At 43.3% G+C, this 143268-nt stretch overlaps 8 protein-coding genes across 13 annotated transcripts; 5 read left to right on the top strand and 3 right to left on the bottom strand.

Annotated features, from left to right (window-relative positions):
• The first annotated feature begins 18879 nt into the window (after window positions 1–18879).
• LOC108010438 (uncharacterized) lies at window positions 18880–19531 on the top strand. Its single transcript, XM_017075298.4, has 2 exons — window positions 18880–19269; window positions 19330–19531. Exons 1-2 carry the CDS (start codon window positions 18985–18987, stop codon window positions 19519–19521), a joined length of 477 nt encoding a protein of 158 aa, XP_016930787.2. The 5' UTR covers window positions 18880–18984; the 3' UTR covers window positions 19522–19531.
• Window positions 19532–35372: 15841 nt separating this feature from the next.
• Window positions 35373–39981, top strand: upd2 (unpaired 2). 2 transcript variants are annotated; one of them, XM_036820056.3, is made up of 4 exons: window positions 35373–35611; window positions 37734–38266; window positions 38425–38562; window positions 38774–39981. In XM_036820056.3, the coding sequence occupies exons 1-4, from the start codon at window positions 35560–35562 to the stop codon at window positions 39326–39328; spliced, it is 1278 nt and encodes a 425-aa protein (XP_036675951.2). In that variant the 5' UTR covers window positions 35373–35559; the 3' UTR covers window positions 39329–39981. The 2 variants fall into 2 exon arrangements, with proteins under 2 accessions (XP_036675951.2, XP_036675952.2); XM_036820057.3 differs by lacking the exon at window positions 35373–35611 and adding an exon at window positions 37441–37649.
• Window positions 39982–60551: 20570 nt separating this feature from the next.
• LOC108010408 (probable G-protein coupled receptor B0563.6) lies at window positions 60552–75960 on the top strand. Of its 2 annotated transcripts, XM_036820144.3 has the most exons (9): window positions 60552–60994; window positions 61107–61398; window positions 67006–67172; window positions 67671–67836; window positions 69030–69183; window positions 73146–73295; window positions 73596–73689; window positions 73755–74364; window positions 74513–75960. In XM_036820144.3, the coding sequence occupies exons 4-9, from the start codon at window positions 67693–67695 to the stop codon at window positions 74624–74626; spliced, it is 1266 nt and encodes a 421-aa protein (XP_036676039.1). In that variant the 5' UTR covers window positions 60552–60994; window positions 61107–61398; window positions 67006–67172; window positions 67671–67692; the 3' UTR covers window positions 74627–75960. The 2 variants fall into 2 exon arrangements, with proteins under 2 accessions (XP_036676039.1, XP_036676037.1); XM_036820142.3 differs by having other exon boundaries at window positions 73755–75960.
• A 2103-nt stretch (window positions 75961–78063) lies between these two features.
• On the bottom strand, window positions 78064–80421 carry Him (Holes in muscle). Its single transcript, XM_065867431.2, has 2 exons — window positions 79277–80421; window positions 78064–78935 (listed from the first exon to the last, which is right to left on the bottom strand). The coding sequence occupies exons 1-2, from the start codon at window positions 79529–79531 to the stop codon at window positions 78639–78641; spliced, it is 552 nt and encodes a 183-aa protein (XP_065723503.2). The 5' UTR covers window positions 79532–80421; the 3' UTR covers window positions 78064–78638.
• Window positions 80422–84506: 4085 nt separating this feature from the next.
• On the top strand, window positions 84507–85339 carry Hesr (HES-related). Its single transcript, XM_017075290.4, has 2 exons — window positions 84507–84684; window positions 84892–85339. Exons 1-2 carry the CDS (start codon window positions 84517–84519, stop codon window positions 85180–85182), a joined length of 459 nt encoding a protein of 152 aa, XP_016930779.2. The 5' UTR covers window positions 84507–84516; the 3' UTR covers window positions 85183–85339.
• Window positions 85340–85355: 16 nt separating this feature from the next.
• Frq2 (Frequenin 2) lies at window positions 85356–115145 on the bottom strand. Of its 3 annotated transcripts, XM_017075329.4 has the most exons (9): window positions 115111–115145; window positions 114701–114935; window positions 97265–97477; window positions 90497–90521; window positions 89883–89931; window positions 89074–89163; window positions 88932–89010; window positions 88524–88612; window positions 85356–88464 (listed from the first exon to the last, which is right to left on the bottom strand). In XM_017075329.4, exons 3-9 carry the CDS (start codon window positions 97326–97328, stop codon window positions 88297–88299), a joined length of 564 nt encoding a protein of 187 aa, XP_016930818.1. In that variant the 5' UTR covers window positions 97329–97477; window positions 114701–114935; window positions 115111–115145; the 3' UTR covers window positions 85356–88296. The 3 variants fall into 3 exon arrangements, with proteins under 3 accessions (XP_016930818.1, XP_070853920.1, XP_016930820.1); XM_070997819.1 differs by having other exon boundaries at window positions 114701–115142; XM_017075331.4 differs by lacking the exons at window positions 114701–114935; window positions 115111–115145 and adding an exon at window positions 103992–104270.
• Andorra (andorra) lies at window positions 112480–113364 on the top strand. The gene has a single exon (XM_017075328.4). It carries the CDS (start codon window positions 112563–112565, stop codon window positions 113307–113309), a length of 747 nt encoding a protein of 248 aa, XP_016930817.1. The 5' UTR covers window positions 112480–112562; the 3' UTR covers window positions 113310–113364.
• A 2877-nt stretch (window positions 115146–118022) lies between the features above and the next one.
• Window positions 118023–142370, bottom strand: Frq1 (Frequenin 1). Of its 2 annotated transcripts, none has more exons than XM_017075322.4 (8): window positions 142018–142370; window positions 133796–134057; window positions 124863–124887; window positions 124723–124771; window positions 124137–124226; window positions 122758–122836; window positions 122554–122642; window positions 118023–122445 (listed from the first exon to the last, which is right to left on the bottom strand). In XM_017075322.4, exons 2-8 carry the CDS (start codon window positions 133857–133859, stop codon window positions 122278–122280), a joined length of 564 nt encoding a protein of 187 aa, XP_016930811.1. In that variant the 5' UTR covers window positions 133860–134057; window positions 142018–142370; the 3' UTR covers window positions 118023–122277. The 2 variants fall into 2 exon arrangements, with proteins under 2 accessions (XP_016930811.1, XP_065723720.1); XM_065867648.2 differs by having other exon boundaries at window positions 142141–142370.
• Between the last annotated feature and the right edge of the window lie 898 nt (window positions 142371–143268).

Here is a 143268-nt window from a genome sequence, read left to right as displayed (position 1 = left end):
CCCCGTGCCCAAAATACCAAAAAAATACCACACATTTTTCTAAAGTAATCTAATCGGAATTATTGGGTCTTTTAAAATAGTAGTAATAACTATCCTAGAAATAATAAAAACGCTTTCCATCAGGATATTTATTTGGATTAAGATCAGAGTGCTTGGGTATGGTCCAGCGGTTTCTCTATAGTCAGGGGTTACCCTGTAGCCAAAATACCGAAAAAATACCACATATTTTACTAAGGTTATTTCAGGCGTGTTTTTGGGAGTTTTTATGTAGTAATGGTAGTTAATCTATAAATTAATAAAAAACTTTTTCCATGAGTATCTTTATCTTAAATGGAGCTTAAGAAATCTTCCAATATACAAAGACAACAACAAATATTAAAATTTGTTTCATTAGAAATAAGTCATAGGCATTTTTGGATAAACAAATATCTAAAAAGCCCATTCGCATTGAAATATAATATTTTTTTGGGAAATGATGAATAAGTAATTAGGTATTTTATATAATTAAAAATAATATTTTCTTGGAAATTATATATAAATAAAATTTTTGACGCAATTCAAATAGTTAAGTGATGAAGTAATCGTTCTAAAATCAAAATATTCTATATAAACGTATTATGACGTTTAATTTAGCAGGAGTACTTTTGAATGGCGTATTTTTGATAGAAGCCTGGTAAGTTATATTCGTTTAGTCAACCAGTATACTTTTACTGTTGCTGCTCAGCTCGAACATAATAGATTTATGGCCCATATTACCCAGTCGTAATGGGCGTGAAGCAAACCGCTTAGTTATTGATTAGGCCAGCCAGATTTCAGCGTGCGGAGAAGTACTCAAAACCCATGCCAAATTAGCGCTCCCAGCGCTCTCCAGCGCTCCCCTTCGGATGACACATAATCGGCCCGAGTGGAGTGATTGATCGATCGTTAGGTGGGCCGATCTCGGCCAGATAGGGCCCAGCTGAGCTCTGCTAGTACACGAACCGTATGGCCGAGTGGCTTTCTAGGCGGCCGACTCTCCCGCTCGCAGATAAACAAAACATTTGCCGGTCTCTGGATGGCCGAGAGAGCGGCAACTTGGCTCTTATTGAATGACTTTCACTCGCCTCACTTCCGATTCCGATGCCAATTCCGATTCCGATTCGGTTGTAACCCCCGCAAATACTCGGCACTGTGGGGTGGGCATGAATTTCAGTTATTTCCGTTCAATTTCGCAAGAATATTACTCATACGCTCCGTCTGCCGCCGACGGCCGCCAATGACGACACGGTTTTTCAGCCGCGAGCCGAGCTCTCACGCTCGCAAACACAGCGATTCATTCATGGTTACCGCCGCCGCTTGTCCGCTGCTCTGCCTCTCCGCTCGCAGAATGCGGATGCCCGACTGAAGGAGGAGGGGCGGTGCGGGCGGAGGGGGGCGTGGCAGGCTGAAAAGCGGTCTAAATTTCACCGCGCGCCAAAAACATGATCAATCGCAAAGTAATTGAGCACTCATCGTTACTCATGGACGGTGGCGGCGACGTCGCCGTTTACCGCTTACCGCTTACCGCTCGACGCCACTCCCACTCCGCCGCCCACCGCCGACGGTCGGCGGTCAATCAGACGTATTGTAGCCATTGTCATGATTGGGCCGAGCTATTTTTAAACTATTGTGTCGAACACTGGTACGAATCGGGTATCTTTGGTTTTGGCTGTGACTTTGGCTTATCGTGTTGATCTGTCCAATTGGCGGATGCCGAATTCGATTCCAAAATTGACCAAAATTGGCTGTCTGCGTTGTCTGTGCTATCGCAACCGTTCGGTGGCGTTAGTGCAAAACCCTAATGGCTAATGCATGACAGCCGATGATGACTGGGGTGGCGGTGGCGTATGAGTAATATTTGACGTCTTCACAGCGATCATGTGGGGGGGAAACGAGACACGCGTTCGGCACATGGGAAAACTCTCGGCGAGATTAAATGAATGGAATTGGATATGGAAATGGAATTGCATGCCATGTGGATGTGGTGGAAACGATTTTGCATCGGTGGAAAACTAGAATGAACCCCGGCTTGAATGGCATAGTACATGACACGTAATCGAAACCACTACTTTCGAGGGTCCAATGGAATCGTTGCACGGGGAAGAACTTTCTCGGGGCTCATCTGTAGCTAAGTACTTAATTACAAATGTGAGACTTTAAGTGGCTTATCGGGGGCACTTCGAGATCGATTTCAACGTATGCTAATATGCTTCGAGAAGGATCTAAATTGGAATCTAAAATTAATAAAATTAAATATACTTCCTGTACTACTAAAGTTTATGCTACTGATTTTATTGAACTGAATTTTCATATATTTCTACAGAGCTAACTACATTTTATTTGAGCATGCATTTAAAGACATAATTAAGTCTGCGGCTTATCTTAAAACCATAAGAACACTTTAAAAAGGCGGAACTTGCATAAGGTTCTTAAACTGATGCAAATGCCCCTGAATTATCTCTAAACTATCTAAATTATAATCAAACAAATGATCTATAAGCAAGGTAAAAACTAGTAACGATTGCACCTTCAAGATACAAAAGTTCTGATATCCACTTTTATACAATCCACTAAATAAACACACTTTCCTAATTATAATACAATATGCCTAGGCATGAAGCTAACCGATTTTGATGATTAATGGGCTGTTGTTCGACGCGTATTTTTAGTAAGAATACAACTTGGCTAATAACCTGGGGCATTTCTTATCACCGACAGCTCCCACTTCTTAGTAAAGCGCTACAACTTCCGGAGAGTTCCGAATTTGGGTTTCCAAACAAGCCCCGCGTCAAGTGATCGCTATTTTATCAAATCGTACGTGAATGAGTGGGCATAAAAATCATTCAGCTAGCCCCGAAATTCCCAAAAAATGATATAATGTCTTGCGATTGCAACCTTAGGAAATTGCGGGTCTAGCCGCTGATAAGGCGACGTGCTTCGCCCCCGCAGAGAACTTTGAACCCGCCGCAGTCGACGAGATGCTGCCAGCTCATCGCGAGGAATTTGACTGGCTGTAACCGCATAATGCTAATTTATTGTCCAATCGATTTGAAACAGCAACTAAAAGCTGCAGAGCCAGCAGGAGGATGAAGCAGCGGTGAAAGTGAGTCATAAAAGCAGCGAAATCGCGGGGCGAGAAAACAATGCCAAATATTTTACGGCTAATGAAATTGGCCGTGCAGTGTCAGTGGCGTTTTTATTTTATTTTTTTGTTTTACTCATCGTTCTACACCCATTTACTCACTAGTTCATTCATAGACGCACCCGCACCACGTGGCGTATGAGCAATTTGCAATTGCAGATTAATAGCTGGCCATATTGATACTTCCTGCGGAGCAGATCGTCGTGGACCCGGGGGACGGCGGGGCCTTTAATGCCCGCCAATTTGAGGGGATGCCACGGCGGTTTTCATCTTTGCCGACCCAACGAAATTTAAAAGTTTCACACATAACAAAGTGCGAAGGATGCAGTCAAAAGAGCCCAAAAAGAGCCAAACTTAATTAGCGCCCATTGCAGAAATATTTACGGCAAAACAAAATAACACCCATTAAGGCAGCCCCGGCGGGGGCAGCGGCTGCGAAGGGGGTGCCGCGGGGCAGGGGGGTTGGCGCAAATGCGTGATGATCACCGGGTAACGCCCCTCGACAAAGCCCCGAAAACGGAGCCACAGCAGCAGCACCAGGAGCGGCGACGGAGGGGGGCGGAAGATGGATGCATATGGAGCGACCATCAAAGGCACAGCGCACTGCGAGAATTGGTCCAGAAGTTATGATCGAGTCTTTCAACGTCTTTCGAATATAAGCATATTTTTGGAGAATTATTTGATTATTTTCCAAAACAAGCACAAGCCTTATAAAGAACATAATACGATAGGTTTTGATGATTAAGCCATGTCGCTAAGCTGAATCGCTAATACAATTTAATTTTAGAAATGTATTTAATGAAAAGTTTCTAGCAAATGTAAGCTAGAAGATTAATTACAAATTGGGTATAAACTATGAGAGTTATAAAGACCATAATAAGATAAGTAAAGATGACTAACCCATGTCGCTTACCTTTAACGCTAAAACAATTTAATTTTGGAGATGTATTTAATGTGATCTTTAAAACTGACACAGCTTAACAGTGTCTAGCATATGTAAACTAGTGATTGGACTATAAGTTTTAATAAGGTATGGTAGGTAATCAAGATATGAACTTATAAGTATAGTTGAACTGGTATTTTTAAAGTTGTTTGAACCTTGGCCTTATTTGCAATTTCTTATAAAGGAGACTCCATACACATTTTTAGTTTTACTTAAATAAATATTATAGGGTTGTATAAGGTATGGTAGTTTATAAAAATTTAGAAGTATAGTATTCTTATATTTTAGTTTTTGGAACCTTGGCCTTACTTACGGTTTCTTTTAAATGAGTCTTCGAAAACTAGTCAAGAAATTATGATCATGTCTTTCAGTATCTTTCAAATTGCTTATATTCTTTGGGTATTCAAATAAGCATTAGCCTTATAAAGAACATAATACATCAAGTATTGATGATTCAGCTCTTATACACTTTATGTATTTAATGTGTTCTGTAAAACTAGCATAGCTCAAAAGTTTACAGGAAATGTAAACTAGTGAGTGGAATATACTAAGGCAATTAATTACTTAATATTCTAGGCGTTTATAAAGTATGGTAGTTCATAACAATATTAACTTATAAATGTAGAACCGGTATTATTGTAGTTTTTTGGAACCTTGGCCATATTACCAATTTCCCATAAGGGAATTGACTTGCGGATTCGTTTGCAAAATTATTTGATTCACTTAGCCACCTTTTCTCGCCGTGCTGCGGCCAAGGGAGCGGGACCCGGCGACTCATCCATGGGAGGTGCAAACGCCTCAACGCAGCGCGATTTGATCCCAGCCGATCCATGGCAGCCCGGCCCATCCGTGCTCACGTTCTTGGCCATGGCCCGTCATTATGAGCCGTCACCTTGTTGTGTAGACATTGGCCATGGCCACCGCACAGACGCAGACAAAGATGGAGCCGGTCGGCGGTTGGGGGATGGTGGACGGGGGATGTGGATGGTGGATGTGGATACTGGATGGTAGATGGTGGTCGATGATCGGCGCTCGGTGGTCAGAGGGGATGCAACTGCTAATCCGGTTCGACTGCGGCGGCGGCAATCGCTGGAGTGAAATCAACTCGTTAACTCGTTACCAAAACTGATCCCATTTAGCGGCGGCGCATCGCGAACCGGCGCCAGTCGCACAGCCCCTCGGAATGCCCTACACCGACGGGCATTGGAATCGGGATCTGTGGCGAATGGAGCTCACCTAAGCCGGGATTAGGTGGCTTTGCGGATGACCCACTTGGGTGTTCACTTCGAGTGGCTAGCTCTGGTTCTAGAAATTCCAAAAAAACGTTTAGAAAGGGAGATTACAAAAAGTAGGAATACATCATAATCATAGATCATAAAAATATAGCTTGTCTTTTATTTAACCACTTATTAAAAATAGGTACCATGTCATATTTATTATATTTTTTAATAAAACATACCTCTATAAAATTCAAATTAACTAAAAATAAAGAAAAATCACTCAAGGCTTTGATTCTCTTATAGGTTAACTCATCAAACCGAAAAGATATTGTACATACTGACATGGCTCATAGGTACAGGTAATTCTATTAGTTTAATATTGATTATAATGTGTACATATTGTCAAAAGGCAGATTGAGGTTTCGATTTACGTATTGATATTTTCCTAAATATAAGTCCTTATAACTGGCGACAGTAGCGTATTCGCTGGACGCTTCAGCCGGGCCAAAAGTAGAGAACAAAGCGGTCCAAGGGGCGTGGTGAGCGAGGGGGGCTCGGTGGCCCGGGGGCTCGGGGTGGAGCCTTAACTTTGACTTTGGCTGTGGCGCATTCGCGTCATCAGCATCATCATCGCCAACACCTTCATCATTATCGGCGGTGTCGGCGTCTAACCCATATGCCCATGCTTAACCCATGCTTAACCCATGCCCATCGCCCAAGGCGGTGGCTGCTGCGGTGGCGGCGTTGCTCTCAAAGCCCCTTTGTGCCAGAAGGATCCCAGTCGCAGCTTCAGTCGCAGTTCCAGTCCCTCCAGATCCCATCCGTAGGTGGCTGTGATGATATACTTTGGCTCTTTGGCTTAGCTGTTGAAAAGGGGCTAAAGGAATAGCAGGGCAGAGCAGATCAGAGCAGGAGCTGCTCCTCCAGCAGCTTCCGCTGCAAACTGGCAAACTGGCAATATTGTTGCATTGTTATTCTTATTGTTATTCCTCGGCCGGAGGAGAGGGGGGCTGAAAGGATATTGGAGCCTCTTCGACGACTGCGGCGGCGGCGGCGTCGGCATCCATGTTATTAACTTATTTTCAACCAATAAAACGGCAATGAAGCGAGGGGGATGGGGGTGTGCGGGGTAAAGGGATGGCGGGGCAGCGACACCGGCACCGCAAATCAGTTCCCACAGTTATTACTTTTCATAGGCTCTGGGGCAGCTAGCTGGCGTGGAAGTAATGCGACGTCGGAGTCGGTTTCGCAGGGGCTCAGGGGCAGGGGGATCCGTTCGATGGCGCCTCCGTTTGGGATTGCTCGTTGATTGGGCTTGACCGCAGAAAGTGTCAAATGACAGCGGAGGAGCAGTGCAACTGGGACAGGATGAGGTCCGAGTTCGAGTTCGAGTCCAAGGAAGCACTGCAAGTGTTGATGGCGCCCGCTCGCCGACGGCTGATTAATGCGCAGCCATTAATCTCGGCCAGCAATGGAGTTGCGCCGGCGAGTGGACCACACAATGTGAGAGCTGGCTGTAATTGCAGCAACAACAGCAACAGCAACAGATCACAAAACAGATCACAGCAGATCGGATCTGAGTATCTGAGTATCTGGGCGATCGGGGATGGAACACACGAAAAACAAAACCCCGCACCAGATGATAATTATGTAGAATGATAGTTCCTTTCTTTACCGATCTGAAACGATCCGATCTGGAACGATCCAATACCCCTGCCCGCCCCCTTGTTTTCGTTTTGAAGTGTACAATTTCACAACATTTAATTCAGGATTTGACGGGTGGCCAAGGGGCAGTGGATTGGAGTGGAGTGGAGTGGAGTGGCGGTGTCAGGTCGAGCGAACAGGTTCCAAGGCTCCGGGGATTGAGCGACAGGTACGCACACCGGCGAACGCGGAGGCATTGTGTCCGTGTGTGTCTTACAAGACCTCCCGCACATGTAAAACATGCCGATTCATAATTCCGCATTTTGCTGCTTAAAGAGGAGCGAACTGAGTGGACAGCCCAGGAGCAGGGGATCGGGAATCGGGAATCGGGATGGGAGATGGGGAGATGACTGACAGGTCACACGGAGGCGGCGGGACAGGAGGACCCGGACCGGGGACAAAAAGTGCTCGAGTGGGGAGCCTCGAGCCTCGATAAACGGGGACCACCCGAAAGCTTCTGGCTGGTGACCCTGTTTTCTGTTTCCTCTGATCCTGTCTGCCATTCAGTGGAAAACTTCCACGAGTCCTTTCCTTTTGCCTGACTTACCCGGCCTGATTCACCCCCAATTCAAGCGAAATCAACCTTGAAGGATATTCTAACTTTAGATACTTGGGTATCCATTCCTAGTCCTGGACAGCACACAGATACTCCCGCACACACACACACCCAGCCCGTCCACAAGAAATCACACACGCACGCACAGATACTCAGATGCGAAGACAAATGAAGCAGCGGCCAAAGCAGAAATACGATAATTGAGTGCTCATTTGTCTTACACGCAGCCAACAGACAACTCGAGCAGGGGTTTCGGGGGGCTTAGAGGGCTTAGGGTATTGTATCTGAAGCTCCCTGTATCTGTATCTCGGCTGCTGCACGCGTTTTAATGCCCACATTGAAGTGCCGCAGCCGCTGCAAGTGCGGCCGTATCGGGTATCACTGGCGGCTCATTCGATGGCAAATTAATATAATTATCGTTGCACGAACCGGAATTACACGGCCGGCAGCGCAATTGTCAGAGCCAGGTCCTCTCCCTTCCACTCCACTCCACTCCACTTCACTCCACCTTACTCCCAGTTCGATCCAAGTCCGAGCCAAGAGCCAAGCAAATAAACAATCAGAGAAACGGCTCGGCTCTGTTCGGCCCGGGCTATAATTAACGCCACAAACGCAAATATTAAGCCAGCATCGATAGCAGCAATCTGCCAGTCACTCAGATTTGTATCTGCTCCCCTTGCATCGTGATCTGCATCTGCATTTGTATCTTATTGCATAAATAGACGCATTGCCATCGCATGGGAAATGGGGAGTGCAGGGGGCGTGGCAGGGAACAGATTCGGATTTGGTTTCGGGTTTCGGGCTTGGAATCGGGATCCGTTGATTTTCATATCTGAAGGTTAGCCCCCGGCGGCCAGTGCCATGTCACTCTCAATTTCAATTTCGATTTCAATTCAAATTTTGTGTTTCAGTGGCTTTTTCAGCTGCCATCTGCATCTCAGCCGCTTTTTGATGTCTTGATTGAGTTGCCAAATTGTGGCCGGGCTGCGACTTGTTAGCAAAGCCAATTAAATGTAATTAGCCGGCGCAAGAACAGTTCAATTAGAGTCCAAACTCGGCCATAGACCAGAACAGCGAACGCCTGATACCCTTACCGGGAAAACTAACCAACGGAATGCGATGTACACCGAGGAAAATTAAGTAGATCACCTAGATTATATAACTTACAAATATCTTCTAATTTTCTGTTATATACCATTTTTATATTAATTAAAGTTCTACTTTAAGTACATCCAGTTCAGTTTGATTGCGCGGTTTTATTCAACACTAGATTCAGAATTTTCAAACACACTTTTCATCAATTGGGGTTACTTGGGGTTAAATCAGTTCGCAGCATAAACTAACCCTAAGGTAAAAATATGTGTTAAAAAGTTGAATGCCCTAGCTGTACTACTCTGGGATCTGCATTCGTTTTTTAAATTGAAGCAAGGGCTTTATTTATATTGATAATTAATAATATCTATTGTTAATATTAGAATTAGTTCTAAAATCATAGTATCAGGTATAACTTTAATTATACATTTTTAAAGTCAACGGCAGTATCTCAGAGTTTAATGTAAGATGATTTCTGTATTTGATTTACTAGCCATAACGTAGAGTATAAAGTGGCGACGAATCCAACAGATGTCGAGAAGTTAAGACCACTAGGTGTTGGAACCACTTTGTCCACGGCTCTTAATGATAATAAAATTACAGCCATTTGAGAGAGCCAAAGACAGGAACTGTCGAAAGTGGCAAAGGCAAATAATAATTCGGCTGACATATCGGGCCAGGCAATACCCAATCTACCACTTCTTTCGGTGTAGATGATCCCGAACTCTGGCGGCAGGCGGGGGTGAGATGGGCTCGCAGGAGGTTCGCGTATGTGGGTACAAATGCCAAATTGCAACTGCAACTGTCGAGCGGATGGGGAGTGGGTGATGGTGATGGCGATGGCCAGTGGGTCTGCCGATTGCGAACTGCGAACTTGGGACTGCGAGTGCAACTTCTTGGCGGCAAAGTCGTGACTTACCCTCGCCGCGATCCGATAACCGCAGCTGGGAAAAGGAGAAGAGAAAAATTTACCCACCAGCAGGATATATTTAAGACCACAAAAGACCACAAATGTGTTGGCCAGCAGCAGACGAAGGCAGCGATGATGATGAGGCACAAAAACCAAACCTCTGGGCCACGCGGAATCTGAATCTGAGCAATGGAGCTGAAGCCGAAGCTGAAGCTGAAGCTGAGTTTCTGAGTTCCTGAGTTTCTGAGGCCTTGCAGTTGATTAAGCGGCGGCAACAAATTTGCATATTTCATTGAGCAGTTCAATCAAATGGAGGACAGCCTGAAACAAAACGTGGCCGGGTATCTGAGTTGGGGACACTGGCAGTGTATCTTTTTGTCTTGTTTTTTCTTTTTTTTTTGGGAAGGCGAAGATGTAGCTGGACTTGGAGCCGTAGGTTTGGTAGGTTGGTTGGGAAGTTGGCTGGTTGGTTGGGGAGTCACCACAGTCACAGTCGGCGGCGACAGATTCAGATTCGCAGACGAGGCGAAGGCATTTTTGTCGTTGGTCGAGATGCAAACGGAGCGATTAGGTCCGAAATAACTCATTCATACGCAGCGACAGAAACAGAAACAGACACAGAAACGGGGGACTAGGGCCCAGGATGTGGCATGTGGCATGTGGCTCTGGTCGCTGGTCTCTCTCTTTTCGCTCTCGCTCCCTCTAATCTGCGGAATGCCATCGCAGGAGCCACAGAACAATGGCTCAGTGGATCAGGATCGGGATCGGTGGGAGCTGGAGGTGGTGCAGTGGTGCAGTGGTGGTGCAGCCAAGATGGCGAGAGATCAGCCATCGGCCTGCCAAGATGGCGATGTCTCCGTCTCCGTCTCCGTCTCCTGCCGGCGGGCACATTTGCATAACAGCCCGCCGCACTATCTGCATCTCCTTCCCACCGCACTTGGCCCTGCCTATCCCCGTCTCGCTCTCGTTCCTCGCTCCTGCCATCTCTTTCCCGCTCTGTCTGCGGCTCGTCGAAGCGTGCTTAATGCGGGCGGACACTAAGCCACGTGTGAAATTCAATCACCAGCTCTCGGGCAGGATCAGCTTGTCTCACTCTCACTCGCCACCACCGAGCCATTGAACCACCGAGCCAAGGCACCACCGAACCACCGAACCACCGAACCACCGTACCTCAGAGGAGGAGTGGAGGAGCAGTGGCTCGAATATCGCCATCGTCATCGTCATTGTCGTCGTCATCGCCTGGACACCTCGTTAGGGGCTCAGCAGAAGGAGCAAGAGGAGGAGGAGGAGGAGAGGTCCGCACAGCGGCGTGGGGTCCACGATTCCAGAGCCCATAGCCCATAGCCCAGAGTCCAGAACCAGAACCTGAACCTAAACCTGAACCCAGAACCCAAGACGGGGCTCGCTTCAGTGCGGTTTCGGTTTCGGCAGCGGTGTCGGTTTCGGTTTTCATATTTTGAGGTTCACCGATGTGTTAACAGGCGGCGGCTGTCGCATATTAGGCGGCCTGGCCCCCGATCTTGCTCTTCCCACTGACCACTTACTGGCCAGTACCACCACCACTAACCAGTACCTCTAACCAGTACCAATACCATCACCATCACCAATCCCTATCCCAAGCCCAATGCCAATGCCAATGCCAGGGGCCCCTGGCAAGTGTCACGTCAAGCACATAAATTAAATACACAGAAAGTAGGAGCGCTTTTTCGACTAGGAGATACCTTGATGCCGGGTAGAACTTATATTAAACTGTTGGCAAATGATATTTGATGGTTAGCGGTTCGAATATGTGGGTCTATGCCACAAAGAAACTCCCTAAGATTTCGATTTAAGAATCTATGGGAAACTAGTGACTCGTTGTCTAAAGTAAGTGCATACTGTAAGTCCATTAAAATACACAAGCAAAATTAAATATAGATAAGGTTAGGTACCTAAATTCAAAAAATCAAAACAAAAATCATATGCATGTTAAATTTAAAAAATCATTTAATAAATATAATAATAAATAAAGCAGAAATTAAAAATGATAAACTTAATATATAAATATTTGTAAGGTACCTACAAGGTAATAAAACAAAACTAGGGTCGCTTTCTCATCATCTACAAGTTAAGCTAAGGGTTACTTATGCAGACCGAAGTGTCATTTAGATCACATGGTAATGAAATAGCAGTCATACTTCTATGGAAACATTCAAGATGCAGTTCAGTACAGACCAGTATCGAAATTTTGCTTAAATATTTTCCAGCTGAACTATGAAGTCCAGCACTTGACAGACTTATCCCCTTCCTTCTCCCCGACCTCAAACCTCATCCTGCCCCACCAAACCTACCCGAGACATGCCCCATGCCCCGCCAGATATGCCCGACGGTTGGGAAAGGGTACGGACACCAGGTCCGGACACGAGAACATGAATAAGCAGCCGATCGAAACGAGCACAAGACAAGATAAGCAGATAATTTTCTAGCTCCAGCTCCGGACTGCGACTCTTGGCCGCCGGCAGAGCCAACAACAATGGGAGCGAAGACGAGCGGCGGCGGCGACTCCAAATTGGACCACAGAGGCGGCTCTGCCCCCCGACTCCTTGTCCTTGTCCTTGCCGCTCCTCCTTTTCTGACCCAGTGCCTGGTACCCTTAACAGCGACATGATGTTTTACTAACCAGCGAACGGCAACCGGCAACTGGCAACTGGCAACTGGCAACCGGCGACTGGCAAAAGACGGGCTGCTAATAATTTGTGTACGCGACGCCGGCGAACAGGAAAGCCGGGTCCCCGGGTCCCCGGTCCCCGTTCTCGAGGACCGCTCACAATGGATCCGAAAACCGAAACCGAAGCCAAAACCAAAACCAAAACCCAACCAAAACCAAAAGCAAAGCCGTGATCAGGGGGCTGCGGCTCCCCTGCATTGCTTTTGGGCCATTGTCGTCCTTCGTTTCGTGCTAAACGTGTTGTTGCCAAATTGTGAACAAGATTCATTCATGTTTCAACACATTGAGCAACACGGAGTCTGGGTCTCTCGGTCTGAGTCTGGGTTGCCAGCTCAGATCGGCCCGACTTCGGATGGGAATGGGAATGGAAATGCGAATGGGAATGGGAATGGGCTGTGCTCCGTTGCCAGGGCCATCAACCGTCGTCAGCCAGCTCGTGTGAACAGACGCCGCCTCATCTCGAGGGACCTCTGCTACCCAATAGCCCCCCTATTCAGATCTGCAAGGGTTCAGGGGAAATATTTAGACAAGTTCGATCTATGGGGCCCGCGATGAATGAAATGAATCTGGGGTAGACAGTAATTAGGAAGGGCTTCGGCATCGGCTTCGGCAAAAGCGAATCCCCAGACACCATTGACTCATCCATAGAACTTTGACCCTCCTTCTAACCCTAACCCTAGCCCTACCCTCACTCTAAACCTAACCCCAGTGCGTTCTGTGTTCTGGGCCAACCGGAAACGTCCGACATTCCAGCGGCATTCCACCGCCGCAGTTGGCCATAAAAATAAATAAAGAAAGAAATACACACGAAGTGCGCGCTCGTTTATTGTGTGCCTGAAGATGTTTCTTATTATGAAATTAGACTGAACCGTCGGCGACACTTGGCCAGCGCTCAATGAATGAAACCGAAATGAGAAATGAATGATATCATGGGCATTGTTAGCTGAGTCGCTGTCGCTGTGGCTGTCGCTGTCGCTGTCTTTGCCCCCCATCCAATCCCGATCCCTATCCCTATCCCTATCTTTGTCCCTAACCCAAAACCAGAGCCTGCGGGTCGCTGTCGATCCCAGGGACCGGCAAACGAGAGATCAAATGCGATAGCGCCACGAAAACGAGCCACCAGCAGCAGCAGCAGCAGCGGCAGCAACGGCAGCAACGTGTTGCTCATTTAGCTGGCAGCCCAAACGCGGCCATAATTCAACGCTTTTGATAACTGCGTTAGGTTTAGGCACCATCCCATCGGCCGGCCGAGCTCCTTTCGACCGGAGCGGCCCAGGATCGGCGCGCGTCGGCACTTGGAGGGACCTGAGACCCAAAACAGGGACTGGGACCGGGACCCGAGACAGTGGTTGGAAAGAAGTTGCCTTCATCTCATTGGCGGGGAACCTTCATTTAAGTAGATGCATCCGAAATATCGAAATATTTACTAGAACAACAGGAAATGCCTCTTGGAAAAAGAGTTTACTTTTCTTTGTTGATTAATAAATGTAAAGTAATTATCATTTGCATGCGCACACAAGCAAACTGATAAGATATGATTATCATTTTGATGTAATTCAGTATCAATTCTATCGATACACAAAAGTATCTCTATCTCTATCTATCCGGAGCTTTGAATATTGCTGTCTCGCTCTCACCCAGAGTAATTTTAAGCGCACTCTGCCTGAAAAAAGAAATATTATACCTTATAATTTTACTAGGTTGCGTCTTGTGCAATCTCGGAAACAGCCGATTTGCTGCATGCCTATATCCATCTCTCTCTCTCGAACTCTCTTTAGCTGAGTATAGGGTATCTGATAGTCGAGGTTTCTCTTGTTTTTTCAATAAAATTGTAAAAGGTACCATGTACGACCTGAAAAAATTACGCATGAAACCGGTTATACGGTTTCTAAATTGTTATAAATCGAAAATTTGATTGCATCTACGCTTGGAATAATCCGTTGTCTATTAATATAAAACCATTTTGTTTAAATTTACCTCTCTTAAAATGTACCTATTTTATAAGAACACGATCTATAAATACATAACTATGTAGTATACTTACCAAAGGGAAATAGCTTGCTTCTGTATCATATCTTGAAAGAGTTACCACCTAAAATATATATGTTAGAAAAATGAAATACAAATACTATAAGATACTTACCCACTTTTATTTCTGATGCTACCTTTTTTCTATAAATTGAATTTTAATCTTAAAAGTGTCTGGGATATCACCCATAACATAACTCCCTATAGATGGGACATTATACCCTCTGGTTATTTCCGTACCTTGCACCACTGTGCTTCGGAGCTTGGCCTGCCTGGCTGTACAATTTGATTTCGGTGTTTGCCTGGCGATTTGTTGTGTTTGATTTGCTGCCTCGCCGTCTTGCTCCATCCTGGTTAGTCGTCCCGCCACTCCACCCTCGCACCACTGAGCCACTGGGCCATCGCACCACTGAGCCAGCACCACCGAACCACCGCCGCACCGCTCTCAGTCGCATTCCAGCGGTGCCGCAGCGCTTACATTGTTCGCTTTTTCGGTTCATTCAAATCCTTTCGGTAAAATTCTTTTGTTTGGTGTCAAGTTTAACAAATATTTGCGGCCTCTTGTCTTGTTTGTCCCATGTTCCTCGCGTGTTGCTGCCGCCCGTCATTGTTCCGTCGCGCTCCATCCAAGTGGCTGCGGTACATGTTGTATGCGGCACACGGCATGGCGGCATGGCGGCATGGGGGCGTATGAGTAATCAGTGCCGCCCGCAATTAGTTGGCCTTAGACAAGGAGCAGAACTGCGGATCCCGATGAGTGAGAGTGAGTTGGAGTTGGAGTTGGAGTCGGAGTCAGAATCCCGGCCTAGGCAAGACCGATTTGCTTCCCATGATTGGCCAGAGTTATTGCCGTGGCAGTTGTTGTTGCCGTTGCTGTTGCTGTTGCAGTTGCAGTTGCCATCCATTGTTGCAACTCTCTTATCAGTGGCTTTTTCGAGCCTTTGTGCGAAATGTTTGACTCCCCGCTGCGTGAGTCGCACAAAATGCCACAAGAATTGCTGCTGCCGCTGCTGCAACAATCTCCGGAGCAGTGCCCCCCGGTGGGCGGGGCAGGGGCGGGGGCAGGGAACTGGCACTGCCAGCCAAGATGGAGACTTGCGACCGGCAACCAGCGACAAAAGTGCCACTGCAGCAACAGCAACAGCAGCAACAGCAGCAACACCCTGGCCAAGCTGCAACTGCAACAAAATGAAACCGTAATTGTTTGTTTATTATGGCTCTGAGCAGTTGTTGTTGTTATCGCATGTTATTGTTGCTGCTGCCGTTGTATTGTTAAATGTTAAAGTGCTACACAATATTTATATTGGCATTGTCTGCAAGAGCTGGTCAGCAACGATCGAACAGCTAAGATCGCACAGCAAATGCCCTGAGTTTTTAACTTTTAGCCAATACTTGGCTTGGTTACAATATAAGTGAGAGATCTGGGCCATCAATCCCTATCTGTAGCTCATCACAACTTGAGTTAAGATGGTCGAATCATGAAATGTTATACTGTTTGTGATTGAGTAGTGTTTTTGATCATTAAAAATGTTTGAGCTCAATCAGTTTTCCGATATTTGTTTGAAATATCAATATTAGGCCGGCTATTTAAGCCAATTTAAAAGCAATTAACGAAAATTGAAGGGCTTTCCTTTGGCACTTTTGGCATAGGACTTTTTCTATGAGTTTTTTTTATCATAGCTGTTAACTAACTGATTTAAACAGAAGACAACCTAAGACGCGACATTTACCGGCTGATATTTTCAGGCTTAAATGCTACTCCATTTGTTTTGGTTTGGCAAGCTCTAGGTTAGTGTTTTGAACAATATAACACTACGAATAATATACACAGAAGAAAGACAAATTGGGTAAATATTTCAATTAAAATAATGTACAAGAAATGAAAGAAAATTAAAGGCCAAATTTGAAGTGCTGATAGGACCTTGAAATTCGCTTGCAATTTTCCCAAGCTTGACTATATACTTACCCGACAACGCCAGTTGGTCCAGGTGGCCTAGTGGACCCTGCCGAGCTGCAGAGTAGCGTGGAGTAGAGCAGGCCGAGATTAGCATCGGAGACACCCTCGCCGACGCACAGAGGGGGACCCAGCAATGTGTGGCACTGCTGACACTTCAATGGAGCTGGGCTGGAGCTGGAGCCCCAGCCAGCCAGAGGGGCCGCCGAGGGGCACTCGGAGGTTGCATCATGCTGTGGCGCTATGCTGCGATTATGGCCACGGATTAACTTCCTCTTTTGGCCATCATCATTGTGGTTATTGTGGCGTGGCTGCTGATTTCCGATTGCCGCGACTGCCTGCACTCGCTCTTAATTATATCTAATTCGAGCGGACCCAGGCCCAAACCCGCACCCGAACCCGAACCCCAAACCGAACCCGAACCCTTGCCGCCTCTTAGGCGCTGATTGCGCTTATCAACCGATTACGGCGACGTGACTTGGTGGCGATAAGAAAGCCCGTGGCTGGGATTCGCTCCCTTGAAAATTAGCCCCGGCAAGCCTAGAACTATGCAATGCCAGGGGATCCGCTGGGGCACACATTTCATACCGAAACCCCCGCCAAGAGCAATGGTCAGCAAAACGTAAGAGTTCAGAGAACCTTGGCTGCTCACTCGATCTGTCTTTGGTTGATATACAGATTCTGCAACAGTTCCTAAAACTTGGAAAGAAGAAACACAGATGAATATTATTAATGGGTAGGCATCATAAAAAGTATACCCCTGCTATAGCTCATGCCAACTGTTAACTACTTTGTAATTCGTGGTTAGCATGATACAAAAAAATATCATACTCTAAAATACCGAAATGTGACATCCCTTTGAATAGCTCATCTTTCAGATTTTTAGTATTATCCTTATGCTCTGCCCTGTCCTAACATACATACCATTCCGGCGGTCTTTTTAACGCCCTGTGCTTGGCATTTGATGGGGCAGCAGCCGCCTCTTTCGTACCTGGGCAGGTCTAACACCTTATAACACCCCATAAATCAAGTGCTTAACCGTTTTTTACGATCCCCGTGTTTCGCAAGGCCCCGAAACCTTTTGGCTTTTTGGCTAAGCTCCCCTTTGGCGGCTGCTGAGCCGTCGGCAAGGTCAGCTCAGCTCTGCGCTTGTGCAACCCCTGACATTGAGCAATGTGGGGGAAACGTGAGACTCAGGAGGAGGAGGAGGAGGAGGAGGAGGAGGTCGACTGGTGACTGGACAGGAAATGCTGGCCAATATGACGTCTCACTCTCTTTCTCGGTGGACATTTTTTCACTTGGCGTCGGCGTTGACAGTTTCAGTTTCAATTTCAGTCCCAGTCCCAGTTCGAGACGAGTTTTCCCAGCGGCGGCAAAGTAGAAACGGATCCCGAAAGCCGTCCAACAAACCAACAATGCCCCGGGGCCGTGTTAATAGAAACGTTTCGAGATTCGACAGAACGGAGCGACGAGGAGTCCAAGACGGAGTCGGAGTCGGAGACGGAGCCAGCGACAATTCCAGGGAACTCCATAAAAATAGCTAAACGTGCAGGGGCCGCCCAGAACTCTTCTCCATCCTACTCGGCACCGCTCATTTCATTTCACTTCATTTCATTTCACTGCATTTCAATTGACCGACTGCTGGCATTCTTTGCTGCCCGAGGGAAATTCACTTTCATCTTTTCAATAGGCAGCCGAACGGGCGGAGGAACAAGGACGATCAGCTGTGTGGGTCCTTTAATGTCTAAATTCCTGAGGCTGATTCCTGATGTGTCATACCGCCCAAGACTTGACCTGCTGCTGAGTTGCGAGTCCTGCGTTCTGCGTCCTGAGTACAGAGATCTACGATCTGTGATCCCTTTGGGCCCTTTGTTCCCTGCTAACTGTTTCGGGCCAGTCCCTTCCACCTTCCACCTTCAACCTTTCCACTTCCCTCTCTCTCGCCCGCTCTTTGTGTGCCGTGTAAATATTTTCCCAGCATCCTGCAAACGTTTTGACAGTTTTTATTAGATCAAAAACCGGCTACAAGTGGCGTGTGATAAATTGCGGCCAAAACGCAGCTAAGCAGAGATGGGCCAGCCCAGATATATATCTGTATACCTAGATAGGGAACTGGGAATACGAATAGTAATAGGAATAGAGGCATAGGAATAGGGGCAGGGGTCTAGGGATAGAGGAAAGATCAAGTGTCGCTCGCTTGGCTTCCCTTTTATTGTCTGATAAGTCGTGACTTTAACGCACACACACGGGGTCTCTGGAGTGCCGGCAATTAGGCCACGCCATCCAGAGTCCTGTTCTACCGAGCGTCTCGAATCCGTTTACCGGTATTGTTCGGGACTTAAGCACTTCAATTATTAAGACAATGCGATTTTATTATACTTGCCAATCACTCTGATTCCCTGCTAATACCCCGTTGAACCCTTTTCCCACAGATCAATCCTTGGGGCGCTCTTTCTGCGCGCACCATAACTCATCATCGACAGTCGCTGCCTGGGCGACGAGTGATTGATGAACTGCCCGAGTGCCCGGCACACTCACAGCCCAAATATGCAGGATCCCCTATCCATCCCCCATTGATCCCCCATCAGGGAGGCCGTGCTGCGAACGTCCGAGTCCGAATGATCTTGGCATCCCCAGAACTATACAACTGGAAATTTCGAGTCAACATATTGCCCAGGCCGTTCAGAAGGAGACACTACACAGGATTAGGATGCAAAATTCGACAGTGATCGGCAGGGTGAACGCGGGACTGAGTCGCTGCTTGAGCCACCACCGGAGGCTGTGTCGCGGCATTGCGGAGCTGGACCGCCTCATCTACAACGACGAGTTTCTCAAGGATCCGCGGACGCAGTGGCTGCTCCACCAGAGGCGGCAAAAGGAGGAGGAGAAGCAGGAGCAGCAGGAGGCCCAGGGGGGCTCCTTGGGGCGGATGCGAAGTGAGATGGGTCGTCTGCTGGGCCAGTCAAGGACAACACTTTCTCCGCCCTCCGGAAAGGTGGGTTCCTCTAAACTTGGATCGTATACCTTGTACCATCCTTAATCTCAATTTCTGCAGGTTAATCTTACCGTGACCCGGAACTTTTGCCAATTGCTTCAGCCGGACAAACCCAAGCCCAGAAGCCCCTCAGGACCGCTCCCCGCTCCCACCCCACTGCCCTCGCCCGAAAGACGTTCCAGCTTAAGGTTCAGTGCCAGTCTGCCTCCTCCCGAGAGAAAGGCATCCTCCAAGAGCTGCCGGAGCAACTAGACAGGACATTGGGCAAATACACTCCCAGGTCTGACAGAGATCTACGATTTGGATAGATCTGTGGCAGATTTGCAAGTGTTCTTTGTGGAATGTCTTTGGAAGTCTGGAAGCTGCATTCGTATCCCACACATTATGGGAGCAGGAAGATGAGGTGGAGGTGGACCACAAGGAGGAGCACAAGGAGGAGGAGAAGCTGCGTTCAGTATCCGTGCTGCTCTCGTTATTGTTATGAATAAGTTAATAACATGGCGGAAGGCTTCTTTTGTCGTGGCCCAAACAAGCAACAACCTGGCAGGCAGCGCTTATTAAATGATTGAAGCCTTTGGTGGGGCGAGGTGGTGGCAGCCGGGGGCCTGCGACTCGGAGATGCTGGACTCAAGCTGGGGGCCCCCATAAAAAAGGTGGAGACCTGGTTCTCGTTTTTGTTGCCTGCTCTTTTGTGGTTTTTTCCCTTTGCGGCCAGCGTCCACCGACCAGCGTCCAGCGACCAGCGACCAGCGACCACCATCAATAACAGAGCCCGGCGACGGGCCCGGGCCATATTTATGATTTGTTAAGCAACGCCGAACGTGCGAAAGGATAATCACAAGCGCCTGCTGGCACGCCCCCCTGCCTCCTGCCCCTTTTTGTGCTGTTTTGGCTTTCAAGGGGTCTTCGTTTTCGTTTGCGTCGTGTGTGAGGCATTTCCAAAATTGAGTCAATGACTTTTATTTTTACGACTGCGCCCTGCGCAGAGAAGTGTCCAAGATGGATGGACCTGCGGATCTATAGCCAAAAGCTGGTCCCGGCTTTTATGGCACTGCGAATTGAGCTATTAGACGGGGTCGATTGGGAGATCGCTGATCGCAGATCGCAGATCGCAGTCCTAGCCACGGCACCTGTTCCAGATCCACTCGAACTTTGACCACCGGCGTTGGTAGTTGGTAACCGCCCTCGGTTCCGAGTTGATTCCAATCTCGTCCACTCACCGACATCAATTATGTACTACAAAATTGTACAAATCATTTTCGATCGACCTCCGAAGTGTTTCAGCTGCCAGGGGATGGTGATGGTGATGTTGATGGTGATGGGTAGGGAAAGGTAAGAAGGACAGCTGTAAGGAGGGCTCCTTGACACGCTCGCAGGATTAGCAAGGAGGTGGGGAGGATGTTGTGTTGGCTGCTGCCGCAGAGCTGTGAAAATTCTTTGCATCTTTAATGAGCGCCGGCTTATCAATGGCCTCCGCCGTCATCCGCTCCACATCCCCAACCCACTTCCCATAACCATACCCATTCCCATACCCAATCCCGAACCCATTCCCATTCCCATTCCCAGTCTGATTGTTAACCTTTGAATCGGGGCATTAAAAAACGTTAACAAGCTGCGTAGCGCCGTCGGCGGCGTTAATGTCGAAATTGGCGCTGGCCCAGGAATGGCCAAGATCGGCAAAGGATGTGGTGATTGCGGGCGGGGGGCAGGAGATCGGGGCAACTGCCAACTGCCAACTGGGAACTGCGAACTGGGAACTGAGAACTGGGGCCTGCGTTTGCGACTGCGACTTGGACTGTTGGACTGGGACGGGGACGAACGTGTTTCTTAATGAAACAAAGCTTGAATTTTAAATGAGCATCATAAAGAACAATGAAAATGCAAGGAACAGCAACAACAAAGCGAGACCGGCGATCCGTTGGATGGACAAATGGAGCGGGGACCAGAGGGGGCTGAATGGGTGGAGAGGGGGAGCGCGGACAGCGCGAAATAAAAGCGCAGAAATGTTAAATAAACAATAAAAAACAATCCGCAGCCACTCTGCCCCGTCGCGGAGTCTGTCAAACTCGGCCAGCGGATTAAGCGCGGCCGCGCACAAGACGCACCAGAGATGGATATGGCAGCGATCCCAGGCGATCCCCGAATCCCCGATCCCCGAATCCCCGATCCCCGATCCCTGAATCCCCGTTCCAACCCACAACAATGCCAAAATCGAAGAGGGATGGGGAGAAGTCAGGAGGAAGTGCGGCGCAGTTCACGCGCCGACTGGTGAATGCAATACCCCAAAGTATACAAATTGTAATCGAATTATCAAACATTTTTGAGCACTAAAAATTCCATAAAGCTCAGATATATTATATACTTTAATATATATTTTAAAACTCTGGCTTGTTTTTGAGGTACTAACATTAATAAAACACTTTAAATAAAAATACTAATTTTTTATTGAACTAGCTAATTTAATATTATCACAATGATCGCTTAATATTTTCAAAACCAATTGAAATTTATAGTGATTTCAAAAACAGTACCATAAATTCTCAGCTAATCGGTTGTACTAATAATAATACTAAATTGTTTTATAATTTTTTAAGATATATAGCATATTCTATATTGACACAGTAATCTCTTCCAACCGGATTCGGTTGGAATTGTACATAAAAGAGATCTAGGAAGACCTTTTTGTATCACTCCGGGATCTTATTTTGTAAATATTTTACAATCGGTTGAATATAGTTTTTAGAAACCTTTTTGAACTTTTTAAAATATGTAAATGTGATTATTAAGATGAATATGGGGATGTAAATATTTAAATATATAAATAAAGTTATGATCAAAAAATTATAGTTAGGTTAATATAAAAATTGAACCGAAATATAAAACCCATTAAAAAACATTTTTAGTACTATATACCTGAAACTACATTCATTTTTAAGATTCCCACAAGTGTGAGATGATTGTCACTAAATTCATATTAAAGTCCGTAATTGAAGTGCAACACTATTGTTTGCCAAATGGGTCTCCTTAGAGGCTTGACCCATCCAGATGATAGGGTATCGACCGATAATCATGTGGGTTGGGATGTAAAACTTTTGCCGTCGCTGCTTAAAGGATTCGCAAATGATTCTGCGGTCAAAGATGAAATGAAACGAGCCCACAGGATCGCGGGTGGGAAGGGGGTGCGGGGTATACGGGGTATACGGGGTATACGGGGGGCTGGCCATAGTTGATTCTCTGGTGCTGGCCATAATTGGTGCTCATCTTAATGGCATTAAAATTGCATTATCGCTGTATTTATTGAAACGGTTTGTTTTAACAAGATTAACTCGGAGATACCGCCAGCAACAACAGCAATAACGACGGAGACCACAAAATGATTAACAGCAAAAGCCGCCAAAAACGGAATACCAAAATAATAAAAAAAGAATGGAAAGAATGAGAAAACGACGATTCGGTGTCGATCCGAAAACAGCGTTAAAATACGTGATATTTATGTGGTTGCTGCTGTTGTTGTCCCTTGATTGGCCCCATCCATTCCGTTGTTGTTGTTGTTGCCCAGTTGCTGCTGCGGGGGCCATAAAATATTTATAACATAATTTCATATCATTTTTAGATGATTAGATTCAATAAGGCGGCTTCCAGTTCGGCAGCTGGACTTCATTTGCGATACATTTGTATCTTTTCGAAGGGGGGTCGTTTGGATCCGTCGTTTGGATCGTTTTCCGGGGACCTACTCCTGCCCAGGAGCAGAAGAACCCAGCTGAGTCAGCGCGATGACGCCCACATGCATTCCCAGAACGCTAGAGCAGCCAATGGATCGATCGATCGATCGGTCCATGATGATGATCCAATACTGCAACCCTTCCGAAGGCTTCCGAGAAACTCTCATAATTATTATTTATGCATACAAATTAAAAGCAGAGCGCAGTATTTGCCAAAATCCGATCAAAGCGTTTATTTATGGCCGCTTTGTTTTTTTTTTATGGTATTCTGTTTCCAACGCGCTTATTTCATCAGGCCCCGAAATGCCAAAGAGTTTGGAATGCGTTGCTCGGGGGCAAACTAATGCCCTAGTCGAGATACAGATACTGCGATTGCTGCCCATTTCGAAATTACCGTTAGGTGCCGCCGGTTAGAGGCCTGTTTTTAGGGGTACATAAGCAATGGTAGCAGGCTAATCTATCAGATACCAGAGTATTCGTTGTTGACCCGAAGGATCGCGTTGCCAAGGGCTGGGTTGGCTGCTCCCCATCCGCTCCAGATTCCTTTGACGCATCTACTTATCATCAACTAACCTGCGATCGTGCGTCAGCGGCGACAATTAAATAGATTGAATGCGGATTGCGACGATTTATGACCTGGCAGCGGCACTTGGCACTTGGCATTTGCAATTGATTGTCGTGTTGCCCAATTAAACTTATTGCGGGCCGAGTAAATGAAATGTCAAATAAGTTAATTAAGCAACACGGCCGGTCAGTGGATGGAAATGGAAGTGGAAATTGGGAATGGGAATGGGAATGGGACGAGCCTCCGTTACGGGGGCGTGTTTCCCCGATAAGGAAGGCGATGATAACACCCGACGACCTTGTTGCATCAGCAACTATCTCTGCCGGTGGCGCATTTGCTGCACAGCGAGAAAAGTCCTGATAAGATAGTACCCAGCCGTGTGCCTGCTGTCCCCAAAGGTGCAAGCTTCAGGGTCAGAATATTACAAACGATAAGAATTCGACTTCCATTGAGCAGCCTTTGGGTGCTTCTCAACCGGGACTTTAAGTTATCAATGATATGATATGTTGACAATAAGTAGGAACTAAACGGTTAACAAATTAAGCCCTAATTGCCCATTATAAAAATTCCGCCGGCTGTTAAACGATTATTTTAAGTCAGGTATGTAAGTCATTATATGATAAGATTGCAGTGCTTTTTGCTGCATTTTTTGTAAGTTAGAACATAAATGGTATTTGTGCTTAGAATCAAACGTTTTATAATTATTGTTGTAAATTTAACAAAGGCTTTGGTTTAGTGAGGAAGAAATAGTATAGACCTTAAAAAACTTAGGAGTATCGGAAATTTATATTAAGTACTTTGAATGAAGGATGTATATTAATGTGGGATACTTCTAAACCGTTTTAAAAACGGAGTAAAAATTGATATCTAAGAAGAACTTAAGAAAACGGTTCAATCAAGTGAGTAATGCCATACGACATCCAAACTTGATTGTGTTTTACTAATATTGTTAATAATTTCTTAAACATGCTTAACGCTTTGTAGAATTAAACAAAAAAAGCTTAAAAGTTGAGACCCACAGAAATTTAAAGTAGTAAGTAGTATAAGTACTTAGGTAGTATAATAGAACTTAAGCCCTTTATCGCAAGAAATTGAAAACCATCAAGATTTTAATGAAATCGTTCAATAAAATATCTTAATTTAATTGTATTTTAAAGAGCTAATAATATCTTCAAGATAAGTTATACAGAGTTGGGTTTAAAATGAGCAATCCAAAAACCAAGATTTTAATGAAATCGTTCAATAAAATATCTTAATTTAATTGTATTTTAAAGAGCTAATAATATCTTCAAGATAAGTTATACAGAGTTGGGTTTAAAATGAGCAATCCAAAAACCATTGCAGATTACCTCCCTTGGACTCATGATCATTCGTGCTTTAACATTTCAAGTGTGTTTCGATTAGATTGCGATTATTGCAGTCGCCTGGCCCCTTTTCTCGCCGTGTAGCCCTGTGTCTGCGGCTGCAGTGATAGCCAGTATACCCCATATATACCCAATATACCGAGGAACCACCGAGGTGGTGCTGCTGACTCATCGGGTGGTTGCCCCGCATAGCGACACACTCTGATTTGCAGGCCGATTCCGTTTGGCTTTTGCGGGGGCTTGAACGCGCTCCGAGCTGAGTTGGCTTCTCACCTGGCGACGGGTTTCCAATCAGCGAATGCGAGTCGCGTGCCTTGACGTCATTGGGGCTCCCACCGGTGCCCCGCCCTGTGGCGCCCCCCCTCCCTTCCCGCCCACAAGGGCCGCGTTATAGATATACAAAGGTCGCCGATCGATGTTTACCCCACAATTCCGCGAGACACTTGGGACAGCTCATGTTTTCAGCCGGCTACGTCAGCGCGGCTCGATTTCAAGAAACATACAAATGTGTATGGGGGATCTTGGGGGTTTTCAAAGATAATGATCGCGCATTGTGAAATTCAGTTGCGGCGGAGCGATCGGAAGTGGGAAAAGTGGGTATGGTTACGAGCTATATTAAATTGCCGGCGGTTTTGTGTGTCAAGTGTCTTGGTACTTTTTTCTAACTTGAGTTAGGTTAGGATTTTCCAGCCATTCCGACAGGTGAGATTGTGAAATTATGCCCCATCGATCAGACGACTGAGGTTGCCCGCTAAAAATAGTCGCCCAATGGAAGGGATTAACCGACACGTTCCGGTGATCTTTGCGATCTTTGGTTTTCCATCTTAATTAGTGGTTAGCCTAAGCGCTCGCCTGATTACCTGATTACTTTCCCAGCGGAGACGGGTTTGGTATTTTTAGTCCGCAAACCTTCGAAGCTCTTTTGCGCACTTTGTGGGTCAAGACGGTCCGCTTCTGACGTCATGGAAGAAGCGGCGCGTGTTTGAAAGCCCAGCTCTTTGCCATGACTGCCAAATTTTGCACCTATGTATGTGTGCGTATCCAAGAGTTTGTGGCGTCATCTACGTCATCTACGCATGACGCATGAGCTCACCTGGTGGGGCCCAAGTTCATTGCGTAGGTCGTTCGCACAGTCTTTAATTGGGTTATTAGGAAACGATGAGTGCGCCGAGTTTATTTTTGGCACCTCGTCCGCTTTGCCATGGTTATAATTGGCCATGGTCTGCTACCCCAGTCCCGCTTGGTCCGGAAGCAGCTCCAGATACAGATACAGATACATTTACAGATACAGCTAGAGATACAGATACGGGTCCCCCATCTCCGTCTGGCTGCAGTTTGCCGGACGGACTCGGGGATTCGTTTTAATTAGCCGTTTATTGATTGACGCCAATGGAAACATCTGAATCTGCCCCGGGGCTGAATCATCCTCATCGCACAGCGATAAGGTGGCCAGGCAGCCGGTTGACTAATTGATTGATTGCTAAATGACCAGGTCTAGGGCAGGTGACCCTTTTCCCCACCCACTCTCCCCGTCTCCAGTTCTGCCTCCCACAAACCCATTCTTGGCCTGCCGGCAAACAAACAAAAATAAAGGTGGAAACCCCTGGACAATTATGCGCGGACACTCGACTCGTTTTCAGCTTTGCAACATCGGCGGCAGCAGTTCAAAAACCTCGAAATAAAATGCAACTAATACCCCGAACCAAACTTCTGGAACCCCTGGAGCCCTGGAACCCTGAAACGCTGAGAAGCCTCCTGCCTTCCCCGCATTGGCTGTATCAAATTTTGTTTAATTGTCGGCTGGGCTCAGTGTTCGGTGTTCGGTGTTCGGTGTTCGGTGTTCGGTGTTCGGTGTTCGGTACTCAGTATGCAGTCGTCTTCCCAGACATGGATTCTTCAACATTGTAAGCGCTTTTGCTGCATTGGCATCTTGTCAACCGCCTGGGCCCCCGTCCTCGAGATACTTTTGTGCCAGCGGCAGATGCCTCTCCATTCCATCCACTTGGATGGATGGATGGATGGCTGGCTGTTCCCGTTCCCGTTTCTGATACTCACTCTGATTCCGATTCGGATTCTGATTCTGATTCTGATTCTTCAGCCGCTGCTCCATTTGCTGGGCGAGTTGTTTGCGCTGTAAATCGATACATTTGCACTTGGCTACTTACAAATGTCCGTCCTGTCCGCGGACAACAACGCAGGCAACAGGCAACACAGGCAACATGGACAACAAAACACAGCGACGACGTGATCTCAGTGCGGCTTTGATGGTGGTCATTGCATGCCACCAAAGCCACAACAAGTTGATCAGGCTGCCCCGGGAGTGGGGCAAAGTGGAGTGGCTGAGGATGGGGATGGGGATTGCGGATTGGGGACTGCAGTAGGAGGCATCCTCTATCTAGGGCTGGGTCGAAGACGAAGCTCCGCACTCGCAGCCCTGATCGAGTTGCAGTGCCCCACCTCATTAGCCTTATTACATGTGCCACATCAAATTAACAACAAGAATCTGCTGGGATGTTGCTGCTGTGCCAGTGGCAGTGTTGCAGTTGCAGTTGCAATTGCAGTTGTTGCGGCCGAGAAAAAAGGAAAAAACCAGTAGAAACGATGTGCTAGACACCCAGATACTTTCCGACTTGCAGATACTTGTTACTCGGCTCGAAGGTTTGGTAACCGTCAAATAACATAAGTTTATTTTTGTACATTTTGATAATTGGTATCACTAGTTATTTTAGTCATTTGTTTGGCGTAAGATCATACTTACTCACTTGTTATTTAGCCAACATAAGTTATTAAATTATAAAGATTAAACTGCTAGTGTACTATGCCCTCATTACAACAACTATGTCAGTGATAAGACTTATTTAGTCATATCATTTTATGTCATTTTAATCATCTAGCTTACTATTACATTTGATAAGCTTGTATTGACAGGCAAAGATTTTCGGCAAGTGGAAAAACCTGACTCATCTGCAACCTTTGTTTACCGCAACCATTTCAAAAGACTCAAATGATTAATGGGCCTGAATCAAAGATATAATTAGTGTGTTTATGGGCAGTAATTATGCGACCCGATAGTGTTTATGGGCCCCGCCATATACCCTTGATTCGAGGTCGATACAGGGTAGCTCGAAGAAATCGGTCGAGAACAACAACAGCAACGGTGGGAGCCTGGAAATGGCCAGCGATGCGGAAGGGGAAAACGGAAAACGGTTTCCCCCGGGGAAAAGGCTCTGCCCGCGCCGCCCACCAGTCTCAGCTCGACGACCCTGCCCCCGGTGGTCCCGCTCCGATTTCTGGGTCATATTTTGCCCAACTTCCAGTGACATTTGAAGCTGCCGCCGACGCCGTGCAAAAAATACAAATAATAATAAAAACAAATGAAAAAGAAACAGAAACAGCAACAGAAACTGCTCAAAAAAACAGCCAAACAAAAGCGGGCAAAAGGCAAAAAGTCCAAAAAGCAACCAAAAATAAATAAATAAGAAATGCAGGCAAGGCACGACATGGTCAGGTTGTTTTAAGACCCGACTCGCCGCGCTTTTTATGAGCCAAAGTTGCTGTTTCTGTTGCCGTTCGTATGTAAATCAAGTGGATGCGTTTGGAGCGGCTACGTGTACGTGTGGAATCTTGAATTGCAATTTCAATAACGAGACACGGAACACTTTCAAGAAGAGACCGCAAGCCGAGGCAGCCGTCGAGGCAACACCCGAAAGCCCCAATGGAACTTGGCACTGCGGCGAAGACTAGATACACTAGCTATAAGATACAGCTATCTTTGTGGCAACAAACGAAAGTGCAGTTACAGATAGGGGGAGACCCTTTCTTCTGCGATGCTAGACTTTAGGAATGAAAAGCCTGATAGATAGTTGGATATACTATCACTTTTATCTCACCAGCTGTCTTGGCAAACGAGGTTAACAGATACTTGTGGCAGTGTTAGACCATCTTAGGGTATCCCCTGCCGTGGCAGTAGAATGGCCAACCTTGGTACACCCGAAATGAGCCATCGAAACTGAGCCAAAGAATTCAAAAAAGGAAATCGCACTGGAAATGGTAGCCGGGACAGAAGCTGGGACAGATCTTCGGGCACAGCGCAGGCGATCGGAATGCCGTTCCGGTTGGCCCTCCGTCCGAGGAAAAGCAAAAAGACCAAAGACCGCAGAAAAAAGCAGGCCCAAAAAACCGGGCGAAAACAAAAACATTAATTGCTCATCAATTGCTGGGAAAGGCAATCCAAACGAGTCCAAACTGACCCACACAAACACTTGTTGTTTGCTCTGCTCCCCGGCTATTCTGATGACCAGTTCCTCGGATCTGTGGCTCTTCGGTGGAAATTGGCAGGGGATTCCAAAGGCGAAAGGGGGCTGCGGCAAGGCCGTTGCGCCTATGCAAATCGCCAATTTATTTTTGGCAGCCGCATCATCACAGACTTTTTTTTGTTTGGCGACCCAAAGTCGAAACGGAAGTGTTTTCGCGATGTGTAAGAGCGCCAAACTTGGAGCTTGGAGCTCGGAGATCGAAGACCGCGGCTCGAGTGAAGTTTGCCGGCTGCCAGGCCACTCATAAAGTGAGTGGAGTGGCTGAATTCACACGCGATGAGTTGGCCCCAGTCGAGGACGGGAAACATCTGAGTCTCGGGGAGAAAACGCTTGGGTTACCAAGAGGATCAGGCCTGCCAAGGCCTAACAACAGCTCATCATAACTTGGCTTAATGCAGATCATAGAATGCTCAGTTCTGCGCGTCTCAGACTTTAAGTGGTATTATTAAGCATCTCTAAAATTTTCATAACATTTTTAATAGAAAAGAAATGTGGAAGAAATTATACAAATTCAAAACCTTATTAAATAAACATTAATAGAAAATTAAGCTGTTATCTTTTAAGGGAAATGTCGCTTACAAATCGTTTCTGTCAATCAAGGTACACTTAATCTGCACACTGCCAAATCTAGCAATGAACATGACACCGACAATCAGTAACTTAAACGCTGAATATTAATTCATTATTCTCCAGTGCCTTACACTGGCTTTTGTAAAATATGTAGGCATTAGGAATGATGGATGACCCTTGGGCATCTTAATATGGCACTAAATAGTTAGCTTGCAGCATTTTACACTTGACATTTAACACTTTAAACGCTCCATTTGTTGTAAGCTGACTTCTGATAATTCATTTGTATTCCCAGCTGGTTTTCTTGCTATTTGTCATCTGGGCTGGCGGCATGTTCTAGTTGAGAAATATTTTTATTTATTATTATGATAATGGTTTCTGTCAGTTTTGAAGCGTTGGAATATAAAATAATTAACCCTAAAATAATTTAACAATAATTTACAAATAATTGAACAAGGGACTTAGCTCCAGCTCAACCACAGTTGTTATTATTATAATTTAACTCTGAGCCAGTCAAGACAATGTGTAGATAGACGTGACACACTTATTGTAAGTCTCCCTGAGAAAAATATCCGATAAATAAAGCACATACTGATAAAAAACGTGATAAGTCCAAAGATCTTATATTCAATTTTAATAATTTTCGCATTGTTTTTCGTCCATTGCTGTTTTTATTTGTATACCCTTGCAGTGGGTAAATTGATTTCAATCAGAAGTTTTCAACGCATTATCGACCACAATAACTAGACGAGTCGATTAGACATTTTTATACTACACTTATTTCTAAGTGTATTTTAAAAATATTATAGTTTTGGTGTCTTTGACATATTAACTTCTTCTCGTAGGAATAACATTCTTTAAATATTTTAGAACTTCGGATTTAGTTCTTAAAATCCGGACGACTATATAATAATTATAGCTTTTTATTTTTGATCATATACATACTATATCAAAGGCTGCGTTCAGCAGAACAACATGATAACTGATTACTGATCCATCAGTAATTACTGCGATCAAGTTTGTTCTGCTGAACGCTCATGAAACATAACGACGTCGAAAAGGTAAAACATTTTAACTGAATAACTCCATTATGCAATTCAAATGTTTTCTTAATTTGTCCTAGCATAAGTTTCTGACAATCATTTATAAACAAATGTTTTTTTTTACTGAAATTGCGTTTGTAAAAAGATATCGTTACCACAGCAAAGGCACCATTCACGGTTTTTTAATAATTATTTTGGTAAATTATTTTCGATATTTCACTTATCGATACACGACAGCAGAAATGTATAATGTATCACGAAATGGTAGCGTACTATTTTTACGATCCCTTTGGAATTCATATGATAGTTTTGCTGAAAGCATGATGCCAAAATTCTCCCAAAAATTCCTGCATCATGATTAGTAATCATGTGCGTTCAGCAGAACTATCGTATGAATTCCATCAGTGATCAGGTATCACGTTGTTCTGTTGAACGTGCATGATTACTAATCATGATGCAAGTACAAATAGTTGCCATTGGAAATATCGGAAAATTAATGTAAAAATAATACAAAAAACCGTTCAATTTCGTTTTCCGTAAATCATCGACGCTTGTAAATTAAAATGGAAAATTATCTTAATATTTATGTTATTATATTTTAGTTTTCTATAAGTCGGAAATTTCTGTATATATATTGCTAACATAGAAACGACCTGCAAAGGTAGATAAAATTCGGCTTGCCAAAGTTAGATTTTTTCTTATTCTCTTCTTAAATGGATAAAATAAATTCAACAATTATAGGTAATTCATTATTTGTTAGCCTGAATTTTAATTTAAAGTCCTTTTCATAATATCGTAAGATTGTTAAGATAAATATGACTTACATCGTTTTTAATATTTTCTGCATGGATAAATCATGCAATTTACAAGGTTTTTTAAATTAATTTTAATATTTAATGGGAAATATTAGATAAGATATTTACTTTTACTATTTCAATTATTAAACTGTGCTCGTATTAGAGGGAAAAACAAGTCAAGCCCTGCCACCGGACCAGGCCAACTGCATCATGAGTTAGGGCTAGTGATTCCTAATCTAGTTCGGAGCGCCGTTGAATCATCGTGTCTTGGATCTGATATTAATGGCTGGCTGCCCCAAACATCAATGACTAACCATATAGCCACCCATGCCACCCCACTCCAATCGTCCCAATCGGACGCTCAATCATTGAATCCCAGTCCCATCCCCATTCCCCTGCCCATGTAGCCGTTGTCGATTTGCCAAACGCGGGGGCGACGTGTGTCAATAGCCCGCTCAGCACTGGAATCCGAACGGAACGGAGCGCTCCAGCGGAGCAGCGCTGGAAGCAGCGTTCCCAGCGGCGCACGCGACACTTGTTGACACATTGGGTCCGCTGCCGCGTTGGCGTCGTTGGCACGCGATAAAGTTCGCGGCTCGCGCTCCATCAATTAGTCATAGAACGGGTCTACGGGTCTGGGAATGGGTCACATGGATGGGGCCTGCGATTGGCGGCGGGAGGGGGCTGCTAAATGCTAATTACAGATCGGCCGGCGACGGACGATAAGCGGGGCGATTTCAATTATATAGCCACCACGCATTAATATTAATAACGTCGATAATAATCCGGCGAAGGCGTAGCATTAGCCGTGCGATTTGTAGGCATCAAGGTATCTGAGTACCAGGGTACTAGGGTATTAGGGTATCAGTGTGTCGTTTGTGAATTATCGATTGTTTGCCCTGGAACCGAAACTGATAACTCACAGCAAATGGCAATTACAGCGAAATTCGCAATTGGCCGAGGGTCTTGTAGGGGGCTCGCCAACGTCACAGAACATGACACCTACGTCAGCGGGGTGCCAAATGCCAAGGGCTAAATTTAGCGCCAGGTGCTAAGCTGGACTGAGCCGATTGGGTTAATTGGATGCGTTGGAATAGGGATACATGGCGAAAATAATATGGGCATTAGTTGGGATGAGCCAAGGTAATTACGATTATCCTTGAGACTATGCAATGGGTCGGTAAAAATGCAAAAATGTCTTATCTTAAACATCTAAATCGAATTATTTTACATGTATTAAGTAAGTATTAAGCAATGCCTATTATTAGCCATGCTCTTTATATCACCGATATGAAAACCAAATAAGGATCCAAGTAACTGATATATAAGATGCTTGACTGATTAAATTCTTGGCCGCTATCTTTGTTCACACAACTACGAGATACAACTTCCCAGAGGGGCTAGGTTCACCAATTGTTCCCTGTGCAGCAACCTCCGGCTGAAGAGCTACCGGTGAGTCAGCCCATTCATGTGTCCGGCCAATGCAAAGTGCCCCAGTTGAGAGACGACCGACTGAATGGAGTGGTATGGTACTATATGATATATGGTATATGATATGTGGTATATGGTATATGGTATTTGGTATATGTGTATCGCAGTATCACAGCAGTATTTGGGGATCTGGGTTGGTGGGGGCGTCGCGACGACAGTCTTGATTATTCATTCATGGAACGGCATTAGTCAACACCCACCGAAGACAATTGGCTGGGAGGTGAACTCCCTGCCCGACGCTGCCTCAAAGTTCAGCCTGTGACGACGCATGGCGATAAGAGTTCAGTGGAAAAGTTGGCTCAATTACTGGTAACCGGCGTTGAATCAAAACCTTTGCCTGCCGCCCAATGTATCGTAATGAGGCCCAGTCCATTAAAATTAGACCACAGTGGGCCGCAGACGGCCCAAAAAGGCCCAGCCCATCGATCTATCCACTGGTCGGGCGACAGTCCAATGCCACCCCACTGTGGCTGTAAACTTTTCCACGGGACCATATCGCTATCGGGCCCTACAAAAACGCGTCATCGACGGTCTCAAGACCCCAGAAATTTGGCACAATTTCGAGGACGTCAGCATGTCATGTTTTGATTTGCAGGCGTGCAAACGATTTCGACACGAGGGATGATGTTTCGATTTGATCGCCGATGAGTTAGGGGGCAAAGATCACCCGTTTGGGGACCGCGATATCACGTATAACATATCTGACGGTTTATCAGGGGGCCCGGTTGGCAGATACCATCCATTGAAGGTTCGCAGATCGTAAATCATAGCGGCGATCTCGTCTAGATACTGGAGCGGGCCAAGAAACTGGACTACAAAAAGCTATCGCCGAGCCATGGGAGAGTCCATTCCCAGTTCGATGGCCAGCTAACAGCCAGCCAATGTGCGTCAGTTGGTTTTGCTTTGGGCAGATGATCTAATTACCGATCAGATTTGATCGTACTCTTCGCGGCCAGCGGAAAGTTCCGCAGTGAAATACGTGACAGAAAATGGGAACGTGATGGCCTTGTGAGTGTGAATGGGCTGCAATCCAAGTCAGAACTTAAGAATTTCGGGAACTAGTCCTAATGTCTTCTAATAAGTCTGAGTCGCTTGAGATTAATGTAAGAAAATGCAATGATATGTGTTAATATGGTTAAGAGTAGGAATATATAAGGAAATAGGATTATAATAAAGTCCTTTCAGTAAAAATAGTTTTCTTGGTTTTGTTTATATAACTCCCTAGGATTTCTCAACTTGTATGCTCCCATTGGATTCCTAAAGAGCGTTTCGAAACCAAGGCTCTAACTTTCGTTCAGAACTCCATTGGGGGTAAGTCAACCTGTTTGGGGCACATAGACCGTTGTCACCGGTTCCATCTCAAGAGTCTGTGAAAGGGGGCTTCAAATGGGGGGCCCGAGGAGGGGCCAAATGTGGCACACGTGGACCCAGAGATCTCTCCAAGATTTCCCATGGCCTCTCGGTCGCAGCCGAAAAAATCCCCCGTATTTGAAAAACATGAGTTTTGAACCCGGTCCGCAATCAATGCAATTAATTTCGCATTGAGGGCCCCCCCGAAAAAACTAGCCCCGCCACGCCCACCCCCCCAGAGACCCCCAGTGAGGGGGGCTTGTGACGCAAACAAAAACCTCAATGGCAGACAAACAAAGTGAAGGTGTACATAATGAGACACATGGACGCGGCACACGTACGCACACTGCCCCGGCCGAAAGAAAAATCCCCCTGGCAAAGAGTTGTGTGGGAGCCTCTGGCGGGGGGTGGCGAGGGTTCGGGGAGGGTTCGGGGAGGGTTCAGCGAGGGTTCAGTTCAGGTGGGGTGGCGCAGCGCCCAACTACATACGTAATTGATGAAAAGTAAATATAAAAATAAATATAAGTGTGAATGGGGGAGCACTGCCGCTGCCGCTGCCGCTGTCGCAGCCGCTGCCTCTGCCGCCGTCGCTGCCTCGGCAATCATCGAATCAAATCCAATAACAATTATAAGCGTGCCGCGCACTTCTGACTCCGATTTCGATTCCGATTCCGATTCTTTCGCACGACGGCACTTCGTCGACTCCATTGACGTCGACGGCGCTGCCGCCGCTCTGCCGGGCAGATAGCAATAGCAGGAGCACCAGCGGTATGTCGACTGCGGCAGCGGCAGCGGCAGCGACTGGGGCTGCCCCACAGGCGGCCGGCGATTTTCGTATAAATATAAAATTATGCGACGACCCGAGACCATGAATCAGTTTCGCTTAGACACACGCCAATGCTAATTGTCCCGGTTTGTGTTTGTGAACCACCCATCAATCCGCGAACAACAATCACTACAAACATTCCGAGCATAACCCAGCGGATCCGAGACAGTCCTGACCACTGATCTCCCCAACCATCATCCAGTACACACATCAGTATTATTTACACACACACAGTATTCCATTACCATGGATGGTGCCAAAATAGAACGTGATCCGGCCCCGAAAATGCGACATCACAGTAAGTAGGGGGGTCCAAAGTCCGGGGCATTCTAGTTCGGCAATTAGATCACCGCTTTCCCAAGATAACTTTCCCCGTCTTTCGCAATTGTTTATAAAAAGATGATAGGCTGGCTATGACTACGGCACGGCTACGGCTACGGCTACCCCATTACGGAATACCCTCGATCGGTTCCCATGATTAATGCTGTGTTTGACTAGTGTGCTAGTGTCTTCTGTCTCACGTGGTGAATCCCCTTTCCGGACGGCGAGTGATCGAACTGTTAATAATCGGCTTCGACGCTAATGCCAATGCTTTTAAATGGCAAGGTGGAGTGTGGATGGTGGAGGTGGATGGTGGAAGGTGCGTTGAGGCCACCTACTTACCTCCAAGAGCAGCTCCATTAAAGTTTGCCACAGAAACCCTCTATAGAAAATATTACAACCAAACTTTTGAATTCAAAGGGGATTTATCAGAAATGAACAGTATCCACGTTTTCCAATTAAATACATTCCATTGGTATCCCATCAAAGATCCTTAACATGGAGTATTACAAGGCAGTACTAATAGTTTACCTCAAATCAAGTATACTCCTTTGGTATCCCCTCAAAGTTAGTTAAGATAGAGTTTTACAAGGTATTACTTAACAGTTACCTCTTCAGTCAAATATATTTGATTGGTATCCCACATCAAAGTTTGTTATCATAGAATTCTACAGGACAGTACTTAAAGTGTTCCCCAGATCAAAGATATTCCAATTTATTATTTATTTATTTAAGCTAGTAAACATGGAGCTTTACAAGGTAGTACTTAACAATTTCCCCAGATAATTAGAATCAGTTTAATCAATGAACTCGTTGGGATTGTTCATTCAGAACACGCCTTTTATAACCCTGATAGCTCCCGATTGCTCTTGATTTACTCCGGTCCGGCAATCTCTCGAGATCCCTCACATGACCACCCCAATCGCTCGCGTGCAATCCTCTCCAGCTGCGATCTAGTTCCTGTGGGACTGCGGGATCGACTCAGGCTATAAGCAGCTATGAGATAAGGACACTATCCACTTTCGCTGGCCGAGATCGTAAAGCGGTCTTGGGGCATTAATCACCGGAATCGAAATCGGAATCGGGCCAACAACCAGAACTTTCCAATATCTCGATTACCGGCCAATTAGCGATTATGGCCTTGGCCAGCTGATCGCCGGGCCAGCAGCAACAACAACTAGCCGGGCAGCACGTGCCTTCGCAGTCGTCGTTGCCGTTGCCGTTGCCGTTGCAGTCGCAGTCGCAGTCGCAGTCGCCGGTCGGCAGCGCAGTCGACGTCGATTGGGCAGCGTTATCAAGTCGCTGACCTACGGCAATGCGCCGTCGAGTCGAGCGGAGCAGAGCGGCTGGCGACTATTGGTCGAGAGCGGCTCGAGCGGGAATCTGAATTATTCAAAAGTCGAGCGGTCGGGCTGGCTGGTGGGCGGCCAGGTGCCAGGTGCCAGCGGCCTGCTACGTCACCGTTGGCCGCAGACTCCGCCGACGACGTCTGGGAAGCGTCTGGTGGCGAAAAAAAACCCAAATACCTATGAGTAATCTTTCTGGTGAAATTCAGCCAAAAGCGGAGAGGCGGCCGGCGAGAGCGAGAGCCAAAGAGTCGCGGAGCCACGGAGCGTGACAAATGCTCAAAACAATTTCGAAAAATTGCTCAAGGCCCGATCGGCAGGCAGGCTGCTGTAATTGCACTCACTCGACTCTCTCGCCGCCGATCGATTTTGCCTGGGATTGGGCTGGTAGGTTGAGATACTGAGATACTGAGATACTGAGGCATTGAGTGCGTGAGCGGCTGGCAGCTGGCGGCGGCTGGCGGCTTACAAATCTTCCAGCGCCGCTGCAGCGGCAGTCACTTAGCCAGCAGCCGTCGAGCAGGAGAGACCGTGGAGTGAGCAGCTCGCAGTCAGCCAGCCAGCTAGCCAGTTAGTTAGCCAGTTAGCCAAGTTAGTTAGTGTTAGTGATAGTGATAGGCGCGAGAGTGCGTGCCACCGGACCACCAATGCCAGCCTTTACCTTAAACGGTACGCCCGGGATTTCCCCCAGCTGCAACGTGACCAGCCCCCCACTAACGCACACCCCTCTCCCCTTTCTCCATTTCCCCACAGTCAGCAGCCAGCAGAGCCAAAGCAGCAGCAGCAGCAGCAGCAGCAGCAGGAGCAGCACACACAGCAGCCAGTGGAGCTGCCACAGTCGCCAGTTGCTGCTGGTCATCATGATCCTGGCCGCCGTGATGCCACCAAACACCCAGGCCCGCCATCTGCGGGACAAGGTGGCACTGGACTACGCCTACGACGAGGACAACTCCGGACGTTCCTCATCCTCGTCGGCCGGCGACATCCTGCCCGCCTTCGATGTGAACCCTTACCGCGGCCTGGCCGAGAGCTTTGGCGAGGGCAGCTACGACAGCGACCTCAGCCTGAGCGAGAGCAGCTACGAGGAGATCGCCCAGGCGGCGATCCGGGCCGCCAGGCGGGAGATGCGCCGCCAGAGGACGCGGCACGCCCGCAGCCACAACCTGCGGCTGTTCGCCAGCAAGTCGGATGTGCCGGAGTGGGAGAATCCCTGCGGCGGCACCTACACGGCGGACGAGAGCCTGAGCGATAGCAGTGCCAGCCAAGGACGGGTGATCAAGCGCAAGGTGAGCAGGGAAGCTAGCTTTAAAGGGGGTTCCACTTGGGGGATACCCTCAGACATTAAAGAGTTCAGGGTTCAGCTACTTAACCAGAGCAGCCAGCATGTTTTGTCACTCCGCCAAGAAGCATTACTCATCGTTTCCCCTTCCTTCTCCCCTTGCAGCACCTCGAAAACCTGCGGAACATCACGATGAGCGAGTACCAAGACATTACCCACCGCGCCACGCTGGAGTACGGCAACCATCAGCACTGGCAGCGCGAGTACAAGTTCCTGCCGAACATGACGAAGCCCACGAGCGCGGTAAGTTGAGTGATGGCCAAAACAGAGACTGCCACTGAGATGGAGGCCGAGACAGAGCGAAGCGGACCTGCTCCGCCCTGGGCGGCGCAGACCAGTTTCCCCTGTCGGCCCGCCTCATTTGCATGCCCTTCCCAGTTCCCACTTCCCAGTTGCCAACTTCTTGGCTAACCAACTAAAGAACCAAATAACTAAAGAACCATCTCTTTTGCAGGTGAAGCTCAAGACCTGGTACCGCCACATGCAGACCTTCGTGGGCAGCTTCTCGTATCTGGGCCGGGCGCAGTACAAGTTCCGCAAGGACCAGCAGAAGAGCATCAACGAGGCGGTCACCAAGGAGCTGCACGACCTCCTGGTCAGCGCCCGCTACATGCTCTGCGAGATCGAGTCGACCATCAACTCCTCCTACCCGAACAGCAATGGGGCCAAACTGAGCCGGGTGAGTCGCCAGGCGATGGAGGACCGCCTCAATTTCCATACGCCCGCCAATGGGTCGGCGGAGGCGGACCAGCGTGACCTCAAGGTCAGCAAGGAGCTGTACTTCCAGTACCTGGACAATGTGTGGAAGACGCTGCACCGTGTGCTGCGGCGACCGCGACGCAACAGCGGTGAGCGGCGCCACCTGGCAGCGACGTCGGCGGCGGCGGGCCATGGAGCGGGAGCGGCAGCGAGCGGCCTGCGGGCGGGCAGCTCGGAAATGCTCGACCTGGGCTCCTCGAGCGGATCCGGAGGGAGTTCCGGCTCGGACGGCGGTTCCTCCGAGTCCTGAGCTGCGCCTGAGCCTGAGCCAGCCAACCGCGGCAACATCACGCCCTTCCAGTATTACAGCGAGTGCTGCACAGCTGCAACATTCCCAGCTTAGCAGCTTTTCCGCTCAGCAGCTTTCCAGCTTCCAAGCCAAATAGAGGACCACCACCCGACCACCCAACCGGGAGAGATCGAAGAATTTTTGTCGAATGCCATTTAGACACGTACTTTAGTATTTATTTATTTATTGAGAGCATCGAGTATTAGAGCGCCTTCCATTCCAGTTGCCAAACGGAACAACCCACTCCAATCCACAATCCACTCCATTTTCCCACTCCACCTCCATCTGGCCATGTGCCACCTCGACTATTTATTTCCCATTTAGAATATGCCTATTTTTTTCTCTATGTGTAGTAATTTATTTATTTATTTGTATATCAATATTGTATTTATACCAACTTATTTGTGAATGGCATGCTTGTCTTGCCAAGAAAAACCAACAAAAAACCAGCCACTTACAAAAAAATGCTTAAATCTACTGTGATTTATTTTAAGTACTTTTTTTGAATAGTTCTTAGTGAATGTGAAAATCAATTGTGAATGAAAACGAAGCGAAGTATTGTACAGACATTCTTGTGCTTAGTTGTAAGTTTGTGCGAAATAAACTTAGAAAAGACAAACGGAACTTGTAATTCATTTGCGGGGTTTCAGAGGGCTGCCTTTTACATATATCCCCAGCTAAATAGATGTTTATTATATAAGCTGAGTAAAAGGAACAGGTGTCTGCTTGTTCGGTATGCTGAGGTCTTCTGCTATTTCCGAGCAAAAGCTTATCGAGCTATTTTTACCATTATCAACTCATGAATGAGTAACTAAACCCTCCACTAAATGTGAAGGCAAATAAAGAAATCTAACTTGGGCATGATTGATTTACCAGATATTCTGAAAAAAGTATTAGCCATACACCAACTCAAAAAGTTAATGTTATTTATAGGATACCTATCATGCGTTTTCTTATAGATATCCTATATCTAATAGATTGAGTCTCGTTTGTGAGTCTTTGCCCCTCCTTAAAAAGTTTTCTTACATGGTCGGAGAAAAGAATATTGTTAATATCATAGAAGTAGTGTTGACAGAATATATTTGTTGTTCACGATTAAATTCTCCCTCGCGATTTACAAAATACAAAAAGTACAGTTACACCCAAAAAGCATTCGGCCTTGAATTACAGAAATTTTGAGTCAATGTCGATATTATTAAATTTGTGGAACAATTCATTTTAATTAGTGACTTTACTTTACTTAAACAAAATTTAATTTGTTGAAAAATCTCCGTTGAGTGTGGAGAAATGTTATGACTGCGTTTATGCTATTAATTTCACGACTTCTTGATGACTTGAAATTAAAAATTTCCCTACTTAATGCGACAGCCAAATCAATGCATTCAATTGTTTAAATATTCGCTCTCTCAGCTGAAATCAAACAGAAACACCTTTTAGCTAGCTAAAAAGTTTTAACGGACGCAATTTCAACATATATACACGAAAAGAGATATTAGGCTACACCAGCACAATTTAGCTTTTATAAAGGCATTTTATATTGCCAAGCTCCAATTAAAAATTCATTTTGTTTTTCAAAAAGTCGTAGAACAATGCGGCAATGGAAGGAGCTTCGGATTCTATCTAATAAGTCGTCATTCGACGCGTACATTCAGAAAGAATAGCTCCAGTTTCCTAAGTTCTTACAATTGCTGCTTTTCGTCTCAAAAGTATTGAATTTATCAACATATTACGGGGGTGCTAAACAAATTATTAGGGTTTCACTTTAAAATGTAATTTTAGGGGTTTAAAAGGGATTGCCAAAGTTGCAAATTACTTTTCACCCACTAAATCTGAATTAAAATGAATCCTTCTTGTGTAAGCGAATACATAAAATGCTTTTAATGCACACACGTTTTTCCTCACATCATAAAATGATTGCTAAACTTTATTTATACCGTTGCAACGCTTTGTACAAAATATAACCAACTTTTTGCGTTACTAGCTTAAGACTGAAATTTAAAAATCCTCTGCAAGAATATATGTATAATGAAATTATCAGCCAGAAAGCTTATGTAAAAATGTCTAGGTATTCAGCGAGAAAATCGATGGCTAGCCAATGGCATACTCTTACCACTTTTCGATTAGTATCCGTTAAAACTTAGTGTTCTTTGTTATAGCGAGGCAATTTCAGCCATAGGCGATATGAATTGATAGCCAGTCGATCGGTTCCCATTGGGCTTCATGAGGGCTCTCGACACTTCCGATCGGAAGCTGCCTATCGGGCAATTATTGGCCGTATCTCCTTTATGGCCCAATAAGTTGGCCACTCGACAGTCGTCCGCTTGCCCGATAGAGCCCCTTAACCCAAATACTCCACAAATGGTTTTGGAGTGGCGCCCCTCAAGCAGCCAAGAGGCACAGAGGATCGCTCGGTTTCCGTTTGCACTCCACGGAGGAATCAGCACGTCCGCTGCCCGCATTCCTTATCGAGGGCGGTCATCTTATCGCGTTAATCATGCCCGCGGCATTTGATGAATGCAGTCCGCGGCCGTTTAATTAACTTATTGAACGTATTGGCTTTGGCCAATCGGCCAGTGGGCATAGTCATAGTCACACTGTCTAGGCGGCCAACAGCCGTTGCCTTAGGTCCCACCGGAGGTGCATGCCAGTGGGTTTTCCGCCGCCCCCGCTTGCTGTGTATATAGGCGCATTACTCATACGACGCGTGGCCTCTGTCACGAACAATGGAGCGCCCCCTGCCGGCCACTTTGGAGCTGTCCTCGACCGTTTGGTACTTGTCGGCTGTTTGCCAGCGGCGAGCTTTTGCCAGCCCACACTGGGTGCCCAAGAGTATGCAACATTCCTTCGGCCACCGTAAAAGTATGCTACAATAAGGTACTCTCATAATAAAACTGATTAAAATATGGAGAAATTAAAATAAATTCAATGTTTCAAGTTACATATTTGAAATAAATATAAAAAATAAAAACAAATAAAAATAAAATATAAAACTATCTAATCCTTTAATTAACCCTTCACTTAAAAATCTTCAGCAAATCCTTTACTTTTTCAAATCAGCTAACCTGCTTCAACTAATCTAAATTGTCAATCTTTTCCCAAGTAAATCTGTAAATATCAATGAATTACGGCCGAAAGTGCCAGAAACTATCTCCGATTCCTCCCTGTACCCTAAGTTTGAAACTTTCGCCTGCAGTTTTCATTAAATAAATATATATAAAAATATTTAATGTAACACCAAATATATTAAATTTATCATATACATATAAATTAAGTTAAACAACAGTAGATATGGGTATTGGTTGTACTTGCTATAAATATTGTGTGTCATTAAATAAAAGTGTACATATTTAAATTAACTATGAAGCAATTACACAGAGGAAATTCTGACGTTCTCATCTGAGTTGAAAATGTTTTTATTTTGCTCGAATTAAGTTGAATTGGTGGTATTTAAGTACATTGTATGTACAAATAAACTATTAGTTCAGTCCTTATCAAAAAGTATACCTATCAAAAAGTTGTTAAATTAACTCAATTTAACTTTTCTCTTCTCACCATTTCGTTCTAATATTGATACCAAAATGTACTTACACAGTTTTTAAGAACGAATATTCTCAATTCAAGAACACTGTTCTTGGATACTTCTCTCTGTGTATTATTGAAAACTTTTCAAATAACACATTTTCTTTAAGTTTTCACTCGAGTGGGGGGATGTATCCCCCAAATCCCCCAGTGGACCCGCATATTGATTAACCTATTTCGCCCAAGAATTGTATCAATGCCCTGCGCTTTTATACCATGTCAGCTTTATGATATAGTCACAAGGCTTTGTACCTATTACTGACACCGCCGATTCAAATAAATTTTTGATTGTATAACATAACATTCTGATTATTAAAAAAAGGAAGCCCAAATGTTTGATTAAAAATAAAAGTTTTAAAAATTCTTTTTATAAGATTTCCAGCTATTCCAATGGACCTGTCTAGATCCACTATGCTGCTGATGGTGATCAAGAATTAAGGTATATGCATACAACCTAGGGTCGCAAGGATCTCCTTTACAGCGATCTCCTTTACTCGCAAAACTGTAATCCCCCTTGCAAGGGTAACGAAAAACAAGGCATAACAAGAAAGGAACCTAACTTCGGCAAGCCGAAGTTTGTATACTCTTGCAGCTATAATTATTAAAATTAAAAATACAAAAAATCATATTCATTATTTGTCTGACCGATTTTTATTAAATTTAATTCGAAATTCCTTATAATACAAAAAATTATATTCTTAATAGTATAAGATAATATGTCAAAAAACACCGAAGCTATAATTTGTTTCATATTTTTTTCCATCAATTTTCCGATCTTTCCTATGGCAGCTATATGATATAGTCGTCCGGTTAATTAAAAAATGTTATTTCCAAGCCTAAAAGGTTATATGAAACCAACAGGAAAGGTATAATTTTTTAAAGTTTTTTGTCCGATTATTCCTATGGGAGCTATAAGATATAGTTGTCCGATACGGCTGGTTTTGACTTATATACTACCTGCAAAAGAAATAAGACTTTTGGGAAAGTTTTAGCCCGATATCTTTAAAACTGGGAGACTAGTTTGCGTAGAAACGGACGGACAGACGGACAGACGGACATGGCTAGATCGACTCTTCTAGTCATGCTGATCAAGAATATATATACTTTATGGGGTCGGAAACGTCTCCTCCTTGCAAACTTTTGACTGAAATCATAATACCCTCTGCAAGGGTATAAAAAGCTCTTCAAAAACCCCACATGTAAAATGAAAGTAACGTGCAAGTAGACCAAGTTCATACAAGTAATTTCTACATTTTCACTGAAAGCGCCACCTGCATGAATTTCCCTCTATTACTGGGAATACAGGCTTTTTATGGCAGCAGTCTTTCAACCAGCGTTCAATCTGTTTGAATTGGTTGAACGGTTTGGTAACGCCTTCTCAGGGAACTCCCCTTTTGGGTCCTCATGAAAGGGAGTGCCTGAGGGCGGGGGGCGTGATATTTTGGCGCCGCAGGAGTTAGGGTTCCGCCCGTAAGCCAGGCTTAAAACGCTCCTGAAGGAGGGGAAGTATTTAGTGGGGAGGGGGGAGAACAAATCAACCGCGTGATGCGATGACAAGCTATTTTTTTGTTAATGCTGGCATTCAGGCACACAGTGTTCGCAAATCGCCCATTAATAATTTGAATTAGCTTTTTTTCCCAGGCAAACACTCGGCGGATCGAGTGAGATGGCGATAGCACCCACACTGGGATACGTAGGATCCGTGGGATACGCGGACCCACACACACACATACACGGAGGACGCATTAAATTCAATTAACAAGACATTGTAAATATTGTCACACCTTTCACAAAAGTCAACACGAGGCCAACACTCGAAACTTGTCGTTGTGTTGTTGCCACTTTATTCTTTGTGCATGCTGTGTTGCCGTTGTTGTTGTTGTTTTCGCTGGTGTTTGCATATGGATAAGGCGGGCCAAGGGGGCGGGGCTGTGGGCGGCCTACACAACACAAAAAACATGGGCTACAAATAAACAACAGCCAGCCAGTAGATAATTGAAACAGGAGCAGTGTGCATTTCCCAAAAAATAAACTCAGAGATTTTGACACCGCCTGTTTTGGCAGTCTAATGAAAAACGAACCCCGCCAGCATTGCCCGCATTTTTAATGAGCCTCAGAGAAAAAAGGCAAAATAACCATAAATAATTGATACGGGAGACCGCAATAAAACGGTGTAAAATTGTTTAAAATCAAATGGAAATGTGCGAAAAAATGGTTTAACCAATGCGATAAAACTGAAATAATTGTAGTACCAAAGTTGGGAAAAAAGCATAACATTATCATGATTTTTCAAGGATACTTTGTCTATTCAAAAAATTAAACATATTCATAAAGAAAACGACGGTTATTTTTTCGCTGCAATAAATCATTTCAAAGGAACTTTGGGGTAAGCAGCCTGGTAATGGATTAATTCAGGCGTTTTCAAAGATTATTATTTAAAACAATTGAGTAAAAAGCATTCCGAATTCAATAACATTGTTATCATGATTTTTCAAAGATACTTTTCCTTTTCAAAAAATTCAACATATTTATAAAAGAAATTATTGATATTTTTCACTGAATTAATAATTTTAAAGGAACTTTGGGACAGCAGCCAGGTAATGGATCTATTTAAGCCTTTTCAAAGATATTTTGTACTTAAAAAATGTAAATATTTGTAAATGTACTTCTATCTATATATATTATTTACCAAAGTTGGGTAAAAAGCATTCGGAATTCAACAACATGTTATCATGATTTTTCAAAGATACTTTATCTATAATCCATATAAGTGTTATTTATCCAATGAAAAAAGTAATGCCAAAGGAACTTTGGCTGGTAAGCAGCCAGGTAATGGATCAATTCATGCTTTTTTAAAGCAATTGTGTTTTTAAATAAATTTAAATATATATAAAGGTACTTCTATCTATATACATTATTTTTCAAAGATACTTTATCTATAAAGCACATAAGTGCTATTTATTCACTGGAATAAGCTATGCCAAAGGAACTTTGGGAACACTTTCGCTCACTGCACGGGGCTGTTAAGCAGCCAGGTAATGGATCAATTCCCGCCTTGACAACTTGCCAATTTTTGATTCCAGCCCCTCCGCCAGGTGCTAAGGTTAGAGGTCACACGGCTGTGGGGTATTACGTATACGTACGTGAGCTGAGCCCAGACTTTTCCCCCACTTCCTCCTGCCCCCACCCCCACCACTTCTGCGGGGTGCAAGTGTGTGCGTAATTGTGTCTATTTGATATGTTTGGCCTGTCTGCCACCCAATTCGATGATTGTCGCGACCAGGAGACGCATCCTGAAAGGGGATGGGGGCGATATGCTCGCCTGCGGATTAGCGGGTCTCGAGGAGATGCATTTCGAACCCGAGATGGGACTCAGGGATGCTTGACCTACATAGCAGACGGGGGGAAAAGGCACCCAATCCCCAGCCCCTAAGCCCAAGCCCGCCCCCACAAACTCCGCCCATGTAATTACGGAGCGCTCGGCGACCGACTGGGGGCCACTGGCGCCATTAACCCTAACGAGGCGGCGTCATTTTAATGAATATCGGGTTAATGAATATTTTATAGAAAAATGTGCAATGCTCGCAAGGCCGCAGATACTCGGGTACCTGGACTATCTGGACTGGTCAATCTCTTCTCTGTTTTTTTTTTTTTGCGAGCTCTACTTTGTGGCCCCGCCGCTGCCGCAGTCGCCGTCGCCATGGCATCCCTTTTATCCCACTCAATAAAAATTGCAGCGCACAGCAAAAGGGTCACGTACTTTAATTTTGCTTACTCCGTGAATGAGTGCAATTGAAATGAATAGAAATGTGCAGCCGCTCTTGTCGTCGAAATGGCAAAGCCGTCGCCTGGACACCCAGGGACCCCCGTGTTCCCCGTGTTCCCTGAATCCATTGAATCTCCGGAATCCCCGCTGAAACCCCCTCCCCGAAAACCCCACCCTGACCCCGCTACGTGTGAGCTTTGGACAAATTGAGCGTGGGCGACCGACTGACGATGGCTGAAATATTTGCAGAGTGCCAGAGTGAAAGGGTTTCCTGCGCATTTGCATGCTGGCCATCCTGTCCATCCTGTCCATCCTGTCCATCGTGGCCAGCCCAATATTAGATCCCCACCCGCTCGATTTGAAGGTGCCATCAGCCAGCTCATAAGACTGGCCAAATCCCCTGGAGGGGGCATTTAAATTAGATGGGGCAATTAAGCTGCAAGGCTGCTGCTGCCGGGGGCTGATATTTTTACTTTACCTTAATGGAGCCGTGACACACTTCTGTTGCACTTTTAATGCCCTGACAGCCGTACTTTCGCCTTTTTATATCATTTTTTGTTTATTTCTTTCGCACTGCCTTGGCAGCCTGGTGAATTATTAAAATGGAATGGAATAATCGGAGCCTGCAGCGTTTTTCTCTATTTTTCCGCTTCTCTCACTAATGATGTGCCGCTCTTAGTTCCGACTTCCGTCCAGCGCTGGCCATAAATATTCATAATTGATATCGTGTGTTTTAACGTTAATTAATAATCCCAGGCCCAAAACACCATCCCCCCCTCCCCTCCCTCGATTTCCCCAGCGTTTTGCCTTTGAAATAGGGATTAGTTTCTGGCCATTTTTTCGTAGAGAGCCCTTTGTTCGGCCCTATTTTCCAACTACATTTGATGGCTCGTTGGATATAAATGGGACTTAAGCGGTTTATTAACCGGAATCGAAGAGCAACCCCTTTGGCTGCGAACGCACTGCGGCTTAGGGCAATTAGGCATCCGTTTTCATTGCCGTTTTGGCCATTTTGGAGCCACGCTGTTTTGGGCAATTAGCCTAGTGCACACCGAAGTCAATAATAACTGAGTATTGCGGATTGAGTATTGGGCATTGGGCATTGAGTATTAGAACATTGAGCATTGAGTATTGAGTATTGAGCCCCCCAGGCCAGCAACAACGCCGTAATTCAGGGGGTTTTAAGTTGGGCCATTGATTGGCTGCCAGGGATTTGGCCAGCGGGGAATCTAAGTTTAGGCCTCTCGGCCGGAGTGTGTTTATGCGGGCTTTGTTCGGGCCAGGACTCGAGAAGAACATCATTGCGAAAAGTCGCAGCGAAGAACTGGCAAACATATCCCTAAGCGGGCGAAAGTCAAAGTGGCAGCAACCAGGAACATAAATAAATTATTCAACTCTGCAAGTCCCGGCCAGAATGGCTTCAAGACGTGGCAGGCACAAGGCAAAGCCATTATGCCCCCGCCGCTCAAAAAGGCACAAAAACAGGACTCAAGGGCAGCTGTTGCCAGGATAAGGGGTCTGAGTTCGGTTCGGGGTGGGGTCTGGGTCTGGGGTCTGGGGTCAATCGTTCACGTGAATGCGTTTCAGTAGACTGCGACTATGCGACTCTGCGACTACGACGCACATAAAGCCGAAAAAGAGAGCGAAATTGGGTCAACTTGGATTGGCGTTTGATGAATACGTTACGAGCCGAGGAAAAGCCAAGGAAAACCCAAGGAAAACCCAAGGAAAGGCCGAGGAGGGGGGAAGTTGGCGGGGAGTTGCCCGCTCTTCTTGTCTGTCGACCGCGGCGACAGGAAGTTTTACTATTTTCGGACCCCGCCATTGCGTGGCCTCAATAGCCGGCGGGAAAAACCGAAACGAAGCCCAAAGCACCCTATCAATCCAACAGATATCAATACATTTTGCAAATTAAATTGTATTTGCAACCCCTGAGAGGCAGGAAATGCCCAACACTATTTAGATGAAATGGTCAAACACTTCCTGCCATTACAATAGACATTATAATTGGAAATTTCAATCTTCATGTGCCAGGCAACTTTCTTAACACTAATTAGCTTGCTTATAAACATAATATAAACCAACAATGCATTCTCGCCTGTGAATAGATAACTGAAGTATCCCTTTGAATAGAGATTAATTTTCGGTTAATATTTCCATTGTTCTGCACTAATTCAAAATGCTCCACAGAAAGTGTATTCACAAGACTTGCATTCAAGCGTTATTTAAATAAAATAGTCAATCACTTTCTTGTAATTGAAAGTCTATTACCGCTCACTTAGAACAGACATTATAATTGAAATTGTAATCTTCCATGTGCCAGACAACTCGAAGACAGCCAAGTTGCTGAACTATAATTGGCGTATAAACATAATGTAAGCTAACGATGCAATTGCGCCCGTGAAGAGATTACTGAAGGATCCTTTTGAATAGAGATTAATTTTCGGGTGGTATTTCTATTGTTCTGCCCTAATTCAAAATGCTCATTGTTCCGCTGCAATTGCTTTGTTTTCGCCTGCAAATTGGGCCTAATCTGTATATTAACAGAACTCCAGGTGCAGCACCTGATAATAAAGGCAATAATCGAATTGCCTTGGCAACGAGTGAAAAGGCAGCTAAAAGGCATGCAATTAATTTAATATTTTGCCAAATTAATAGGGAAATTTAAGTTGGCTCTTAGCCCACTGCAAAATAAGAATACCCCAAGTCGGGGAACGAAAAGTTAGGGGAAAAAAAGAGAGTGAAGTCTGGAAGTTAGTCAACTCGGCTGAAGTCCTGTCACGCACGTGAGCCTTGAAAGCCAAGATGGCGAGCAGGGGACAAAGGAGACCCAAGGAGACCCAAGAAGACCCAAGAAGACCCAAGGAAGGGGACACGGGAGGGCCAGACATGGCTGCTGACCGCCAACAGACGGACTCCACCTGGCAAGGACTCGATTTCTCCCTCCGTCTCCCCGCTGCGAATCTGATTTATCAGGCAGGACGGGTTCCAGGCACTCGCCAGCTGCATTCTGATTAGGCCAGCAAGGTTAATTGGGTGCGGTGGGAGTTCGATTGAAGGCCGGGCTAAGCCAGCCACCCTCTAACCCTCCTCCTAGCACCCCCCACCTGTAGTGTCCCATTACCGAATTTCCCCTTCGAGCTAAACAAATTGCTGTCAACGACAAAAGAAGCCCATGAAAGTAACGCAAATAAACAATTTCACTTAAATATAAAACACGGAAGACACCACAGGGGGCGCCGGGAAAACAGGAAGACCAGAGGCTGCCAGGGGTCGATTTTGCTGTCGATTCGCTTAGGCGCTTGATCGATTTGGATTCGGAAACCACCATGTATTTCCATTGCTATTTATATTAGGAAGCCGACGCCGAGACGTGGACAATTAGCTCGCAAGCAAATTGCCCGCAACGCCGAAAGTGCGGCAATGTGGTCCTCGAGGGGCGGGAAACCCCACTCAAATTAAGTGACAATGGCAAGCAAATACATAATGAATTATTCCATAAGCTGCTAAACTGGGTCAACTGCTCCTTGGTCACCGTTCAGGGTTATCCGCCCCCAGTTCCTCGGAATGGGGAATCCAGGGTGTCTCCCCGGAGTTCGGGGAATGGGAATGGGAGCGGTAATGGGAACGGGAATGGGTCTGCGGCCTGCCGACGGGCAATTGTATTTGATATTTATCGCCCTGCAGTTATGGCGGCGGCTGCCCAGCGAAATAAAGCAGAACAGCCGACGGCCAGCGGAAATGTCAAAGATTTGTGGCGGAAATAAAAATATGAACCGGCAGGACAAAATGTGACAGCAGACCAAGGGGCTATGTGGTTCTCAAGATAAGATACATATCCATTAGACTGCCTGAAGCGATGCATCAGCGATTTTATGGCTTGTAAACGTGTTTATAGAAGCCCATGGACATTCTTCGCCTTTTTTGTAATTATTAATCAATGAATTTAAAGTTGAAAGACCAGAAACGACTGTGGTAAAGCTTATGAGGCGTTACAAAATAAATTTAAAAAAATGTATGTTTTGCAACCAAAAAAAAAGGTCGTTACTTTTGTTCATATTTTGACTCTCAATGAATAGGATCAAAAAGTTGAAAAACCTTTGGAAAAGCCCTATTTTCTTAAGAAATTCCAACTGGCACACAAGAACTTTCGTACTGCAGCACAACGCTTTAATCAAAAATGGTTAGTTTATGAATAAGTTGCTTGAACATCTAATTATTCCATGTATTTCAATTAGATTTCATATTTTAGATCTCTTCCTGTTCACTTTAAGCCTGGAATGCCCATTTACTTTAGCAGACCAGACAACTCAGAGTCTTCCGAAAAAGGTGTCCTACCATACAGAGCTTTACGCTTCAGTTCATAAATTTTATAATTTACACTCGAAGGTAACCTAAATCGAGACATAAAATCTCCCAATGTCTCCGATACAATAAATACCCCTCCCGATGCTCTTAGAAATCGCATTTACCAAAAATCGTCTGATTAATAGCCCGGGCCCCGCTTATTGGTGGCTCCCCCAAAACAGAAGCGAAACCTCAAGTGCCGCTATTAGACGGCTCCAATCCGATCTCCGGTTTCGTCCCGTCCCCATGGCCGCCGGAACTCGGGGTGTCATAATTAGCCATTGTTCAGCTCGACTTCTGTGCGAAAGCGCCCAGGCAGCGTTCTGCTCTGGATTCGGTTACAGTTACTGCTCTGGTTTCGGTTTCGCTATCGGTATCGGTTTCATTCGACTCGCTGTTCCGTCCCATCCTATCCCATCCCATCCTATCAGATCCCATCCTATCCCTTCCGCTTTATTTCCAGCTGGGGGCTGTCACGGGCTCGACAACAGCTGTTCCCGGCACCCGGGGCGTATGAGTGATAGGCGAGCAGGCGGGAGGACGGGCGCCTGAATAAATCATCCCCATTATGACCCGCGGCTGCTGTACCGCTCGGTCCTCCGTCCTTCGTCCTCCGTGCTCCGTACTCCGTACTCCGTTCCCCGTGCTCCGGCACAACTCCGTCCCGCTCTGAGGCCGAGCATATGCACTTCTGGTGTATCTTCCCAGGACCTTAGGCCAATCCCGGCTAATGGGTTCTATCATCGCAGTGCATTAGCTAATGCCAGGCACTGGTTAAATCGCATAATTGATGGTGCCTGAGTGACAGGCGGTGCGAATTACGCAAATGGAACTGGACATGGGGCAAATTTACAGCGACTCGAAGCTCTGATTAATGAGATATTGAGGGCAAGACTCGATTGTGAGTTAAAAAACAGTGCGGCCCAGCATGGGAATGTGATTGGAAAAGCAGCTCCTATCTCTACGCCAGCTTTGAGCTTTGAAAAAAACACACATACAAAGATGTAATCCAATTAACTCTTGACCTATCTCAAGATCCTAGAGCTAGGTGAGGCCCGCTGCTGCCCTTTGAAAGTTCATTTCCAGTAGTAAAGTAATTAAACAGCATTACAAAAACATGATTTAGCGTAATTACTTCTTTTATTAAGGTGTTGCTTTTTGGCAGCTGATTTTCAGTAGTGAAATAATTAAACAGCATTATAAAAACATGATTTAGTCTAATTACTTCTTTTATTAAGGTCCTTTGAGCCAAGTTGCTCGTTGCGAGGCCGCCACCCCTTTTGTCGGCCCATTGCTAGGCAGGTCTTCCCTTCCGGTTCCCAATTTTCGGTTCCCAGTTTGCAGTTCCGAGTTCCGCTGAATGGCTTCCATCGGTTCGCCGCCTCCGCCTCCGCTGGATGTCAATGAACTTGGTAAACAATTTTTAATCACATGCCTCGACACCAGCGCCCGACTTGACGCCGATGCCAAATTAAATTGAATAAATCTCAGCACGCCCACGCGCCCACGAAGGCAGCTCAACAGTAATGAAGTTGTGCCCGCTGTTCCCAGTTCCCAGTTCCCAGTCAGCTGCTCCCGAATTAGAGGGCCAGGCACTTGACTCTGCCAGGACCCCCTCCCCCATGGTCCTCCATGGTCCTCCACGCTCGGGCTTTGGGCTTTCCCGCCATTTTCCTCCTTTTGTTGGTTCTGTTTTTGTTTTGGCACCCAGGCAAACAAAGGACAGCGTGAAATGTGCCAAGAAGAGCAGAAGGACCAAAAAGGGCACGAGGGGCCCAGTTCAAAGGGCTTCCTGCGTCAACACGCAATTGTTGACGAGTTGCCAAAAGATTCGCCTCGGATTTGGCCTGGGTGCGGGAGGGGGAGCAAGGAGCGAGGAACGAGGAGCCAAGCCCAGGACCAGGACTCCACCTGCGTGCCTGACCAGCGTTCATCTTGCCCCGGGGTCAGCGGGTGACCAAAGCGAGCGGGGTCAATGGTCGAGCGATTGGCCTCCGCCACGTTGCGTTACGTGTTACGTGTTGTTTTTAATTGGCAAAACAAACGTAATTAAAGCATTTAGCAGCCAGATTGAATAATGAGTAATCGCCGGCGAAGCCCCGGCAGCAGCGGGAACAACAGTCAAAGCCAGCGAACCAGCAATTAGTGGCCAGTGCGAGTCCAACGAGGAGCGATAACCAGCAGCACCCACCACCCACCACCCACTTTGCTAGCCAACTGGACAACTGGCTAACTGGATAAACTGGCTAACTGACGGACTGACTGACTGCCAGAGCAAGGACGTCCACGACGTATGAGTGATATAATTGGATTGGGGAGAAACCATGGTGGCCAAGAAAATCAACGACTTCACTAGATTAGCTGGTAAAAGGACTTGATTCCGACTTGTAAATGTGAATATTCAACGACACATCACTCCGTTTAAGATTCTAAATCAGGATCTAGATCCTTGGTCCAATTAAGCGAGCGTAGTTAAGAACTCAGCTTGATTTCAGCTGCAACCGTTACAGTGTAAAACAGCGGTCAGCACACTCATCGATTAACTTCACCGTGAACATTAAACACACAAGTGAGAAATAAAATAAGACTGCTGATCTAGATAGTTGGCCATCTTTTCTATCTTTGCACTTTGAAATACTTAATTCCAACATGTAAGTATGAACATTTAACCTTATATTTGTTATAGCTTATAGCTCATCTAGTATATATTATAATTCACTCCTATTAAAAATCTAAATTAAGTTATAGATCCAGGGCCCAATTAAACGAGCATAGGGAATAGCTCTGCTCGATCTCTGCCGCAACACGTACAGTGTAAGTCTGCAGTCCGCTGATCTAGAAAGCTGGTCATCTTTTCGCTCTCTGCACTTCGAAATACTTGATACCGACTTGTAGATATGAAAATTCAACCTTATATTTTTTATTGCTAAGTGCTTATCTAGTATCTATTATAATCCACTCCTATTAAAAATCTAAATTAGGATCTAGATCAGCGGCGCAACTAAGCAAGCATAGGAAATAGCTCTGCTCGATCTCTGCCGCAACACGTACAGTATAAGTCTGCAGTCCGCTGATCTAGAAAGCTGGTCATCTTTTCGCTCTCTGCACTTCGAAATACTTGATACCGACTTGTAGATATGAACATTCAACCTTATATTTGTTATTGCTAAGTGCTTATCTAGTATCTATTACAATCCTCCTCCTATTAAAAATCTAAATTAGGATCTAGATCAGCTAAGCAAGCATAGGAAATAGCTCTGCTCGATCTCTGCCGCAACACGTACAGTGTAAAACAGCGGTCAGCGCAAACACATCGATGAATTTCATAGTAAAATTAACACACAAATAAAATACGAAATGGCATTGCATTTTATGGAGACCGATGATCTAGATAGCCATCTTTTCTCTCTCTGCACTTTGGCCTGAACTACGATTATTATGGCTGCCATGCAGCAGATGCCATATTTTTTCGCCCAGCACAAAGCAAAAGTTTCAGGCACTTGCGCCTTGGGCAGCTGAGTGGGATTAGGCGGAACCCATACCATAATTAGTTGGCAATTGTCTCGGCCTTGATGGCGGCCCCACGGAATTGGCGAAACCCAGCACTTTGTCAGTCATTGGGATAAATTTAAACGACCCAAATGTCGCCTTGATTCGCTTTGGGAACGGGGAAATGGCTGGGAAATCCATTTACATTTCGGCTGCTCGACACGCTCGATTAACAATTCCAACAAAGCACAAATCCTGATCAAGAATGCACTGCCAAGGCTGCTCCTTTCGGGGCATTTGGAAAACTTTTGAATGCATTTCAATTATTTTGCATGTTCATCAGATATGCAAACGGGGATTCCAGCCCGGAACGGGCCAAGGCGGTGGCGGGGAACTGGCGGGGAGCATCTCAAAAATGCCAGTCACCAGGCAAAAGTGCATTAAACAACTCAAGTTACGAAACATGACGCTGGGGATGAGGATGGGGATGGGGATGGGAATGGGGATGGGATGACGTCGACGATGACTACGCCGAGGACGTTGACAATGCCAACCCCGAACTCAGCTGAACCAAAGTGAACTGGCAGAGGATATGCAATGGGTGACGGATGGATGGGTCGGATGAGGAGTGGCTGTGGGGGATTGGCTCGGCATGAATGCCACCTCACCGCATCGCACACTATTGATTTAATCATTGAAACCAGAAGAAAAAGCCTCACTGACCTGGAATCGAGTACCGTGCAATTGCAAGTTATGATTAGCCGTAGCCCATGAAGCTAATAAGGTTTAAGCTGAATCTGTGGAAAATTTAAATGGTTTGTTTGCAGTATTCACACTGCGTAACACCAGAAAATTACCTCGATGAAAGCTCAAGAATCCGGTTGGCTTTGAAGTTCCATTTTTAAATGTGTTCGCGCAGAAGTTGCCATACAAAAAGGCTACGATAAAAAGGACAAAGTTGAAAAATTTCTGTTTTTGGCCATATTTGAAATCAAAGGCGAACGGTTTTTGGTTAGGTAGCCACTCAAAAACCTTGGAAACTATTTACCTTTCAAACCCTTAATTTCAAATAATTTAGGCTTCTTTTAACGATGTTATCAGCGATAGATTGGCATCAGTGCTGCTATTTTGTCTTTTTTCCGGACAGATCTGTCCCTTTTTATGCAGCCTCAGCCGGAAATAATTTCAAAAATCCCATGTTTGTAAATCTGAATTTATAATATTTTTTTGAAATTAAACTATCTTATTCATGGCCACAATAAATGGACCTTTGAGTATCGGTCGATAGTTCTGAATAGCTATCGGTGTATCGTTCTGTGCGTGTGGTACGAGTATGGTCACACAACTTTTTCACCCCTCACTATTTCTGTCCACTTTCAAGATGCCTAACAAAATTAGAAATAAAAGTTCAGGGAACCGTGTTTAAATCAGTCAGAATATAAAAACTGGATGTGTCGCGGTACAAAAGATTCCAGTAAAACTTACTGCAAGTAAGTCGGAAATAAATCAAAAATCCCATTTACTAAAGTTCGGAATAAATCGGTAGTTTTGGTTATCGATAGTAGCCACCATCGATATTATCGATACCATCGAAAATTGCTTTAAATCAAAGAAAATAAATATCAAAAAACAATTATATTTGTAAAATGTATATTGACTATTTAAATTTTACTCAAAATAAATAAAATAAAAAAAGCCTCAAGGTCTCAACAGCGGTCGTGTTATAAGAAATATTCATCAAAGTACTTTATTTTAAAACCATCATTAGTATCGACTTACGGCATTACTTTATTACTTAACGGAAATCTGTTCTATTTTAAATGACTGCATCAGCCTAAGTGCTTGAATTAATCTTTGTTTAAAAACTAAAAGTGCTGCTACTAATTACTGTTAATAAAGCTTACTGCATATCTAGCTTAAAATATAAGCTCCTGTAATCTGTACCTTTATTTAAATCTGGTAATGGAAAGCCAGCTTTAATGGCTGCCGAAGTAGAATTAGAGCAGGGGAGTTGCTGGTGCCCCATCGAGGGTATCAAAGGAGGCGCCCGTCGGGGAAGGGCTGAGATGCAGATGCAGATGGAGGAGGAGATGGAGATGAAGATGGTGCTGGAGAAGGGCTAATCTACGGCCCCCATTCCCAGAACTCAGAGCCCAGAACCCGGTACCCAGGACACAGAACACAGAACCAGTAGCAGTACAAAGAGAGCAATGCCGAATGTGGAACATGCTGCGTCAAGGCATTTTTGTGGCCAAAGCCAAAGTCGGAAAGTCTGAGCCGAGCAGTGAACGGAGCAAAAACGGGTGACTGAGCGTAACTCAAGCGGCAAGGGGATGGGTTGCAGGAGGGGGTGGCAGGACCTCCAGGACCACCACAGTGCCACTGGCACCACTAGCACCACCAGGACTGCCAGGCGGTGGAGCGGCAACAATAAGCATCAAAGGACAGGCAACTACAATAACTAACAAGGGCAATAACAACAGCCATCGGAAAAATTGGGATGTGGGGCGAATGCGACAGGGTGGCTATGGTGGGGCGCACAGAAATTCTTTTCAAAACTCTTTCACGGCAATTTCGCCAATCTTTTCTCTCCTCTTGTCTATTTTCTATTTTTTTCTGCCTTCTTTGCGGCCCCTTATTACATGTCTCCTCCTCCATGGCAGGAGCATCCAATTAAGGGGCGTCCTAAGGATTCGGCAACTAGTTTCCAATGCAGAAACTTTAAATGCTGCAAATGTTGTAAAATAAAACTTTAATCAGATTTACATTGTCCATAAGGCAAGGAAACCTAACCCATGAAAACTATTTTGCACTAATGAACAAACTGCAGCTGGGGCAAATTGAATTTTGATTCGTCTTGATTACAATGTCTATATTTCACTTATGATTGGTATTGAATGTAAGGCATCTTCTTCTTGTTTTGAGTCCTAATTGGATAAACGATATTTAGTGCATGCCTTGTTTGAAAACAAGGCAATAATGGAAAAGAGCCGAGAGTGTCAAGATAAGTTGTAGAATGCCTATATAATTAATGTCTTTGCACTTATCCACTTACAGAGCTAATTAACCTAATTAAAGTTAGAGTGCATTTTTTACTTAAGCTTAGTTATATTTTAATCATCTTGCGAAATCTGGAAATCTTATTTCTATGGATATATATTCTGAGTAATAGGAGGTTATGCAATGGAAGCTATGATATGATTTTAAGGCGTACGAGGGCCATTAAACCAAAAGGAAAATTATTGGATAGTTGATTCTTCAGAATTTATATTTATAGAAAACAAATTTATGTAAAATTAAAAAAAAAAACAAAATACTAAACATCGAATATAAAATTAGGTTCAAACCATCAATGTTTCCGAGGTTTTAAAACCATCGATAGAACTATGGATCGTTTTACCAACCCTAGTCCACAATAGGCACAATTAGAAGCTAACTCAATAATATTGTTGACTTTAAAGCACACTTTTAGCTAACTTTGGATGTTGGTTAAGGCTACAGTGGCAGGGGAAATAAGAAAACGTTTGCAAAAAAAGATAATTTCTTCAAAGCCATTGTCAAGCCATCGACAACTCGTGTGGCCACCCTCGTTTCGCGAGCTTTGCCACTGACCTACTTACCGAAAAATGGCTGACTCGGCGCGGGGTGGAAAGACGGAAGGCGGGGGAAAGGCAAGGAAAGGAAAGCCAAGGAAGGAAGGAAGGCGGGGGAGGGGCGGGGGGAAAGCGGAAAGGCGGAAAAGCGGAAAAGCGGGTCTGTCTGCTGAGCCCGAGGAGCGGAGCACTCTGCGCTTGTTTGATCTGCCTGGACGCGAACGTGGACCTGGACCCATCGGGGGCATTTCGTGGGCTGCGGTGCCGGCACGGCCCACTGTGCCTCAGCCAAAAGCTGGAAAGTCGCGTCGCAAGGCGACAATAATTGGCGCAAGGTGGCCCAGTCAAGGAAAAACACGCAGCCACACAGACAGGCAGACACTTAAGGCGGCTCACGAGGATGGGGCACGAGGATGGGGTTTTGTCCTGAGTGACAGAGATGACAATCAACAAAGGAACCACCACACACACACGACAAAAATGACAGGAAGCAGCGACGCCAGCGCCGACTGCAACCGAAATCAAAATCAAAATGAGAATCGCAAAATGCAAAATGTAAAACGCCGCAAATTGCTTGTAGGCAACGCAGACAACAACAACGATATCGCTGGCGACGGATGGCAAAATGGAAATAGAAGATGAGCGGAAAAGCTGGGCGGTGCGACGATGAAAAGCGGTTACTCTAGGCGAAGTGAAAAAATACATATGTCAAGGACCCCAAACCCAATAACGAATGATTGATTTCAAGCTTAACCTTAGCTAATACATATAAGTAATTGATAAATATAGAATTCAAATCAAAAATTTGTATTCAGCTATGGTTTTCTTAAAAATGCAAAGAGAGACAAACTTAGGAATATCCTGAATTTTAATATATACACACAAAAAAATAGCATCCCAAATATAAGCGCGATTTATTCTTGATATCAGATAGTTTTTTTTTAATGAATGAGCTGTTGAATCAAGAATAAATCATTCTTAAAACCCAAATTATTCGAAAAATATGCTTGATTCAAGAACATTATTCAATAAACTACTCAATACAGTTTTCTTAAAAATGCAAACTTAGGAGCATCCTGAATTTAAACGTATACAGTCCGAAAAAAATGATTTATAAATTTAAGCGCGATTTATTCTTGATTTGAGCTGCTCGTTCTTGAATAAAGAATAAATCATTCTTAAAACCCAAAATATTCGAAAATATCTTGATTCATGAACATCATTCAATAAACAGGGCAAACAAGTAAGATTTTCTCTAAACCTATGTACAATATATTCAAAAGAATAGATTTTCTTGGTGAGCACAAACAAGTGCTAAAAGTTTCTAAAAAATCATACTATCCACCAGATCTAGAATCTCTTCCAACCAAGTGAGCTCTACCTCTGACTGGAATTTTGCTCTTCTTTTGTTGGCCAAAAGGATAGGGTTGTGGCGGTGGAAGGGGAAGGGGAAAATGAGAGGAAAACTGCAGCGAGGTGGCGAACACACACTCGCACAAACAACACACACACACACACACACACACAGTGACAGTGGGGAAAACAGGGTGAAGGACAATGCGTGCATAACGCTTATTGAAATAGTTCTCAAGTGAGTTCGACGCTGGCGTCGACGTCGTCCTCATCGTCAACGTGGGCTTGCCAAATGGGCCGGAAAGGGCTGCCCAAAGGGGCAGGGGCGGTGGCAAGGGGGCTGCGTGCCCCAAAAGGGGGGCTGTGTGCTAACTAGGAGGCTGCCATTTAATGCCCAACCAGAACCGGTTGAGACAGCTGATATTTGCAGGCTGTGCCTGCCTGCAACTGTCTGGGTATTACACGACTGTCTCCCGCACAATCTACCCACTACTTTCTGCCTTCCGCTTTCCACTTTCTCCTGGTGTAGGGTACAGGGTATCTGGTATCTGGTATCTGGCTGCCATTGCCGTGATTGTCAATACGCAATCCGTAATCCGGCGAAGGCTTAGGAAACCGAAAGAAGATAAGCAGCAGCTTACCAGCAGGGCGGCTGCTGCCTTCAGCTGCCAACTTTTCTGGGTGGTGGTGGGTGGTTCTGGCTATGGCTCTGCAGCTGCGGCCAACGCCACCTCGGTGTGGTATTTATATTTGTTTTGATTTCTTGCGCTGCTGGCTGGGCCCCAACCTGGGCCAGATTGTTTGCCCAGCCCCCGGGGTTAAATCACAAAAAAGATAAAGAAAGGAAAGGCAGCAGCTGCAGCTGCAGCAGCGACCATCCTGTTGATCAACCAGCTCCCTGCACTCAAGCAGGGAAATCGCACTCCCCCAATTTCCCCCCTTTTCCGTTGAAAGCAGGGAATTTCGGGGCTTTCAACCGCCTCGTTCAACCAGCGTTCAATGTCTATAAGAGGAGGCGCACAGCCAGTTGCCACTCAGTTGCTCGTGGGCAGTCGAACGGCATGGACGTGTCGCAGCAGCAACACCAGCTGGAGCAGCAGCAACTGGAGCAGCAGCAGTAGTAGCATCAACTGGCCAACGGTCCGCCAACCAGCAGCAACAGATCATACTGCCAATTCTTCAGATTACTTTTTTTTGCATTTTTTTTGCATTTTTTTTTTCATTTTTTTTTTGTTCGTTCGCTGGAGGGCCTGCGAAAGAGCCAAAAATAAACCAAAGTGCGCATACAATTTGAGTGGAGCTGCCTTGAGTGCAGAGTACCGAACTTGTTAGTGGTACCAGTATAAAAAAAAAAATAAAAAAAAAAACTAAAAAGATATAGTGTCGAACAGTGAGTGAGTTCAAATTCAGTTTCAGTTTCAGTCCGAAGGGAAAGGGATTAAAAGGCGCAAAAAACTTTTTGGCGCACAAAAGTAGGCAACAGCAGCGCCAACTTTCTGGGTGAGTGTGTGGGTGCCTGTGTGCCTGTGTGTGTGGGGCCTTAAGCCCTTTGCCAAACTGCAACCGCCGAACGCACTTAAGTGCAGATTTATGTTTCGCCTCTCCCACACAGATCCTTCTCGTCCGGCACCATCCATCTCGTCGCCCACCGAGACACTGCCAATTAAGGTTGCCACAGTCACTGCCAAGAAACTAAGACTCTAGCCAGTAGCGAATAAGTTGCCCAAGAACGACTGCCACTGCCATCAGCAGCAACAACAATAGACCAGCTTTGGCACCACCACCACCACTAGTAAAAAACAAGAGCAATACAGCTGCAACACAAGCAACAACAACGTGTTGCTGCCACAAAACGCAGCAGCCGCAACGAGAGCGTCATCTCTGCCCTTCGCACGCCTCTGCGGGTAAGTTGACATTTCATTTTCATTTTGAGTGCATTTTCCCGCCAACGACAATCCACCGACCACGCCCCCTTGCTCTCCCCCTTTTTGCCGCGCGTCCATGTGTGCGTGTTAGTGCCAGTGTTAGTGTTGGTATTAGTGCTCTTGTGTGTGTTCGTGTCGGGGTCAGCGCGTTATTACAAGTTATGTCCTGTGCCAGCAGCTCGTAGTTCGCAGTTCGCAGTTCGCAGTTCGTAGCTCGCAGATTCAGATTCAGATTCAACAACAATGGCCCTGGGACAGCGACACCCCTCTTCAGTTTCAGTTTCACTTTCAGTTTGAGTTCCAGTTCCAGTCCGAAAGCGAAAGTGAACCCAATCCAAACTGGCGGCTAAAGTCACGTTTGTCGAGTGGCAGCACAACATTATTTAAAGCCAAGTCCCGCCAGTTGAAACTGACAAACTCCGGTTGCCAGAACGAGCTTAAAATGTGTGGGTCAAATGTTAAACGGCCATCAACGGCATCAGCTGGCAGCAGTTAACGGCGGTGCCCCCGGGGGACACTAATCGAAATATGGACTGAGAATGGCCCAGGGACACGGCGAAAAAGGATCAGAGATTTCTCAAATTTCTGGAAAAACTTTTGAAAAGCTTATGGTTAATAAGCATTTGTAAACTTTGTTTTCTTGCCAAGGGTGCCAGCGAAATCACTTAAGTTTACAAACCACTTATAAAAGTGTATAAAAGAATGCAACAATATATTTTCGATCCAAAATAAGTGGTTAAAATCCTTAACGACGTTTTTTTCACTCCCTACTTTTAGACACCCTAATAAGTGGCTTCGAAAGGGTGCCAATAAATTCACTCATTTTAAAACCACTTATATGAGTGTCCAAAAATATGCAACAATATATTTTGGATCCAAAAAAGAATAGATAAAGTCCTTAACGATGTTGTTCCTTAACTTCCTGTTTTTACACACCCTAATAAGTGATTTCGAATAGGTGCCACCGAAATCACTGAAGTTTTCAAGCCACATATAAAGGTGTTTAAAAGTATGCAACAATATATTTTGATCTAGTGCGCAAGACGACTTGTTTCAGTGCCTACTTTTAGACACCCTAATAAGTGAAAGGGAGCCACCGAAATTACTCAAGTTTTAAACCACTTTTAAATGTGTCTAAAAGTATGCAACAATATATTTTCGATCGAAAAAAGAAATGATAAAATCCATAACGACGTTTTTTTACTGCCAACTTGTAGCATCCCCAAAAAGTGATTTCAAAAAATGTGCCACTGAAATCACTCAAGTTTTCAAACCATTTATAAAGGTGTCGAAAAGTAAGCAACAATATATTTTCAATCCAAAAAAAAATTTAAAAAATCCTCAACGAAATTGTTCGTTTACTGCCTACTTTTATACACCCTAATAAGTGATTTCGAATGGGTGCCACCTAAATCACTCAATTTTCAAAACACTAATAAAGGTGTCGAAAAGTATGCAACAATATATTTTCGATCCAAAAAAGAATAGAAAAAATCTTTTATTCACTCCATATTTTTAGACACCGTAACAAGTGATTTCGAAAGGGTGCCAATGAAATCATTCAAGTTTTCAAAAAAGTATGCAACAATATATTTTAACCCAGTGCGCTAGACGACTTTTTTCAATGCCTACTTTTAGACACCCTAATAAGTGATTTCAAAACCTCAGTGTGGCCCTTAATTTTAAATTAAGATTTGAATGATATTAAATAAAAATAAATACATATTTAAATAAATGTATTACCTTAAAACATGAACCTTTAAAAAAAAAAATGTTTGAGACAGTTTTCGAAAAAAGTGAAATCAGCTCATACTTATGCTGTCTTATAAAATATGCACTCCAAGCTCACTTCACTAACGAAAATCAAAGTGAGATAAATTTATATTTAAAGCCGATTTCAAAAATATGCACATCTCACTTCACTAACGCATAACGAAGTGAGATCAACTCATAGTTAAAGCTGATTTCAAAAATATGCACTCCAAGCTCCCTTCGCTAAGGCACTCTAGACTTTCCACACGCCAGGCGTTCACATTAATGTAGACGTGCCCCTAAGATCTTAATAGGGCGTAAGCCCACTAGTTTCTCCCCGTGGATACGCACGCTGGTGACCCGCCAGGACTCTAAGGACACCCCCCACTTTGCATGTTTATCTCGCTGTGGGTGGCAATCCCGGCGGAACGACCATTGCCGTTAAGCAATTTCGATAACTGCCGAGCGACAACGTCAACTGGTCATGCCAATTTATGGCCGAAGTTGCTAGTATGCCGTGCTGAGCTGTGCATACAAATGTAAATTTAAATTGAAAATTAATCGGGCAGCGCAGGCGCCACTCTTTGCCGCTCCTTGCGATAAGTTTTCGATTAAAAACTCGTTTAGCGAGCCATCGGAAAATCGGGAAACCAGGGCCCAGAAGTCCGAGAAGTTTCTGATTCTGATTCTGTTTCGGTTTCAGTTGCCTTGGGGCTTTAATTAAAAGCTTAATTGGAGGGCGGAAAAAATTAAATAAAATGATTGCGTAATTAAAAGCAAACAAAGCCGAAAAAATGCGAGTCGCCAAAAGGTGGTCAGCAAACAGAAGCAGCCATGGCAGCAGCAGGAGCGGCCATGTCCTGCCAGGGAAATTAAAAACTTAATGGTCAGAAAGGACACACATGGGAGGCTGTCAACGCTCAACGCTCAGCGCTCAACGACTTTGGCCAACAGATGGAACAAGTTTATCGTGTGTGTGTGTGTGTGTGCATTTTATGGGGGCAGGGAAGGTGATTAGGAAGCACCACCGACAGATTGGACAACTTTTCCGACGGGAGACGCACAATGGTGCCGAAAGAAACCAACGCAGTCCAAGTCGGCTAAGGTCTGATTTAGAATCGGAATTAGAAACAAAATTGATTTAATAAGATTATCAATCTTGTCTTACAGAATGAGAAAAATGCATTAAATTCGATAGAGATAAGGAATTATAACTTTCAACTTTCGAAAAACATCTAGTATTTCCCATCATTAAACCGAGAGCATTACCTATAGTAATTATTATATACGTTACTCGTAGAGTAAACAGCGTTTCCGTACCTGTTGATCAGGATCACTTGCGGAGTTGATCTAGCCATCTGTCCATCTGTCTGTCCGTACAAATGCTGAGAACTCGAAAACTATAAGAGCTAGAATCCTGGGATTAAGCATGCGGATTCTTGGGCTTCCTACGCAGTACAAGTTTATTTCATTGGACTCTAACGCCCACTCTAACGCCCACAAACGCCCACAACGCTGAATCGGTCTGTCTGGCGTAAATTTTGTAAAAATATAAATGAGATTTTGTTCGTTTTATCAATACCCATATACATACCAAAAATCGTTTAATTCGGACCATTAATTATAAAGTTATAGGCAAATAAAGAAATAGACGATAGGAGGCTTGTTTGTGTGGTGTGCCATCTTGGAAACAGCCGAGTACCTGCATGCATATCTCCATCTCCCGCGCACTCCCATATCTGATTAAAGGGTATGTGATAGTCGAGTCCATCGGCAATATCGTTTTCCCTTGTTGATTTTTTTTAGGGGTAGTTCCCGCACTCAGACCCACTGTCCTTGGCTTTTCCCCCTTCCAGTATTCTGGGAATCTACTTAAACTTTGTCTTGAGTTGATTTCCTTTTACAGTTTGCCCATTCTTGTTGCTGGAAAAACTTAATTTGCCGTCTGTCCGGGTGTGGGTGTCCACACGAGTGTGTGCTCGTCTGTGTATCCTGGCTGCCAGGGCTTGTCCGGCTAGCTTGTCCTGCCTGCTTGTCACCAGGGCCACATCATTTGGTGTGTAAATTAAAGAGCCAGTAGCCCAGAACCGTCCAGAAAATGGAAAAACTGTCCACTCGCACAGGCATATGGCGGGGCACACATGCAAGGATATTCATCTATGTGGCACATCGTTAAGCGCTGCCAGTTTGACTTAATTTGCGTTAAACTTTTTTGTTAAACATATCATTCGCCTGCCAGGCCCGGCCGCAAATATACAAATGGGGGAAATGGGGAAAATTGGGGAAATGGGGGCTGCCCGCCCCAAACACCAAAAGAAAATAACCAAAACGTGAAGCGGGAAATGTAAACAAAGGCATTAATCATGCCAGCACACATGCGGCAGCAGACAGGGATATAGATAGATGGATCGCTGTGGAAAAAAGAGGGAAATCGGGGAAAATCGGGGGAAAACGGGGAAAACCCCTAGCAGGTCCATTAAGCTACGCTTCGGTTTTGGCTTTGCTTTTTTATTCGTGTAGCCATTTTATCTTTTTTTTGGTTGTCCTGCGTTTCGGTGGGAAGATAAACAGGCCAAGTCACTCTCGCATGGCATTTGTCCCCGTTCCCCCTGCACCAGGGCCCCCATGTTTGTTTAAATGACAAACTGCTGTTTGTTAACCGAATAAAATGAAAAAGCCAAGCAAAAACTACACACAGCCAGCCAGAAAGGGAAACGTAAAATGTAAAACAAATCCCTGGCAGGGGGGGGGGAGGTGGTTTGGCAGGACCCGCCCACCAAACCGAACCCAAACGAATCCAGACGAGCCGAACCGATCCAAACCGATCCGGGCTTCTATTTATTCGCCAGGCAAACTAAACCGCAATAACTGTAAGTGCTCGGCAAACAGCAGCGACGAAGAGCTCGAAAACCAAAAACTAACAAGCGACAGTTGACAGTCGACGCCCCAGCACCACCCTAAGCCACCCTAAACCACCCCAAGAACCACCCTGAACCACCCCGAACCACTGAGCAACCAGCGAGGCAGTCGTGTGTGTCGGACAGGTCTGGCGAATTATTATGATAATCGCAGGCATAAATTATGCCAGGATCCAGGACTCGGACCGAGGTGGGGAAACAAACAGACGCACACGGAATCCGCATCCCGGATACCGGATCCTGGACTCAATGCAGGTGTCGTACAGTGAGCACTCTCGCCGGCAACCGCAATCCCCCAGTCGCTCTTGCTTTCGATGGCTTTTATGTGGTGCCTTGGGGAAATTAAGTTTGTGTCATGTTTGTGTCACCGCACAAAGCTCTAAGCAAGGTGTTCCGAGTGCTATGCCAAGCCATGCTTTCCCCAGCGCGGCCACAGTGCGTATGCGTGATATGCAAATGTCGTCAGCCGCAAAGAGTGCTGCATACTTTCGGGCAGCTGCAGGCCACGCTTTTTGCCATTTCACCATTTCACCATTTTGACACACGGCTACCCCGACACACAAAACCATTAGCCCTTAAAGCCCGGCACACTCAGCTCCGGCATTCTTTTTTTATAATTCCTACCCCCGACATTTCCGCTCGTTGGCCACGCTCGGGGGCAATTTATCAAATATCTTATACGAATTTCTGCTGCCTGTCAACGTTGATTTTAGCGCTTAGCCGGGCGCCACCCCTTGCCTCTGTGTGGGAGTGGCAACAAATAAAGCACACCTGTTGCCGCAGCCCACACGTCAATAATAATGTGAGACACCGCCACCTCCATCGCGTCCTGAGTGTCCTGTCGCATAATAAAACACCCACGTGACGGGGACAAAAGTTCGACAGACAGCCAAGTAACAGTCTTTCTCCATCCCAGGTCTCCCCAACAGAAGATGCAGCTTGCCAGGACTGCCAGGATCGAAACCAATTCTGCCCGGGCGTGTCACCGGCAACGATTCTATGAACCCAATGCCGAAGTACGCTGGCAGCACTCCGAGCACTAAACCGGCTTAGTGGAGCCACTACTACCCCGGATCCGAACAGGTAAGGCCTCCAGATGCGATTCATATATATATAGGTCTATAAATACCATTCCCCGCAATATCCCCCTACCCCTCCAGGGTCCCCTCATTCAGTACCATTCATTGCCAACTTATTTACGGGCCGCAATTATTTCCAGCATTTTATTTTTACGTCTCTCTGGCAGTTGCTTTTCAATTTTTCGTTGATTTGTTTGTGCTGCGCGTCGGCAATCAAAGTCGCAATTGTTCCGCCAACTGGCAGTCCGCCCCTTATCGCTGGTGTTTGTTAGTGTGAGTGCTTTGTTTTTATCGCACTGTGTACAAGTGAACGCTTCCGTTTCCGCTGGTCGCGTCACAGTCGGCTCGGTTTGGCTTGCTTCTCCCTATTTAAATTACTTGGCAATCGGAGGGAGGCATTCCAAAGCCATTCATTCATGAGCCCGGACTATTTTTACACGCAATTTCTCAGGGGGTGCGGGTGCTCTGCGCTTTACTTACACAAATTAAACTCGATTCGCAGCGGAGGTATCATCGGAGGAACTATGATAACGAGACTCTATAACACCGAAGAGGATCCCGCCTACTGCTCGTTCATCTGGGGCTCCAATCTGACCAGCAGCGCCGAGGTCCTGGCCGCCAATGCCACGTCCGTCTTTAGCAGCGACCTGCGGGACGACTTCTATCGGGTAAGTGTGAGTGCGTCCTGGCCATTGAGCAGTGGCGATTCTAGTCGGTTGATTTCTGGTCCTTCTGGTCCTTGTTTCTCGGCCATCTCGCACCTTGGGCCAGTTAGTTGGCCCAGGTCCTGCGTGGCCTTCGAACGATGCCTGCTGCGCAGAAAAACTGTTGCCTACTTTCGGGCGCCACGGGAAATGTTTTTCACAAATGTTTTGCAGCCAAACAGCAGGGCCATCGAAAGGGGCAAAATCGGGGAATTGCTCATTTCAGGGCACAGCAGGCTCAGTTGCAAGGCCTCCGTATCTTGGATACACCCAGTTGCCAGGTTCCCTTAACTCTTTAAAATCTAGCTGGCCCTTGGTAAACAAGACCAAGATTAGAACGAGATGTTTTTTCATTTTGACTTAGCTTTTAAAACTTTGTAAACAAAATGTTACGGAAATCAAAAGTCTGTATCCTTGATTGTTGGCTTTAGGACCAAGAAATGGGTTTCTCAAGGCGCATTTAAGAAAAACAAAAGGTTAAGCCGAACTATATTGGTACTTTTTTTTAAATTTATCAGTCAAAATATATTCTTCTAATAAAACGTGAGGTAATGTAGAAATAAAAAATTTAGGCTTGGGACATTTTAAAAATGTTTTAAATATTTGTTATTTAGTTGTTGTCTGAACAAGCTTCTGAAGGTACAAACAGTCCTTATCAAAACATATTCAACATGCAACAGAGTTGTTTTATTTATTGCTATTTAGCACAGATTTCCCCATTTAAGTTTCATAAACTAGAACAAAAGAAAGGGCATTTTCATATCGGCTTCAGAGGGCCAGGAGCCTTGTACCTTGCTAAAAAAAAAGCCCCAGCTTTCTGACTGACAACCGAAAGCTGCTTTGTTCGCAACTCTGGCTCAAGGCGATGCAAACATGAAAAACAAAAGGCGGCAAAGGGTGGCAAAAGGGGGAACATGTGGCAGCAAAGGAGCAAGGAAGCAGGAGGGGCTTAGGAATGGGGCATGTGAGGCATGTGGGGAATGCGTGTGTGCATAAAAAGTCACAAAATAAAAGTGTCAAGTTGACTATTGAATTTTTATCTGCGGCAGCCCATCGGAGAGCCAACAAAGCAGGCGAAGCCACAAAGAGATGATTTACGAGCTGCCGTCCTGTTTCCCACACTTACACTTACACCCACTTGTTTACTATCCTTGCAGGATGTGGAGGACCCGCGGACCGAATCGCTGAGGGAGTACTGCTACGGCCTGGTGCTGCCCATCATCTGCGCCATGGGCATCATCGGCAACGTGCTCAACCTGATTGTGCTCACCAGGCGCAACATGCGTGGCACCGCCTACATCTACATGAGGGGTAAGCACACATATGTGCCACACGGCACCTCCTCCGAGGAGTCCTTGACCACACACACATTTCCAAAGCCCAACCAGCAGGCAAGTTCCCAGGGCCAAAAGACCGAACTCACTGCCATATCCATTTCGGCAGGCGGAATCCCAATTAATCGACAACCGCATGCAAGCCAGTATTCAACTATTTGAGCCACTAATGTGAATTCCCAGGGCCATAGGTCTGCTAATATGACGGTTATGGAAATCCAAGGTATGCCCAATTACCTTAGACTACCATTCAGCCTCTGGTTCTGGCATCCACAAGGCCCCCTTAATTTTTGGGCCTGTTGATTAGGAACACCTCCCATCATAATCAGTATTTTCCCTGCTCATTTACACAAAATAATGAGGTTAAGGGGTGAACTCCTTTGATAAAATTGATAACATTTTTGTTTGGTAACTTCCATTGAATTCAAAAATGCAAGCCAGTAATCAACTATTTGAGCCACTAATGTGAATGCCTAGGGCCAGAGGTCAGCTAATATGACGGTTATGGAAATCCATGGCATGCCCAATTACCTGAGACTACCATCCAGATTGAACAGCCTCTGATTCTGGTGGCCACAAGGCCCCCTTTTATTTTTAGGCCTGTTGATTAGGAACACCTCCCATCATAATCAGTATTTTCCCTGCACATTTACACAAAATAATGAGGTTAAGGGATGAACTCCTTTGATAAAATTGATACAATTTTTGTTTGGTAACTCCCATTGAATTCAAAAATGTCAGATATTAACTTACATAAAGCTAATGAATTTTTGAATCTGCAAATATTTCGAATATTAACTTACAGCAGCTCATTAGGCTACAGAGCACTGGTGGTTAGAATTGATTTGTGGAAGCGCGGCCAATGTGGAACCGACGAGCAATTGCAATTTTCATCAACAATATCTTTTGCACATTTTCCCAATTAACAATTCAATTAGTGCAAATGGAAGGGTCCTTTGAAACATGCGTGGCTGGGCCTATTGGTTTTGTTTTTCATCCAATTAGGCGAAATTTTTGGTTGGCCCACGGAGTGGGGAATTTTCAAATGCGAACAGTATCCCTTTCAAATAATTGTTAGCCCGAAAGAAATGTCCAATGACAAAGCACATGTGCATTGACTTGCGACGCAGTGATTAGTGAATTTACGGCTTCCTCGCTGAGCTTTTTCATCAAATGCTAGGAGTATCCATTTCTAATTTGTGTGGGTATTGACTAAAAATGCAGCATATTCCCATTGTTCACCGGAGTTCCACCACAGTAGCGCCTAATGAATCCGCCATGGAGCTCTTACTCTACATGCGATTAGGAGGTCTTCTCCTCTGGCAGAATTATTTTTTGTCTTTGCAGCACAGCAAGCCTAAATACCATGTTCATTTCCCATTTGGAGTATGATTTGCGATAGCCCATATTGGATTTCTGGCCCAGGGACACACTCGTACGTCTTCGCCCACGCAAACATTGAATTTCCTCAGCCTCATTGGCATTCCGGGCGGGGTGGAGTTTGATCTGTGGATGGCAGGGAATCGGGCTCGACTCTTGACTGATTGCCAAATTGAGTTTCGCTTTAGAACATATGTATTCCTTACTCCGTACTCGCCAATCCCAGTCCCCCCCATTGCCGCATTGGGCCATTGTGTGCCAGAATTTATTCATTAACCCCGACGATTTCTGGCGAAATTGAAGCTGCCACAATGCGGCTAATGTATGCGCACCGACGTGTGCCTGTGCAGCTTCATTGAAAGTTATTTCATTAGATGAGACCGGTTAACCCGTGAAAATTTATGCAGAGCCCCTAAGTCTGCCCCGGACCACGCCCATCCTCCAACTTTCTGCTGTATTAGACAGCTTGTCAACTCTATTAGACACTCGTTTGCTTTATGGCGCTTTAATTGATTAATGAGCTCCACTTCCGGTCCCACTTTTCGGGCGGGAGAAAAGGCAACTTTGTCAACGCCGCCACTTGCTGGTAATTTTTAGCTCGACTATCAGTCATTGTGAGCCCAGCCCCACCGAAAAAAGGCAGCGAGCAAGGACAACAAAAGCAGGCGACTCACTTTACTTGTCAAGGGAGAATACTGGCAAGACGAGTCGTAGGATACCCTACAAAAAGTGAATTGTAGGGACCAGTTTGACATTGGAAAATTTATTAAGTATTATTTCGAACAGTGAACGATGTGACTTTGACATTAGGGAGTGCCATTTCTGGGATCTCCTTTCTTTGAAAGCTCTCTAACATCGAGGCAGCCATTTTTAAAACTCTCCGAAATAAAAATAGAGAGCAACAAGCAATATGGCGTATCTAGAAAGAAGTAATACTGAACTTCATAAGACCATAATATCCTAAAAACTTGTATATCTGTGTGGGCTAGATTGGTTGTTTTACCTGGCTGAGCCCGAAGGATGCAAATTCCTCGATCTAACTGTATTCAGACCTGAAGCATTGTTTTTATGGATTTCCGCTTTGAACTTTGCTATCATTTTCGAATCAGGATAAGAACTACCTCAAGGCTCGTGCCCAATTACCGCCCTTCTAAGCCCCCGACTTTATGACCTGCCATGGGCCAAAAGTGTGTGGCCGATCTGACTGCGATTTTAGTACCCCATAAAAGGGTATATAGGCCAAGGGAGGCTCGGGGGAAAGGGCCCTGCAAGATGCGAAAATAAAATGTAAAATGCTTCAAATGTAATACGCATGCTATGGCAGCATAATTGATTGCCCTTTCGACTGCCTTCAGTCGGGTGAAGTGCAGAAGTAGGGTCCTTCGAAAAGGACTGGGGTCCTTGGGAGCAGAAGGAGAACCAGAAGGAGAAATGCAAAGCGAGACCCTTTGGCTGGTGACTCTGGCTGAAATATCACCAGCCTCCTCGGCTTTGCTCAAGTGGCAGTAAATAAAAGTTGTGAAGAGCCTCGCCGGCATGAGTAATAATGACCGAAATCAGAGCGCCACCCAACACGCTGCTCATTTTATTAAAATAACAAAAATATTTTGCTGCTCGCAGCCTTTTTACGATGCCAACCGACTGGCGGCCCATTTGTTATTTGGCGGTCATTGCCACCAAATGGTGTCCCCTCGCTGCTCCTCGTCCTTTCCTCCGGGGGGCTCCTCGTGTGTGTTTTGACCAAAGTTATGCAGCTGGGGATGGGCAAAAATGTTTTATTGCCAACCGGGGAATGCCAAAGTGGCAACAGGCCCCGGGGACACGCCGGGGAGATCCCCGATCTCAGCTGTTTAAATAAATTTCACAAGGATCTCGTCCAAAGGCCACTCCATCACCGGTCCGGCGGTCCGGCAATCCGAAAAGTCAGTCCTCAAAAGGAAATTCCACTGCCGACAAGGCAGGCACCAGAGATTTTCGCGTGGAAGGGGCTGGTCGAGTGGCGGTGAAGGGCTGTTGGACAGGACACTTGTCAGGCTTGGGGCAAACAAAACTGACATTTATATTGATGTGTCCCTGTACCCAATTAGATGCCCATCATTATGGGGGCCAGCCGGTGGCCTCCCCCCGTTTTCGGGGAAGTCATACATCGAACATTAGGCCCTGTGTGCACAGCAATTTGGCGGGAAGCAGCAGGGCAGCAGGCCGCACATGATATTAGTAATAATGTAATTATATGGTCATAAACAAAATAATAAATCAATAAACAACACACAAGCGCACGCACAAGGGAAAAAGTTATCAACAAAAAAGAAAAAGAGGGGGAAAACAGGAGGCAGCGCTGAGGAAGTCAAGAAAAGGGAACCGGAAAGCAAAGCCATTCATTTGGGCTGCGACTCAAGTGAGCGGGAGTGTGTGTGTGTGTGTGCCAGGACTTCCTGTTGCCACATGGAGGGCGGAAACGGCGCCATAATTATGCCATAAACCCAGCCATAAAGGACATTTTTATAGATTTGCCCGAGTTAATCCCTTTGTTGTTCTACTCCCCCTCATCCCTTTCAGCCTACTCCACCGCCGCCCTTTTGGCCATCGTGTTCGCCATCCCCTTCGGCATCCGCATGCTGGTGCACAAGGATCGAGGCCAGTGGGAGGAGTTTGGGCCCGCCTTCTACACCGCCCACTTGGAGCTTTATTTGGGCAACGGCTGTTTGGGTGAGTCTCGTCTCGGATGTAGGATTTGCAACAGGGAGAGCTTTCACAGGGCGAAGCTCTGGCTCTCTTAGAAAGCTTGAAGGTTGGACCCAGCTTTAAGTTCAACGAGTTTTATACTAAGTAGAAACAAAGGGGTTCCAAAATTACATAGAATTTTAGAATTATCCATGATATCTAATGTTTTAAGCAAATTGGTTGATGTATTCAGATCTAATTACTTAAATAACATGTTTGGGCTTACCCTGATTTAATATTGACCCTTGCTTTCCACCCTAACCCCACCTTTTCCGGGGCTGCCAGGCGTCGGCGTAATGATGTTACTAGTACTGACCATCGAGCGTTACGTGTCCGTGTGCCACCCCGGATTCGCTCGACCGGTGATGGGACCACCTGGGTAAGCATGCCTTCAGTGCCCGAAACCCCCCCTACTCAACTCCATTTTCCCCCCCATCCCGATAGCGTTGTGGTCTTCCTCACCTGCTTGGCCACGGTGATCGTCTACCTACCGAGCATCTTCCGCGGCGAACTGATCAAGTGCATCTTCGGCTCGAGCGACGTCTATGTGTACTTGCGACGCGACAATACGATCTACCAGCAGACCATCTTCTACCGCGTCTACAAGATCATGCTCGAGGTGATCTTCAAGCTGGTGCCCACTCTGGTGATCGGGGGCCTCAACATGCGCATCATGATGGTCTACAGGCGGACCTGCGAGCGCCGCAGGCAGATGGTATTGAGCCGCCCACACGCCCACGGATATATGAAGGACGACGATCCTCGCAAGTTCGCCGAGGAGCGGCGATTGTTCCTGCTGCTCGGCAGCACCTCGATCTTGTTCCTCGTCTGCGTCTCGCCCATGGCCATTCTCCACATGACGATCGCCTCGGAGGTCTACCCGAGCTTCCCGTTCCAGGTGTTCCGGGCCAGCGCCAATCTGCTGGAGCTGATCAACTACTCGCTGACCTTCTACATCTACTGCCTGTTCAGCGAGGACTTCCGCAACACCCTGGTGCGGACCATCAAGTGGCCCTGGCTCAAGGGCAAGTTCTGCCACCAGGCCGAGCACGAGGTGAGTGGCAGTCCACCGGCCACCGCCGGGACTGTAGCAGTAGCCGGAATCGGAATCGGACCCGGAACCGGAAACGGACCGGGAACATCAAGCCGAACTAAATCTAATTTTCATCCGGCAATACCGGCGCTGACTCTCACCCCCGCAGAACCCGAGGACCGCCCCCGGCTTGCCAATGGCGTGCTTCACTAAGGTGGACAAGGGCCATCAGAAGCACCATATTACCACCACCTCGGGCCTGGGACGATCGAGTAGCATTTAGCCAACGCCCAACACCCACCAACACCACCACCACAACTACCCATCCGCTACTCGAGACCCTACTTCCGAACTCCGAGAACCCTCCCAGCCCAGAGTAACCCCAACACCATCCACTAACATCAATTCCCCCCAGGTCGCCGAGGTGTGAATACCCTTTTTCTGCTCTCGCTTAAGATCCTGCGACTCTCGATGTGTTTAGATTACGTTAAACGATAAACGATTAGCGATAAACGAAAAAATAACCATAAAAGATATCCAGCGCCACGCATTGCGTATATAAGTGTCTGTGTATGTGTGTGTTCCTTAAAAGTATATATAACTACATATATATGAATAAATTTTTTTTGGTAGCACTAGGATTAGGGATAAATTCAACTTAATCGAAAACGCATCAATAATCGGCAGAAAAAGTAAGCGATAGCAGGAGTTCAACCATCGATAGGTAAAATCAGTTCGATTACTGGAAAGCTGGCCACTTGAGCCAAGGAGAACCAAGAAATAGCTTGAAGGATTTGTATGTCGCAGGATCAGGATCCTTAAACACAGTTAGAGATGCAGGTATGAAGATATCGTAAATGGATAGCTTGCCATCCGAAAATGAAGGAGCTCGTATACATTAGTTTTAGCAAATTTTCACAGACAAAATCATACACAGAAACAGAACATCTACAGAACATCAACAGACAGACATATAGACAGACAAGACGAACACACAACGAGAGAGAGCTAGACGTCGATGATATACAGACATACAATACTTATATACACTTGCATATTTCTATATGTGAATGATATTTATGTAAACGACGTATTTATGTATACACGCGTAACTTTAAGCGAATATATTTATATATGCATATATGTATCTATTGATTATAGCATTTAAGTGTGCGCAAGAGGAACCCTGATTCCAACCCGGCCCCAGATTCAGATCCAGATCAAGATCCCAATCGAGGTCTAGATCCATCTGGCATCCTGATGAGCCCTTTCGTCTGACGAAACTGTATTGATTGTTGCGTGTGTTGAGATTGAATTGTTAAGTTAATTAATTGTAGTCGCACTACTTATAGTTCTACTTTTAATTCTAGTTTTAATTCGAGGACTAAGTTATCTAGGTATCTAGAGTAATCGACGCGATTTGAGATTCCCCCGTCCTTGGTTGTCAGTCTGAAGGGGAAGTCCCCTCCCCCGAACTCAAGCCGAAGGAACCCCTGCCCTCTGACCCCTTGCAGCACGCGAAGCTATCTTAACTAAATGTGTGTACCTAGTATTAAAACAAAGCAAAGCAACCGAAACTTTTCAGTGATGTCTATTTACCCGCGCAACGAGAAGAGTCAGGAGTAGGTGCTTCGCAACCCAACGGCCAAGCTATGGATTGCATTGCATTAAATCTTCAAATATCTAAATGTTTATCTTACTGAAGATGGATTAGGAGTAGCGATATTCCAGGCGGTATGGTTATAACGAGTAGCGGTGTAGGTCTATTTTTCGAAATTCGAGAGGAGTTTCAAGAGAGCATGTAGCTTACATTGGCAGCGATTTTAGTGAATATAACCCGGGACAAATTCTGAAAGTATATCGGAGCGATATATTGGATAAGCTTACGTGTTGAGATCCTCCTCGAAAAATTCAACGCAATTTTAAGAAATTCCTTATGATAATGATTACGGTTTCATGATCTATGAAATGTTTTATGAGTTGTGTACCCTTGCAGAGGGTATAATGATTGCAGTCAGAAGTTTGCAACGCAGTGAAGGAGACGTTTCGACCCCATAAAATATATATATTATTGATCAGCATTACTAAACGAGTCGATCTAGCCATGTCCGTCTGTGCGTTTCTACGCGAACTAGTTTTTCAGTTTTAATAATAATGAAAATAACTTCTTCTTATTATAGCTTCAGTTTTTTTTTTACATATTATGTTCTAATCTTAGAAACATAGAATATTCGAAAAAATAATGAAAACAACCTCTTTTAATTGTAGCTTCAGTTTTTTTAAACATATTTTGTTCTAATCTTGGAAACATCATTTTTTATGATTTCAAAATTTCAAATTAAACTTTTAAAAAATCAGGCGACTAAATCATAAAGCTGCCATAGGAACAATCGGATAAAAAATGGAAAACTAATAGGAAAATAATTATATTTCATTATTTTTTATCATATTCTCTTCTACTCCAGTAACTTCTTTTAATTATAGCTTCAGTTTTTTTACATATTCTGTTCTAATCTTGGAAACATCATTTTTTATGATTTCAAAATTTCAAATTAAGCTTTTAAAAAATCAGACGACTAAATCATAAAGCTGCCATAGGAACAATCGGATAAAAAATGGAAAACTAATAGGAAAATAATTATATTTCATTATTTTTTATCATATTCTCGTCTATTTCAGTAACTTTTTTTAATTATAGCTTCAGTTTTTTTACATACTATGTTCTAATCTTAGAAACATCATTTTTTATGATTTCAAAATTTCATCATCAATCATATAACTGCCATGAAAATAATTATTTTTCATTATTTTTGATCATATTCTCTTCTACTCCAGTAACTTATTTTAATTATAGCTTCACTTATTTTTACATATTCTGTTCTAGTCTTAGAAACATCATATTTTATGATTTCGAAATTTTATTTTAAACTTTTAAAAAATAGGACTACAAAATCATATAACTGCCATAGCAACAATAGGATAACAAATGGAAACGAATAGGAAAATAATTATACTTCGTTATTACTGATAATATTCTCTTTTACTCCAATAGCATTTTTTCATTACTTCATAATTACAAAATAAATTTCATAAAAATCGGAATACTTTATCATATAGCGTCATACAAAAGATCGCCAAATTAATGCCAAAATATACAATACAACATATACGCTATAAAATTGAAATGTAAAATTATCTTTATATTTCTGAAATTTTTTTTTATTTTCTAAAAGTTGGAAAGCTCTGTATATATACTGCTCCCATAGGTACTACCTGCTAGGGTATATAAAATTCGGCTTGCCGAAGCTAGTTTCCTTTCTTGTTGTTGGTGTTTTTAAGTATTCCATTTTAGTCACTTCTTCGGAAAATGTTATACAAAATTGTTAAGTTTTTTTCAAAATAGATAGGTTAAAGAAAACTTGATAAAGCTTATTAAAGATGAGGGTTTCCGAATATATACCATATTTTCAAATATGTTAAATAGTTTTAAAATATATTGCATTGCAATCTCAAACAGTATCCAAAAAAGTATATATCTGTTATATTTTAAACAAATGGTAAATTATGAATTTACAAAATTTGAATTTAAAATAGTAATAATTTTTTCAAGGACCTACATGAGCCGTTACAAAAAAAGTTACATACTCGTCGGGAGGCAAAGAATATCCCTGCATTTGGAAGCTACACAAGGTGAATAATCACATTGAATGGAATTAGATCTTTTTGTTTTCGTTTTCCAGAGCTCAGCTCAAAGCCAAGAGAGAAATTAATATTTAGGAAAGTAGATGAACGAATTGAAAAAAGTGAAATGTCAGGCAACTTGAGGCATTTAGGACACCAGAAACCCGGAAATCAGAACAGGCAGCACGAAGGCAAATTAAGAATATCCAAAAATAGAGTCAGAGCAGCGTGAACGAAAGCAGATGGAGTTTAAACGAATAAACCATTCAATACATTGCATAACTTACCATTAACAGCATTCAAATATTCCATACGAAAAGAATTTTAATTGGTGTCAAAGTTAAATGAATAAAAAATTTTGAGGCATGCCAATGGAGACTTTCATTTTGGTCGACGCGGGTTAATGGGTAAAAGAAAATAATTATGTCCAAAAAAATCTTTATTAGTAAACTATAGTTAACAGCAAAAAAAAAAGTTGGTTTGCAGAGGCGTGGGAAAATGGAAGAGCAGCGCGATCATCACACAGCAGCAGGAATAATACCGAATGCATCCTTACAGCTAACCCTTAGACTAGTCTCAGTTCCCGGATCTCTCTCCGTCCTCTGGGAGGTCCCCTACCACGGTCGCCACACCACCAGTCGCTGCTGCACCAGCTCCGCCAGCTGGCGCTGCCTCTGCCGCTTTCTCTCGAAGATCTGGTGGCGAATCTTCTGCAGGATGCTATCACGTGGTGCCGGCCCAGCTGAACTCGTGGATGTGGCAGACGAGGATTGATGATGCAGCTGCTCGATGAACTCCAGGTCCATCTCGTGGGGCGGCGGTGGAAAGTGCTCCTTCTCCGGCTCCTGATCCTGGTCCTGATCCCGATCTGCAGCCAGATCGCACTGGTATTGCAGCTTGAAACGTTGGCGCTGGGGGGAAAAGAAATATAATATTCATATTAAAAAATCGTACTTATTTCTTCAGTGCGCATTTTGCTCTTATATCATCTCATCTCAATGCGAACCATTATTATTATTTTATTAAACATTTTCTGAAAATGATATGCAATCCATCTCAAAGTTCTCTGCCGAGTTCTATCATACACAATTTGAATGTTCTTTTTTCCAAGTTTATTAATGAAATTAGTTTAGTTTCGAACTGATTCAGTTCAATTTTTTCTGATACCATTTTCTTGTAAGATCAAATCAATCTATAAGTGTCTTTTAAAAACCGATCCCTGGTCAACTCCAATTAAAATCTCGGTGCTCACCTTCTTTCGTGCCGCATTCTCGGCCAGGAATCGGCAGAGCTGCTGCAGCTGCTGCTCGGCCAGCTCCTCCTTGTCCTTCGCGATGTGATCCGGATCTGGGTCCTGGTCCTGCTCCTGCTCCCGCACCAGGTGATCCTCCAGGCGGCGCTGCTGCTGGCGCTGCTTGATGGCCGCCTGCACCTTGCACCGGGTGGCCGAGCTCAGGCTGAGATCCATGCTGCGTTGCTGCTTCAGTATCTTGTAGATGACGCCCATCGAGGTTGGTGGCTCTGTAGTGGGTCCTGCAATATCACCGACGTATATGTGTATCCCCGATATTCGAGCGCGTCGAGCGGCGGCCAAAGACTGTCCCGAACCGCTCGCCTATCACGGGTTTATATGTGCCCTCTCCGGTTTGTTTGGAGACCGACTCTCCGAAAGATTAAAAATAAAACATAACTCGTGGGCCCATGTGTTACTGGTTGCCGTTTTCTTTTTTCCGCCTTCAGATCGCTGGTGCCGCACATTGCGCGCCAAACTCGAAACTCCGATTTCGACTCCAACTGCAGCCCGCTTTATGGGACATTGCTCAAGTGGAGTCGGTTCTATTTTCTGCTCTCATTACAATGCCTTTTAGCAGCGCAGCACACAACACATGTGGCAGCACCAGCGCCGCACAATCGCCCCAAAAATAGACTCTCTACCACAGCTGCAACACTTTCGCTGCACCGACCGCTGCAACATGCAACATCCAGCGGCGGCATCGGCGCATGTGGCCGTCGCACAGTCAAAGTCCCATTCCCATTTCCATCTCCATCTCCTTCTCCTTCCCCATCTCCATCTCCAAATTCAAAATCCGGGTCCTGCTCCTTCTCCTCCATCATATCCATTCCAAAAACTCGAACCGAATTTTTTCGTAGCAATCCGCTGCGAGAAACCGCATGTTTTGGCGCCTGTTTTCGATTTGACAGGGTAGCTTGGGTATGCTTTTTATACCTTTTCGTAACTGGTATTATAGTTATGTTGATATCATGACAGTATTTTATAAATATAATGTTATTTTCGTCGCTTACTCTGCTTAACTGCAGGAATAATAACTATTATTTCATCACCGACTGTGTCTTAAATCCAAAATGGTACCTATTAACATTGAAATCTTAAAGATCGCTTAGGCATAAACGAAGACCATCTGACAACAAAAATTAACATTTTTTAAGAACTAAAACGAAATCCTTCAACAATTTTAAATTTCTTGAACTGGGATATAACAAGTGTATCTAAAAATCAATAAACTCAATATCTCGAGAAACACTTTAGATATGGAAATAATTGTTCAAAGTATTATAACTTATAATTATAACAAATTTAAGAGACAAATTTAGACATTGAAAAAAGTAGATTTTTTATGTTATAATATTTTCTAGGATTCCCCCAGAAGCAGGGTACTGCAATTCCGGGACTCTCCTTAAACGCATCATCGACGAAGGCAGCATCGTGTAGAGCGTCATAATCGTAGTGCCGCAAGATGGGATCGGATCGGATCGGCAACGGAATACATATTATAAATAGCGCCTGGGAAAAAACACTTTGCAGCGGCCACTCATCTGTGCGTATGCGTGTGTGTGTGTGTGTGTCTGTGTCACGGCATGCACTTGAACTCTGCATTCACATGTTGTGTGTGCAATGCAACCCACTCCCCGTCTCCCTCTGGCACCGCAGCCCTCTCGCTCGCACCCTGGTACTCGTACTATCGCATGCCTGACGTGCCTGCGCCTGGCCCTATATATATTATTGTTGGTCTTTCTGCTGTTTTATTTGGACTTCAAGATGTTTCAGAGTGCACTTCAAGTGCGATACAATTTGTGTCTATTTTTGGCCGCTTGGGAATATCTCGGGGAATACACAGCTATAGCGGGGTCTTGGGGAGGGGCGGAGGGAGTGCAGGGCACAAAATACCCAGATAACGGGGATTTTTATAATGTACATCATTGCCCCGACAACCCCATCCATATCGGTACAAGATGGGGCATAATTGAAACATTTTTAATGAGCAACTTTATAGGCGTTTCGGCCCATTGTCCATGGTATTAGATCCGCCGCTAGGGAAACGAAATGTCTGATTGTCGCAGTGATAAGCGCACTGTGGGCCTAGTTCCGTGAGAAAGGCCAAGCGAGATTTCAAGAATCCTTAAAATGTTTATATTTGGTTTTATAAAGTAATGGAAATACTACTTGACAATTTAAATGCACTACAATAAATACAACTTACAATGAATTCTGGGCTTAGAAATGTTATAGTTATGGTGGTATGTGGGTTAAGTTCCATGTATAATGGATTTTTACAAACATTTTCCTTATCCTTCATTGAGTACATCCCAATGTGCTTCTAAAGATCCCTTTTTGAACGCTCATTTTGCGCGTGTGCGACTCCCCCTGCTTCTTAAAGACTCTCCTTAAGTGTGTCTGTTCTACGGTTTCATAAAGATATATATGTATGTTTGTAAGCCCCATTAGCCCAGGATTGTGGACCAAAACGTCTGTTACAAATGTAATTTCGATACTTCACTCGGGGAAGAAATTGAAGCCCTTCACTTGACTCAGATCGGTTGGCTTCACTTGCCTCCTTATCTGTCGTCTGGGCTCCGGGGACAACCCTTAGAGTGACAATTAGCTGTTGGCCTGGGAAAACATTTCCCACAATTTCGGTCGATTGGGGGAATACATGCCCATGGAGGTACGGCAGAGGGATCTTCTGGGGACCCTGTTCGTAGAAGCGAAACCGAAGAGTAGAGCGAACCGAAACGAAGCGAACCCAACAAGTGCAGGTCCCTGAGAGGGTAATAAAAATATGTCTCCCTATCCCACCGTTTGTCCCGGGCTAATCGATACTCGATACGATCCATAATTTATGTGATACGATTCTATTTGTGGACTTCCGCTACTCTCGAATCGAAGTCAATGGGGTTCTACGAAAGCTACATGCTTGATTTGAAAAACTGGAATCCGATATGTGATCCGTGTGACCCACTGATGCCCTGTTGAATGCCCAACGCGTCGTTGAGCGCGAAAAGCTGAAAAGTTGTCAATGTCACGCGGTGGGGCCCCCCGAAGAGCGCGCCAATTTCCACCGCCCTACGTCCCACTACCACGCATAATTTCCCACGCTCTCAGTGAAAAGTTCGGGGGGGCGGAGGGTTACGTAGAAGGGAGACCCACAAGGGGGAAGCCCTGACAAGTTGTCAGCGCGGCTGTTAATGAGCTGCGTGTATTGAGTGAAGACGTGATGAATCTACACTACCTAGGCCCACTTGTGGGGCTAGGAACTCGTAAGTAATCCCCAGGATCTTGAAGATCAGGCGAGATCAAAACAAAGACTTTGATGTTTACAATATCCCGGATCAAAACAAGATCCTATCTAAATTACTACTATACATAGCTAAGATCTCGTTTTTACTTCGCCTTGGAAAACTTGAGAGCATAATCTTGAGGGTTAAACACATTTTAAAATCAAAAACCTTTTTTCGTTAAAGAAAATTTATAAATATTGGGTGTTTTATTTAAAAAAAGGCTTTGTTGACCTACGTATCCCAAACTTAACATGATATACGTTTGGATAGTGATGCTTTTAAATTGTATTGCTTGTAAGTCTACAAATAGTAAATAGTAATTACAATATAAGTAAATACACTTGTATTGAAAAGCCATGTAAGCTATAGTTAGAAAAAAGTGGTTAGAGGCAATTTGTAAGTGTGTCAAAACCAGATTATAAATAAATAAATTGCTTGTAAGTCAGTTCTGTATAATCGACTCGAAGCCCAAGCTTTTATACCTTATCGACAGGGTATAGAGAACATACAAATTTGCGCACGAGCAGAGCAGACAGAGGGAGCAGCGACAACTATGAGATGATCTGGGGATCAGACCAAAGTTCTCTGGCACACAACATGTGTCGATCCCCCGGGACCGCGCCCTGGTCCCCACTGTCATGTGTGGCGTTTAATAGCTTGCCTCAGCAGCTTGCCGCACTCGCGTGCACCATGGTAAGTGAGATTCGAGCGTGGGAAACCCGCGCTTGCCGCAATCTCAAAAAGCCATTTGAAAAGCCCGGGCCTCTGCAAAAGATCAACATAAACAAGGCGATCGGCAATCGGCAGCAACCGAGATACTTCAGCTGGCGCGGAAGCCACCGCAGAAAAGCCAAATAAACAGAAGCCCTCAAAACCACATTCTTCTAATCTTTGTCCTCAGCCGAAGCTGTATAATAGTCAAATGCAACCAAAACAAAGTATTTTAAAGCTTAAACAATAACATGAATGATAATTTATGCTATATGATATCACATGATAATAAATGTGTTTACCAACCAACCAATAAGTTAGTTAAAACTGATATGATTCCTGCTCGTCGGAATTTTTAAAAAGTCAGCGTGATATAAATTCCAATATGAATTGGCTTTAAAAATGTACCATGTTTTCCATAAGACTGAAAGTTTAAACTCATTATACATTTTTTAAAAGCCCTATATTGTCAAATAAGAATTATGTATTGCAGAATTGGTCGCTTGCAAAAATCAAACAGTCTTTCGATTAAAACGGATATGGGACTTCTCCATTTTCCTGCCGCTTAAGTAATCAAAAGCCGGCGACAAATTTTGCTATTGACACTTTTTCCTGTATGAAGCACGCATCTGCAGACTTTGGATCAGTCGTCTCGTCGCTGCTTTGATTGCAGAAGCTGTTGGAAATCGGAGACGGGTAGTGCAAAAAGTATAAGTAAGTTCATGACGACTAACAAATACCTCGCAGCAAATAATACACGTTTGACTGAACTCTGGAGTCAACAAGATTGGCTTTTTTCAAACTAGAGAAATTGAAATGCGTTCTAAGAGGACTTACAACTGAACTAAGCAATAGAGAAGGAATTGCTGAGCTACTAAGAGAATAAAAAAAAACTCTTGAGCTAAACATATTTAAATTATTCAACGTTTCCTAAGCTCTGTGTATTAAATATAGGATGATACAATTTGTACACAGTATTGATTATTAAATAGAGAACATTTCTGCATTAATAAATCACAAATCGTATTTTTCGACATATGTCGCTTTCAGTAAATGAGAATTATGTGATGAGCTTATGATTTGGTAAAGTCAATATACCCAGAACTCTGTTTCTGAGGGTATATCCAAGCTGGCGCTGCTGCTCCAATTCGCTGTGCCATTCAGTCGCTCAAGACCCGGTGGAGTAGCTGGGCCAGGCTTACGATGTCGAGTCCCAAGGAGCAGGAGTCCCATGGACCGAAGACGGGTGCCATGTCCAGGACTCAGCAGTATCGCCAGGTGCTGAAGCCACTGCTGGAGAGGAAGAGAAGGGCTCGTATCAACCGCTGCGTCGAGGATCTGAAGAACCTGCTCATGGAGGTGATCCATATGGTAAGTGGTGTTGGCAAACCCTGTCTTCCGCACATTATAACTTGGCGTAGGCTTATCGGATCGATCCCTACTCAGATCAGATACATTCTTGTGAAATTTTGGAGGTATTATTTTTGGTGACCAGATAATAAACCCTTTAACTCTAATGAGTTGAAGCTTCTATTGTATTTCGATTTAAGGTTTTATTTTCTTCTGCTTGACCTTCAGGACTCTGAAGCCATGGCCAGAATGGAGAAGGCTGACATCCTGGAGCTGACCGTTCATCACCTGCACAGGCAGCGCCCTTCTGCGGCCACGCCCACCACGACCAATACGCCCTCTGTCTGCGAACCTCTGAACGAGCAAATAGCCACAGAGCGATACTGGAGCGGTTTTCGGCAGTGCGCCCTGGAAGTGTCCCGCTTTTTGCAGCGCAACAACTGCCAGCTGAACTCCAAGTTCGTTGAGGAAATGGAGCAGCTTGTGCCCTTCGAACAACTCTTTTGGCGGCCTTGGTAGCCTTTGCGGGTACTTTCCGCAGAAGTTCCTTACCTCACCATTTTACAATGGACCTAACCACATGTTTGCTCTGGTCTAGTTAAGTTAACATTTAGTTTAGCAAGTAGCTCTATAATCCTCAATATGCACTTTAGTCAGATTCCCTAAAGGGGACATTAAATAAAACTTCAAAATCGATTTCTTCTGCTTTTAGTTGTTCTTTTTCTTTTCGCAATAATTCCAAAAACTTGTTAGTTATGTGTATGTGTGTGTGTAGAATGTAGAATGTATAATGTAGAATGTAGAATGTGTAGTGAGAATGCGTTGCCGCTTGGGATTTTATTTATTTGTTAAGAATCGATTTAAGTGTTAATAAACATTGCTTAATGCATTCGAATGCTAAATTAAGTATTGCTTATGTTGAATATAATGCACACAAAGTAAGGTTTTCATCTGTTATCAGTATCGTTAACGTTAACAATGTAGTAGCTTACTAGATACCCAAAAAAATACATATCAATAGAGTAGTCGACAAAAGTGGTTTTTGAGATTATCCTTAAGCTTTCTATTAGCTTTTATAGCAATACGTGTGAGTGTCTGGCCGTGAGAATGGCGTTTTCTTAGAGCCTAGGTTGGATTTATGTCGGGGTTCTCAAACTTTACGCCGCTCTATGTACAAATATGTAGCTCACAATAATTTAGAGTTTGAGTGTAAGAAGCGCGAAAATTGATTGTTGCTGCAGTTTGTTTTAGTTTGGTTTTCCATCGACCTGTTGATTTGTATCTGTTGCATATATGTATAGGTATATTCATAGTTTCGTATATATAGATATCGATATCTTCTCAGCTTCGCTTGCTTTATTTTTGGTTTTTTTTTCGAGGACAGGAAGGCATGCAAACTTGTGCAGTGTAGGTGTGAGTGTCTTCTTAAATTCAAATCGTTACCAACAATAAATCTATGCAAAAACAATTTGCAAATTGCACAAGTAAAATACAAATGGGGACTTCTATATAATAATAGATGTATATATAATTATCAATATCTGTGTGTGTATATATATATTTATATATATATTTCTCTTCCTATATATATAAGTGTGTATATCAATTTATTTGGCCATTATCTAGGTATATTTAAATACGAGTGTACAACTATAAATATGTTTCGGGTGCTGGGCAAACAAAAAAATATGTGGGAAACCTCGGAATCGGATTTGGAATCGGAATTTTGGTGTCAGAGAGGATAAGGCAAGCATTATCTAGGGCCGATCCAATCTGAAACCTCAGCGACAAGCAAAAGTCTTCAGTTAGCAAATTTGGTAGATTTTTGGGATTTCTAAGCAGGAAGCAGAATTTATAGCTAACCCAAGGAGTTTTCTACAGGGCAACCATAATTGGGGAATAATGCTTATGAGAGCGAGGGATAGACAGGGATAGTTGGATATGGGTTCTTATAAACGTGTTCAGTTAACTGGCTACAGAGAAAGTATCTTTACAATCAATTTTCGTTTACGATCTAAAGCTGAACCACATATAAAATATAGAAATTATTTTAGCCTGGTGATTAGATGGCTCTTCTTTCGAAATAGAAGAAGAAGCAGCTCATCAAACGAAAGAGAACCAAAAGGAAAATCGTGTGTGTGTATCAGAGAGAGATGGAGCGATAGAGAGAGATAGAGAGTGAGTCGATGATGGGGCGATAGTTGTAGTTTGTTTGTTTATAAGGCATTAGAGGGGTTCTCCCCCATACGATATACTTTCAAGCTCTGGTGAGGTGTAAAAACAAGTACAAATACAAGTAGAAATACACAATTTGATATTATCGTTGCTCTGATAAGGCATGCACAATAAACACATAGAAAAGGGTTCAAGTTCTATCAAAGATTCTTCTAAGAGTGGACTCCTCTGGTCCTTCACATGATTAAATCTTTAGGTGACAGAGTGAGGTGGACCATTACATGGTCCACGGCAAAAACAAGTTGATTGTCAAGCTCAATGGGGGAAGAGTGAGGGATGTAGACTGAAGACTGAAGAATGAAGAATCGGAGGAGCCAAGAGGAGCACTTAAGCCGCATGCTGGTTATCGCTAGGTTATCCACATGCAAGTGTGTCCACAACTTTTCGGCCCCCTCTGAGGGGGATTTCTAGGTTATAGGGGTATCTGGGTTATCTGGTTAGCTAGAGAGTAAATAGATCTGTGTGTGGGTGTGTGGAGTCTTTAGCGTAGTTTAAGCTTTTTTCGATTATCAACACGTTCGATTATCAACAGTTTGAACAGCTGGCCCGGCAAAATTAATCGATCGACGGGGCGTCTAAGCCAACAGCGAATTGGTATCGGATAAGTATCCGTATATATGCATGTTTAAGTATAAGTACCAGCTTAGTCGGCGCTGCACTAAGTATTATCCATATTTAGGTAGATTAGCTGTAGCCTCACATGACTCTGATTATTGGTTTTCGCAAAAAATTCCAACTATGCACTGGCCTAATTAATCGGCTATCGCTATCGCTTGGCTGGTGGTACTTATCAATAGTTGTCAATTCGAATTTATCGTTTGCTTGGCAAGCATTTCAATAAAAATGCCTAAGATCATTATGGAGCAAGTGCCTAATAGTTAATTTAAGTAGGTTTTCTTTTATTTAATCCCTATATGTATCCATACTTGCTGCACACACATAAATATATATTCAATATTTTTTAAAAAAGCGTTTCTTTGACTTAAATTGGTGTTCTTTTTGTTTTCATTTAGCTTGCGAATTTTTTGAACCATTTTTGTTTTTTTTGTTTAGCTTTATGCGGCTTGGCTGTTGTTAATTGAAAGTTTATGTATATGTATATGCGTAAATAATTTGCTATTATTTGGAATTTCACTTAAGACGAGTTTTCAAGGGGCTAACTTTTTTTGTTTGTGTGTATGTGTGTGTGTGGGGGGGGAGGGGGAGCGGGAGGATGGGGGCCAACGAAGTGCCTCCCAAAAGGTCAAATGGCATGTGGGACACGGGTGTGTGGGCGTGCTTGTAGGGGCGTGCTTGTGGGGCGACCTTTGACCCTTCGGATCGTTGATTCGCTGTCTCCTATCACCGTCACTATCGCTCCCTCCCCGCCCCTCCTCCGCGCAACTACAGGTCCCGCGGTTAATCACCACCTAAACTTAACGCCTGCACTATACGTGGATCAGCTTTACTGCCCTCGCGGAACTCCTCGAGCGTCAGGCGATCATCGTGGTTCTTGTCCATCTGATCGAAGATCTTGTCAACCCGCTTCTGCGGCGTGTTCTCGTCCTCCGTCTGCTGCTGCTGGCCCTGCAAGCGAGTGTTTACTGTAGTTCCAATGACAGTTTAATTAGTGAAGCGATACTTACTACCATCTGGTAGATGGCGTCCACTATGTTGTACATCTCCTCGCGGGTTATGTAGCCATCGTTGTCCACATCGTACAATCGGAAGGCCCCTGTTGTTGAATAAATGATATTAGTGATCGAATTCTTCAGGATCAGGCGGATCATAGCTCATAATATTAAACAAAAGTATTGCTAATCGGCAATATAATGTTATCATGCCCTTACAGAAGCTGGATCAACAATATAGATGACGATTAAAATGTATTATGCAACCAAGTAAATATAAATAAAAGATTCCAGGACCTTAGCTGATCAAGCTTAGTAATGCAAGACCATAAGTCTATGCTATAAAGGCTAATAATCATCCACTTACAGTGCAACTTCTCATGCATCATCATACACCATAAAGGCTAATAATCATCTACTTACAGTGCAGCTTCTCATCCAGATTGCCGCGTGATGTTATGGACAGGGCCCGAATAAACTCCTCGAACTCAATGGCGCCATCCTGCAGATTCGCAGAGATACGGATAAGATATATAATCGAACGTCACCATGTCACCGTACTCACATTATTCTCATCGAAGACACGGAAGACCAGGGAGGCAAATTTGCTGGGGTCTCCGTCGGGGAAGAATTGCTTATAGATTTTGATGAAGCCCTGCGGGGAGAGAGAGCGAGAGGGCACGAGAAACAGACAGAGAGGGGAGATGGCAGAGGAGAGAGCGGTTAGACAAGTAAATGTTTGCTATTGCCGGCGAGTTTGCTATTGGGGTTCGGTGGAGTTGAGTAAGCAAGTCAGAACTAGACACATAAAATAGCATTAGAGTGAAATTTCGAAATTCTCCAGTTAAGTGAAATAAACGACTCGCACGGATGGGTGGGTGGCTTTTGGTTATGGGTGGTGCTACGGTATGCTGTCGCATATATGTGATATGTAAGTGTAAGCTTGGCAAACGGAAATTTATGTTGCAACTCCTCCTCGAGACGAGAATGCAGTTTATTTGCTGGCGTTGCAGCTGTGAATCGAAATACTTGAAAATGTCAAATCGATGAATGGATTACCCCGCCCCGAAGTCCGATGTCCCAAGTCCGAGTTCCGGACACATGTATGGTATGTATGGTGCAACTTGTATTTATTTTATTCATGCCGCAAAAGTCAGCCACAAAAAAGGCACCGAACGTTGAAAATAAGGACAAACCGCATTTCGGGATTTCGGGGCGGTGTGTGGCTTAAATATAAATGTGTGTAAATTGTGTATATATGTGCATATATGCCGTTTTCCGGGGATGACCCGAAATAAGAGGATTCCGTTTGTGGTCGGTTATGATGAAAGCCGGGGAAATGATGCTGATGATGATGATGGGGGGGGTACTCACTTGTTCGGTCAGCAAGCCATTCGGACAGTCTTTGAGAAAGCCCTTGTGCCTTCGGTGTGTCAGAGGTCAGAGATCGGGATAGCGGATAGCATAGCGCACAGAGTTCACAGGAAGAGACAGCGGGTGTATAGAGAGACGGGGCGAGATAAATAGATTAGCATAGGGGAGAGAGGGGGACAGAGAGGCCACCAGAAATAATATAGATCAAAAATTAAATTAAAAACCAATAATTGTGGCAACACACAACAAATGAAAGATAAATATTGGCCCCGGAAAATGTTTACCTCCGGGAAAACTCGCCCACGCGCACGCACGTTTTTGCATTTTAAATGCTATTTACAATTTATTCCGTGCCGCCATTAATTTCAACTTTTCCCATTTTCCCAGTGCAACCGCAGACAGCAAGATCAAATTTGCTGCAACTCCACCATTAATTATGGCCGTTGCACAAACGCATCGGAAAGCGAGGCATTTAAGTCCAGGGCGCGTAATCGAATCGAAAGAGAAATTGAAAACGCCCGTACACAAAGGAAAAACCGCCCAACGGAAAAAAACCGGGGAACGGGAAATGGAGAGGGGGTTTTCTGGTGTGAAAAATCCATGAAAATGCTTACCATTGACGAATTTCCTTTTCAGTGACTGCAACGAGAGGGAAGGGGAGAATTTCCAGATTAGTAGAGCAATTGCAGAGCGAACAATGAAGCAGCGGGCTAAGCGGCCGCACTTAGTTGCGCCTCAAGGGTCCCGAGTCTATCATTCTTAATATCAACATCAACCCGACAGCCCCCTATCAATACCCCCATCGCCAGCCCAAACCAGCCCAAACCAGCCCAAGCCATCCCTCTTATCCAGCACTCAAGTGCCTTTGCTGAGCCGCTGAGTTATGGCGGCTTAAGTTGCTCTAAGGCTAGACTGCCCTCGGAGATTGATGGCGTTCACTTGACAGGCTTAGCGGACGCGTCCTTCGTCCTCCTGCCCTCCACATCCACATCCGCATCCGCATCCACACCCGTATCTGTGTATCTGTATCCCTTGCTGATGCTGCTGATATCCGCGCCACACTGCGTATGAGTAATATGCAGGCGCAATTTACGAGCAGCGATAGCGAAGTGCATCCATGCCTTGCTGAGTGCACAACTCATTTAATAAATCATTTAATTAATTACAGCCTTTCAGGGTTACCTTTACACGGCGGAAAATGAAGGAAGCCATGTCAAACGGAACTATTTCGTAAACTAATGCAGTAATTTCCAAGTCTTTTGTGTTAATGTGCGCAATAAATGGGAAATTTAGGGAATCAAGTATGATTATTTAGCATATTTGCTATATTAATTATTAGAATTTCAGGTAACTTTGCTTGTTTTCCCCGTGCAGCCCATAATTATAGAAGACTTTCAGGCACGTGTTTAGCCAATAGGCGGAGAAGTGGGCCCAAAGCACTTTGAAAATGTAAAACAAAACGGCACAGAGCTGCTGATGATGATGGAGGTGAACAAGGCTGGGTTGGGCAGTACCCTTCGACCTCCCAGCCGGATATGGGCACGCGTTTGGGCGCCAAATTCAACTTCAGCTGCTGCACGCAATTGAAATTGGCCGCAACCTAGGCCCATCACATTTGCAATATACAGTATGCGCACATCTAGATACGTGTGTATCTGTATCTGAATAAGCCACAGATTGCCCCGCAGGCTGGTTAAAAGTCTGCGCACGCCAACGCGTCGGCTAAGTAAGCTCCAAGGAGCGTTATCCTTGTCGCTGTCGATGTCGGCCGACGACTTTTACTGCGGCTACATGAATAATACATATCGCCGGCTGATGGTGCTGGTGTTTGTGTTGCGCCGGCAGCTGTAAAGCAAATTAGTACATAGTCCTCCTTGCCAAGACAGCCAGGACAGCCAGGACGACCAGGACGACCGGGGTTGTCAGGGCTGCCGGGAGTGGCAAAAATATTTCGATTTAAATGTTTATTTGCACAGGGCGGCGCTTTTTCCAGCAAGCTGTTTGTGGCCCGCAGCGTTTATTCAATCTTTCTCTGCTTTTTTTTTCGGCCGCACAAAAAGAGCCCAAAATGCCGCCAGTTTGGCCTTTTTGTATTTACTTAATTTAATTTTTAAACTGATTTAATTTCAACTTTTCATACACACACACTCGCTTTGAGGGGTGGTGACACAGCAAGGACCTCCTGCTGGGTGTGGCCACATGCTAATTAATGAATGGCTGGCAAAGCCCTCTGACCCCCTGTACCCTTTCCATTCCGCACTCCTCGAAAAAGAAAAGTGGTAAAACGAGAAGTGAACTTTAAATGAGCTGCGAGCTGCATGCGGGCCATACACACATCGCACTCACACTCGCACACAAGAGGGCACAAGGACTGTGTGCGTGTTTTTTGGCCACCAACTCGACAGCCTTGCAGCCAGCTCCGCAGGATGTGCGTCGTCCCCAGTTCGGCTCAAATATTTACCAAACTTGATTAGATCCCAGCTATTGCGAGGCGGGGCAACAAGTGACCTCGCCATACTCGGCTTAACCCTGAGCACAGCCACATCGCATGTCTGCGGTGAACCCCTTGGTGGCCTTGCACGCAACTGAAACGCAACCGCTCACCTGGGGCGGGGTTACGCCCCCATTCCCATTTCCATTCCTCCATTTCCAAGCCCCTTTGTCCCAGGCTCATACTCATAGTGATAGTCATAGTCATAGTCGTAGTCATAGTCATACACACCCAGCGCATGGACAAATTGCCTGGCAACTGGTGAGCAGCCAGCAACTAGACTAGACGCAGATTCTATCTGAAATTGGTTCTCGGAACACGGCCCAGATGCCGGTGCATTCACCCACTAATTAATCATGATCATATCTAAAATTAATTCTATTCCACTTATGTATGCGTATGCATATGTGCTACACAGCGCAAAACGGTCTGCGAATCAACTATCCCCAATTATGTAGCTGTTCTTTAAAGTTTGTATTCTGTATTCTTTAAAGTTGTAAGGACTTTTTAAGAATCGTTTGGGTCTATCAGATTCATTCAGATAATAGGGGATGGTACAGACATCACTGGGGATTTATAAAGGTGTCTTAAAGTATGCTGGGAACTAAATACGTGCATATATTGTTGCATACTTTTGGATGCCTTTATAAGTGAATTTAAAACCAAGGGGATTTCTAGCTAATCGTCAAGGTCTTTAAGCATCGTCAACTTACTTCAGCAACGCCATCCAGTTCCTAACTGTTTTTAGTTCAGTTTCATTCACCAACTAATTAATCATGGTCTTATCTAAAAATTAATTCTTTGAATTCTGCATGCATGCATATGCAACGCAAAACTGTCTATAAATAACCTACCACAATTCAGAACCTATGCTTTAAATTCTATATAAAAGTGGTTTGCATTTTTAAAGGGTCGTTTGGGTGTATCAGATTCATTCAGATAATAGGGGATGGCGCAGAAATCATTGGGGTGTTATTAAGGTGTCTTAAACTATGCAGTGAACCGTGCTAACATATATTGTTGCATACTTTTGGATGCCTTTAAAAGTGATTTTAAAACGAAGCCAATCGTCTAGGCCTCTAAGCATCCTTAACTTATTTCAGCAACCCCTTCTCGTTCCTAACTGATTGAGTTGCTCTTTTGTTCTAATTGCCTGCTGCAATGAAACCCGATCGTATGGCATATTAGCAGTTCAGTTTCCATTGATTCGATTCATTGCCGAGATTGAGTTTGCCTGCGATTCCGCACTCATTGTTCTTGCCATGCTGAAACTGAAACGGCGCTGCCAGTTGGAGTTGACTCAAAGCACATCATAATTTCCCATCGATTGGCAATTTTCTAATGTCGTTATATGGCAATGCGCCCAGTTTCAGTTCCAGGTCCCCTACCCAGTACCCCCGCTGTTTCCCTGGCGAATCGCTTTCTGTTTGTTGCTTTATCAATTTGCGTCTATAAACGAGCAGCAGCCAGGGAATGGCAGCAACAGAATGGAACCGAACAGAACTGAACCGACTAACTGAGTCAATGAATGGACGACTGATGCGATAGGGCGGGGGTCCCGGTGCAGAAGGGGTTGGGAAAGGGTGCAGGAGTTTGGCTGGGGGGTGGTTGGGTGAAAGGGTGCCCACTGCCGGCGCCATTAGCAAATTATACACAACATGTGTGCACAGTGGGGCAGGACGGCAAGGACCAACATAAAAGGAAATGGAGACTCCTCGGGCTTAGCTCACTTGCACAACCCTCCGATCGACTTTTGATTTCTTTTCTTACACTCAGAGGAACTACGATAAGTTGTTAAATATATTTGTAAAAAGTACATTTTTTAGGCCAAGGCCACTTACTAAACGCATTTTTAAACTGTTAAGTGTTAGCTTAGTTGGGATTAATTAAATTTGTTTCAGCAGAGTTCCACGCCTACTCTAACGCCCATTTCGCTAATACTTTGTAACAGTGTAAATGGGATTTTGTTCTGACTATCAATACCCGTCTACATGCCAAAAATGGTTCAAATCGGACCATTCATTTAGCAAATGAAGTGTGCAATCTCGGAATCAGCCAATTTGCTGCATGCATGTCTCCATCTCCCTCGCACTCTCCTGAGTAACTGCATATAATAGTCGAAGCCGGCGACTATAGCGTTCTTTCTTGTTTTAAGATCACAGAGGCATAAGTTTAAAACTCATATGATCTACCATTCATTAGGTACTTTTAGGATCAGAAACGAGTTGCAATATCTTCCAACAGTTTTTGGAAAGTGGATAGGACATAACCTTTTTGAAAAGTCAAGAAGCCAAAAGGTAAAACAAAAAATATCTTTGAGAGAGTTACACCTTGCTTAACTGCGGCAAAACGAACTAATAGCTCTGAGTCACCAATAAGTGTATAAAGTGTATTAGGATCCTGGACCTATGGCAGGACTTTTTCTCCCAGTGCAACGCCCCCTTGGCTCCGGCTGTTCGGCTGTGTTCTGTTCTGTTCTGCTTTGCTTGTTGCTCGTACACATTTGATTTCCACTGCTAAATGCCCGACAAAATGTCAGGACGAGCTGAGTGCTCCCTTAACCAGCCGCCCACTCAGTCGAGTCCCATCCAGAGGGGGGAAAGGGGTGGAGAGAACAGGGAACACAACAAGTGCAATAATAATTTCAACATTGAAGTGAATTTTGAGTGCCAGCCAATGCGTGCGAAATCAGCTGGGAGGAGCCATCAGGGCGGATGAGAATGCGGAAAGGGGTTGGGTAGTGGGTGTTGCAGGACATGGCATCTTTTCCCAATCCTCGACAGCGACTGCGATGTCTGTTTGCATAGCGAAATGCATGTGCCAAAGCCAAATGAATGCGGTTCCGAATGCTATTGCAATATGACATTGCTGCAGCGTGTCGTAAGCCAGGGGTGTGGTTCGGAGGGGGGTGTTGGGGTTTCTTGTCCCCTGTCCCTTGGCAAGGGTCGTGCATTTTAGTTTTATAAGCGATTTGGCCCCGAGTCCCGGCATTCCGAAAACCCCCATTCTGCGACTGTTTGTCGAAGCGTAAAACAAACAGAAATTGACATGAAAGCCATGCATTCTGGGGGAAGGGGATAGGAAGGGGTTAGGAAGGGGTAGGGAAGGGATAGGGAAGGGGTAGGGAAGTGGATGGGAATGGGTAAGGAAGGGGTATGGACCCTAAGGGTGAAAAAAAGGGTGCAGGCATGTGGTGAGCTAAGGGGCGGCGAAAAGTAATCAAATGTTGCACACATTTCAACTTGTTATTCTTTCGCCCGCCATTCACTGAGCTATTGCACTCTAATGCGTCCTTTATTGGGTTGCCAGACCCAGTCCCCTAAGCTCCTCTTTGTTTTCTATCTCTTTCAGACCTTTCAATTACGATTTTTATGGCTGAACCATAAAAGTTGAGTCAAAAGTATAATTAAAATTTGGTTCAAAAACTAAGTGATTGGCTGTGCGTTAAGACAATCCATAGATGATAAATGTAGCCCCTCTGCTATTTGACAGAGTTGAGATTTGTTGAACTAATAAATTCAACTAATAAGCTCATTAGTGTGCCAATTGGAAGCAAATGAATTAGGTGTATAATTGTTTGACCAGTGCGTACATTTCGTACACTTAAAACCCATTAATGAACCGCCTAATAGCCAAACGACTCAATGCCCCTCAATTTATGGCAATGAAATAGAGCCTTATCTAACCGCTAATCGGAAACTAAGCCGTTCAATAAAGTTTCGTGCAGTATCAAGACCCCACAGAGGCGGTTTAAGCCAGCCACTTTAAACTTACATATGCCAGTGCAATTGAAGGAAGGAATAAAGGAAGGGCGGCAAAAGTATTGCCTACTTATGGGGGCACTCGAGGCAATAAACAATAAAAGAAAACTCTTAAAGCCCATATAGCCGGGCGCTTAAACTGCAATCGAAGCGCAATGGGCCAATGGAGAAGCCTTCGGTGGAGGACCCTCCGATGCAGGACTCACTCCAGGACTCACACACACAGTGGTTGTCCCCCCAGGTCGTTCTGGCATGTGCAACTATTAGAAAATATAAAACTGTGCGCTCCGTCGTTCGGCGGGGCTCCGCATACACACGCATGCGGATGTCCAAGAGAAATTACATAAAAAATTAAATGGAACACAAGCCTTGGGGGCCATGCCCCGCAGAAGGCAACGGAATCGAAGAGTGTTCAACGACCAACGTACATGCGGCCTGGAGCCCACCAATTTTGCTGCATTTTGTGGCAACTAAACAAATTAGAAAGTTCGCAGTCCTCCCATCGCAGGGCCCAAAATTGGTGGTACTTTAATGACAGCTGAATTGCTCTGTCTCAATCGAACCACATTAAGTGCTTTTCTTGGCAGCTTTTGTTGGATGTTATATTGGTTTTTTAATAACCCTTCATAAAATCATATGAATGTATACCAATGAGCTTGGGGATTGCATTTGACTATCAACAAAAAGGCGATTTAAATTATTATGCGTTGATTTTAAAGCGTGATCATATGGTTTTCCCTGCTCTTATAGGTTTATATTTAACCACCGTCGAGGATTTGCTGGCCATCCACAGCTAAGTGAAATGGAATTTGCTGACCAAATCCCGGGAATAATGAATGGCCAGTGGCGGGGAAAATGAGGCGTTCAAAAGGACGGCGCTTTTCCCGAGAACAGCAGGAACTTTTCCACTGATATATGATGGCCGTGGCGCTGTGGGCATGGGGACATTACCGGAGCTGCCAAAAAGGCTTTCAGGCAACGCCACCGGACGACTCGTAACTCATTCCGGGGAGTTCAAGGCTGCCAACGCATATGCACCCGGGATCCGAGGTCTGAGGTCCGTGATTTGTCGCCGGAATACGCAGCCAGAGATATATGGCAGATGGAGATGTTCGTATGGCAGTACTCACAGTATGTGTCTGTTGTCAGCCGATCGATGGTGTCCTGCTTCAACTTCGAGTTCTTCTTGCCCATGGTGAAGGTTCCTCCTGTTTGCGATGACGATACTGTCGAAGCTCCTCCTCTTCCTTGGGCCTCTCTGGTTTCGCTGGCTGACTGGCCAAGTGGGTCAGTGACAGGTAATTGGGGGAGCGTGTCTTATCCCAAATCGGCCTCAGTTCGATCTGCAAGTACAAGTGGCAGCAGATTAAAGATAGTCATCCCTAGGCAGAGTGCCCGAAAACTGCACATTGTCAAGGCGAAAGCGTGGCTCATCGCCTGCACAAAAAAAAACCATGATACAATTATTAGGCATTATTTTTACCATTGAATATGGTAAATTTGACATGGTATTCCCCTGATATCAAAAAAGATAGAAAAGAGCGGGGTAGCGCCTAAAATTACTCTCTGTTAGAGCGAGACAGCAGTATTCGAAACTCTCCCAAATAAAAATAGAGAGCAAAAAGCAAGATGGCGAACAAGCCATAGTGATACGCTCCGTATCTACATAGAACTGAATTAGAATATTATCAAAATTATCACCAAATCTTAACAAATTTTTTCTCTGTGTGGACCTGAGCCTGTACCTGCCATCCTGATGAACCGTTGCCCCCCAGGCGAAGGGTACTTTGATATTTAAGCACGTCAACGCTGGCTTTTTGTGTGGGCCACCAGGACTAGCGCAGGACCTCCCACACCCCTTACTCTACCACCCATAAACCACCTCGAACATCACCGAAAACAAGGCAAGGAACAACCGCAACGACAACAGCAGCCGCAGCACAATGAGGGGGTGGCAAACTGTCCTTCAGGTCCTCCAGGTCCTCCAAGTCCTCCACTGCCCCGATCCCCCATCCGTCAGTGCGTCATTCAACTCAACTAAACTCAGTTGAGCCGAAACTTACGGCCGGGTACAGGCTGCCCTTATCGGACGGTTCGCCTACAATTTCGGCCAATTTCAACCAAATTCCTCATTTCCATAGACCAAAATAGCACTTCATTTTGGCAATATTGTTTCCTACTCTAAATGCAATGTCCGCAATTTGTGTAAAATGGTATTCATTCGGGGATATGTTTAAGTTCCTTTTTTTCCTCCTGCCAGTTCACATCAAGTTACCATGAACATTTCCCAAATGTTTTCGTATCACCTTTTTAGAATTTTTCCTTGATCTTAGCCCTTATTTTTAACTATTACAACTTTACAACTTTATTAAAAGAATTTACGTTAGTTTAAAAAAGGACTTTTCTCAATTCATACAATTTTATATAACACTTTCTTGAGTGTTGATATTGAAAATAAATATTTTCTTTTAAGTAATACTGTAACCATTATTCAAAGCCTCCTACACCGAAAAAATAGTCATCGAAAAGCAACTATTTTTACATAAATTCTACACTATTAAGTATGGATTTGAGTGTTAAATTAACACTTTCCAAAGCATTAAATTGAAATTAGTTGGGGTTAAAAATAACACCACAAATCCCAATTCTAGACTCTTTAATATAGGAACTAAACTACAAAGTTCAGTCTTGAATCTGTACTGCCTCTGGTATATTTTAAATACAACCGGTACTAAATCTTGACCTTATATATTTTTTTATGTGTATCAAAGTGCAGGGTATTCCGACGGATGTCCTTAAAATCTCGGAAAACCCCCTGTTTGCTTTACCTTTTGCAGTTTTGTGTAACGTCAACCATGACGACAATGGCAGCGACGACACAGCGATGTCTACAAGTTTCCCCCGTAGAGTTGCGTAATTAAAATTTTAATAATTTCCCAGGCAAGTTTTCCCACTCCCTTTCGATGCCCCGGTGAGCGGAGTGAAAACTTTTTTAATTCTTTGTTGCCACTTGACAAGCAAATTGCGTGAGACTTTAATTGACTTTGAATTGGCAATGGAAGCGGCAAAACCGGAAGCCCCTCACGTGTGAGCCATAATAATAATTTATGGGCCCCAACAACAGAGGCCCTAATTAGAGGCGCTCGAGTCCTCGAAGAAATCATGACAAATTAGACAGAAACTTGCATAACGCAATCGTAAAAGATCTGACTGTCTGTCTGCCCGGCCATTTTCATATTTCATTTTACGAGTTGCGGACAAATTTTGATGGCCCTGCGGAAGCTGGCCAAGAAAATGGCTACGACAGCGGAGGCAACTTTTGATGGAACTCCCAGCTCTAGCTGGAATCCACAGCCAAGTCAACGTGTGGACAGGCCACAACGACGCCGACGACAACAATTCTCGGCGGATGTGGCCAAAGTTAACTGCTGACAGTGGGAGAAATGGGAGGGGATCAGGACGTAGGACACAGGACACAGGACGCCCTGGACTGACGGCTCGGGGCAGAGAGGAAAATTAAACAGAGCCCGGAACGGAACCCATATAAATTATTGAACAGATCCAGCCTGGAAATGCAGTTACCACTGAAACGGAATAAATGGATAAGTGCGGCAAAAGAAACTGGATATTAGCCAGGGAAAGTAGTTCGAAAATGAAACACTGCTATTAAATAAATAGTTAACCAAAATGCGAAAATACATAAAGAGCGAGAGAGAAAGCTAATTTTAAGCAGACTTTTATAAGCCCTGGCAGCTAAAATCATATCATGGAATTAAAATCATCACATACCGTTGATATGCTGCTGATTTGTATATAAATATATCGATTGTTCCCCTGACAGCTATAAGATAAAGTCTAATTCTGAACCCCTAAAAAAAGCTTACAGAATGGAAAACAATATGCCCAAAGACAACGAAGGAAGAATTTTCCTTTTAGTATTTTTAATTATTCCTTTGAGAACCATGGCAATTATATACCACCTGCAATAGAAAGAAGACTTTTGAAAAAATTGTATCTCGATAGCTTTAAGACTGAAAGAACAGTTTGCAAAGAAACGGACAAACTGAAATTATAATAACCTCCTTTGTTGGTAATCAAAAATAATATTTATCATTTACCACATCAATATTTTGTACATTTTATTGCTCCAAAGCAGAATGCCTCAAACGAGGGAAATGAATTAGATAATAATAAAATGAAAGGCCAGGGCATGAATAATCCACAGCACAATGAGGAGCTGTGAAAATTGATTCCTCCCCGACGTTGCCCCGTTGAAGATCACTCGGGGAGACATTTTAGGCAGTCCCCCGGAGCCGTGGCGCAAAAAGTAGGAAGCAATTCCAGCTGAAAAGGGCAAAAGTTGCCAAGGAGATGGTCGGGTTGGGGGGTGCAGGGTGCAGGGTGCAGGGGTCACACTGACGGTGATGCAACTGCTAACGAAGAGAGCCCCACCGACGTGTCCAGTGCCACGTCCACATTCGAGTCCCCAGCCGTGTCCCTTTGAGTGTCCTGGCTGGCTGACTGGCTGGCTGTCCTTTCACCCATCCCAGGCTGCTCTGTTCCTGCCATTTTCCGATGTCTGCCTCACCGAGAACCCTTGCCTTATGCCTCATATATCCCCCCCTCGGAAGTTGTTTGTGCCAACTGCCTGGGGCGTCTGTCTCGTCCTCGTCCTCGTCCTGACCCTCGTCCTCCGGCTCAGTTCCAGTTGCAGTGTCCATGTCTGTGTCTGTCAGAGTCGGAAATTGAAAGGAAAGAAAATTGAGCATACTTTAAGGCGCCTCTGCCCTCTGCCTTCTGCCTTGTCTCAGTGTCAGTCAGGGTGCTCAGGCTCTCTGATTCTGATTCTGAGCTCCCATTCCCGGAACCCATACCAACTCCACCTGGCTGTCCGGGGGCATTACGCGATTTCCGGCCAGCTGTAAATGCATTTCCACAACTTTCAGTCGGGCCCAACTCATCGCAGAAAATTATATAAAATGGCCATCGGCGTTGCCATTGAATTGAATAATTGCCAAACGACTTGTAAACAAGTTGGCCAAGACAGCAACGGTGTCCTCGGCTAACGACTTCTAATGCTAATTTGTTTGGTATTTTCGCCAACTTTGGGGCCGTGAAACGTGAATCGGAGACAAAGGCGTTGCTCTGGTCCGGTCCCAACTTGCCAGCTTTAATTGCCTGGGCAGGGCCAAACTCAAACTCGATCAAACTTGAGCTAAGTAAATTAGTCAATGGCTTGAATAGCCGGCCAGTAACAGGTCGAACTCCGGAGTGAATGAAGGATGGGTAGTGAGCACGGACGAATTTCGGAACCCATAAATTAGGAATACCCCAGTGAATACTCATATTTCGTGAGTCCTGCCAAACTTTTGCCCCGAACCGGGCCAAGCCATAATTTTCAGCCCGCCCAGGCGTTACTTATACACGGCGATAAGTTGGCCCAATAAATTGGGATATAAACAGTGCCTCCAATCCCTTCTCATTAAAGCGTTTCGACCACATTTTGGGATGCCTTAATGCGAGCATGCCCTTCTTGAGGCAGCAGACACGTCTTGGTTTATTTGGGCTTTTAATGGAATTTTTAAGCAAACAATTATTCACGCCAGCTGGAGAGTGTAGCCCCCGCCCCTTTGGAATCGGGGAATTGCAATTTCTGGGCAGCCAGCCAAAGTCTTGGGTGGAAAGTTTCTGGGCAGCTTTGCTGTACCAGTTCTTAACAAGTTTTTCTGTGCGTTAGAAATTGCAAATTGTGGCAGGGAGAACCTCCAAAAAAGTGTCCAGTGATTGCGGTCCTTTGTGCTTGATTGAAGATTGATTCGTCAGCTGGTTTTCCCATAAGCAAATGGCATTATCATTGCCGTCCTTGGCCATATCCTTAGTTACCTGAGCCCCATCCCCTTCGCTGTAATTCTGGTCCAAACTTTCTTTATTTACAGCAGATAAGCTGGCAACCCTACTTTCACCGCCACCCTTGCAGCTCAAAGTTGCCGGGATCTCATGTGTCTGGCTATTAACTTGCCCCGAAAATTATGCAAATGCCAGCGGAGAAAGCCGGGCTAGAAATTAGAAATAAAAGTTACTTTCGGTCGAAAGGAGCGTAACGGGATAGGATATAAACAGCAACACACACACACACAAACACACGCGAGAACAACCAAACAGCATACACACACATACGTGTGAGAAATTTACATAACCTCTTTCATTTTGATTTGATTATTTTCATTCAATTTCGTAAGCCACGCGAACTGGCGAGGAGTGGAGAGGTGAGAGGGGGTGGCGGGATGTCAGGGGCGTGGGTACTGGGGGTTCTAGAAACGCTGACGTCGTCTGGCGCCTCAAAGCGCAACAGCGGGATAAGGAAGAAGCATCTATTGGACGGCAAAGAGCAAAGAAGAATTAGCAAGAAAAAATATTTCATGGTAAAAAAAAGATGGTGAAAAGTTTTGGGTGATATAACGGAGTGTTGGATACCCTCGCAGAGGAAAAACCTCTGGAGAAAATTAATATTGTAAACATCTAGTCAATATCATGACGAACTATTAGCTTTAAGTGTGAATTGTACATATATAATAATCGATAAATGATGTGAACTGATAGATGGTCACACATAAATGTAAGTTAGGATTTAAGAGAACCAGGGGACGGTCACTTTTAGACCGGCTTTTAGTGAAAAGAACACGTTTTTGGAAAGCAAAAACTAAATAAAATAAAACGAAGCCCATCCTATGGGCTTCTAAAAAACTATGAACGTAAGCTGTTTACAATATCTTATATTTCAGAATATTCAAGTAATAAACAGCAAAGAAGAACTGCCAAAACAATATATTAGAAAAGATGGTACAATGTTTTGGGTGATGTAATGGATTTCTTAATAGCCCCGCAGTGAAAAAACCTCTGGAGAAAATAAATATTTTATATTACAGTATATTCAAGTAATAAAGAGCAAAGAAGAATTACCAAAAAATAAATTAGAAAAGATGGTACAATGTTTTGGGTGATATAATGGAGTTCTGAATACCCTCACAGTGAAAAGCCATCCTCAGAAAATAATTAACTTACATTTTAATATATTCAATAATAAAAAGTATTATTTTTTTTATAATTTAATACTTAGTTACGAAAAGCGTAAGCTTATTACTGGACTATCACATACCCTTTGAATCAAGCCACTACTAATATTAAGATAAGACGTTAGCCCATAAATATTCAAGTTTCTATCATAAGTTCTCTTCAGGATAAGCAAATATGATGTCCACTCATCCAATGGTAAACCTATGTCAAAGTGTCCGGCTGACAGAAAGTTGATATAGGGTATACGTATATCGGGGAAACAAACAGTGGGAACAAAAATTGAATATTTTATCACTGGAGAGGTGGGCGGGGAACAAAGAGAGAGTGCCAGTTACAATGTGTTACAATGTGTGTGCCTCTCAGTTACCCTTTTATGGGCTGCCTGGGCAGTCTATTAGGCTGCGTCTAACCTGGGGCCCCCGATAAGCCCCGTAACCCCCGCTTTCAACACTTTTTGAAGGGTCATGTTATTTCATGTCCTCGTACCTTTTCAGCATTTTTCTTTCGCTTCTTGGTCCCCCGCTTTTTATTTGGTTCTTTGGCTAAGTAAGTCGTTAAGTTGTCAGACTTGACTCTTCTAGTGTGTGTGTGTGTGTGTGCTGGCCCATTGTGTTTGTGTTCGTGTGGCTTTATCAATAAAGGAGCCCTTTGACAGGACATCAACTGGCAAAAGCCTCACACTTGGCTGAGCAATACTTGCCTGGCTTAAGCCCTTTACACCCGACCAAAACCGAATAAACAAACATTGGGATCGCTTAAAATATTTTCCAAATTTTGTCTTACATTCCAAACAGATTTTTTCCTCTGCGTCTGCGGTTATGGTTTTTCGGCATCGGCTTTTGCTTTTTTTTGTGTGTTTTGTTTTTACATTTGTTAGCGCTCCACCAACAGTAAACAACAACAGAAAAAAAAGGATGCGAAAGAGGCGGTTGCGGCGACTCCGGCTTTTGGGTGGGCGGAACTCTCGGACTCGGATACGGATGCGGATTCGGATGCGGATGCGGACTAGGACTCGGATGGCTCCGGATGGCTCGGGTGTTCGTTCCGTTCGTGGCACGGTCTGAAAATCAACTGAAAAGCTTCGGTTCGGAGCGGAGCGCAATCAACAGTAGGTCGAATGTCCTTACTGATACGAGCCGCCGACGAAGTTTAACGAGGCGCGTCCTCGTGGTGCCACGCCAGGACATGCCACGCCACGCCGTGCCGCCCCACTCCCTCGCAACTCCCCCGCAATCCCGGAGAGCTTTCTGCAGAAGGCAATCATCATGGCAGCAGCAGCAGCAGCAGCAGCCTCCGCCGGAAACCATGAGGCTGCGAGGCACTCTGGGAACCAGGATGGGCAGGGGCCCATCAGGATGGCGATGGCGATGGCGAAGGCAGCTAAGCCAACACAGATAGCGCTCGAGTAGTTTAAATAAATAAATAAATTCGTGGCTTATTTTAATGGCATCAAGTGGCGCGCACAGCCTCTCTATTCCGTTGCGTGCTGCCCCGGGCGCTCTGGTCACACTGCTGGAAATCCCCTTGGAGCAGCTGGAGCAGCCACAATGCCCGGGGGCCTTGAGATCCAGCCGACGAGATTGCTGTCAATTTGGTAAAGGTCCTCGGGCTGCTGCTCAGCCGAAATCTGATCATGGAATCGGATAATATTTAAATTCCTCTTTGGGGAAATGCCTTCGCGTTAAGTGTCCCTGGCAGTTTTGCGGTCAATGCATTTAATTGCGACCATTTCTGATTCAATTACGCCACGCTTTCGGCCTTTCACTGTCCCTTTGCTGCTTTGTTTTTAATTATGTAATGCAATTTATTAATTTCCATTTGCATTTGTATTCATCTGCGCGCACCTGTGCAGGAAGCCCCACAGCCTGCGAGCTCGTGCAGTCAAAATGGGGGCAACGTGCCGTATGCGTAATATTAGCGCATTAATATGTGCCACAGAGCCATGTGTGTGTGCGTGTGTGTGCGAGTGTGTGCGTGATTGTGGCCCGGTGTGCGTGAGTCTGACAAGAAAAGGCAGCGGCTTAAAAAAATATCCATCGCTCGGTTGTATAAATACAGGAGGATAAACGCGAAGCGGGGAACGCCAGTAATTCGACATTACGAGCATTAACTCCCACGCCAGAGTGCCTCTCGCTCCCTCTCGCTCCCACCCTGTTGCCCTCTCACTCCCGCAATTCACCATTGGAGCTTTCCTTCTGCGACACAAAAAGCTCGTGCTGCGGCGGAGCTTTTCCCTGTGGTCTAACGGTTTTGGCGCCAGGAAAAATCGTATCGCAAACGGAAAAATCTCATCTAATCTAATCGCATTAAATCAGCGATGTTCACGCCAACGCCACGCCCCCCTCCCCCGTCCGGAGTACCTGACCGCCCACCGCGTTTATCAGCTCGCATAAACAACGAAAATTGTTTATCATAAGCAGCGTGGGAAAATTTGGGGGAAAGGGGTCGAGGATGTTCAACGAAGGAGCCTGTATCCCAAAAAAAAACACCCCAAAACAAGTTTATGCACGAAAAAAATTATGCAAATTTCGTTTTCCCATTCCTTTCAGTTGTTGATACTAAGCTGTTGGATGGACTGGCATAACATAATTCTTACCCCACTTAAGATTATTATTAACCTATTCAAATTGTTAAAATCTTTCTTTTTTAATTTACACGCATTGATGTTTTCTTAGTCAAGTCTTTTAACTATAAATAATAGTATTTTTTTTTAATATTCGTAAATTTTTGTTTTTCTTTAGGTTAAGTTTTTGTTGCAATAGTTTAAAGTCCACTTACTATCCAAAAAAGTTACCCTAGCGTACGATTTTTCATATAAGCGAATGTACCAATACCTTTACAAATCTTTTAGAATGTGTTGCTAATAATTCCAAAGTGGTTCTAGAGCTCCGTGAACCAAGACTATATTTCATGGGTTGGAAGCCTATAAAAATGGTATGGGCGCTTTCTTTTTTTATAGTTGAAAAGCCATTTTTGTATTAAGGTAATTATTTATTAGGTTAACTTCTATTAAAATAGTTACGTTTGTTGTTGCAATAGTAAATAGTTCACAAACTATCAAAAATAGTTACCACAGCGTAATATAATTCATTCATATAAGAAATTTATCCAATATCTTTACAGAGCTCTCCAATGTGATGCTTATAATTCCCAAGTGGTTCTACCAAAAAACCTTTAAAAAATAGTTAGTTGACTACAATGTATGGGTTGCACGCTTTTTTGTTTTGTTGCGTAACTATTTTTTGTTAACGTAAGAGTAACTATTTCATAGATCAAATCTTCAATTCAATGGGTTGGGCTAATTTACCTAATATTTTAGTTACTTCGATCAAAGATTTATCTTGTGTCTATAGTCTTTTTAACCTCTGATTTGATTGTTCGATAATTTTGTGCAGAGCCAGACTAGAATTACCCAATTTGAATGGCGTCACAACTCCGGTTGTAACCACTATCATGGGGAAATCACCGCGATAATATATCATACGCCGTGTGGTCAGGTGGCCATCCAGTCCTTTGCCCTCCATTTCGCTTATCACTGCGAATGCGAAACAAAAATATTTATCATACGCAGCGTGGGCCGAGGAGTTCGGCCCACTGACGTTGTTGATGCAAAGTTGATTTTCACGGGTCTCTCGGGCGTTTTCCGCCCTCGCTCGAGCGCCATATCGTTTAGCTGCCTCAAAGCCATTGTTAATTAGTGCACCGACCTTGTCGTAATTAGTGCGCACACTGCACATGGTTGGGGTTTTTTCAGGGGTCGGAGCAAGGGGGTTGAGGTTGTTTTAGGGGCTGGTGAAGGGTTAAGGAGCACTAGGCGAAGCAAACCTCAAGCCGACAAAATTTTATGTTCAGTTTTTGGCGAGTGCCATGGGCGTTGCAAGAGGATAGCAAAAGGGGTTGAGATGGAGATGGGGCAGGACGAAAAGGAGCGAATAGTTCCAAGGGGCTTAGGGCACGTAAGCCGGCGCAAGCGGATAATAAGTTTTGCATTAGTCGGGAGCCAGGCAAATGCAATTTTCGGTTGGTGAATGGCCCCTCCGGGCGACTGGCTGCATTGCTGGGCAGTTTTGTTAAATAAGCTAATGAGCCAGGAACAAGAGGGAGCCAAGTCCAAGAGCCCATTAAAGTTTTCAGCCATAAAATAGAGCAGAGGCGGATTTAAGGGGAGAAAGTCCCCGCACATTCAAGGCACTTGCATTCGAATGCGTGCAACAAACACTATGCTAATCAACGGCCATAAAAACTACGGCTACGAGGTAAACACAAGCCGAGGCAAAAACAATGAAGAGGCAACCAAATGCAGAGCGAAGTGCATAAATCTCGAATGGAAATTATGCACACACACGCAGGGTGGTTGGGGAAAACTAGAAAAACTAGAGGAAAAACCAGAGGAAAACCAGGGACAGAGAGAGGGGAGGGAGGGAGGGGGTGGAGAAATGCCAGCTGACGCCTCGTGCTGGGGAATCAATCTGTACCGGGAGCTTAGAGTGGCTTAATAGCCGCCATTCCTCAATCCCCACCCACTTTTAATGCCCCAAAAATACTTTCCAGACGCGCCGCAGATGTCTATTAGCTGGCTCAGTGCCTGCCACATTTAAATACAAATTAAAAAACAATTAAACATTTTCCCCAGCAACTTGGGCGTGCCTACGCCCCAAAAATAATTAAGCGCATAATTATTTAATTTGACGAGTGTGTGTGGCAGCCCGGGGAATTTAGGAGGAAGTGCCTCATAAGCCAAAATGAGCGGGGAAGGACAGACACGAGCGTATTGAGAAATGCTAGCGATATGAAAATTAATAGACGCACTTCCAAAGTGGCAAAAACAGGAACAAACAAGTGCCCAAGGAGGTGGCTGGGTGGCTGGGTGGCTGGGTGGCCGGGAACACTTGAAGTGTCGTGTGAACGGGTGCTCGACAACAGGCCACCCGATACCCATTCCCATTCCCATACCCATTCCTGCACCCTAACCCACACCCGATCCCAGCCAGAGGCGACAGCTTCCAGACACTTCACCAAATGCCGGCGCCAGCATCAGACTAAACAGAACTGGGGATGAGGAGGAGGAGGACCAGGACGAGTCACATCGAGGGGCACTGACTGTGTGCGCTGTCGAGGGCAGGAAAACGTGGCGTATGCTTGATATTTGAGTAGGGACTCAAGAGCAAGTTGCAACTGATTTGGCAGACTGTCAAAATATTAAAAACTCAGCTCTAATTGATGATTAGGGTGGCTTCTTCTCGCCACCGAAACTATCTGCCTTAAAGCCTAGATAGATAGAGCGGCATATCTTTAAACTCTCCCCCTCATCAACCCCCATTTGCCAACCCCCTCCCATCTGCACCATTTGTTGTTATTATTAATTTTATGCGCCATATAAACGGTGGAAGGACCCTAAAAAGTCAGCAGCGTCAAGTAAACAAAAGCCTCCAACGACGCTCCATTGACTACAGCAACAAAAAGAGGCAACAAAAACAGGTCGCAATATAAAAAAAATGGCCACTGTGTGGCAAATACATATTAAGAAAAGGTCAGGCGACAAAGTAACGAAGGGAAAGTGGGTAAAAAGATACAAAAAGAACCGTAATATAAAGCATAAAATCCGGCAGGCGTGGCTGACATAAAATTCCGAAATTAATTATAATTTTTAAGTCGTTGAAAACAATTGGCAAATTTGGCAGGCACTCAGGCACTTAAGATGAGGAAAAATCGTTGATTAAGGTTCAGCAAATTCTGGGAGGAAAGTTGTAGGCTTAATGGCTGGCAAAACCAGTTGAATGTATATTGAAAAACAAATTTATTTTTATGTATTTGTTCGGAGGTAAAGTTGTTTACAAAATAAAATCTCAATGTATACACAACACAAAAAACAATGCCATTTGTTTGATTTTATAATGTAATCATATAGGATCAATTTCACATAAATTTCGGTGGCTGCAAGTGCGTCTGAGGCAGAATTATCACATATGTGTGTCAAACAAAATGTCAAATTTAGACACCCATTTCGACAAGGCACTAAGCCTGTGCATTTTAAACATTGTTGTTGGTCCATTTATTTCTTAAGTGTATATAAGGGTTCATTTTTAAGGCCATTATTCCATTAGCCATTATTCCTTAAATTAAAGTCAACGGACTAAAACCAGGGACTTCTTTTTCTGAGTGTATATATATTACTAATTTCCTCTTGTATTACCAAGATTTTTTGTAAAAGGACAACTACAAACTAATATACATTCATTGTTAAACATTTCGAATACCATGTTGAACTTTTAGAAATCAACGATGAACGCCATCCATCTAAAAAAAATCCTATAACCGAAGTCAATGGACTAAAATCAAGGACTTTTTTTTGTGTGTATATACATTAGGAATTTTCACTTGTATTATCAATTTTATTTGTAAAAGAATCATACCAAATTGATAGACATTTATTGTTACAAACTAAACTTTATTGAACTTTTAGAAAACAACGATGAACGCCATCCATCATAAAAAATTCCTAGAATCGAGGTCAATTGACTAAAATCAAGGACATTTTTTGCTGAGTGTATATTACTAATTTTCACTTGTATTATCAAGCTTACAAAAAAATAATATAAAATTGATATCCATTTATAGTTTAAAATCTGGAATACCATATTAAACTTTTGGAAGAAAACGAAGAACACCACCCGTCAAAAAACGGGCTAAGACCAACGACATTTTTGTCGCCTGCCAACTATCGCACATGTGCTTTAATGTGTGTGGGTTCTGTGGTCCATGCCATTGTCATTGCCATTGACTTGGTCCTATTCTTAGCCGTGGTCGTGGTCGTGGTCTTCGGTCTTCGTTCTTGGGTCCTGGTCGACGTCATATTGTGTTTGGCAAATCGTTTGCGATAAAGCCAACTACATAATGTCTCTGTAGGCCAGGGAGTGGAGGACGAGGACGAGGAGGGGGAGTGGAGTGGGATCCGGGTCGGGACACATAAAAATGCTAAACCAGCGCTATGCTGGCGTCGCAGCGACGCACACCCAAATGCCAAATACCAATTTCCAACCCCGTGACCCCATCGTTACATTCCATATGTGGGCCTCGGGATAATGCGCGTTATCCTTGATTGCCTGCCTCGATATTGGGCCACGGGCTAAGGCTAAGGCCCAGGCTCAGGATCGGGCCAAGGGATATGGAATATGGGCTGGCTGCAAACAAGCCGCTTAAACTCGCCCCTCGCCTCGCCATCCCCGGGCAAAGTTTGATGCTCTATGGGAAAAGGGGTAGTACTGCTGTTAGATAAAGCCGTATTCTTAATCAATCTCTCACTAAAAACCAGGAAACATCAGTAAGAGTAACTTGTACGTAAAAATAACTGAGTCCAACTAACTACAAAGTACGTTAAAGTCACCTAACTGGTTTAAAAAATAAATAAAGTTTACAGTAAGCCTTTTAAAATAAAATCACAAGCGACTTTCATAGGTAAGACCCCTTAATTTTTACCTATAAAAATTATGTTCATTTAGTTTTAAGTTAAAGCACTTGCGTATCGGTTTTTAATTTCTAAAGAAAATCACCAAAATGCATTTCCCAATCTTCTGTGTATCCTTTTAACACAAAACTCTTTGTTAAAAGTTCTCTAAGAAATCCTCTTGCCTGAGTGGATTACAGCCATCGAAACTTTAATAGTTCATAGTGGCAAGTATATTGGCCATTAAAGAAAATTCCCCATTAGAGCGTATGCCTCAGTTCGGCTTTTCGGATAGACCGGATACCGATTGTTTCACTTCCCTGTGTTTTTGCCGTTGAGCCTATCGTGATTTGGCTCTTTTCGGCTTCGAGCTCCTTTCAGTTCCTGATGCCTTCTGGCTTCTTGCCTTTGTGCTTTATGCTCATCATCATTTGCCGGGGCTGAGAAATCGCAATAGAATCAGATTTTTGCCTCTTTCTCGGCGGCTAATTGGTGCCCAAATGCCAACTGCCGAATGGTTCTCCTTCCACGAAATGCGAAAACTGGAGGATGGGATGGGTGAGGATGGGGCAACCAGGGAGCAACCAGGGAGCAACGTCGTCCAGGGGCAACTAGCTAAACAACAATTTTAATTGCGACCAGGCAGAGTCAACGTCTGGGACTCGGGCCAAAGGCAAATGAGCGAACGCTCCAAGAAATATGAACGAGGTCAATGATTGTTTACACTACCCTCGAATGCTGTTTACTTCGAGCCGGCGACGAGGGGGGGGTATGTGGGGGGGGGGGAGGGGCAGCAGGTGGGGTGGCGGCACGGTGGGGTTAGTTGTAGTTACCAGACACCTTGGAGGCAACGCCTTCAGCGAAAACCAGATAGTGAGAGAACAGGAAAATGCAGTAATTAGAAAAACACCAAGATGTAATTATTTATCTTATCTTTATTTGCCTGCAAGATAATCCAGCGAAACCTTGAAATGCGATCTCCTCTTAAACATTTATAAAAGAAAGTATATTTTTAGAAAGATGGGAAGAACAAGCTAGCATTTCAAGCAATTCATTAACTTGTAGTTTTCACTTCTATGTTATACTAAAGTTACTAAAAACGTTATATAGTATTTATTCGAAAACGGGTCTAAGTCAGTCTTTTTCGCTTGCAATGCCTGCTGTATTTAATCTTAAACTTAGTGGAAATGTATGGTATATACTCCGTATGGAAATATCAAACTAGCATATCAAACATATTATTAAGTTGTCTTTTTCACTTGCCTCCTTAACAAATGTATTTTAATGGAAATATATGGTATATACTAAAAATGGGGTGTATGGTATTTACTAAAAATGGTACGTAAAGTATTTGTACCAAAACGAGTTAAATAAAGAAGCATGTTATACATGTTATCCTGCCTTTAACTTGTGTTTTTCACTTGTAATACCTATTTGATTTTAACTTATTTTTAATGGAAATATGTGGCATTTGTTCCACTGTGGCAGCCATTAGGCCTCGGGGCCTCAATGGGCACGTGTGTGTGAGTGTGTCTGCGGCACACATAGAATGCGAGAGAGGGAGGCAGATAGAAGGAACAAAGAGGGGGAGATGCATAAACACTTGCCTGTGCTACTACAGATTTTCCAGTTGTTGCCTCATTTAAGAGAACTCCCTGATACGAGAATATGAGCTAATCAATACCTATGAAACCAGAAGGAAGTTATCAGAAACCCTTATAAGTAACACTAATATGAGTATTAACCACTTTCGAAAAAGCCTATCAAGGGAGTCGTCGCCCGAAACCTCAAAGACTTACCCTTCACAATATCAGTGTCTACATTAGTCCCCTATCGTACGGTCAACATACAATACCTCTGATCAACTATTTAGTTCTATCTATCGAAAATTTCTCACTTTCCTATCAAAGATGATGCATCGCTATCATAATCGCAAAGTAGCTGCGGAGATTCTGCGTGATCTGTACGAGTCCTGGCTGATCGTGGTCATCGGGATGTTCGTCCACTGGAACCATTTGCGTCTGTTGGCCTACGATCCCATATCGCCACTGGATCCCCTGAGCCAGTTACCCATGGGCGAGAATCAGCGCTGGGCGGGACTCTTCTTCGGCTGCGGCGTCATCCTGGCCATTCTACAGTACCGGGCGCGCTGGGTACGCCGGTGTCGTCATCGCGTCAGCCTGCTGATGCTGGTGGCCGAGCTGGTCCTGGTGCTCCAGCTGACCGAGTGGATGGACCGCCAACTGTGGCAGCCCTTCCTGGGCATCACTCGCGAACTGTTCCTGGCCCTGGGAGGGGCCCAGTGGGGCTCCTGGCTCTTCAGCCAATGGCCCGCAGCGCAGTCCCTGCTCCTGAGTGGCGTCGCCTTCGACTACTTTCGCCTGGTCACCTCGTTCGCCATCTTCATAGCCGCCTTCGACTCCACAGCCGGCAATTGGCGGGTGTCGGTGGAGTTCTTGCTGATCGGCTACCTGCCGGAAACTTCGACCAGGAGTCAGCTCATCCAGGAGAAGCACCGGAAGAAAAGTCTCGAGCGAACCAGGAAGGGCCTTCTGCCGACCCCATCGCCCGAGTCCCTCATATACAAGCGTTTGTGCTACATCTGTATGCAGAAAATGAATTCGGAGCCTCTTGATCTAGAAATCTCGGGTCTCTAAAAAACCATAGAGCCAAGAACAAAGGCCAATTAGCCAAAAAAAAAAATTAAGTCCGAAAAAATAGTTTAAAAGACACATACACCTATACAAAGACAGTGCGGTTCCTTTCTTAAAGTTTCTTAACTTGTGATACACTTCATATTAACCAAAATAAATTGTTGTTTTGTTGAGTTCGAAACCTTCTAGATATAAATCGGTAACCATTGGTTAGTAAAAGCAGGATATTTTGATTTGACCCATGATATAGTTACTGTAACGAAATACATACGTTAACTTATAGGTACAATGGGACCAACCCATTTTTGTAGTTAGCCAACATATAAAATTAATCAAATTATAAATTAAGAATTCATAGATTCTTTCCTGTGGCACAGTCATTTATAAGTAAAATATTTAAAAAGTAATTTAAAAATTTCCTTTCCCAACAGTAAGGTGTGGCTTGCACTTGACTTCCATCTACTGTGGGAGCTTGCTAAAGATTTTACATAAAAGAACCTAAACACCTGATGCATAATCAATCACTCGAGAAATCGGCCCTTACTATTAAAATAACAAAATAGAGTCATCATTTCAACTTAACTGTGTTAATAGTAGTCAAACTATTAAATAGTAAGAAAAGCCAAAACAAATAATTTGACAACTATGTGTAATAGTCAAGTAATATTATGAATAGATACGGAATATTTGCATTGGTCAAGAAAATCCGTTTGTGTGTTTGATCTTCCGATAGTCCTATAAGAGGAGTCATCTGTATATTTTGTTGGTCCAAAGTGGTCATCAGGATAAAGCGGCTTGCTTTACCACAGACTAAATAGCTTGTGTTTACCTGACAAGCCAGTAACTGAGGCACGCTTTCAAGAACCTTTGCTATCAAATTTAGCTAGAAACCTTTTACTGTGAATTTTTGATAATCATTGGCTGGTGACAGTAGGTTGTAAAAAAACCAAAATGAATATTACACGCTTTTATATATTATTTGTCTCACTATGATCTACTGCTAGTCTTGTAAGTCGAGTCAAAAGTTAGTCAAATGTGGTTACCGAGGTAAAGTGACTTCTATAACTCCAGGTTAACCAGCCTTTGTTTACTTTGCCAGCCAGAAACTAAGACTGCCATCGATTTCGACAACCTCTGCTTATAAACAATGAAAGAATACCGGAATACTGGGCAAAGTCATTCGTCTGAGGCCCTCAAACTGCCGGAATAACCGCAGAGTTTGGGCCCAAAGATAACACCAACCACACGTGGACCGCAAATCGAATAGAATGGCAAACCAATTGCAGTGGCCCTCATTAGGCCACCCCTTTTGCCACGGGGTATCTGCCTAATTATCGGGCCTGTGCTGGATATGGGGTAATATTGTTTATCCAGGGAACGCAATAATGACATACCTGGCACTCATTTGTGTGGTCATCGAACGCTGCGGTGGGTCTTTGGCTTTCCCGTGTTTGCGATGACAGTAATCGACTGATTAAGCGCAATTATAAATGTAATTCCCACTCAAACAGAGACAGTAACAGATACAGATACAGATACAAAGGCTTTTCGTCTTTGGCTTAAAAACAAATTGCAGAACCGTTTAACGCATTAGCGCGCACACTTAATTAGAATTCACTGGTTGTTTTTCTGTGGGGCGAAAGTGGGTGGTAAAAAGGGGTTGGCAGGGGAAGGAGGTTTTTAAAATATGCACAGCGCACGCGAGCGGCCCAAAAAAAATATATAAAAAAATTCGGGAAAAAAGGGAAAACACACAGAGAAAACAGAAAAACTGAAAAACAGAACAACAATGAGTAAACCGAACCAAAAATCGAGTCGCGAACATGCAACTTGTGCGAATGGCAATCGAATGCCAGCAGCCGCACAAATGCCCTGGGCCCTCGGTCGCAGTCGCTGCCGCAGTCGCAGTCGGCGTCGGCGTCGACGCCAGCTGCGCAGCCGGCGAGGGCAGAGCAATTGAGCAATTGAAGAATTTACTTTGCATTTCTTGCAGGTACCGCCTGTCGTGGTTCGGCGGTGACTAATTATTGCTCAGGTTCAGCCCGGCTCTCTTCCTCTTGGCCTCTGCCTAAATATAGTAAATAATAAAAATTCTGGCGAATAACAAAAGGCAAATAAACAATAAAACGGCAGCCGTAGATACAGATACAGATACAGATACATCTGCAGATGAAGATACGGACACGGGCAGCAGGCAAATCAAACGAACCGTTTATTGGGCTGCTGCTGCTCCTATTTGTAGATCGGTTTTATCAACAGCGAAACGAACTTTGCAGACACTTCTGCTTAATTTTAATATATTGTATCTTTAGCTGCCTCCCAACCTTTCTTATCTTTGGTGTTTAAAATGGTAAGGTTGTTCCTTAAAAATATTTATACTCTTTGCTTAAATTAAATAATAATAAAAAGCGAAGATCCCAATAGCGTCAAATAAAACAAGACAGATATTATCATTTAAAGCCTTTTAAAATAAAGCACATGCCCCATTTCCCTTCGTCCACGAAAACAGTATCAATTTGTTTAGCTTTTTATTGCTTCCTAGACACTAGAAAATACTTTAAGATATTTTTGGAACATCGTCTTATCGTTTGTATATTCGCTGCTAAGCATTGCGATAGCCAAACAAAAATATTCCAAATATTATAATTAAACGCTTTAAATTCAACTCAAAGCCATATATCTTTATGTTTGTAGTGTATGTTATGTGCCTACAAAGTGTTTAAGTTCAAATTCCTGCTAGTATTAAATACTCTCGAAAATAATCTATAATTAAATGCATTGTTCTTCGACAGCCTTATTGCTCTCATGAATCACAAGTTTATAAGTATGGCTACATATTGATTGGTTTCTGAATCGAGCCGTAATTGTTGCCCTTTCGCTTCAATTAAACGCTCTGTTCAGATCGCTTTGGAGCCCATTAGTTGAAGTACTTCCCGTGGGCTTCATATCGTTCGTTGATCATGATCAAGTGGTGATCACTTGACGGACAGCCAGCGCTTCCATTTCCCGTTTCAATTTGCAGCTCAGACCAGCGAACGCGCCAAGAATAAATTCGCGGGTTGGGCCAATGTAAAAATTGTTAATTTTCTCAGTTGCGTGCCATTGTTTTCGCATTTGTTTCATACGCTTTTGTTCTTTGCCTTTTTTTGCCGACCCAGCAATGAAGCGGATTGTATAGATACATTCGGATTCAGATACAGCCACGGATACAGATGATGCAGCTGCAGATACAGAATCTATTTTGGTTTTTAATCTGGCAGCCTTTTATTATAAATAGTTGGGCTGCCTAGATAAACAAGCTGCCGACGCCACTGCCTCAGCCGCTGCCTCTGCCGACGCCTCTGCCAGCGCATCTGCGGGCAAAATTCATTACTAATTCATGTCCAATTTCCAACGCCCGCGGCACGCACAAAAACCGCAAAAGGTAATCAAAAATGCGCACCCCGCCCAAAAATGAAAGAAAAAACAGCTAAATGAAAATTATCAAATGTCAACACTTGCGGCAAAGGCCTGTCAGGAGAGTTATGAAAAGTTAGGCGGTTGGCTGGGAAATATGTAGAGCTCATTTAGTGAATTAAGTCAGATGGATTTCCCATCATCATAAATCATAAAAGTGATGTATATCCCCTAATAGGTAATTTTGTGTGCATTGTTCATTGCAATTTTTAGTAATAGGTATAATTATCAGTAGGTAACCATCAGTTTTTCTGTATTAAACAATATTTATTAGGCTTCTTCGAAGATATTTTGGTTAGTTTCTGAATAGGTATTTTTTTAGTATGAGTAGTAAACCTCTAGAAATTCTCCTTTACCTAATTTTTTTCGCCGGGAAATATATAATGTTCATTTAGCGAATTAAGTCGGATGGATTTTCCATCATCATAAATCAAAGAAGTGATGTTTCCCTTAATTGGTAATTTTGTGTGAATTTTTCCATTGCAATTTTTAGGAAAAGGCATAATTATCAGTAAGTAACCATCAGTTTTTCTGTATTAAACAATATTTATTAGGCTTTTTCGAAGATATTTTGGTTAGTTCCCAATAGGTATTTTTAGTAGTGTCCGTGGAACCCTCTAGAAATTCCCCTTTACCTTATATTTTTGCCCATTTAAGTAGATTGTTTCACCATCAATTTCCTGGGCGCACTCAAGGCAAGCCCACACAGCACTGACATGTAAGTACATCAATTAGTACTAAGTACGACATCAATCCGGCAAATAAAGTTGACCCAACTTGCTACACACTGTTAACATGTCAGCCTGAGCATCTGACCATCTGACCATCTGACCATCTGACCATCCAGACACTTGAAGTTTGCTTTGTGCAAACATTATACATTTAGGTGCTTACGCTGCGTATACGTTACGTTTGGGGGCAAATCCGTGTAATCGCCATGTAGCTGTCTCCGTTGATTGCGCATACGCCACGTGTGACTGGCCGTAGCCGTTAATGGCCATTAAACAAAACGCTCTCTAGCCAAAGCCAAAGCCAAAAGCCAAGGCAAAAGCCACAGTCAACTTGCCCATTAAGAGCCCGACAATTAAGTTGAAACTTTCATGTACTCAGAGGGTCCCCCAATGGGGGGGGGGGGACCATCCAGAACAGCTGGCGAAGACTCCCAGGAGTCGGGGGCTACTTACCTCAATCAAAATAATTATTGCCCCCTTTGGATGACCCAATTTCAACTTTGAATTGAACAATAAAGTCGCTCGGATGCTCGCTTTAAAATTTTTATTTGAAGTAAGTAATATTTTCTGACAGTAACAAGATAAATTTTCCATTCCCCCTTAGGCGATTACTTAAAAAAAATAATTACGTTTTTTCCTTGGTAAAAGAATTTGATTTTCGTTTTTATGTTCTATAAAGTTTTTAGTTTTTCTTATAAGTTTTGCTGCATGTGTTTACACAATAATCGTAATATTCGACGTTGCCATATAATCATAATAATAACAATCGGAATCGGAATAATAATTATGATAAATAACCGTAAATAGAGTAGTACAAACGAACTGAAAGTCGAGTCAAGGTAAATGGGAGAAAAAAATTTGTTTGTTTATTTTTTAGCATTTGTTTCTCTTCGTTTTTTTGTAAAATATACGACCTTTGCTTTAATTGTTATCGTTATATTTTCGGTTTTTTCTGTTTTTCGGTTTTTCGGCTTTTGAATTCTTGACTTTATACATTTCGTTTTGTTCTTAGCAAGGAAATCAGATTCAAGTTTGCTAAAGAATATCACTAAAAGTGTCATTAATTTCCCTTCGCTATCATCTGGTTTTAAGTTATTTCCGCATTATCAGACATCTCGCTTGGATATCCGTGTATCTGCCATGCAATAATTTATCATTATTTCTATTTGCCGGTCGACTCGTTACTCGTTATTGCACGGTGTGTATATAAGTTATGTATATATTTATTATCGTATATTTATTCATATATATAATTACCCATATATATATATATATGTATATAATGCATGTATAAGTATGTAAAATATTGCTTGTGAAACGTTTAACTTGACATTCGTGTGGTTTGTCAACGGCGGTGGAAAGAAACTCATCTTCGACTTCCATCGGTCGTGTGCTGCTTTTTTTCCGGAAAAACCTGTACTCACCGGCCCATTGTAAATTAATATAAATATTTAATAATTTTCGTATTCGTTTGTCGGCTATTACAATTGACTTGATTCGTTTCAAACCCATCCAATTCAATCCACAAAAAAAATTCCTTGCTCTAACTTACTGTTTTTTTTCCTTTTTTCTTATTATTGTTTTTTTGTTTTTGTTTTCGATTTGGTTTTTTGTTACTTAAGACCCGTTATATTTTGGTGTTAACAAACTTATTCGGTACTCCTCGTTCTGTCAGTGTGTGAGTGTGTGAGTGGGTATGCGCGTGTGTGTGCGGGTGTGTCTTGTGGAGTGGTGTGCGTGATTCACTTAGTGTTATTTACAGTTTGATTTCCTTATTTCCGCTTCCGCTGTTACGCGTCTCCTTACAAAAAAAAAACAAGTCAACGTGAAAATTGCGTTGAGTTTTCCATTTATCTGTCATATAATTGTTTAGTTAATATTATTTATAAATGTTTTTCTTTTTCGTTTCGTTTCGTTTCGTTTTTCTCAATTTCTTTTAACTACTAGACTACAGACACATTTGTTTTGTCAGCTATATCACTTTCGAATTATTTAATTATTGATTAAGTTTTCGCATTACGTTTATTGTTAATATACTCGTACAAGTGTGTGTGTGTGTGTTTGTGTGTATGGGTGTGTGGGCGTGTCAGTATGCATATGTGTGTGTATCATATCTTTCAGTTTTTTCTTCGAAGAATTTCAGTGAGGTTTATAGAAGCGTTTTGTATTCGTTTTTGTTTTTGGTTTTGGTTTCGTTATAGTTCCTTAACTTGCTTTCGATTGCAGTGCTTACTATATAGAGTATATATAAGTTTAGGCATATATGTATATATACACATACATATGGCTATATGTGTGCGTGTGTGTGTGTGTCTCGATGTTTGGGGCAAGTGTTTGGGTTGCATGGCATTATTCTTAAATTTTTATCGTGTTTATTCTTTTAGTTCGGTGCTTAAATACATGGAAAGCATAGGAAAAGATAAACGTAAATCGGTCAATTGGGAATGTTCTCAAAGAAGGCAAAGCAGGCGAAATTATAAGAAGAATTACTACTACATACATAGGCACTATATAGGTATAGATATACAGTTGTGTTTTCGGGTGAGTGTTTATGTCTTTCGGGGAGGCCAAGATCTCCCCTATCTAGATTACACAAAGTCTACTGAAGGGGGCGTGAGAAAGCGGGGGATTCGTATTTATAGATAGTCATCGGAATAGTAAAACGGTTGACTGGTTTATTGTAAAATCAATGCAATAATAAAGCTGAACCGCATATAGAATAGAAATTAAATCGTATGATGGATTTGTTTCATTGTTATATATATATATATCCTAACTGCTCCAACTTCCTTGCTCAGCTGCTGCTCGAGGACCTGGATATACATCTGTGTATATAAATATATATTATATGTTCATGTTCTGGCTGTTGATGTGGCTCTGGTTGTAGCTGTGCGTTCTTTGATTAGTTTATCATTTATTAATGGCTCGATTTCGCAGCTATTTCTGGATTTCTGGGTTCTGGGTTCTGGGTTCTGGGCACTGTTTCAAGACCTTCGGATCGACTCCTGCTCATCCTGCTCCGCCTATTGTCAATATGTTCGTGTTGTTCTTGTTGTTATTGTAAATATGGTTGGGTTATTGTTGTTGGGAACGTATAACGCTTAACGGAAAACAAGGCAAAGCAGGAAATACAGATACAGAGAGAGGGAAAGAGATAGTGATAGAGGTAGAAAGAGAGAGAGAGAGAGCAAACGAAAGCAAACACTTTTTCTGCGCCTGTCGGGTATGCAACACTTTTTGTAATCGCTGCTGTTTGGATTCTATCAAAAACTCATCTGCAGATTCAATCTCTTTCCAAGGGGAACTGCGTAAGTAGTCATCACTGTGCGTTTCATGGCTGTAAGGCAGCTGGCTGGTACAGGAGATGGACTACAAAATCAGGGTTGCTGGCCATGAAACGCACTGTACTGTGAAGGCCCTACAGACTTGTGAAGGAGGCCACAATCTCAAGAAGAATCGAAAGTTAAGATATCGAAATATCACCAATAATAATATAGAACAAATTATACTATTTGAACTGAAGTGTAAATAACCAGTTTTCTAAGAAACCTAAAATATAAGTTCCAAATCAAAGGTAAGCTTCAGGTTTATACTTACGAGAACTTAGGTCAGCGGTATTGCCGAAATTAGAAACATGAAATCAACAAAGGCACTAACATATAGAGGCGTATCATGTGATATATCAAAGTCATTATTGACAGCTAAATCTATCGTCCATGGTCTTATCGAATGTCGCTTACAATGCCATTTATTTTCGATATTTAAATATTGCCATTTCTACATAGAAGAGAGAATAAATGAAAGTACTGGGGAGAGGGTTATCCAAGTTTCTCTCATGATAAATTTACCATTAACAAGGGTTTTTTAGCCTACTGGTGATTTTATTTTGGCAACCCCTCTGTTTGACCCCCCTCTAAACTCTGAACTCTAGACTCTGTTCGTCCTGTCTGCGGCCACTTCTCGGATTCATACATGTATCTATATGTATTCATATATTTAGTGTGGGTTAAGTGGCTGCTGTTGGCTGTCGTGAGTGGATTTAGCTGACTTGGATCGAGTTTAGATTACTCGCCTTATCATTAGCTTTGCTTCGAAGGCTGCGCAATTGATTCGTAGGCTTAGTTCGGCTCTAAATGTATCGTTTAATTGTATAGTATAATTATGCTGATTTATTCGTAGGTTTAATTAGTTTACTCGTAATTGGTGTATGCTTCAAAAATTGATTTGCGCCTTCCCGCCTTCCGATTTTATTTAAAATTAGTATAAGTTTATTTATTTTTCTCCTTTTTTGGTTTTTCCATTATTCCTATGAACTGCGCTCTGACTACGCCATGATTTCCTATATATTTATATTTTGGTGTATATTTAAAAATTAATTTCATTTTCGATTCGTTTTCGATTTCGGTTCGTTTATTTGGTTTTCCATCTCGTTTAGTTATACTTTATGCATATATCAAAAAATTATTATCATCTTCAGTGTCGCAAGCGACGCGCGGAGAATCGAGAATCGGGAATTGAGAATTGAGAAAAGCGTAGAGAGAAGAGAAAGTGAATAGTGAAGAAGCGAATGCAAACGAAGGGAAGGGGCGTGGCACCGTGCCGTCCTCCTCCTCCTCCCCTCTAATTTTCTTTTACTTTTACTTTGCGGTTTCTGTTTTCTGTTTGTTTTTTAGCGGGTTTTGATCAAATTTCAGTATCAGTATCGGATTTCTTTTTATTGCGCGCTTGGTTTCTGTGGAATTGGAATTGGGTCTGTTATCGGTAAACGGCCATTGTTAATCGGTTTAACCACCACCTAAACTTAACGCCTGAACTATACGTGGATCAGCTTTACTACCCTCACGAAATTCTTCTAATGTTAATTTGCCATCGTGGTTTTTATCCATTTGATCGAAGATCTTGTCCACTCGTTTCTGCGGCGTGTTCTCGTCCTCCGATTGCGGCTGCTGTCCCTGTGTTTTAGAGGGGGTTTAAAAGGAATGAGATGAAAGTATTGTTACATATATAATATAATATATAAGGTAACATGGCACTAAAGGTCCTTTCTCCAGCTCACTTACCACCATCTGATAGATCGCGTCCACTATGTTGTACATCTCCTCCCGCGTTATGTAGCCATCGTTGTCCACATCGTACAGACGGAAGGCCCCTGTGGCCGAGGCATGAATAATAGTGGCAAGAAAATAATAAAATTACTTATCGATTGCTGGGCTTTTTGCTAGAGACGTTTTAAGGTCTTTTCTGGAAAACATGGCACCACTTACACTGCAGTTTTTCGTCCAGGTTGCCCTTCGATGTGACGGATAAGGCGCGTATGAACTCCTCAAACTCGATGGAGCCATCCTGAGGACCCATTAAAACGGAAACGGAAACGGGCAGGGGAGGACGAGAGAGAAAAGAGAAAGGGAGAGGGAGAGGGGGAGGAGAAAGCACGCACACACACAGAGGGAGACACACACGCGCAGCGAGACAAAGAAAGCAAATCAGTGCAGACATCAGACAGTTGACATTTTGTGGTGGCGGGGTGGCAGAAGGGGGCGGGCCACGCCCATGGGCCATAAATAATAAAAACGAAGAACAACAAAAGCACCCAAAATTTATGATCACCCATCCCATAAATCCCATAAACTGGGCGGCGGCGGTGAGAGCAGGACATTAACCTGCTGAAATCAGTTTATTTGTGGCCGTCTCAGATTTTCAGCCAACGTCAGCACGGCCACAAGAAGGTTAACCCAACTCTTTTGTTAGAAAAAACAAAAAGCAAAACAAAATTAACATATACAATCTATGAATACTTATGTAAATATTCATTTTATTGTATTTCTTCTTTGGTAAATAAAATTCTCTTGCTAAATAGGAAATTTTCAGCAGTATTGTTGAGAAAAATCAACTATTCAAAAAATATTTTCTTGCTTTTTAAAAACGATGCTTTAGTTTACACAACAAATTGTATACAAATTTATGGAGGCAAGCATTTAAACATTCTTTGAGAATTTCTTAGTTCCATTTTAACTGCGGTACACACAAAAAAAATACATTTCCATTTCTCACGGGCTAATAAAATAAAATTCATTTCATTATTGAAGACTATATATTTCCATTGGTTAGTAAACTTAACATTGTAAATTGCTTGAACTGACTATTTTGTGTAGTAGATTATGGAAATGAAAGTATACATTTTCACTTTTGAAAAAAAACATTTTCCATTGGCTCATAATATCAAATACATTTATCTATCGAAGACTATATGTTTTTATTGGTTAGTAAACTTAGTATTGTAAATTGCTTGAACTGAATATTTTGTATAGTAGGTTAGGGAATGGAACATTTTCACTTTTAAAAAAAAACATTTTCCATTGGCTAATAAAATGAAATACATTTAATTATTGAAGGCTATATATAACATTAACATTGTAAATTGTTTGAACTGATTTTTTTATATAGTAGATTGGGGAATGGAAACTATACACTTTCGTTTTGGAAAAAATCATTTCACATTGGCTAATAAATGAAATTGAAGATTATATATTTTCATTGTTTGAACTAACTATTTTATGGATTGGGGAATGGAAATCATTGTGTAGGGGCGTGGCCAGCCCCTTTTTTTTGGGAGAGGGCGGTTCAAATAGTTGGGCATACTCACATTGTTCTCATCGAAGACACGAAAGACGAGCGATGCGAATTTACTGGGATCGCCTTGCGGAAAGAATTGTTTGTAGATTTTGATGAAGCCCTGGAGAAAGCGGGAAGGGGAGAAAGCAAGAGAGAGGGTGGCAAAAGACAAATGCAGATGAATCAATTAGGGGCGTGGCACATATGTCGGCGGAGCTGGGTTCGTGTTTGAATAATGCTCGCATTAATAAACTTCATTATCAACAAACAGCCGACGACGACAGCAGCAACATCAACATCTACAAAGGCAATGTCATTAGCAGTCGGGGTCGTCAACACATTTGGCCACCCGCCCCACCCCCATTTGTATCTTCCTGGGGGGGGGGGAGGATCCATCCATGTCTGATGTGGCTGCTGTCGTGGAATTAGCAAACATAAATCGCGAGGGGAGTTGGGTGCCAGGCGGAAAATTAACTTAATTAACCGTTTGACTTAAATGAATTGGCCACGCTCAGGTGGAGTACAAGCACACACAGCAGGCACTTAAAGACTTAAAGCCCATATATCTTCATATATCCTCACATTATATGGCATCCCCATCCACATTCGATACTTACTTGCTCTGTGAGCAGGCCGTTGGGACAGTCTTTCAGGAATCCTTTGTGCCTGCCGAATTGCCGAAAATATGGTTGGCCAAAAAGAATTGATACATATTCAGTTAATTCGCAGACATTTTTGCCAGCCCACGCCCACTCACCATTGACGTATTTCTTTCTCTGTGACTGCAATGGAAAACAAACAGAAAATCGAAGTGGATTAAATTTTTATGCGGTATTTGAAATATTTACAAGGTGCGAGTGAATTATTTTGAGTTGGTCTGGGGGCGGGGTATATGGTAAAATGTTCAATTGAGCACAAACTCATGTGGGCTGTGTTGAACCATTACCATTAAAATGGTACAGTGCGTTTCAGAGTTGCCAAACAGCTGACAATAACAATGGCTTATTTGGCCAATTGTTTATTTACACAAGAGCTACCATTAAATCCATGGAGTGGCAAAGGCCTACTGACGATGGAAGGGTCTTTGTAAATAGCAAATTCAGTCCCAATCTACCAATGGTTTAGCTAAAATCTATCTTTTAGGGGCTGGAAACAATATTGCTCATTTATTATGAATGAAATAATTTATATCTAATTTGAACATAGTTCAGTAAAGGATGCTTGCGTAAGTTTTCAAGCATTAATGTCCATAACTCATGGCAATCGAAGTCGAAATCTAAGCTTGAGTCATTTAGTCATTAGTCATTAGAATGAAATGTATCTTAAAGGTAATGTTAGCAATTAATTTAGATTCAGTTGAATTTGGGTTTTGTTAAATTACACATTTAATACCGAAAATAGCCCATTGTGGACAGCTTGATACATTATTAAAGACGATCGCCGAAGAGGGTTTCTGGCCTCGCAGTCGAAAATAATTATAGCTCGAGGGTTTACACACAACTTAGTTGGCACTGATGGCTTCTAAATCAATTCGTTCTTTGCCACACAACTAATGAAATCACCGATGATAAATTATTCATATATTATTGATTGGCGTTCGGCAAGGGGTGGTTGGGTTGGTTGGGTTGGTGAAAGGGGTCAGGGAAATTCCCGGAATGACCTCTTCATTATCCATTTCTATCTACTCCCGCTCCACTCGCATATGCAAATGTTGAACTCATTCGGTTCGAGTCCTGAATTATCTTTCATTGTCTTTCGACCACGCCCTGGGCTTCATCTGGACCTCCTCCTCCCCCTCCCCCTCCGCCGCCGCTTTCTCCGCCTCCTCCCCCAGTCACTTTCTCCCCGCCACTCATGCATATAGAAATTTTCTTTGTTTTGCTGGCATAAAATGTTCTGTTTTCTTTTTTCATTTTGTTTGGCCATTGCCGTTGGCCTAATGGCCGTTTACCAAACGTTTAAACGGTGCTCCCCCTTGGGAGGTCCAAGCCCCCAGCCCCTGTCCATGCCCATGCCCATGTCCAACCTGACCAGGGCCATATCCTGATCCCAGGTCCTGGACTGACTCCTCGGCGTGTGAATGGCGCACATGTTCCCTGACCAGGAGCAGCCGGAGCAGCAGGCATTGGGAAAAAATGAAAATGAAAACATAAATTCACGCAAAATTACACACATTGGAATTGCTTTTGAGGGGGTGCTGCGTGGTCAATGGCCGGCAATTTGGGTGGCGAAAAAAGGGGGAGGAGGGGGTGGCATGGCCAAGGGGCCAGTAACACCCCCCGGGGAACTGGAGAATTGGAACCGGAGCTGGAGACGGGCTATTGACTCGATGGCTGCCAGTTATCTGCAGCGGCCACTCGCATTATTCATGGCACTGTGGTTCATATATCATCTAGCGCCCCAGCCACATACACTGAGGAAAATGCACTGAAAAATCGCCACACCTGTTTGTGAAACTTCTATATAGCTACCCTGCAGTACCAAAAAACTTCGTTGTTTTTGATGAATCATTCATTAATTTTCGTTCAATTGATTTATGAAATTAACTTGGGCATGTCCTTGGCTGTCATGCATGCCTAATTCATTAATTTTTAATCGACATGTCATCGATAAAAACATGGGTTTGTCATCAACATTTTATCGAATTGTTATCGAAATGTTATCAACTTTTTTCGAAGAGATAAAATTAGAGAGGGCAAGAGTCGGTTAACCGAAATACACTTTGATTTCGTGCCAGAACCATTTCAAAGAAGAAATGTATGGCATACTTTTAGTATGTATTTTAGTAACATTTTCGTTCTTTTTGATGAATCATGCATTAATTTTCATTCAAATGATTGATGAAATTAACATGGGCATGTCCTTGGCTGTCTTGCATGATTAATTTATCAATTTGTAATCGACATGTCATCGACAAGAACAGGGGCTTGTCATTAACATTTTATCGAATTGTTATCGAAACTTAATCAACTCTTTTGGAAGAGATAAAATAATAGAGGGGAAGGCTAGGTTAACCGACATACACTTTGATTTTGTGCCAAGCCGTTTAAAAGAAGAAATGTATGGCATACTTTTAGTCACAAGAATAATTTTTCACATATGGTGCACAAGTACTTTAAAATTCTCCTATGTAGAATGTGCCTTTTAATTTAAAAAAATTTAATTTCAATTCTTAAGGTAATGTCTAACCACAATTGTTTGCCAAACTAAGTGAATTTCTTATTTCTCATTGTGCAAGCCCCACCAAATCTTTCGCATATTTTTTCCCCACTTGGATATCATTTTTCATTTTGATTAGTCGACTGGCAAAGAAATCGCTGCAGCATTTGCATTTTAATTAGCCGCAAAAGGAAAAGCGCTTCGTGGGCCCATCCCCCGACTCGTACCCCATTCCGAGATCCACAGATCCATTATTTGTAGTCCTTATCCCGCGGGGTATGTCAATCCAATGGAGTCAACAATTGGCACAGCCAGCGCCAGGAGCAGAATTGATTGGTAATCGATAGCCTGGCTAAGGGACAGGCAGACAGCCTGGCAGACAGACAGACCCTTCCTTTTTCGCATTATTGACGTGTGGCATGTAAAAATATAACGGCATTTACGGACAGCATTGTGTGTGCCCCCCCACTTTTTGTGTGTGTGCCTCTTGTTCGCCTGTATTGATTGTAAATAAAGCGCATATTGCTCATACGACTTGTTGCCATCAGTTCCACAGCCCGAATTGCATTGTCATGCGAATGGCAAGAGTCACTCTGGCAGCTCAAGTTGGGATGGAAAAGATTGGGGATCAGCATCGAAGGATGTCACGATGGGGACAGGCTCACCTTTGTAAAGGATACGGGCGGGGGAGTATCCCCAATCGATTGATGACCGTGTATAACATATTCATGGGTGGCATTTTGAGGAACCCATGGAACCGGTGGCTTTTCCTGTTTTCCCCCCATTTTCCGCCGAACATTGTCCACTGTCAGCATACAAATATTTTAAATACCAATTTCACGATGGCTGAACTGATAGTGTTTTATAAATTCCATTTTTCATATTTTCAGCCGTTCAATTGCATTGTCTTTTCGTCCTTTTTTCATTCGGCAGGACTAAAATAAAATATGCATCCAATTGCCATCAAATTTTATATGCAATGAAACAAAAAAGAATTATAACTATTTAATGCTGGTCGTATCGCTATCTTTTCAAATCTCTTTGATCGTATTTTCCGCTAATCATGGTTTATTCTTTTGTCTGATTTAATTAATTGTTCAAAATTTTACAATTCAAAGGACTTACACTCTTAACGCGTACACAAAGCAGTCAGAAATTATGAAATCGGTTTAGTTATTTAAATAATTCGCACCAAAAATGAGCAATCGAATATAATATAAAAAATTTTAGCTCTTAATAAATATGACAATTGGATGATTTGAAGAAACACACTAGAATTAAGTTTATGAAGACTCATTATGTGAAGTTTAGAGAAGTATTTTAAAGTCAATAAACATAACACAACATTGTTCTTTTTTTTATCAGTATATAACTGGGAAAAGGACAACTGAATTCATTTGATGAAGACATCAACGATTTGACTGTTTTATAAACCATATGCTTGGCTCCATTTAATTTTTCTGTAGACGAGACAGTATTCGCAACATTCGCAGATTAGAACCAAGACATGAAGAATAATTTTACTCAGAAAAAATGCACTTTGTCAAAAATAATACAACAAATTTATTGAAAATACCTGATATTAGATATGATAATTATTAGTCTCATCTAAGAAAACTCGTAAAAAGAATAAAATTATTAATAACTAGGAAACATTTTTCCGACAGCTTTACAAAAGAAATTGGAATGTAAGACCTTATTATCTGTATAAAAATTGAGAAACATTTTAATGTGGTGAATTCAGTCGAAAAGTTATATAAATTGTTAACTTTAGATTGTCTTAAATATTCCAGAAAATATATTTTGAAACCATTGACCCTGAAACAAGTTAACCAAATATGAAATGCCTACTTTGTTGAGCTCGTAATGAAGTTTTGAATTAATCTACACATCTTATTGTTTTTCAATCCTTAGGTGATATTGAGTTTCTCTCCTTTTATCAAAAATAAGTTTTTAGACAAAATTTCCTATTATCATCTTTGAAATAACCAGTTCTTTAGTACTAAAATTGGCCTGTTAAGATAAAAGGAACAATGTGTAATCTCACAGTTGCTACCTTGATTAATGTTTATATGAATATTTAAAAAGTCGTAAAAAAGTTAAAATGGTGCCAAGGGGCTGCAGATTCTTAGTCTTCCAAATCAGAGCAGAGTATGCGAATGGCAAATTATTACACTTCAGTTTCGTGCTTGTCATGTTTTCTTCCACCAAAAATATGTTATAAATGCTGTATCTTTTAAAAACCTAAAGATTCTTTGGAACAGCAGAAGAAGTAATGATCAAAATCTTAAAGATCTCATTGCATGGAACTCGTACAAAATTCTCAACTAGCATTTAAGTTAAAGAAAAATAATACTCTGCTGGCACAAAGTACAAAAACTCATCACAATATGTCCTGCCTTTTAACTTGGCTAAGGCATCGCTGGACTGGGCCCTGAATCGAGACTCAATGGGTGGGTGTGTGGCCTAAACGCACTGGGGAATTTGCATTTTCCATCCCTTGCCTGTCCTAATCAAATTTCTGGCTGTTTATTTATTTATTCCATTGTGGGCCAGTTTACTGCGGCAGAGGGTTAAGGCGATGGGGGCTGGGGTTAGTTTAATGTCCAATTGATTGGCATGTCAATGGACAGGACAAATATTGACCCATGCCGGCAGAAATTGTTCATACGACCCGTTGGCAATAAATTGAGTCCTCAGTTGATTCATTTGTTTTGCTTGTACAAGCAAATCCCGGCCAAGCAGCAGCTGTTGCATATACATACAATGGGCCTAAGGGGTGCAAAATGGGGGGGTTTTGGAGGAGATTGCAGCATTTGGGGGCATGAGGATTACAATTATAGAGCTGCATATTTAAGCAGCGCCCAATGAATTCCATTTCAGCAGGGCCAAGACAAACAACTCCAAGGAAAAGCCATTAAAAAACGGTGAAAACTTTGGCAGCAATCTGTCAACACTTTTCTTTGGCCCTCTCCTTTTGGCCAGGTGCCCGCAAATGCCCAACGGTAATTATTTATACGCCCTGCCCTGCTGCGATTCCCCCCCCTCCGGTTAACCCATGACCCCGGTGCGGACCACAGAATAAGAAAATACAGGGAGGAAAAAACGAAAGCAATTAGTCACAAAGTTTTGGGCTCGAAAAGTTTCTGACTTGCATTTTTAAGGAGCCCAAATGGCCAAAACAAAAAGAGGCAAAACCAGAACCAGCTAAGTAAATGTAATGTCCTGCTTGGCAGTAAAAGGAGCAGATGAAAAAGAAGTTCCTGCCGCAGATACAAGCCAGAAACGGGGGAAAACTGGGGGGAGGGGGTCGTAAAATAAGGGTGTAACTAATAGTAACGGTTAACGCAACACATTGTATGCGCCACAACAACAGGTAACCACAAACGGTTGGGGTAAATGCAAAGGTAAAGGTAACTACCAGCGGTAAAGGTAAAACGGAGCAACAAAGCATACAATTAATGTTAGAATTGGCCGGGTAGAGGGACAGCGTCGTTGAACCCAGCTCAAAATAGCTCTATTACACGTAACGTTAACTTAAAACGCAGTTCTAAAAGCAGTACAGCTTGAAGGATGATATTGGAACACGGGGAAAATTCTGACGTTCTCATTTGAGTTGAAAATGTTCTTAAAAATATAACGAAATTTATGAAGTAGAAAATGTTTTCATTTTGCTCGAATCATTGTACATCTCAACAAAAAAACTATAGGTCCAGTCAAAAAGTTGTTAAGTAAACTCAATTTAACTTTTTTCTTCCCACCATTTCTTTGTAATATCGAGAACATTGATACCAAAATATACTTACACTGTCTTAAGAACGAATCTTCCCAATTCAAGAACCATGTACTTGAATATTTCTCTCTGTGAACTAACTAAGAAGGGTGGCTATTAAAAACCAGATGCCGCTTGTCCCACACAAATATTAATAACTTAAATGAGACATATTTAGTGGTTAATATTAATTATTAATGACAACTACAATTAAGAATTTAAAATCAGTGTAATAACCCCCTTTTAACTTAAGGGCCAGTACGTATAGCTATACAGAGAAAAAACGGAACAATACCCGTTTGATATTGTCTCCTCAACTTTCACACATACATACTTTAATATCAAAATAATACGAACTCATTGATATGATATATATATATTGATATATACAAAATCATATCAATTATAAATGTTGACATGTAGCCGTATCATATTGATATGAATTCTTGACAAATCGGTATGACTCTCATATAAACTGTAGACTTGATATGAAAGAATATCAGTTTGATATGAAAAAATACCACAGGGGTATTACAAATGCCAAATTTTTTAGAAAATTTGATATGTATCAATGTACATGTATCAATCGGGTAAAAAAAATACCAAATTGATATGTTCGAAAATATCCATATGATATGGTAACATAAGGGACCGAAGTTGATATAAAATAACCCGATTGGTTACCATTGAGGTTATTTTTTTCCGCTTTAAAATCAAAATTTAAATAAATAAATTAAAAAAGTAACTCACAGAAGACTAGTTTACCAAAATACATTTTTTTGGCGTCAAAGAGGCTAAATTAGTCTAGAATATTTGGTTTTAATGCTGAACTTTTGCAGTGGCTTATTTAAGTGCCGATTGTATCTTAAGGTGCATTACATACCATAAAAAAATATCAATCTGCATTTATTTTTACAGCTATTATTACACATTTGATGAACCATTGTGGCACTTTCATTACGGTTACAGCAACGAAAAATGCACAAAACCCCACCGATTTTAGCCAAACTCAACTCAAAAGAAGCAATAACTGCAGCTGTCAGTTTCAGCAACAATAACATGTCAATTTATAACAAAGTAGCAGGAAAAGTGGCTACAGGGAAAAGCGATAAAATTAAACCATAAATGTCAAGTGCCTCGCCAGATTTGAGAAGCGGTTGGGATGGGGAACTGGGACGCAATGGCCGAAGGACAGGATCCTTCGCACTCCATTTATGCAGCGAACTTGAGCTGGCTAATCCCGAGTTTCTCAATCGAATCGGGCTCAGATGGGGCCACTTTATTGCCATTCGCCCTTGACGGATGAGTCAGTGAGTCAGTTGGCCTGATGAACAAGTTCGCGGGGAAAACACTTTTGAATTATGCATCTCTCTGGATGGCAGATACATATGGACAGACATATGGACGGGCAGGGTTTGTGCCGCGGAAAATGTCTGCACCTTTCCGTACTTTGATTGATGCTCGGCAAACGAAAACAAAAACAAATCAAAATGGGAAAATTCCAATCGGGCTGAAATGGGAAATGAGCTGGGGCAAAGGCGAAAGGCCATGGGAGCTGCCTCGCATAAATGCCCGGGCAAAACAAACAAATAAATAAGGAAATGGAATTATTACAAGGTACATCGAAGGGCGGGGGCAGTGGATGGAAAAATAATAAAACAAGGTGGATCTGGAATTGATATAGTGTTTATTAAGGGAGCTGGGGTCGGGTCATCAGGGGATGTGTGTGAAAATTTGTAAGCCAGTCTACGGACCCTTTGATTAATTTAAAATCTCGTGTGCTACAAATAGGGGAATGTATGGTAAATGTGATTTATGTGGGACTTGTTCAAGAATGTCTTAATTGAACAAAAGTAATATAAACTCAAAATATTAAGCCTTTTAAATTAAAAAAATTAAATTTCAAGTGCTCTGCGGTGGATCCGATTCCTGAGGAACGGCTAATCCGAATTAAAAAATATGTAAAAGTCTTAGTTCGTTTGTTTTACTATCTTGTCTCTGAACGAAGAAACTTAAACATTTGTATTAGAGTGTACAAATACTAATTAAAAAAAAATAAAAAACCATTGTTCAGCGAAAAGGTTTTTAGTTTTATATAAGTAGAATATAGGTAAATATATGATATATGTGGGACTTGTGATTGTAATGCCTCAGTTAAAAAATGTCTTAAAGTAAGAAAAACAATAAAGCTCAAAAAATTAAGCCTTTCAAATTAAAAAAATAAAATTTCAAGTGCTCTGCGGTGGATCCTATTGCTATAGAACGGTTTATGCGATTTATAAAAGAGATTTACTTAGTTTGTTCAATAATCTTGTCTCTGAACGAAGTGCAAATCTACTAACTTGAAAAATTAAAAAAATCCTTCGTTTAGCAACAAAATATTTCGTTTTTTATGAGTAGAAATAAAATAAAGATTGAAAATTCGGATGTGAAATCGTTTCCACCGCAAAACCTTTTTTGGAAAAGGATCATTCCCAGACAATCGCTTGAAAAGTTCCAAGTTTAATGTTTAGGTATGCAGAGGTATTTAGCTAAAGAACGCGAATTCTTTAGTTCCAAAGGATTAATCGTTATGAGTTTTTGTCTGAATTTTCTTTAAACCCGTATAAGTGTAGATAATCCCTTTACAAATTCATATTCTTTTGTATTCTAAACATGTTGACAATCGAATTGATACCTATCAACTTAAATATCTGACATCTGCTGAAACGCACTGCACCATTTGATTGGGAATATTATAGAACTTTCGATTTACTTACAGTATGTGTCCGTTGTTAAGCGATCAATGGTATCCTGTTTCAACTTGGAGCTCTTTTTTCCCATGTTGTTGTTGTTGCGGCTCCCCTAGTTGCTGTTCTTGTTGTTGTTCCTGTTGTTGTTGTTGCACTTGACTGCTATTGCTTTTTAGTGGCAAACTTTTTTGTTGCTCAAGTTCGTTTTACTTTGCAATTTTTTGTTGTTGCTTTGGTTTTGGGTATTCAAAACTTTGCCATAAGTATTTTAATATGCTCTATAATTTCCCTATAAAAAAAAATTAAATGCGAAGAAAGGAAAAAGTAAGGGAGCATAGTTCACAAGATATTTGCAGATATTAAATCTATATATGTGTATATTGTGTATTTATATTTATAGATTCCTTTTTTTTCTGTCCCAATATCTGACGTAGACAGTTTATGAAAAGTTTGCCGCAGTTTTTCTCGACTAGAAAGTTTGTGAGCAGAGCTCAAAAGGAGTGTGAAGTGATCTTATCCCAAGGATACTTCAAGCCGAGTTGAATTTTGTTTTGCCCCTCGAGACTCATCCATCAAACTTATCGATAGTCCCCCATGTCCCGTTTTTTGATTAAAAACTATTTTCAGTTTTTGGCGATGTTCAATTAGTGATTTTCCAGACAACCCAGTCGAACTATGGCCATCACGTCGATGATTATAACGAGGCCAGGGGCGTGGCGAAAGGGGGGCGTGGCAGAGAAAGCACACAGCACCGAAGGAGGGGGGGGGAGGGGGTAGAAAGGCATAAAAATACACAGAGCGACACTTTTCAGGTCAACTCTCGACTCGAACTTTTCATGACAGTCGGTAACAAAAAAACCCGTGTAGCAGGGGCGGGCGAAGGGGGCGTGGTCCGCTGCAGAGGATGCAAACAAAAGCGCATAAAAAACTTAACCCTGTGTGTGCCAAAGGGGGTGGATGTGGGCTGTGGGCTGTGGGGGCGTTTCTCTGTGTTGCCTTCTGCGGTTGACGCGAATGGCATAAAAATAAGTTGCCATTGTATTTTTTTATTTTTTCTCCCCCCCCTGGGAAAATGGTGAAAGGAAAGGGGCAGGGGCAGGGGCAGCTGTATGCAATGAAATAAATTCTGTTAATTTCAGATGCAGTCCCACCGAGATGTCGCATGCAAAACGCTCGCATCAAGTGCAGAAACGGAATCAAAAACATTCAATCCCCGAGGGGAAGTCAGGAGCTGCGGAACGTGACGGAACTGCTGTTCATCGGCAGCAATCCGAGCTTATCCCTTCCCGGGAACTCGAAACTCAATTTGTTGTTCGAACAAGTGGCGAATCCAACCAAAAGTAACTTGGAGGAACAGAGTTTGATCGTGAAATCGTATACCATCTCGGTCTCAGCTCGAGTGCTTCAACTGTGCCATTAAACTCTACTCTTGCAGTTTACCTTCAACAGTTGGGAAAGTCACAAAAAAAAATCAGTTAATACGATTTTATCAGGGGCCGTAACGGGTAAAAGGTAAAAGTTATTTTTATCGATTATTTTTTTATTTTTATTATAAAAGTTTCAAATAACTATTTTTAAAATTTGTATTCAGTCTTCACTACAAGTTTTTTTTATTTCAATTTTAAAAGTCTTTCATAGCAGGTATCATTGACTTTTCAAAACAACAATTTTTCAAAGACTTTTATTTATACAATTTAGAAGTTAAAATCACTCATATACTTTTATAGATTTTGCTGCGAGTAAAAGTACTTAACAAAAATAGAAGTCTTTTCAAAACCAAAATAAAGTGTTTTAGTAATATCTCGAAAGGCGCATATTTTTCTCACGAAAGTAATACTTTTGCTCTGAGAAACAGCCAAAGACTATTATTTACTTACTTTCTTATAAACTTTTATTTCATTTTCACCTTGTGGGACTTTTTTTTAACCCTTAATAAAATCTCCTTGATTTAGTTCCATTGAACTTAATTTAACGAATATTGAACTAAAGTTTAAGTCAATATGGCATATTTTCCATTCCATTTGGCTTATAAGAACATTGAAATGGGGGGCAATTCAGAATAAATAAGTATATATGATTCCCAGCAAGGGAGGCCTTCTTCACATTTCAACATATTTAATTATTTTTATTTTTACTTGTTTCTCTTCAATTTTTATTAGAAAGTTTAGTTAATCTAAATTAACAATCATATTAACAGGAAATGCTTAGGAAATAAGCGTAATCAGTAATACCATTTCTTTGTAACACACTATATTTGAACATTCCATTGCCTACTTTTCTTTAAATTAGTTATTTTAATAGAATTCTGTAAGTTCTATCAAGCTTTTCTTATGTGAAGTTTTTTATTACAAGGAATTTATTCATAGAACTCTTTTGTAATAAACAGAGTTCATAAGATCTAATGAGGGCCCCTAATGCTTTGGAAATTAGCGAAATCATTAGCACCATTTCTTGGAAACACAAATTATTTGAACTTGCTTTGAATTGGTTCATTTAATATAATTCTGTAGGGTCTAGCGTGCTTTACTGCTCATAACTGCAAAGTTCTTTGCTTTTAATAAACCTTTTTATACCCGTTACTCGTAGAGTAAAAGGGTATACTAGAGTCGTCGGAAAGTATGTAACAGGCAGAAGGAAGCGTTTCCGACCCCATAAAGTATATATATTCTTGATCAGGATCACTAGCCGAGTCGATCTAGCCATGTCCGTCTGTCCGTCTGTCCGTCTGTCCGGATGAACGCTGAGATCTCGGAAACTATGGGAGCTAGGCTATTGAGATTTGGCGTGCAGATTCCTAAGCTTCCTACGCAGCGCAAGTTTGTTTCAGTAGACTGCCACGCCCACTCTAACGCCCACAAACCGCCCAAAACTGTGGCTCCTACAGTTTTGATGCTAGATAGAAAATTTTAACTGAAATGTAATGTTCTCATCAATACCTATCGATTGACCCAAAAAAAAGTTTGCCACGCCCACTTTAACGCCCACAAACCGCAAAACCCTGTGACGCCCACAATTTTCATGCTAGATAAAAATTTTTAACTGAAATGTATTGGTGTCGTCAATACCTATCGATTGACCCAAAAAAAAGTTTGCCACGCCCACTCTAACGCCCATAACGCTTAAATCTGTATACCGCCGGTAGGTGGCGCATTTTAATCTCGCTTTGCTGCTTGCATATCTCCATTTAGCTGAGTAACGGGTATCTGATAGTCGAGGTACTCGACTATAGCGTTCTCCCTTGTTAATTTTTGAAGTTATGTATATTTTCTGTTATAACAAATACAGTTTTTTGCCTTTCATTAACCTTTTATTATATGGCACTATGCATATAATTCTGTTATAATAATAGAGTTCTATAAGATGGAGTAAGGTCCCCTAATGCTTAGGAAATTAGCGAAATCATTATTGTGTGGAATTAGGAATAGAATTCTTTTATAATAAATTGAATTCTTGAAGATCTAAAAAGGCCCCTAGTGCTTGGGAAATTGGCGATATCATTAATACCATTTCTTGGTAATACGAAATATTCATTTAATTAGCTCTTTTAATGGAATTCTGTGAGGTCTAGCGTGCTTTAATAATGTCTTTCTGCTAATCACTACGTGGCATTTTGCTTTTAACAACCCTTTTATTATATGTCATTATGCATTTAATATTATAAAATATGTTATAATAATAGAGTTCTGTGAGATCTAATAAGGTCCCCTAATGTCTTCATGCTAAAAACTGCAAATGTCTTCAACATCATTCGGTATTTTGCCTTTAACCACCCTTTTATCATATGTCATTATGCATATATTATATATAATGTATGTTATAATAATAGAGCTATGTAAGTTCTTATGTCTTCATACTAAAAACTGCAAATGTCTTCAATACCGTTCGGGGAACGGCAAATATGTGAAATTACTTGGGGTAATGGGGTCACCTGCTTTCGCTTTTAATGAACTCATTTGCCGTGGGGGAGGGCACAATTATGTAAAGCCTAGCTGGCTGCAGAGAGGCCCTCCAATATCTTCGTTCAAGTCGGGCGAAACTCTTGTTGCTTTTGACTTTGTTTGTTTACAAAACTGTCGCACACACACCGAACACGAAAACACACCGAGGGAGACACCCACACCTACAAACGGCCTCTGCTTTGCTCTCTCTCTTTCTAATTCACTATCTCGCTACTGCTCTCTCTCCATGAGCCATTGGCATTTGCTAACTAAACACAGCTCGTTGTATCTGTGTGTGTGGGGGTGTGGGTGTGTAGGTGTGTGTTATCATGTCAGGTGTGCTGCTGCGTGTGTGTGCGTTTGTCGCAGTGTTTCAGTTTCATTCTGTGTTGCCTTTTACAACGAGCGACGAGCTGAAATTTGTTCACACTAAAAATATTTTTACGTTTATTTCGTTCACAGCTGGCTGCTAATGCAGTGCCAACGAGCGAGACGGCACTAGGTAGACAGGGATGCAGATAGAGGTCCTTGCTATCTCAGCCCCCCCTCGCTCTCCCTCTCTCTCCCTCTCTCTCTGGCCCAAAAAAGTCCTGGCTTGTAACTCGACTCGTTTATCTGTCTGAATGTGTCCTTCCCCTCTCTCTCCTTGTCTCTGTCTGTGTGTGTGTGCTTATTTTTTATGCTGCCTGCTGCAGTTGTTGTTCTTGCTGTTGTTGTCTTTCAGCCTCCTTCTTCGGCCACACCCCCTCTCCTTCCACCACCCACCGCCTTTATCCTTCAGTTGCGTGTTCATCTCGCGTTTAGCCCGCGAGCATGCAACACTTTTCTCGCACTCATCTACACTCGCCAGCAAAAGTGCGGGGTGGAAAATACAGGGCAGGGAAAAGGGGGGTCGGAACGCGGTGAATGGAACGGAGCTACGCGCAAAGTTATTCGAATGAAATGGATTGTAAACGATACCCGAAAGCTGGTTTACACAGAAAAAAAACATTTCCATTTAATTCTATGGAACTGAAAATCGAATAACTTAAACGTTTTTCAACACTAGCAACAAAAATCCTTAGTTATTTCTTTAGATTCCGCTTAAGTTTGCTAACAAAAATTTCCTTAAAACTCAAGTATAAAACTCTCTTTGAGTTTTAAGAATCAGCAGAGCCCAAACCAGTAAATAAAAAAGTCCATTATATTCAAATCGAAAAACTTAAGCGTTTTTCAACACTTAGCAACAAGAACTCCTTAGTTTTTTCTTTAGAATCTGATTAAGTTTGCCAAGAAATACTTTCTTAAAGCTTAAAGCCCCGAAAAACAGAATATCTATATATATATATAACTCTCCTTTGAATTTTAAGAATCAATGCAGAGCACAAACCAGTAAGGAAAAAGTCCATTATATTCGAGTCCAAAAACTTGAGCGTTTTTCAACACTTAGCAACAAAAACTCTTTAGTTTTTCTTTAGAATCTGATTAAGTTTGCTAACAAATATTTTCTTAAAACTTCAAGACCCGAAAAAAACCTTTATATATAAAATTCTCCTTTAAATTTAAAGATTCAAGCAGAGCCCAAACCAGTAAAGAAAAAAGTCCATTATATTCGAATCGAATAACTTAAGCGTTTTTCAACACTCAGCAACAAAAACTTCCTAGTTTTTTCTTTAGAATTCGTTTAAATTGGCTAGCAACTATTTTCGTAAAACTTAAAGCGTCGAAAAACAGAATATCTGTATATACTCGTATAAAACTTTCCTTTGAATTTGTAGGATCAATGCAGAGCCCAAGCCCGTAAAGATAAAAGTTTTTCTTAGTATTCTTACTACAGTCTTGGTTTTGGCTAAGATCTGTATCCTTCCCAAGGGACCTCAACCAGTTCCAAATAAATATTTCTTCAAGACTTACAATTAGTTATTACTAGATATAATATAAATTGATTGTAGGAATAGAGTTTACTTGTTTAATATTTTTCTAAACTGAATGAGGTTTAGATAAATACCAGAAATAAATAAGTTGGTTATCATTTGGTTGATTTGAAAGAATATTTCTTGGAACTGCTTCTGGAAACTGAACCAAGGCTTTAAATACTTTGATTGTGAAAGGCTAACATCCCAGCAAACTGAGGATATATTTTCGCTGTGTAAAAATGTAAATGAAGACTGAGTTGGCCAGAAGAAAGAGGGGTCGTTCCGAAGACGCGGAGCCCGCAGAGGCGGCGCCGTCACCCCGCATCACCAGCGGAGGTGGTAAATTAATTTTTACATCCACTGCCAACCAAACGGATGAAGGACAAAACGCCCCGGCGAATATGAAGCCGAAGACTCGATGCAAACAATGCACAACTCGAGGATTCGAGGATTCGAGGAGCCGCGAAGGACGAGGAGGGCCACCAGGAAGGTGGGTGGCTGGTGGATTGCAATCAACTTGGCGGGGGATTGCCTAAATGTCAGTGCCTACCTTAAGGCGATTGGATTAGGCCATCTCGGCAATGGAAATTCCTCAGAGCATTTAATGTGGAATTCCTAGGAGGAAACTGTGATTGGCATAGTAGGTCCTGGCGAATAAGTGCTGCTATCAAAATTGAAATATTCATGGCACGGTCTAACTGAAATGTATCATGAATAGCACAAGCAGCGCAATAAATAAATTAACTAACTGGAAATATAAAAAATATACAAGTGTATTTACCTAAATATTAAGAATGAATGTGCTACAAACAAATATTTCTTAAAATACCACGATAAAAAAATAATTTACCGGAAAATAATTTTTATATTTATAGATAAATGTTGATAAAAAATGGATTAGTAAAAATAAATATCTGCATATTACATTTAAAATTTCGTATTAAATATTTGAATTAAATACAAAAACGTAATGTTTTATTATTATTATATATTAAATTCATAATATATTATTTTGAAAAGTATTATTTTAATTTTGAAATTTAGTCGAAACCGCCATAGATAAAAAGACGAAGCAAAAAATATTTAAGCCTGATATAAAATCCCTCGATTTGTATCGTAAATTAAACTATTCAAGTCACAAACTAAGTGAATTTTAATACAAATTTGCTTAGAAGAAAAACTTTGTAATAGGTACTATAACTCCTTCTTAAAGTAAGTCAAATTCAACACCTTAAAACAAATAAATAAAATAAAGAAGGAACAAAATAAAAAAGCCAAACTGAATTCATACGAGTTGACAATAAATTTAGCTTGCAGATAAACATCTTAAAGGGTTTTGAATTAAATTGGTTAAAGAGATACCAAATGGGCACTAAATTCCTGGCCAAAATATAGAAACATAGAATGAATGAAAGGGCCTCTGCACTCGGAATCGTATACCCCACTTTCCGGATCGTCAAATGGCAGCAGATGCAGATTGCATCTATTTGGCCGCGACAGATTGCCCAATTTGGTTGCAAACGAGATCTTATCCAGCTATTTTCGTGTCGATTCCGGGATTTTTGCGCCCGATTTGGCCGTGGCCAATTATCAAGTAATTGATGCAAATTAAAATGCATTTTGTAGCCGTGTTTTGGTCGCTGCGCTCCGTTTTGTCACTGGAAAAAGTCGGGTGAAAGTGGTGAATGCTGGCCGTCAATGGCTAAAAACGAGGAGGTGACACGCAAGGTGAGAGCTGCATGGGTGATTACGGATTACGAACGGATTGTGTGCGGATGATTGCGGCCATTGACGGCAGGAGATGGGGATACAGATGAAGATAGAGATAAAGATACAGATGGACGGATATACAGATATTCAGCCAACCCGAAACCGAGTCCTTGGAGGTTAAGTCGGAGCGTCGCGACACGAGCTCAAAGGCAGGGGAAACCTATTTTTGTTTACATAATCCTTCCACGTTGTCTCGCTGTCGGTGCCGCCCCCCCCCCCCCCCCCCTCCCCACCACTTTCTCCGCCCCCGCTGGCCGTATATATGTGTTTTTTAGCGGCAGCTGCTGGACCGCAAAACGTAAATTTGGGTCAAGTTTTGTGAGCATAACCAAAACCGAAACCAAAACTGAAAACCCCAACCGAAACCGAAAGACATCGCATATGCATAAATGCGAAAGTAACCTTCGTCGCCCCCCTCCCCCCCTCTTGCTGTCTCTTTCGCCGCTTGTTGGTGTGCGTGTTCGCGGGTGTGTGTGTGTGTGTGTGTGCGGATCCCTTTTGTGTAAATTAATCTTTGGCTGCCGCACAAAAGTATGCTACACAAATATAAATAAACACTTAATCCCTTTGTTGATTTCCTTTTAGCACAACTATTATTGCTGCTTTGTCCGTAATGTTTTCATTTAATTATCGCACTTTTGCTTACTTTTTGTTTGTTGTTTTTTGGTTTTTATTTATATATGATTTTAATTTTTTTGTTGTACTGTTTAACCGCAAAAAAAATGTCAACTATTTGCTTGGGAACTGGCAAAAAAAGTGGCTAACAAACCAACTACATGTAATTGCTTTATTTTGTTATTGTTGGTTGTTGTTCTTGCTGTTATTGTTGTTGTTGCTGTTGTTGCTGTTGATTTCTGTGGACCGGAGAGCGCGTTTTGGCCTTTTTTTTGGGTGTAAGGCGTTATTTGGAAAACCAGCCGAGCTGCGTTGCGTTTGTTTGGCGGTCAAATCGGCGACTGAAAGCGCTCTGCACGCTCCACGGCAAACGGACTACAGAATACGGAATACGGACTACGGACTACGGAATGCGGCTATATGTGTGCGCTATCAACAACTGAGAACTTTTTTGGTAACATTCTCAATGGGCCGTGGTGGGTTTCCGGCTCGGTGTTCTGGGGTATCCCCGGGGGGGCCGGGGGAGGGGGGGTGCGGCCATTCGATTCGCGACTCATAACCGACTTATATAACGCACACAAATGCAGGCAGCCAGCCGAACTCACCACACGAAACGATGACGAAGGCGCAGGCAGCGCGAAGCTTTTCACCACGCACACACATACACGCGCGCGCTCTCGCTCGCTTCGTTGGTGTGCGTGTTGAGACGCCTCTGTGTGCGTGTTAAAAGCTACAAGAACTTACAACAAAAACGAGCGAAGAATTAAGCAGCAGCGGAGGACCAAAAACCAAAAGAAAAAAAATGGAATGCCAGCGGAAAAATGGGGCCGAAGAATTGAACTCCATGGAAAACCCGTGGACACAATTCCTGCAGCAGCAGCAGCAGCAGCAGCAGAAGCCGTCGACAATTACCAAAAGCTGGCAATGGTCTTAGATAAGAGGCCAAATCCAAATCGCCGGGGAGCGGGGAAAGTCGAACAAGAACTGGGACAATCAGCCAAGCAGTTAGCGATAAATTTCCCCCCGCTTTTTAGCACACAGCGAAAACAGAAAGTAGAAGCACCCCCTAGATGGGCCCCACTCGAAAACATTTCCATCCACATGTGACTTTAGTTTTCAGCGGTATATATTCCATAAGTTTAGTTTTACCCTTTATAATGATATTCCCAAGAATTAAATCGAGTTAAATGGGTCTTACCTATAGAAATAGTCTCATTTCCATCCACATTTAACTTTAGTTTTCAGCGATATATATTCCATAGGTTTATTTTACCTTCTAGAA

This window comes from Drosophila suzukii, chromosome X (assembly GCF_043229965.1).
Source record: "Drosophila suzukii chromosome X, CBGP_Dsuzu_IsoJpt1.0, whole genome shotgun sequence".
NCBI lineage: Eukaryota > Metazoa > Arthropoda > Insecta > Diptera > Drosophilidae > Drosophila > Drosophila suzukii.
The sequence above is the reverse complement of the archived record's forward strand: the minus strand, read 5'-3'. Positions and strand labels throughout refer to the sequence as shown.

Coding starts and splice junctions, on each gene's coding strand:
- upd2 (XM_036820056.3), top strand. CDS start 35,560: ATGGATGGTGCCAAAATAGAACGTGATCCGGCCCCGAAAATGCGACAT. Junction 35,612..37,733: donor CCCGAAAATGCGACATCACA/GTAAGTAGGGGG, acceptor ATTTCCCCACAG/TCAGCAGCCAGCAGAGCCAA. Junction 38,267..38,424: donor GACGGGTGATCAAGCGCAAG/GTGAGCAGGGAA, acceptor CTCCCCTTGCAG/CACCTCGAAAACCTGCGGAA.
- Frq1 (XM_017075322.4), bottom strand. CDS start 133,859: ATGGGAAAAAAGAGCTCCAAGTTGAAACAGGATACCATTGATCGCTTA. Junction 124,772..124,862: donor GAGAAAGAAATACGTCAATG/GTGAGTGGGCGT, acceptor GCAATTCGGCAG/GCACAAAGGATTCCTGAAAG. Junction 122,446..122,553: donor ACGCGATCTATCAGATGGTG/GTAAGTGAGCTG, acceptor TCTAAAACACAG/GGACAGCAGCCGCAATCGGA.
- Frq2 (XM_017075329.4), bottom strand. CDS start 97,328: ATGGGCAAGAAGAACTCGAAGTTGAAGCAGGACACCATCGATCGGCTG. Junction 90,522..97,264: donor GCTGACAACAGACACATACT/GTGAGTACTGCC, acceptor CTCTCGTTGCAG/TCACTGAAAAGGAAATTCGT. Junction 89,011..89,073: donor GTGTCTTCGATGAGAATAAT/GTGAGTACGGTG, acceptor GCGAATCTGCAG/GATGGCGCCATTGAGTTCGA.
- Him (XM_065867431.2), bottom strand. CDS start 79,531: ATGGGCGTCATCTACAAGATACTGAAGCAGCAACGCAGCATGGATCTC. Junction 78,936..79,276: donor AGAATGCGGCACGAAAGAAG/GTGAGCACCGAG, acceptor TTTTCCCCCCAG/CGCCAACGTTTCAAGCTGCA.
- LOC108010438 (XM_017075298.4), top strand. CDS start 18,985: ATGCAAAATTCGACAGTGATCGGCAGGGTGAACGCGGGACTGAGTCGC. Junction 19,270..19,329: donor TTTCTCCGCCCTCCGGAAAG/GTGGGTTCCTCT, acceptor CAATTTCTGCAG/GTTAATCTTACCGTGACCCG.
- Hesr (XM_017075290.4), top strand. CDS start 84,517: ATGTCGAGTCCCAAGGAGCAGGAGTCCCATGGACCGAAGACGGGTGCC. Junction 84,685..84,891: donor TCATGGAGGTGATCCATATG/GTAAGTGGTGTT, acceptor CTTGACCTTCAG/GACTCTGAAGCCATGGCCAG.
- Andorra (XM_017075328.4), top strand. CDS start 112,563: ATGATGCATCGCTATCATAATCGCAAAGTAGCTGCGGAGATTCTGCGT.
- LOC108010408 (XM_036820142.3), top strand. CDS start 67,693: ATGATAACGAGACTCTATAACACCGAAGAGGATCCCGCCTACTGCTCG. Junction 69,184..73,145: donor CGCCTACATCTACATGAGGG/GTAAGCACACAT, acceptor CATCCCTTTCAG/CCTACTCCACCGCCGCCCTT. Junction 73,690..73,754: donor CCGGTGATGGGACCACCTGG/GTAAGCATGCCT, acceptor CCATCCCGATAG/CGTTGTGGTCTTCCTCACCT.